This window comes from Doryrhamphus excisus, linkage group LG23 (assembly GCF_037039965.1).
Source record: "Doryrhamphus excisus strain RoL-2023G ecotype Guam linkage group LG23, RoL_Dexc_Guam_v1.1, whole genome shotgun sequence".
Classification (NCBI taxonomy): Eukaryota; Metazoa; Chordata; class Actinopteri; order Syngnathiformes; family Syngnathidae; genus Doryrhamphus; species Doryrhamphus excisus.
This window is the reverse complement of record NC_136379.1, coordinates 2,250,104-2,394,282: the sequence shown is the minus strand read 5'-3', so window position 1 is coordinate 2,394,282 and position 144,179 is coordinate 2,250,104. Positions and strand designations below refer to the sequence as shown.

The 144,179-nt window shown below is 41.2% G+C and overlaps 1 protein-coding gene across 4 annotated transcripts; it reads left to right on the top strand.

The window, feature by feature from the left end:
- The first annotated feature begins 41,924 nt into the window (after positions 1-41,924).
- On the top strand, positions 41,925-117,827 carry pcdh19 (protocadherin 19). Of its 4 annotated transcripts, none has more exons than XM_058074683.2 (5): positions 41,925-44,737; positions 48,322-48,436; positions 84,467-84,525; positions 87,335-87,507; positions 114,710-117,827. In XM_058074683.2, the coding sequence occupies exons 1-5, from the start codon at positions 42,606-42,608 to the stop codon at positions 115,273-115,275; spliced, it is 3,045 nt and encodes a 1,014-aa protein (XP_057930666.2). In that variant the 5' UTR covers positions 41,925-42,605; the 3' UTR covers positions 115,276-117,827. The 4 variants fall into 4 exon arrangements, with proteins under 4 accessions (XP_057930666.2, XP_057930665.2, XP_057930664.2 ...); XM_058074682.2 differs by having other exon boundaries at positions 48,304-48,436; XM_058074681.2 differs by having other exon boundaries at positions 41,927-44,737; positions 48,322-48,652.
- Positions 117,828-144,179: the final 26,352 nt, after the last annotated feature.

Genomic DNA, 144,179 nt, shown 5'->3' with positions numbered 1-144,179 from the left:
AAGCGATAAAAAGATATCTGAATACAACACAATTAAATACATGTATTTGTACGCTTGTGTCTTCGTTGGAATAGGTGTGTATGCTATGTCAGTTGGTTCTTCTGTTGCAGGCATGTGTTTGGCCAGCTATGTGGGGGGGGTTGAGCATGACCTGTGAACCAGGAAGTGCGGGAATCGGTGTGTGTGCTGTGCTCTGGTGGAGGAAGTGTGAAAAATAAAGTTGACTGGAAGCAGCCGTTTGCCGTGTTCTTTTTTGGTATTGAAATCCTTAAGCAAAGATTGATTTAAGCTGCTTTTGTATCGATATAAGCAGACCAAATTGGCTGGCGGAGATGAAAAGGGCATCGTAGTAACCGGATTATCATAATAACCGGGTATCGTACTAACGGAACTAGAAATTTGCCGGGAAATGAAAATAGTATCGTAATGAGCAGTAATTCGTTATAACCGATATCAATATAACGAGACTTTACTGTAATCTGGTCCACGGTCAAGGCATCATAAAACCTTTATTAACTCCTTCAATACCAAAGACGCATTTATACATTTTTATAATGCAGAAAATTCGATCACAAATACTTTTTTTTTGAGTGAGAGGCAAAAAAGAGGTGATGGTGCAACTTTGCACAAACGGATGTCACTTTTATAGCAGTTTGAAGCCATAATAATGCCCACAAGATGGCAAAAGTGCAATTATAAGCACATGGCTTGTGAATTTGAATGGAAAAAAAAACATAACAGCATAACAGCAAGAAGGAAGAGGCAGAACGTGGATGAGTGGAACGTACATGAGGTTACGTATTGTAGGGATATTTTTACGCATGCACACACACACGTATACACGCCACTACAATGTGAAAAGTGTAAGTACTTCATGGTCTTATATGAGTAAATAATTAGTCATGAATTAATAATTAGTAATTGGTGGTCAAGGCTGCATGGCGGACGAGTGGTTAGCGCGCAGGCCACACAGCCAGGAGACCAGAGTTCGATTCCACCCTCGGCCATCTCTGTGTGGAGTTTGCATGTTCTCCCCGTGCATGCGTGGGTTTTCTCCGGGTACTCCGGTTTCCTCCCACATTCCAAAAACATGCTAGGTTAATTGGCCACTCCAAATTGTCCATAGGTATGAATGTGAGTGTGAATGGTTGTTTGTCTATATGTGCCCTGTGATTGGCTGGACACCAGTCCAGGGTGTACCCCGCCTCTGGTTTAAAGACAGCTGGGATAGGCTCCAGCACGCCCGTGACCCTAGTGAGGATAAGCGGTAGAATGAATGAATGAATACTTGGTGGTCCACTGTTAATTGTAAAAGGTGTATGAGTTCGTACTGCATGATTCAGTGATAGGTGCAGCGGGAACATTTAGAAAATAAAAAACGTGTCCCTTATGGGTTTTGAATGACACAGGCATATGCGTTATTTTGGGGGGTGGATGCCTTCTCCAAGGACTAATAAAGCCTATTTGCAGAACGCTTGTGGTCTGAGTTTAAATAAAAGCCAATTAAAATCCCAGCATGAAAACAAACATATGCTTCAACAAGGTCGACTGTAAAGTTTTCTTTAAGACAGAAAGAAAAGCTAGACGGTGTTTCTGCACTTCAACTCCTCAGACATGTATGTCAGGAGAAAATGAGAAGAGCAAGCCTTTCCTCATTCAAGTGAGTAAATGTAGTGGAGTAAATAATGCATGAAGAGACATCCTCGTCTGCTCAACCTTACCTCTTCTCTTAATCTCATATTTATTGATTCACTTGTTTCTCTCTGTGTGTGCGGTCCTTCTATCTTCAAATCATCAAATAGGGAGGTGAAGTTGAAATGTGATGTGCACATAATCCACATAATCATTGTCTAAACCCGAGGTGTCCAAGTGCGGCCCGGGGGACATTCACAACCAGCTTTTTTTCATTGGCCCACAAGGCATTATAAAAATAATTTTACAAAAACTCAACAACGGCAAAAATGTAAACAGTAATTAAGTTAATTAAGAATAAAGCCAAAATTTCAAGTTGCAATCTAATAAAAAAAGAGAAATTTGTTGTTATACTATGAGAAAAAAATAACTGGAGGAATGACACGATCACCGGGCGGCGTCAAGCTGGCAACCGTAATTGTACTGCTATGTTACATATTGTTCCATACACATGAGTACCCCTGTAACCCCTGTGTCAAACGGTTTTAAGAATTGTTTGGAAATTGGAAGCCAATCATCAACCCGAACCATGGAGGTTCCAATGTATGTTTTCTATACACTTATACACATTTATATACATTTTATATGCTCCTGCTGAAAATTTTAAAGTCAGTTAAAAATTGCAAGCATTTGCATTATGCACTGTTGGATCTTAAGGAGATTACCATCAGACGGCAGCTGTGAGAGGCCGCACGGTCAGTGGCGTCATTTTAAGCCTCCCAAAATAATTTGATTTTTTTTTTTTTTTTTTACAAAAAAAAATCTCAGACAAATTTTATACAATAGGGCAAGAATAGGAGTTAAAATAAATATTCACATTATCTGTCATTAATAATCATAAATCTCTTTCCCTTAACTCCTTCAATACCAAAGACACATTTATAAATTTTTATAATGCAGAAAATTCGATCACAAATACTTTATTTTTTTTATTTTTTATTTTTATCTTTTATGTTTTTTTGAGTGAGAGGCAAAAAAGAGGTGATGGTGCAACTTTGCACAAACAGATGTCACTTTTATAGCAGTTTGAAACCATAATAATGCCCGCAAGATGGCAGAAGTGCAATTATAAGCACTCGGCATGTGAATTTGAATGGAAAAAAAAACATAACCGCATAACAGCAAGAAGGACTTAACTTAACTTAAATTTCCCTTCATTTCTTGGTGTAAGGTAGAGAGCCCCTTCAATGCACCATTACCAACTCTATTCCACTTGGCCATGTAGAGTACGCCCACATCACTGAGGATCCAGGCCATAAAATAATATGCTAAGCATATGCTAATTAGCTAGCCCAGGGGTGGGCAAACTACGGCCCGGGGGCCACATCCGGCCCGCCAAGTGTTTGAATACGGCCCGCCCAATCTTTCCAAAGTATTTCATTTAAACTCAACATACAACCTGGCATCATGGCCTGAGCCAACCTTTTGATGGTTTTAGCAATTTCGTTTTTTGAAATGGTCTGTTGTTTACAAAGTGCTCCTGAAAAAAGGGACACAAGCACATAATAATAATAATAATAATTATTATTAGATTATTATATTAGTATAATAATTATTAGAACTATTATGATTATTATAATTATTATATTAATGCTAATTATTATATTAATTATATATAATATTATTGTTATATTTGCATATTTTACATAATAATAATATAATAATAATATTTTAATTTTATTGTAATAATATTATAGGGACATATATATAATATAGGGACACAAGCACATAATAATAATAATAATAATTATTAGATTATTATTAGATTATTAGCTTGTTATAATTATTATTAGAACTATTATGATTATTATAATTATTATATTAATGCTAATTATTATATTAATTATATATAATATTATTGTTATATTTGCATATTTACATAATAATAATATAATAATTATTATTGTAATTTTATTGTAATTATTATGATATTTTATTATTTTTAAAATATTTAAATATAAATATAAAATAATAAATAATAATAGCAGATTGCATGACAATTTTACAGATACAATATTACCAGGTGGACTGTTACGTGTAAAATATATAGTCTGCCCCCCCCCCGTAAATTTTGTCATATCAATGCGGCCCGCGAGTCAAAAAGTTTGCCCACCCCTGAGCTAGCCAGTAGCTAATATCATGGTCCTGGTTGTAGTTTCAAGTGTGTCCTGCGCTCTCTTCAGCATTTGGGGCGCAGCATCAGTTATGTGTCTCTTTCCATGTGTCTGATTCCACTATGATTCATTTATGAATTTATGATTAAAACAAATGAGTATCTTTACTAAATCTGTCCAAAAGTGGGAAAGTTATATCCCGGTTCTTGTTCGTTATTTGTTTTCTGGATTTCCTAATGTCTACTACATTCATTCATATCCTGTGCATCTCCAGGGGGCTAAGCCCCCCCAGTCCTCAGAACCTAGTGACCTAATGTGGTTTGCACATTTTGGGATGGCTCAAAAAGATATTGGGTTGACTTATGGGTGGACTTCCTTATATGCACATTGTGGAAGAACTAGAACGCCTTCTATGCTGGTTATTGTGTGTAGCTGCTCTATAGGAGTCCACAACTCCAGCAAAAAAAGCAAAAAAAAAGTGTCGTCAAAGGCCTTGTCTCATGTACGCCACAATGTTGACTGGTTGGAATTTGCATATAAATTCTTACACTGGACTTAAATTTTGATCAGGACTCTATAATCTACTGTCTGACATTGTAAAGGTCTACAACCTTTTAAATAGAGTTAAAACTCCCATTAAATACGGGGGATTGGTGATATAATAATCATTTTAAATCTTTAAAAGAGCGCATTCCCAAGTTTTCTACCAGGCAGATGGTGCGCCAGTCTGTTTATCCCACACAACTACAGCACATCCAAATATATTTTTAATATGTAAAACCAGCCTCAGTTGTGTTGTTTATCTGCATGCAGATAAATAAACTCTGAGACAGACCATGATGCATTTCCATCAACAAGCATCACAAGTCTGCCTTTTCTTTGCATTTCCTGTAAAGTCTTCGCCAGTCTGCTTCATGTTGTGTGAGTTCTGACCCATCTTATAAAAGCCCTCGGAAAACAGAAAAGCCGAGAGCGTTGCCATTCGCCCCGCAGCCAACATCATCTCACATGTCAACAGGATGATGATTTAGGCCGTCAGCTACTCTCCAGATGTCCCGCGTTTCTGACTGCATCCATGTGACAGCCTCCAACAAGGAGGAAAAACATAGTTGATGAATCAGAGTAAGGAAGGCAGCAGTTTGGGAATCCAGGACAGCCTTAAATAATTCCACTTGTGCATAATCAAGGCTAAACAGCTAAACGAGGACTGATATTCAAATGGAAAGCCTACATTTTGTGCTGATACCTTGACGATGCCATGCCCTAAGGCCGCTGCTCGGCTGAGCGGCAGGTAGAATGATCAAAAAAGAAAATCTACACAGTGTGCAGCAGAGATAACGTTCAAACTGGTTCCTTGGCACTCTGGACTGGACCAGACATGAAAAAAGTATATTTCACGTAGCGTTCACACTGGTATTTTTGTTATGGGACCAAAAGCTGCACAGTAAAGAACATATGCATAATGCATGTAATACTGTGGTGTACGTGGTAAAATACTGGACCGTTCAGTCTGTCCCGCACGGGACAATCCATCCTGATGCAAAACATTTGGCATGTTGCTCTCCTTTCGCTGTTTTGTTAATCGTCCTGGAATGCTTCACTTGGTTTTTCACAGTAGCAGGGAGATCGGCTCAATGTCGTTTTGCAAGCGTGGCGGACGTTAAGCGTATGTACGGTATGTTACGTCATGTTTTCTGATTGGTTTATTGACCAGCGTACGTATTACATCCATTTGTCAGTCGGAAATGGTCCTGTCAATCAAGGGTATCGCTTACCAAAGTAGCATAAACATTTTTACAAATTTCTGAACTCAGTGCATACATGGAACACAGTCAGGAGATTGGGAAGACATGGGTTCGAATCTCTTTGGCATCTCTGCATGGAGTTTGCATGTTATCTCTGTGGGTTTTCACCAGGTAGTCAATCACATCCCACATTCCCAAAAACATGCACGCAATTGACAGGTTGTTTCCCTTAGTCCAGGGTGTACCGCCTCTCGCCCAAAGCTGGATCAGCTTACCTGCAGCATACCCGTAACCCAAGTGAGGATAAGTGGCATTGAAAATGGATGGATAGATGCACAACTCAAACAGTCCAAGCCAATCACATCCTGACATCTCTCCACTGAAGATTGTCACGTTCCAGGGCAGGGGTTGTCAAACTCATTTTCATTGAGGTCTACACTCCAGCTATGCCTGCCCTCAGAGGGCCACTTGTAACTGTCAATATATGGGAATATAAATATGAATATAGCATGCTGATATTATTCCACAATTCCTTCATGCATTTGAAAGAAATTGATGAATAACTTACTTTGAAATGCTTTGAGGTGAGTATGTCAAGGTGTTATTTTTGATAAAATGCTTGGAATATCCAGCTGATATCAGATTTAGTCTGATTTTGTCAAAATGAAAGAATAAATAGGACAAGGAAGGAAAAGAGTTAACATTATTGACGCACATTATTCTCACGCATTTGTGGTCCACATAAAATGATGTGGCGGACCTTGACTTTGACACTTCTAGTTCTAGGGCAGGGGTGGGCAAACTACGGCCCGGGGGCCACATCCGGCCCGCCAAGTGTTAGAATACGGCCCGCCCGTTCTTTCCAAAGTATTTCATTTAAACTTAATAGGGTGACAGGGCCTTCTCCATTGCTGCCCCCACCCTACTGGAACTCTTTGCCCCATTCGCTGCGTGTTTGCCCTGACCTTCCCAGTTTCAAAAAAACAACTAAAAACCCACCTCTTTAAATCTGTTTTTAATGTCTAACTTTTTATACTGGCGGCACAGGGTCGTGTGGTTAGCGCGCAGACCTCATAGCTAGGAGACCAGGGTTCAATTCCACCCTCGGCCATCTCTGTGTAGAGTTTGCATGTTCTCCCCGTGCATGCGTGGGTTTTCTATGGGTACTCCGGTTTCCTCCCACATTCCAAAAAACATGCTAGGTTAATTGGAGACTCCAAATTGTCCATAGGTATGAATGTGAGTGTGAATGGTTGTTTGTCTATATGTGCCCTGTGATTGGCTGGCCACCAGTCCAGGGTGTACCCTGCCTCTCGCCTGAAGACAGCTGGGATAGGCTCCAGCACCCCCCGCGACCCTCGTGAGGAAAAGCGGTAGAAAATGAATGAATGAATGAACTTTTATACTTGACTGCTGTGCCCCGCTTTTACCCATGTTTTATGCGTATAAACGAATGAATGTTGTATTTTAATGTATCTTTTACTCTGTTTACTTGCTTTTATTCAAGTCCATTTTTCTGTAAAGCGTCTTTGAGTATTTTGAAAAGTGCTAAAAGTGTATTATTATTATTAATAATATGCAACCTGGGATCATGATCATAATTCCAGGTGGACTGTTACGTGTAAAATGTATATGCCCCCCCCCCCCCCCCCCCCCGTCAATTTTGTTAAATCAATGCGGCCCGCGAGTCAAAAAGTTTGCCCACCCCTGTTCTAGGGAAACAATGGCCTTACGTGAGAGGGTCATTCATGGGTCACACTGACCACCACAAGAGGCCACAACCACCAGGGTCATAAAAAGAGGCGAACTCCACACCTAAAATTTGAAACTGAGGAATTAAATGTGAAATGTCTTGAAAACATCTTGCAGATTACCATGACCTGGGTCTGGATGACAGAGAATGTACACAGACATAGAGCCAAGAGATGCATTTTCTTTTGTATATTCGTAATTTCTACATGTTTTTTGTCATTTTAACACTGGTTAAATGTTTGGTCTGTGTAGAGTTCACATTTTGAGTTGGAACCACAGTAGAGTTAATCTCAACCCTCTTCTGTGATGCACCGGATGATGCACTGGATGATCACACGTGACCAAATGAACCGTGCTCGCAGAAGAGTTAACAGAATCAGACATGACAACTGTGAACACACCCAAAGAGGTTTCATCTCCACCTGCAGCTTTCTCACTCGCTGTGAACTCACAGCCAATTTGGAAATGACCTGCAACTGAAAGCCAAATGAGCACAGCACTTCCTATATGTTCCGCTCGACCTGTGCAACACACGGCCTCAATCCCCCGCTCGACCACCGACTTCACAGCAACACCCCAAGATGATGATGGCGTGTAATTGATACGCTCCTTCGGTCTAGTAAACACAAAACCTGCTCGGGTGAAAATGATTTAACCCCAAGAGACAGTAAAAGGAACTAAGCATATTCTGTGCTATAGAAAACCAGCCAATAGTGCACACACATAAAAGGCAAACCTCTGCCAACAAGCAATGTCAAAAAGGGAGTTTTTGGCCCTTTATTGACCTGTTCCCAAATGTTTATAGATGAATTATTGGCCAGGTACTGTCCCTAGCTAGATGAGCCCGCCCCAAGAATGTATCAGAGAGGACGGTTTTGTGAAATCATCTGGCTTTGCTACACGTCTTAAAAGACTTTGGAGCTGTAGGTTTGATCCTTCAGCAAAGAGGCTAACCTAGCATGATGTTGCTGTTAAAATTAGCAATGTCATAAAAATTAGATATTGGTTCATATCAGTATCGGGTGACGTCATATTAGCAAAAGTATTTGCACACCCATCCAAATGATCAGAATCAGGTATCCTAATGACTTGGCCTGGCCACAGGTGTATAAAATCGAGCACCAAGGCATGCATACTGTATACTTGCATACTACAAACATTTGTGAAAGAAAGGGCCGCTCTCAGGACCTCAGTCAATTCCAGCGTGGAACTGTCATCGGATGCCACTTAAAAGTGGAAGAGGAATTATGCTGTGGGGTTGTTTTTCAGGAGTTTTGCTTGGCTCCTTCGTTCCAATGAAAGGAACTTTGAATACTTCAGGATACCAAAACATTTTGGACAATTCCTTGCTCCCAACCTTGTGGGAACAGTTTGGAGCGGGCCCGTTCTTCCAACATGACTATGCACTAGTGCACAAAGCAAGGTCCATAAAGACATGGATGACAGAGTCCCCATAGAACCCCTTTGGGATGAATTAGAGCGGGGACTTAGAGTGATTCATGTAAACACCCAGTTATCAGTGACTCAGTTATCAAGTAACTTTACACACAAACCAAAATAAAGGCGAGCTGAGAAAACCTAATAAAGTTTTGAACTTGCCAATTGCACCATAAATGTGAATGAGGCACCGCTCAGCTCGTCTTAGTCTGTGGCTCAAGTCTGCAGAGTCGGTCTAGGGAGGGGCCTTTATTATGCGTGACTGGCCAATCACAGAGTGTGAAGAGTGAATGTATCATGAATTTCTTTCATCACAAATACGCATAATGACGAGATGTACTCCTGTCATGCTTGAAGTGGTATAATATGCTTTATCTGTAATGGATACTCTTTATAAATATCCAATAAGTATCCGGCACATCCCTACTTCTTATTGAATATCACCTCTTGGGAAGAATCACTCGAAGTCAAACATCGCTAGTCGTGTTCCTGCAGCAAAGTGGCAGAGGTGCTGAATGAGCCAAGTTTATAATGAGTTTCATACTTTACACCTTACTGAGTTTTTACTTGGATGTTTGTGCCACATAGAAATGTGCAACTTTCCAAATAGTATAGTTGGGAGTATTAATGAATTGGATTCTTATTTAGAGGCGGCACGGCATGAGTGGTTAGCACGCAGACCTCACAGCTAGGAGACCAGGGTTCAATTCCACCCTCGGCCATCTCTGTGTGGCGTTTGCATGTTCTCCCCGTGCATGCGTGGGTTTTCTCCGGTTTCCTCCCACATTCCAAAAACATTAATTGGCGACTCCAAATTGTGAGAGTGGACACAGAATGTGAAATTGTTGACGGAGTGTGAATGGTTGTTTGTCTATATGTGCCCTGTGATTGGCTGGCGACCAGTCCAGGGTGTACCCCGCCTCTCGCCCCAAGACAGCTGGGATAGGCTCCAGCACAGTTCAACAACAGTTCTTATGTGTTACTTGTTGATAGTAGGAGGCGACACTTCCAGTAAATTAAAATAGACCGTTTTGGAAATCCAAGGAAATACAGTTGGAATAGGTGCTGATTCTGGAAGCTCTAGAAAGCCTTCTGTATGGGTGATCATGTGTAGCAATGGGAGTCTACAGCACAATGCAAAGGGATGAAAATGAGCATAATAGTTCCCCTATAAGAATGAAAACTTTATTCACAATTCACTAATTGCTCTGTTTGCTCTTGCCATTGTTTCAGGCAAACGTTTATGATTTGAAAATCAATTTTCGAGCATGAAGTATCGATAATTCAGTACACTAGCTTGTACCTTTAAGGACAGTGTGTATGTGCTGTGACTGTGAGAACACTGAATGTTAGTTTATATGAAGTCAACTGCCAAACAAGCTGATGCCAGCTTGCTTTGCCAACAAGTGGCTGAATAGTGAAAGGAAGCATGTAGATATTCTATTAAGTGCCCTCAGCGGAGGAGTTTTAAGTAGCCTTGTGGTAATAACGGCTCCTGTCTTCGTCTTCCTCGAGACTTGTCCTCCTCTCCTCTATCCGCTTCCAAATCTCGACCGGCCCTGAGAGCACTAAAAGACACTTATCTCTTCGCCGCTTTTCAACGCCACAGAAAAGATGACTTCTGTCGTGTGCATGTCATTTAAAAACTTGGCAGGGCTGTTTTCTATTCAGTTAGCACAGCATATGATAGAGTTGAATGCAGATCACTTCAAACTGCTGGTAGATTATGATGATTAGAGGTAATCTTAGACCTTGGTGGAATTGGCCGAGCTGTTCACTGATCCCACCATGAAGACGAACAAGTCCGGCGAGCTTAAGATGCCTCGAAAAGATTATGAAACCAATGTACCGGGCATGATGAGCCAATTGGAGAAATGGAAAGGTTAAAAAAAAAAAAAACTCAAATATTGATCAAAAAGCTGTGAGTATGAAACCTCCATTGCAGACACGAGCATGACTTAACATCCTGGGCATGATGAGGTTCTCCTATAGCCACTGTATTTGTTTAGTTACACTTCCTGTCCATCACCTTATGTGCTCCATATGGCATCCACCCCTGTACAGAAGAATTTGATTGCAAATGGTATGGTGTTAATCCTGTGGAGGTAGTTTACTGATTGGTCAAGCCAGTCCCATAACTAAAAGGCACGCAAAAAAATGCAAGGAAAATGTGTCAATCATCATTTACAGCCAATGTAATCCCTCCAATTTTTAAATGTGTTTTTTGTTTAATTGTAGTAACCCACATCATTTGGTTAAAAAATAATTAAATAAATGCCTTCAAACTCCAAAAACAGCAATAAAGCTTTGTTTTGTTTAAACATTTATGAATGAAACACAATCACTACATGTTAAAGTAGATTTAATCCACAGTTTCATAAATACTACTATTATTAATGATAATCCATTATAAAAATTATACATGAATAAAAAAAAAATAATAATAAATAGTAAAGAATATGTAGAATTTGTATGTAAAAAATAATAAATTTGAACATTCTTAAAATACTAATATGTAATAAATAAATAAATAAAATATGACAACATAAATTAATTATAAGCCTATAAAAATATAGGAATAACGTGGTTTTAAAAAATACACATTTAAAAATAAAAACAAAATAGTGAATATTAACTAATGAAAAATGTTTTAAAACGTGTTGAAATACGATCAATATTATTGTTGTTGATAACATTAAATATATTTTTGAAGGGCACCGATTATGTTCATTTTTCAACCCTTTGTATTGAATTGTGAACTTGTATAGAGTAGCTACACACAATAACCCACACAGAAAACTTTCTAGATCTTCCACGATCTGCACCTATTCCAGCTGTATTTCCTTGGATTTGTGCTTCCTGCCAAAACGGCAGGCCCACTCCTCCACTCCTAACTACAAACAAACCCTCCTTTCTAATAAAGTGGGTATAGGAGTTGATAATAAATCAATAAAGTCTTTAGAGAGCTAATTGAAAAGTGTTTAGGAGCTACTGTCAGCTCATGAGCTACTGGCTGAAGACTCCTTGACTCACCATGTATGAACTCAAAGTGTAGGGAGCACTGGTGCTCCTCCAACTTTGGCTGCCTGAGGAGGAGCACTCATTGTCGGACACACTTTGTCAGAAGTACCGTTGGTGCCATGGAGCTCAGAAGCCGGGCGAGAAAACTCCGCATTTACGAACTGCAGATACAGCAGATGTTCTTGGCACAACAACAAACCTCCGTGGACACACTGTGTGTCTGACTCCTGCAACAGTTTGGTGGATATTTCATGTTCATGTTCACAAAAACAGTCCTGTGTGAAATACCATAGAAAGCTGAAAATATTTTTTTCTTGCTCCAATAACTTCCGCCTGAGCTTTGCCTCCTAAATAAAGAAGCAGAGCTTGGGGAGACGGCGGGGGCAGCAGAGCTTGGGAGAAGGCAGGGCGTGTATTGCGCCATAAGGACGCCTGCTCCTCTGTGACATCACAAAGGAACAGTTTGGCAACGCCCTCTGAAACCGAGCATTTTGAACCATCCCAAACTTCATTCAGGGCTCACTTCCAAATCGACAAACCTCATTATCTGAAACTTCAGCATCATTTAACATGAGAGTACAACATTCTAACTACATTTGTAGGTCAGGATTCAATTAAAAAAATAATATAAAAAATAAAGATGCACAGAGAACATGACAAAAAGTCAAAATCATGATGGATTTTATTCATACGCTGCTACATGCGTGTGGGTGTGGTATTGCATGATATCGCACGTTTGCATTGCGAACATCGCCAACCTGCCAAGGCACTTTGCAATTTTAAGAAACTCAATTTAAGTTTGTCAAGTCCCACAACTTGCCTCATTAATAACTGTTGCTTCACAATGAATGTTATTACAAAATAAAAAGCTGGACATGCTGCAATACTACAAACATAAATTGGAATTTCCGCCACAGCACACAAGGCATTCATTAGCATAACAACCAAATGCATCCTATTGGAAACATACTACACATCCTCCAATCCACCCACAGCCATCTCTGATTATTCACTTTTATGTGCGGTCTCTTATGAGCGGCCAAGCTCGTTGATTATAACATTAGAAGAGTTGCATGCTCAGCAGACAAACGTATTAAAGCGGCTCCGCTGTTGCAACAAGCAATGCGTCTTTCCTCTCGACATTTTCATCTATGCAAATACAGACCCGACGGAGCCACTAATCATTCATCAGGAAACTGCCTCTGTCCTGCTCATTTATTATTCATCACCACGGACGGACGGGTCAGGCAGCGAGAGCCGACAGTCGGCCGCTTTCCAGTGTTTATCTCTTGCATTGCTGTAGATAAAACACCTGGCCTGCAACTTCTTTGCTGGATTAAATGGCAAACTGCTTCACAATGGTGGAGGAATGGGCTGAAAATTGGCATGGTAATGGTTTAGTTATTTCAAATATGATTAACACGGAATAGGATTGAATTACTTAGAGTTTATTCACTTCCTGTGTTGAACAGGAACGTGTAATAGTAAAATTAAATTAGGTAACATTCACATGATACTGTACATCAAACCTAGCAGGGGAAGAAGAGTTGTATTCCACTACAGCCCTTTGCTGGTTTTCCATTTTCAACCCTGCAGGAATTTGGAGAGTATTAATAAGCAACATCAAAGCGCATCGCCCTGAAAATGTTGTGCTTGCATTTAGAGGTCTACCGTCCTCTTTTATGATCCCCCTGTAGCAGGCAACATGCACGCGCAGCCCGTGCATGCCCACCTGCTGGATGTATGTATCTACTGTGACGGTGCAGCTTTGTTTGGTTGGGGTTTTTTTTAGCTTCTAAGCAAGCTTCTTAGCCGTTCGAGATTGCTAAACAAGTCATTCTGTGGTTATGATACGGTAGAAATTATATTTTTCTTTGAAAACACAAAAAAGCTTCAAATCCATCGGAACATACAGTCAGGGTGACTTACATGATAAGAAGAATTCATATCGTGTATGACTTCCATGAGCTCGAATAATAGTAAAATCATCTGGAATGGCAAAGAAAGCAGTCTTACCATTCCCACACTTCATCAAGATTCTTTGGTTTCCTCCTTCACCTAACCCCAAACATGCTCAATAATGTTCTGGTGTCTGTGCGGGCCAATCCTGGAGGATCTTGACCTTCTTCAATATGGAGGCCGAAGTTTAAGAAGGAGCGCCGTTCTGGTGAAGAATTTACCCTCTCATGTGATTCAGAAGATTATGGGTAGCATGTATTTTCTGATACTTCAGGCTGTTGCCTTCCACTCTGCAGAACTCTTAATTTTAGGTCATGATGATGAAACTCGGTAAAATTTAAATAATTATGACTGAGCTTCAAAATGTTTCAACGTACCTCATTACAGGCTCGTTATATTTATATGCTTATTGTTGCTTACCGTTCATGCTGGTACCTAATGTTCATTCATTCATTCATTCATTTTCTACGGCTCATGTCTTGGGGCGAGAGGCGGGGTACTATGGAGGACCAAAACTGCCAAAACAATAAATAAATAAAAGTGGAAATAAAAACAAAAATGAAAAAAAATAATTTTTTAATCTTGTTTTTTATTTTTGTATTTATTTTTGCTTTTATTTATTTATTTATGTATATATTTTTTTATTTTTGTTTTTATTTCCATTTATATTTATTTTTTGTATTTAATTTTTCGATTTTTTTTTCATTTTTGTTTTTATTTTCACTTTTATTTATTTATTTATTTATTATTTTGGCAGTTTTGGTCCTCAGAAATGCAGAAGGAAAAACTATTCAAATGAGGGGGCGGTCCTAAGTGTGTCTTGGGTTGAACTGTTCGCCTATTGGTTGATCAACATGTGAAATATAAAATGGAAAATATAAATGGAAATGAAAACAAAAATAAAAGAATATATACATACGTAAATATAAATACAAAAATAAAAAACAAGATTCAAAAAAAAAAAAAAATTGTTTTTATTTCCATTTATATTTATTTTTTTGTATTTAATTTTTTGATTTTTTTTTCATTTTTGTTTTTATTTCCACTTTTATTTATTTATTTATTTATTATTTTGGCAGTTTTGGTCCTCCATAGGGTACACCCTGGACTGGTGGCCAGCTAATCACAGGGCACATATAGACAAACAACCATTCACACTCACATTCATACCTATGGACAATTTGGAGTGGCCAATTAACCTAGCATGTTTTTTTTCGGAACGTGGGAGGAAACCGGAGTACCCGGAGAAAACCCACGCATGCACGGGGAGAACATGCGAGACTCAGGTCTCCTAGCTGTGAGGTCTGCGCGCTAACCACTCGACCGCCATGCAGCCCAGTACCTATTTTACCTATATACCTATTTTATATTAATCATGAGCCCTCAGCTGTTCTGATGCATGAGTCCATGCATTTTTGTGACTGTCCACGGGTGACACACAGAAATATCAGAAGCCTGTCATCATGGTAACAGAAAGCTTAACATACACTACTTGACTCTTGCCCTCCAGATTTTTTTTAAAGGAGTTTTAGTTAAGCTGTGAGTATTTTGTGAAGTCTATAGAAAAAGCTCCCTGAGGCACAACCCCTCCAGTCTGTCATCACGCTTAAGTGGAGCGTCGTCTAGGCCCTTCAGCATCCCCTCCCGCACCCCTGATGAAACTTGCCAGTGGTGCAATTCCACCACCAAGACACCTTCGGGGCCCATAACTCTGTTTTTTGTAGGTTGTCTGACACTTTGCTGAGTGGAAGAATCGAGGGACACAAGACGACTAAGAGGAGGAGGGACTGGTGAACAAGAAGGTCCTCAAGTTTGGGGAATCGTTTCACTGTCGATCAATGGATACAAATTTGTGCTTTAGTGTGGGAACTCCATAGTTCTTCAAATATTAATGATACCTTCACTCCAATTTATTTCAAGAGGGGTAAATGAAATCCAGTTCCAGTGGCCCAAAATATGTGTGGTTGTTTAAAACACCAAAATACTGTACATTCTAATTTAACCTTAGTCTCGCAGATGCTGTTTGATGGTTATTAGACTGCACTCGACACAAATAACGACCTTTATTTGGGCCCAGGAAGCACAAGCTCAGGGTCAGTGAAATTTGTTTTTGGTCTTACTGGGCCGCACGGTCAGGAGATCGAGAAGACCTCGGTTCGATTCTCCACTTGGGCATTTCCTCCCACATTCCAAAAACATGCTAGGTTAATTGGCCACTCCAAATTGTCCATAGGTATGAATGTGAGTGTGAATGGTTGTTTGTCTATATGTGCCCTGTGATTGGCTGGCAACCATTCCAGTCCAGTCCAACCTGGATGTGAGAATAAGCGGCATCTATGGATGGATGTATACGTTCCATAAATCTTTGAATAAATGTCAAATGACTGACTTACTGCATCCCACCTACAGAGCAACGGTGCGCTGCGAGAGGCCTTGCTTATGCAGCTCAACAATCCAACCACAATCAAAGAGAGAAGGATTTTGTCATCAAGAGATCAAGAGAGTGTGAAGATGTTTGCATTAGGGTGCATCAAATTTGAATTGGAAATTTTAATTTCATAATATCAATTTGACCGGCATTTAATTTTTTCCAAATGAACATAAAAATGTCTTTTGCAAAGTTTTGAGGAAATCCATTGAGATTTAGGGGTGCCACCTCACACATAAACTTTTGTAAAATTTTGGAAAATGTGCAATTTCTAGTCTAATTGCCAAAAAAGTTGACAGTACAATGAACTTCTATACAACATCATTTTCTATAGGGTTATCAAAGTAAATATATTTGTTTTCTCTTTGGGCAGATTGGGTACTCAGAATTCAACTTTCAAGATCCTCCATTCATTTGTCCTATTGACAAAATGAATGGCGGTAAATGGGACATGTTCACATGGCCTTACCCTGAATTTCAAATATTTTTGTTTCTACATATATTGGAACACTTACCCAGCCATATCAAAATTCAAAAATTGTGTTTTTTGATGCACCCTAACGTGTGTGTTTGCAATAAATTGCCTCCTCAAACATGTTTTGTTTATTGTCAATTAAAAAAAACAGTGACGGTGTAAAAACATAATGATAATTCAGTTTTTATATTAATATTTATATATATTTCTAAGTATATTTCAGGCTGTAGTAGCTCAAAAGGAAAGTAGGAAAAAAATAAGATTTTTTTGGGGGGGGGTCAAGTGTTTGAGCATATTAAAAGGACCTCTTATGGTTTAAATATATAACTGACCTTATCACTTGTGGAAGATGCCTGCAAGCAAAATAAAGAAAGAACTGGGAGTTTCGCTCCACTGACTGCTTTCTGGGCAACCCAAATTTAGTGTGTGGCACACATTAAAATCCCTGCCAAGCGTAAAAACTGCACAAAAGGGTGAAGAGTTGTGGCGAAGCAAGAATGGCATACATTCCACCCCCCTGTAAAAAACGCTCAAACTCCACTGATGTAGATGATGATGATGAGAGCAGGATGGTTCCAAACAGGCCATGTGCAAAGTTGCAAAGTATCACTTCTGATGTTCCCAAGGCCACTTGCTACACTGACAGGCTCAATTTATGCGAAAATCTGTTGTGCTGCCTCAGAAGGAGGACTTGTCCGCACAGTACTATTGAGAGTAAAATGTCATTTGCAATACTTTCTGATTGATTGCAAGGATCCAATTGCCTGTTAAAATGTGGCGCTAAATGACAGATGAGAGGATAGGATGAACAACAGTACTTTAATTCACCACAACTAATTTGATAATAAAACTCCATTTCCATTTCACAGAGCAGACAATTACACTGTCGTCACCGACGCTCAGCCGGTACAGCTGTTGGAGCTCAGCTTCCATTCAAATCCATCCATTCACTTTGTCATGTTTTGAAAATACACAATAATATTAACATGACATATAATGGAAAAGATTAACATAAGAATCTTGTTACGATGTGCTACAAAAGCCTTTAAAGTTTGACAAATATGTAACAAATGTAATGTTTCAGGATTGGTTTAAGCTGCCTGAAGCACCTTGGATGAAATAGAATTTCAAATCAATAGGAGCAAAAATGACTGAAAGTTTGATCAGCGGAGGTTTCTGACTTGTAGAGCAGTGATAATGACAGCGATTTGATCCTGGGCCGCAACTAACCCAAGTATTTTTAATTAAATGTCAATCAAAATCAATAGGAATCCTGTTTCATTCCATTGTATTCCATTCTCCTCTGCCTATCTGGGTCCGAGTCGCTGGGGAAGCAGTCTCAGTAAGGAAGCCCAGACTTCCAGGTACCTGGCCAGCTGTGAGACATCATCCTGCCTTCTCCCGACTGGGCATTCGTGGAACACCTCACCGGGTCGAGGCATCCGGACAAGATGCCGAAGTCATCTCAAATGGCTCCTCTCGATGTTAGGATGAACCGTCTCTACTCTGAGCCCCTCCAGGATGGCTGATCTCCTCACCCTAGCTACCCTACAGAGGAAACTTATTTCAGCCTCTTGTATCCGTGATCTCGTTCTTTCGGTCACAACCCAAAGCTCATCACCATGGATGAGGGTGGGAACATAATCTAGCTCGACCGGTAAACTTTGAAAAACTCATGACGGTCCAGTACCTAAACCCTCAACACCCCTGGAGGTTTGCCACTGAGGAGCCTTTTGACCATCAGTGGGATTGAGAAGGGTCTCAAAGTATTCTTTTCACCATCCAACTATATATTTGGTTTGAATTTGGTCTGAACTCACAAGAGAACCTCGGCTCAAATACCAATCAAAATCAATAGGAGTCTTTGCTAGACATAAATGGCTGAAAGTTTGAGGAATGCCAGTTGAAGTTTGTGACTCCTACAGCAGCGATGATGAATATATCGCAATTTGATCTTGGACCGAGTGGTTAGCGCGCAGGCCTCACAACTAGGAGACAATTCTAGGAGTTCAATTCCACCCTTGGCCATCTTTGTGTGGAGTTTGCATATTTTCCGGTGACTCCGGTTTCCTCCCCCATTCCAAAAACATGCTAGGTTAATTGGCGACTCCAAATTGTCCATAGGTATGAATGTGAGTGTGAATGGTTGTTTGTCTATATGTGCCCTGTGATTGGCTGGCCACCAGTCCAGGGTGTACCCCGCCTCTCGGGGGCATGGGGACATGGACGGTTTCTGGTTGAGATTTCAATTTAGTGTTTGTGTTTCGAAGTAGAGTTGGGGTTAGTGTTTTGACTCATATGGTAGGGTTAGGTTTTTGGGTTTAGGGTTCCAATTTTAAGCCAGGGTTAGTGTAAATTTGGAGCTTAGGTTGGAGTTAAGCAAGTTAAGGTTTCAAGTTAGGGTTAGGGTTTTAAATTCAGATTGGGGTTTCAAGTTAGGGTTGGGTTTTCAAGTTTGAATAATAACTTTTGGAGTTTTGGGACAGCTGGGATAGGCTCGAGAACCCCCCGCAACCCTCGTGAGGATAAGCAGTAGAAAATGAATGAATGAATGATCTTATCAGCTAACCTCAGCTAACCTAAATACTGTATCTTGGATTAAATGTCAATCAAAATCTGTCAGACTATTGTTTCACTATAGAACAAAAAGATACCTTTCGCAAACCGAAAGTTTGCGAAAGACCTGTCAAAATGTGTCTGTAAAACAAACTTTGAGAGGGGTTAGTTGAAGTACGAGTAATTCTGACAGGGATACTGTCACTTCCCAGGGCATGACACACAGGCTACAGTGGTTTGACACTCTTACCATATTAAAATCTGCCGTAAATTTTGGATGGTTTGTGAAAAACTTACGTTTCAGCTGCTGTGATTTCCAAAGTGCAACACCTTGTGCGTCAAATGCATTTTGTTGCATCCAAAACGTAGGGTCCATGATATGTGTTACAATCCAAATTTGTACTGATCTATTTTTTCTGATAAATACATTTGGGAGCTATTGTTTTACATCATGTTTCCACGGAAGGTGAAGTATGTTAAAATGTTAAAATGAGTTCATGATGGTTAGATCCTGAAAGGGATCAATTCAATTTCCAAAATTTCCAATAACAGTATGAGAAAATGGGCTTCAACGTCTAAAGAAATTGGAATTCAGATGGGTTAGATTTGCTGTTGATAATAAACAGGCAGACAGCATCCACTGAACCATTTCAATCTACATTACTGCCCATCAATAAACTGAAGAGGAGTAAAAGCCATTCTGACATAAGAGGAAGTGAATAATTAAAGACATTTCCTGACACATATTCCGCGTGGCGCCGCGTGCACTTCAAGGTTTTTGTTCTTTTAACTTGCAAGGCGCCCGGCACAGCAGAGCGGCTACAGAAGTCCATGGGAATTTCACAAGTTTGCATGAGTTTTGAAGCTATTTGAAGCACTTGTGGCAAAAAGCTTGAACCAGCTCGGCTAAAAGTACACACAGAATTGCTGATTTTGATCTCATATTACTTTTTTTTTTTTTACTCGCTTTTCCTACCTCACTCTCGTGCTTCAGTCTTGGATGGAATGAGGTTGTGTGACACATTCTTGCATTACCACCACCAGTGGGCCCAACTGTCAAGATGCGGACTTACCGAAATCTTCCGACACACCTCGGTTAGCCACAGCTGAAGATGACATCGGTGTTAATATGATCATCATAAAAAATCTTCAAAATTGATACCTTCCGTGCATCTTTGGAGAACGCACAAGCTTAATCTACGGCAATGGCGGTACGCCCTTCACGTCATTTCACACCATGGCCTTTCATCACACATCAATTCCTATCAATGTTAAGCGTCCATTTGATACTCCATCCTTCCTCCAGGGATCAGCAGACTGAGTGAAATGGTTTCTTTCTCTTTTCTTGTATTTTTGTTATCATGCTGCTGGTGGTTGTGGATGTGCCACATTTAATCTAAACCTGTTTTTAATCCAAATGTTCCCAAAGCGCCGACATGGTAGGACTAGCTGAGTTGGAAAAAAGGACAGCTCACCACTCTTATCAATACCATTCAACATTTTTACCGCATGGTGCTTTGTTGGTCTTGTTTTGTTTGCATGTTGGACAATAATTAGAAACCTTGGTTATTTGCTTTGGTTGACCACACATGGTGACTATTTGGAGAATGGATGGTTTATTGAATTGAGGCATTAATTAGGTGTGCAAACTGCGGCCTGCTGCTGATTTTTTATTGGCCCATGGCACATTCTAAAATAATACTTTAACAAGAAAACTAAAAAGAAAAAAAAGGACTGCATTATTGCAGACACTGCACCGATCTTCCTGTCAACCTTCTTCTCCAGCCTTGCCTGACTCGTGAGCAAAACCCTGAGATACTTCACCAGCCCTCCACCAGGGGCAAGACCTCACTTCCAATCCACTCTCTTCCGACTGAGATGTTCTGAGTCCCATCTCAGAAGCATCACACTCCAGGCAAACCTCCCCAGTAAATGCTGAAGATTAACAGCCAGGTCTTCAGGACCACATCGTCTGCAAATAACAGTTCCTAAGGACCCCAAACTGAACCCTTCTGCCCATAAAAATTATCAACAGAATCGTTGACAAAGGGGAGTCTTGGTGGAGGCCAACTTACACCGGAAACAGGCTTGACTTACTGCTGGCAATGTCACCAGGCTCCTGCTTCGGCTCTACAAGGACCGAAAGGCGTGTAATAGTGAGCCACCAATCCCGAACACCCGAAGCAACCCCCACAGGACGCGGAGGAATGACTTTTCCAAGTCCACAAAGCAGACCGGTTGGGTAAATTCCAATGTACCCTCCGGTACCATTGCAAGGCTGTAGAGCTGGTCCAGTGTGCCGCGATCAGGACGAAAACCACATTGCACCCCTTGTAGCTGAGGTTCTCCTAACAGTCGTACCCTTCTTTCCAGAATTCTGGAATAGACTTTCCCAGGGAGGCTGGGGAGAGGGAAAATTTGCCAGCTGTTCCATTCATAAAAATTTGGTGGAACAAGTTTGGACACCCAAGTCCAGTATTTGGTTTAAATGACAACAATATGCAAACATTAGCTTGTACTCTTGCTGTACCTCAGCTCCAGATATTGGAGTATCTTCTGACAGTCCTTTCATATGTTTCCTGGGGAATGTTTTTGCATTTTTCCACGATTACCGCAATGCTTGAAGTTGTATTCATTGCCGTCCCCTGAGTCTTAGAAGAATTGACGTTTTCGTGGAGGTCAAGGATTTAGATATAGATGTCCTTGCAGTGGTTGTCTGTTACACAGAAGTGTAAATGAAGTGAGGGGACATGTTTGAATGGGCTGTAGTTGCATGGTTGGTCGGTGCTGGTTGGTCTCTGAGCATCAAAAGCGCCTCTCTCATTTAATATGCGGTTTGTTGAGGTTTAAACAATTAATAATTTGTAACCCTGTGACCTGTTTGCCTCTCCAGTGCAGCTTATTCCATTTGTGCATAATTGTTTTGAACTATAAACGGCAATTAAGCAACATTGTGTGCCGCTCTCTCATCTTATCACCCTTTTATTTGCCTTTTAATGACTCTCAAATTGTTTTACAACATTTGACTTTAATGTTATTAGTATTTGACGCTTGAGACTCCATGTATCATTTTCTCATCTTGTTATTATTATTGTAGGATTAAAAAACAAACCGGTGTTCCGGAGCATTGACACTATGGCTTTCAGGGTATGACCCATTTACTTGTGCCACCATTGCATCATACAAAACCATATTACTGAAAGTTTTCTGACTTGTTTATAAGGTGGCAGTTATTGTCAATCACTGGCGAGGGAAGCTAATTATATACACGTGAGTTGCAGGGCATGCGCCACATAGGTTTTGACTTTGTGGCTTATTTTGAGTCATTCATTTTGTTTTAATCAAGCAAGGTGGCTGTTATCATCAATAAGTTCCGAGAGGAGCGATTGTGCTAATTGTGCTCATGACTCGTACCTGTATGTTTTCTATTATGCAAGGGGGCTCCTGTCAAAACTGCTGGTAGGAACCAAAGTGCTAATTGTGTGACCCCTACCTTACATGTGCTCTTGCTAAAGCAAGTGAACCGTGTGACTTATTTTGAGTCTTTCGATGTACTTTTACGTGTTTTTTAAAACCAATGGTGGCTATTATCATTAATAACAGGTGGGACGAGCATTCACATTAATTACATGACTTTTAAATTACATGGGCATGAACTGTGGACTTTGACTTATTATTTCGAGTCATGTGTTGATGTTGTTTATTTTTTATCAGGTTTTGTCATCATCATTAATAACTGGCGAGAGGAGCCCATCCATTTTCCATACCGCTTATACTCACTAGGGTCACAAGGTATGCTGGAGCCTATCCCAGCTGACTTTGGGCGAGAGGCGGAGTACACCCTGGACTGGTTGCCAGCCAATCACAGGGCACATATAGACAAACAATCATTCCTATCATTGTTACAACCCATTCAAACAATTTGGAGTGGCCAATTAACCTGGCATGTTTTTGGAATGTGGGAGGAAACCGGAGTACCCGGAGAAAACCCACACTTCCACTGGGAGAACATGCAAACTCCACATACGGATAATTCAACACAGGTCTTCCCAATTTCCTGACTGTGTGGCCAACATGATAACCACTCGTCAACCGTGCGGCCTAGCGGGAAGAGCCACATTTAAATAGCCATCTATATTTCCTCGTTGGGGGATAAATAAAATACAAAAACAAAATAGCATGTACATTCTGATTTCTATATTCATCATGCGAGATGGCTGTTATCATTAATAACTGGTGGGAGGAGCGTGCTTGAATCTGAATCGGCCCAAACACACAAACCAGATTTAATTTGTCAAATGTGTCCAAGTACTACGGCACAGATTAAATAGTAAGTTGCTTTAAACAACATTGCTGAAAAAAAAAAAATCAGCATACTTATCCCAAGGAATGTTCTTACGCTACATATTCAAGCCAGAGGTCAGAAGGTTTTGCAGGAACTCTTGGGTCAGCCCAGGTCTTCCAAACTGTGAGAAGTGATAGATTTTTTTTTTTAATTTGGCTATAGAAACAAGTGTTTTTGCACTTGATCATAATGCTGTTGTTTTGTTCCACAAGTGTGTCTAATTGCAATCTTTCCCTTCGCCCAAAATGAATAGTGCAACACAAAAACGAAGGCTCCCGAAGTGCTGCTCTACAACTTTGTGTTTTTCCTCCCACAAAATAAGTATGGACATGAATGCAAACGGATGAAATTCCAATCACTGGTTCAATGATGCCCGTGGAAAACAGAAATATTCATTGTTGCTAGCACAGGCTTCATTTTGTCAGGGGGGGAGTGGAGCGCTCACGTCTTTCAGCACACGCTGAAGCTGTGTAGCAATTCCTTCCTTTCCACTTTCTGAGAAAACCTGACCTTGTAACAGCATTCCATCAAATATTTTTGTATGGGGAAATTGAATATATTACCGAGACAATGATCGCTTAGGGCAAGCCAATGAAAATATGCTTTTGCTGTACTGAAAGAAGGTTTTGCTGCCGCATGTTTGGATGCTTGGCAGCTTAAATATGGTTTTACAAATCCAGTAGCTGCAAATCCAGAAGCTTTATATCTATCTCTGCATACGCTTTGAACTGTTGCTACTGAATTAGTACTACTTAGCATTACATTTGCCATAATTTCGTAGTTTACAATAAAATAATCAGCCGCTGTAATGCCTGACACTATTACAACATTGGTTCTGTTACGACTGTGTTGTACAATATAGGATACTTCTGAATACGTGACCGTGTGGTCAAAGAGAGCAGTTTTCCTTTCCACTTTCTCATTCAAATTATTCAGGTTAAACAATAAATTGTATTATAAATAAATAATAATAAAATGTATTTGGAGTTCACACATTTCGGAAGTAACAACCTCTCTCTAATTCTCGTTTGCTTCCAATTATTTCCAAACACTCCAGTTATAAATACAGTTTGTACTCCAAGCAAGTTAATTTGACATAGGAATTAAAAATAATATATATGATTTTTTTTTTACCTCGATTTCAGGTACAGCAAAACCTCTGTTTTCATCATTAGTCCGTTTCAAAAGGTTCAACAAACACCAAAATGTCTGAAAATCAAATCAAAAGAAAATGACACAAAACAATATGATTATAGTTTTACATGCAGAAAATAAAGCTAAATTATAAATGACTGACGGAAGAGCCACAGAGCTGCTGTTTCTCTCTAGTCCATTAAAAACGTCATTTTAACGAGTGGATGGTCCGAGTATATTTGGTCACTGGAACTTTATTGTACACTTAGCAGTAGGTACAATCATTACTTTTTTGTTATTTTTTGTTGACTACATTAAACCATTGCCCCCACCACTCAGGATCCTTCTCAATCCTATTGGAGCAGCCGCTACCGTTGTATTTTGCTAAAGTACTTTCCTGAATTCATAAATTGACAAAATGTTTTCAAAATGTTGGCACTGTAGTCACAAGTAATTCAGAAATACATGGTGCACTTGAACGCATTGTCAGTGAACAGTGCACTGCTATAAAGAAGGATGAACGGAGACATACACTAAGTTGTTATTTTGGCTGTATTCTATCAACAAGCACCCCCCACCACCAAAACACACATAGGTCTCTAATTTGCGCAGGTGTCGCAGGGTGGGGGAGCGTGGCACTTTCGCCCAGCGCACCACTGCGTACAGCCAATTTGGTAGACTGGGCTGCGTCAAGATGAGCGTGGCGGCACACCAGGAGAAGTGTTCACATTTTCAGCTTGGCGCAGTGAAAAGTTTGTGACAAAACACCCAAAACAACCCTGAAAGATCGGCCTGGTCTGTTCTCGGTGCAGGCGCAGCGTACCCTGTGGAATTCCTGTGAGCGGCACAGTCCGGCGCAGCGCGGCGCACCTGCCCTGATCCATAAAAAGATGATTAATGGATTTCCTGGATTTTTTTTTTGCTTTTTGGGGGCGCTCGACTAGTATGTTAGGCACACCGTTTAACCATAAGATAACTGAAACAGTATACAAAAACTGAGACATATTTGTGGCAATAACTTTCAACCCAATCCTGTAAAAGCCAAGGTTCCACTACATTTAATCTTGCTTAGATTTCAGTTTTTGTGGTGGCGTTCATACAGGCTGAATGATGGTGACAGCTTGAGACTGGAACAGATCATTTGTAATTGAATTATTCCCTACTGAAGGGGTGAAGACTTCAGAGTGCATTCACTAAGCTTGTCAACATCAGTGCTGATTAATGGACAATGTGATGCACGGTACACCCGAAAATGGAGTGTGCTGCATCGTGGGACACTGTCGCCATCTGATAGCATCTCCACGACACGGCACTTATCTCCACGGCGACCCCTCTGGGGGGGCGTGGGGGGGCTTTTTACAGCTGTTGCCTCGTCAAGATAAATTAGCGCGTAGGTGTACCTTTTTCATCAGTGAGGCGAGGGAATGGAGACATCATGGCCGATGGCTGCTGCTCTTACTCTGTCTGACTGGGTCCAGCAAGCCCTGCAGCCAAAGCCCCCCCCCCTACCCCCCACCCCCATATGCTGCCTGTGTGATAAATGCAGCAGCATAGAGATGGGGTCCATGTTTATTGCTTTTTCATCACGCGCCGCCAGGGCCTCCTTGCTTATGAGGACGTCACCTTATTATTGAGCCGTTTAAAATGTTACACTTCATCACCTCGACATTGGAATTAGCGGCTCCGGCTGCAGTGTTGACACCTCGTCTCTGTCTGCAACAAACGCAACGCGGAGCTGGGATGTTTTGGCAGATTGTGTCGAGGGGAGATAAGAGGTGAGAGTTTGTGGGCGTCATATTTGTATCTGCGATGCAATGCACGGAGGTGAGTGTGTCAGCAGCATGTGTCGAAAAGCCATCCTCCTCCTCCAAAATAATAAGCAGAGTGGTAGAAATAGAGAGGAAAAAAATAATCTCATGCTATGTCATCCCTGACAAACCACCCCCGAGACTGATCTGGCTTAGCATTCAGTGCGGTTAGGGGGCTTGTTTGTGCTGCTATGATTGCAGCAGCCTGGCATAGTTGGCCTCATAACAGTCCAGTCGCAGTGGAGCCCCCACAGGAGTCATGCTGCCTGGGGACATCGCTTCTGTCTTTCTCGATGTGGACACATTGAAGGCAGCAGTGGACACTCCAAACCCCCAACCCCACCTCCCTTTATTAATTGCACGTCGCTAGCACATTGCGGACATTGTGAATTCCAGGCGCGCATCCCAGAATGCAATTAGACCTCAGCCATTAGATCGAGCGACACATGTCTCCCCGCCTTCGTGCGCCTGCTCTGGAATTACAGTCATGGGAGTGCGAAAAGAAAGAAATTAGTATGGAAATTAGCTCTCTCTTCAAAGGCCGTTGGCGTTGGAGGTGGCGTGAGACGCCGTACGTGGAGGTGGCAGGTTGGGAAGTGGAAATACGCTTGGGAGATTGGTGGCCCTGTGCAGTGAGAGACAGCAAAATAATCCAGGCTGTTTACATTTTTGGATAAGTCTTAATATGACTAAGGCTATGTTCAATTTTTTTGCTCATATGTGACGTGTGTGTCTTATTTTTTCATGTTGGTGTGAGTTCACTTCCAATTGTCTGAACGGTGAAGTCGCATATATCTGACCTATATGTCATGGAATGATGTGTTTTGCCGAGCTTATCAAGACATGAATGATCTCAGATGTCGACAAAAGTTATTTTTGTCATCTGAATATTGTTTTAAAACAGTGTCAGTGAAGCAGCTCACGTCAATGTCCCACCACGGCTGGCTCTGCCATCCACCCACACGCTTTTTGGAACAGAAGTCATGGCAAGTTCTCCACAGACTGCCATTTCATTTGGTTAAATTAAATGGGGCTTTATGCTTTTTCCACTTTTCTGACCTATAAATGCAGTTAGAATGTTGTATTCTCCTGATAAGCGATGCCAAAGTTTCAAGTAATGAGGTCTGTGCATTTGGAAGTGAGCCCTGAAAGAAATTTGGGATTATAACTTCCTTATATGGGCATGCCTGGGTGCAAGGTGTTTGCTGTACAAGCTGAATGGGACCAATCACAGTGGAGTGGGCGTTCTCAGAGGCGGGCCATGTGCGGAATAAATTAAAACAATTTTGTTGTTTTGAAAATCCAAGGAAATGCAGCTGGAATAGGTGCAGATTAGGGAAGAAAGATTCTAGAAAGCTAGAAAGCTTTCTGTGCAGGTTATTGTGTGTAGCTGCCCTCGAGGAGTCCACACCTCAATGCAAAGGGATGAAAAATGAGCATAATAGTTCCCCTTTAAGAAAATGGTGACTCCTGTTTCACATAAAGGCAATATTTACGCGTGTAATGTCATACTTTTTCACATTGGCAAGTTGCATTTTTTTTGTAATGTTAATGACCACATACAAGATTGGATTTTAACAAATAATCCAAATTGGGCATCATACCCTGCAGTGTGAGCGTAGCCTCAGGTTATTCAAGTAATTAGAACATGTGGACTTTTATTGGGTGCGTTAAAAACCTGTCATCTTTGAACCGGTTAAAAGGAACTTTGGTGTGTTTTCTCTGCTGGTACAACATGTTTGGTCAATTGTGAACGCAGCGAGCCAAACCCTACAGCCGCTGTTGTGGGTTTTTGAGCTGGCTTTAATTAGAATCCCGTGGTTTCACTTTTTAACATTCAAGTGTAAAATGAGGTTAGCCACTGCAAACCATACAGAACAACGAAACCCTCAACATCTGATACTAGTTAGACGATGAAGCCCTTATAAGCTTTTGTCTTTTAAGTTTGAAGAGTGCATTTTTCACAAATGATAAATTACTGAATGATAATGATAACATGGGCGGCACGGCAGTCTAGTGGTTAGCGCGCAGACCCCCCTCAGGGGGTCAATTCCACTCTCAGCGATCTCTGTGTAGAGTTTGCATGTTCATTCCGGTTTCCTCCCACATTCCAAAAACATGCTAGGTTAATTAGCGACTCCAAATTGTCCATAGGTATGAATGTGAGTGTGAATGGTTGTTTGTCTATATGTGCCCTGTGATTGGCTGGCCACCAGTCCAGGGTGGACCCCTGCCTCTCACCCAAAGATAGGCTCACTGGGATAGGCTCCAGCACCCCCGCGATCCTCGTGAGGAAAAAGCGGTAGAAAATGAATGAATGAATAATAATAACACGGGCTGCTGTTGGGGCCATAAGCTCAATAAAACTCAACTTGGAACCTTGGAAATCACTGCTATTCTCTAGACGTTTGTCCACCCGCCAAAAAGGTCTGCTAGGGAACTTGTTTTTTTCTTGGCTACTGCACCCATCTCGAAGTAAATAATTAAGGTATTACATATTTTATATAAGAATACATGTTATTTTTAGAAATATTGAATGTATTTATATTTAACTGAATTATTTTGTGCTCTATAGCTGATGTAATGTGAATTATTACTGCTGTGTGGGACCAATAAAGTTCATATGAGAAGATCAAATACATTGATTTTGGTGTTTCCCAAGTATTTAGTGTGTATGAATGTATAAACCAGAGGTATTAACTTAAAGCGGGAGTGATGGCCCGTGCTACCACATAGTTCATAGAGGAAGTAGAGTAGTCAGAGAGTGCACTTCATGTAAGGCTGTGATATGTTTCACTCACCGGGGGGGCAGGGGGGAGCGAGGGGGGGGTGCACGTGTGTGGGCATCGTAGGACGCTCGTGCAGCCCACTCACTTCCATTGCAAGATGGATGGATGTACTGGCTTGAAAGTAAGCAAATTCACTTGTATTCACTTACATGGCAGTACATCCAATATGGCGTCAACATTGACGTACGTATGCTCAGTGCTTATTTTCTGTTGCAGTCTGTTCCCCGTTGAACATATAAATAACCATCCTATTCCACTTATCCTCAAGGTCATGGGGGTATGCTGGAGCCAATCCCAGCTGATTTTGGATGAGAGGCGGGGTACAACCAATCACAGGGCCCATATAGACAAGCAACCATTCACACTCACATTTGGAGTCACCAATTAACTTAGCATGTTTTTGGAATGTTGGAGGAAACCAGAGTACGCACGGGGAGAACGTGCAAACTCCACACAGAGATGCCCAAGTGGAGATTCCAACCCAGGTTTTCTCGCAACATGCTAACCGGCCAAACATATAAATGAAGCATTTGATCTAATTAGATTTTTACATTAGAAAGCTATTTTACATGTATTTTTATAATAAATAAATGTAAACAAAAAAAAAATCAAATGAATCCCTAGAGCCGGCTCCCTTAAAAGCCCCAATTCCCGTCACTATGTAAGTAAATAATTCAAATGGTTTTAGAAAGTTTTTTTTCAGTAGAGTCTACATTGGAAGATTGGAAAAAAAATACAAAATATAACAACTTTCACTCATATTTACAGCACAGCTAAGCACACAATTTTTTTTCACCCCCTCCCGGCTTGTTCCAGGCCTGTGAGGATCAGGTGATGTTGGCTGCATTTTGTGCAGGCTTGGAGGTACTGTAGCTTTGCAGCCCAATCAGCGCTGCCCAGACCTTCTCCTTGCTTTAATACAAGAAAGCCCTGAGCTGCTGATGACTGAAGGGCAGCATGCTGCTCCCTCTTCAAACTTCATCCTGCTCGCTCATGAATGTTGCCTTTGCCTGACGCTTGCTTCCTGCTGCAGGTTTGCTGCTTTATGCTGCTAAATAGTCGCATATTTAAGGTAATAACTCATTATCTCTACCTGGTGCTGGGGTGGCACATGCTTATTTTGGCAAGAAGGCGATCTGGCCCCCGAGGCAGTAGGGGATTCCTTTCCCCCATGTGTCAGCTAATGTTTACCCAGGCCTGAATAGCCAGGATGGATCACAGCATTTCATAATCCACTGGCCGCACAGTGGAGAGAGGGTGAAAAAATAATTCTCTTTGTGTCAACACTTGTTTCATTCATGGCCGCTGCAGCCAAAGAGAGAGAGCCACTGAAGAAATGCAGGGATACCTCAAAAGTGGAACGCCTCACGGGAACTGGAACAGTGTAGTGAAAAGTATGTTGCCAGAATCTACCCTACATGCTGAAAGGCAGACATGTTAAAGTACGGGCGACTGAAATGAGCTGTGTTTGGTCATGCCTCTTTGGGCTCTAATTTCGTGGCGCAGCGCAAGGTGGCGGAGCGTGGCGCACCCCACGCAGTGGTAATTTCGTCCAGCACACCACTGCACGCAGCCAATATAATAATTTGATGGACTGGGTTGCGCCGAGATGCCCGTGGCGGCACACCAGGGGAGGTGTCCACATTTTCAGCTTGGCGCAATAAAATTTATGATAAAGCAACGCGCCAAAGGTGCCCTGAAAGATCACCAGCTCTGACCTGGTCTAATCTACATAGCGCAGGCGAGGCGCACCCTGCGCAGTGGTAAATTGTCTGACTGCCGCACAGTGCACACGTCACCAAAACCTCACAGGCAGCTTTTTTAGAGTGTCGGTCACATTCCAATGCAATAAACATTCACAGCAACTACTACTTAATGCAACCGTTAACCAGCATCTACATTTTTGTAATAATTGTCCCATCACATCTGATGTCAGATCAACGATGTCGTGCATGGGAACAAGGGAGCTAGTTCCTATAAAGCTATGTGAACTAGTGCTAACATTACAGTCACAAATTTAATATCAACGTATTTGCTTCAAGAAAAACACAATAATAGCAGACGTATGGATTTTGGTAGTGACAAGCTTTATGTTAACTCATTCACTGAGTCTATGAACATCCTTTGCTCTTTCTGTGGTCTTATGCATCTTTTGTGTGAATTTCAGACTTGTAGGCAATATATTTCTGTCCCAGCAGGGAGCAACAGTTGTATTTTCCTCCAATGGGAAGCAACAGCTTCAATATGAAGAAGACAGTTGATGTATTGCGCACCAAGAGAGTAAAATGACAACGTATATGAGGAAATCCAGCAGATTGCGAAGCATATGGGAAGATTTAGGTGACACCATTGTTGTTGTTTATCTATAAACATTTCTATCGTTTACTGAAATGCACACATCTGTAAATACGTGATTATATTGTTTTATGTTCTAAATCTGTGAATAAATGTAGTTACTTTGTCATTAAAATCATTTGTCCCATGTTGTTTCTGTTGTTTCATATAAGTAGACAACTCCTCAGATGTTTGAGTTGCCACTAAGACAAAAAATATGGACATCAGTCACTGCTCTGCTTGAATTTGCTTCGCTGCAGAAAAAGCGCATTTTCTTAGTTTTTTGGTCAAAATCAGATGTTCCAAACAAACAAACAAGAGAGTCTAACATTTTTTTTTTTACATAGTTATGATGTTTATGTCGTTCTAAAACCCAATATTCTGCAAGAATTCAGCAAAAATGCCCCCAAATTCTGGCAGTATGGAGTTCTCCTCCTGAAAATGGCTGGCAGTCAATAAGTTAAGATGTGTAGTGAAGCGGGAAAGGCGTTAGAGACGGTATCACGGCCATAAATAAGGAGCTTGTTCCTTCAAAAGCAAGCATTTTAATAATTTTCTCAAAAATGGAGCAAAAAGTGAGGGAGATAATATATGTTTCTAATATTTGATGGCGCTCGGGACACATATTGCTGTTATCATTCCAGCTACATGTTTGGGGAAAATATCCCTCAAATGGACATGGAACTGTCATATCTGGACGGTGCAAAGGCGGGATCGTCTTTAGGCGGATAGAGAGACTTTCCCAGTCCTAACCTTGTGGATTAACCGCAGCCTTCTCGCTGCTGATAAGGAGATGAACTGTACTCCCAGCATTGAGTCTCAGGGTTCATTGTTCAGCTATGAGGATGAGTAGGTGACAGTGTGCAGCATTGTGCCGGTGTTTGCTTGGTGACGAGTGTGCTGTGCATTCACTTGGTCCTTGATCACGGCTGGAAAAAGGGAGCAAAATGTATGGAGTACTTTCTGCAGCAGTAATGATACAGTCGAAGTACTACATAGCGTGTGCAGGTTTATTTGTATCAACTTCTCCATTGCAGTACATACAGTTAGTATTAGATTCATCATTTGCCGTTTCCAGTGCTGCAGAATACGTAAAGTGACTCAGCACGCAGGTTTTGTTTTTGCACTAATCATGAATGAATGAAGTTGTTTTCAGTCGGTGTCCGGCCATCTGAGCCTCCTTCTGTTCACTAAACAATCTTTAGTAAGACAAAATATTTGCAGTGTCTCTCCTTGCTCGAGTGCACAAAACAGTACGGCAACTTTATCTTCCCTTCCTCGTCGTATTTTCCATCAGCCGACCGCAAATTGCAACATCGTTGCCGGCGCTATTGCCAGGATATAGTCGTGAAATATGGACAATTTGTGTTGTACGCCGACGGAAAGCGGAGCGTGCTCATTGATTTAGCTCCTGTGTTGTTCGTTTCATTAACGTTTGCGAGGAAATGATTGATTTTAGCCATATGAGGTCTGGTACGGCTCAGGGCAGGGAATAAATTTAATTTAGGTATCTGCTTGATAGGCAGTTTATTTAAAGTATTTACATTTGCTGTGGTTTGTTAAGTGGATTTTGTGCATGTGTGTGTGTGTGTGTGTGTGCTTGATATCATGGCTACCCGTCATGAATCTACGAAGAAGCTGTGTTAGCGTATGTTTACACCTTTCAGTTGTATTTGGTTATAAGTAAACAAACTGGTGTCTTTGCTCTCCTGGTATGGTTTGTTTGGTCGAGTGTGAAATCGGACTTGATGTGCACCGGTGCATCGATTTACTTGAGTTCAAATGTGAACTCTAAGCGGACCGAGGACGTGGAGACATCGCTCTGCTGTTCTGTCCATCGGGTTGTGTGACGAAGGCACTCTTTAGAAGTATATTTTAGAAGCTTTTTGATAAATATAACCCATGTATTCAACCTAGCAGGAGGCATCTTAGTGTGGAATATATGGACTGGTCGCCAGCCAATCACAGGGCACATATAGACAAACAACCATTCACACTCACATTCATACCTATGGACAATTTGGAGTCACCAGTTAACATAGCATGTTTTTTTAACATGCAAATTCCACACAGAGATGCCCGAGGGTGGAATCAAACTCGGGTCTCTTAGCTGTGTGATCTACACACTAACCACTTGATCACCGTGCAGCCGAGTTACGCCACACATGTTATAAAAATGCCAAGTTGTTATTTCATGCATCTTTTTGTGACTGCATCCCATAACAAAATTAGCAGCAAACTACGCCAAAGTGAGTATCAAGTATATTTTAAAAATACTGTAATTTTAATACCATACTAGAGGTAGAATCCCACCCGGTATGTGTTTATCCACCAATCCCCCACACTCATTCATACAATAAAAAGCGCTGCATCACTAACGCGATCATCCCGAGCTGCTCTGAGTTTCCGCCACTGCTGCCGTCGGCCTAACAAGCCCTCGGTGTTAGATGAGATTGTAATGAGATCGAGTGGAGGCTGAGCGACTAATCTGATATTTCGATAGATAGCAAAGATATATATTTTTTGAAAAACGTATTAGGAGTGGGCACTAAGAGGATTAAAGTATGGAAACGGATGTGCGGCGGAATGTTTAATCCACTCGTGCTTAACCCTATCAAGCTGCCCAAAAAATGCCACACAAAAAACAATGAACATGTAGAGTGGCTTTTGAGCCTGCTTTTTTTTAAGGTTGTTGCAACACAAAATGTGTGTCATGGTGATGGCACGCCATGTGTACGTACCTCGGTTTGAAGTAGTATACTGACAGTGAAATCCTTTATTTTTCATCACAGTTGCCTGAGGACAGTACTTCATTGATCATCCATTAGCAAAACGTTAGTATCATAACTCCTCTGACACGCCAAAGTATGAGTTTTTTTCAACCATTCTCTTGTGTATCTGGTGTATCTGTATAGGTGTGTGTGAGTGACAAGAAGAAAAGCTCTAACTTTAGTTAGTGCCTAACTAACTCTAACACTGTGGCACTACCTGTTGGCTTACTATATATATGAATTATTTATATATATATATATATATATATATATATATATATATATATATATAGTAAAGTCTCGTTATATCAATATTGTTGGGAGTCGGAAAAAATATCGATATAACCGGACTGTCGATATATCCGATCCTGCGCCGAACTGCATTAAAAGTGGGCAATAATGCACTCGACATTGTTCTATAGTATAGAACAATGTCGAGCAGCTTAAATCAATCTTTGCTTAAGGATTTCAATACCAAAAAAGAACACGGCGACAACGGAGTCAACTTTATTTTTCACACTTCCACCACCAGAGCACAGCACACACACCGATTCCCGCACTTCCTGGTTCACAGGTCATGTTCAACCCGCCCCACATAGCTGGCCAAACACATGCCTGCAACAGAAGAAGCAACTGCGTTCGTGGTTTCTCTCGTGTGTATAGAATCTATACACACGAAAGAAACCACGAACGCCAGCATGTACATATGAAAAACAGTGATTATTGCAAGCGATAAAAAGATATCTGAATACAACACAATTAAATACATGTATTTGTACGCTTGTGTCTTCGTTGGAATAGGTGTGTATGCTATGTCAGTTGGTTCTTCTGTTGCAGGCATGTTTTTGGCCAGCTATGTGGGGCGGGTTTAGCATGACTTGTGAACCAGGAAGTGCGGGAATCGGTGTGCGTGCTGCGCTCTGGTGGTGGAAGTGTGAAAAATAAAGTTGACTGGAAGCAGCCGTTCGCAGTGTTCTTTTTTGGTATTGAAATCCTTAAGCAAAGATTGATTTAAGCTGCTCGACATTGTTCTATACTCTATACTATAGAACAATGTTGAGTGCATTATTGCCCACTTTTAATGCAGTTCGGCGCAGGATCGGATATATCGACAGTCTGGTTATATCGATATTTTTTCCGACTCCCGACAATATCGATATAACGAGACTTTACTGTGTATATATATATATATGAATGCCTGCACATAAAAACAGCTTACATTTCACCTTTGTGTTCAATCAAAACAAAACAATAACTTACTACTATTGTTTTTCCGTAAAAGGACAAATCCCCTCCTCCCCCTTTCTACTTTGTTACAGGTGTTGTCAACATGGGAACATCAGTCTGGGAAAGACAGCTGATCCACTGAATATGCAGTATATGCTCATAGGGGTGATTCCCGTCAGCCCACCCACGGCGTCCTCGTTTCAGAGCGTGACCTTTGCCATCACTCACGCAAAGACGGCGTAGGTAACCTCAGAGAAGGGCAGGGCCATTAATAACACGGAAGCGTGCGGTAGGTGGCGGAGACAGCGAGAAATAACAGCTGTCAATCATCGTTACACGTCATCTGCCACCAATCCAAATTCCAAATTATTCCCCAATTAGGAAGACAAATGAAGGCAGGGATGCCTCCCTATTTGACGTCCTAATTAATGACTTCCTACTCAGTGAGGAATTGACTCCTGCTTCAAGTCACCTTGGAGTTCCTTTGGCGTGTTTCGCAACATTAAGCTATTAGGATACATTCACACTTGTGGTTCAGCACTCGGTTCTGGACCCAACATTTTTTTTAAGATAATTGGTGCGTTAAGCTTAGTATTCACACTGGTACTTTTGTCCTCGTACCAGAGGCTGTGCAGGAAAGAACACATGCAAAAAGTAACAACTGGATTGGGAAGCAAAAGATGCCATGTTTTTCTATGCCGCTTATCCTCAATAGAGTCACAAGGGTATGCTGGAGCCTATCCCGGCTGACTATGGGAGAGAGCCGGGGTACACCCTGGAATGGTCGTCAGTCAAATTCCAAATTGTATGACTGAAATGTTGCTGCACAGCGACCAAGTGGTTAGCACGCGGGCCTCACAGCTGGGAGACCCGAGTTCAATCCCACCCTCGGCCATCTCTGTGTGGAGTTTGCATGTTCTCCCTGTGCATGCGTGGGTTTTCTCCGGGTACTCCGGTTTCCTCCCACATTCCAAAAACATGCTAGGTTAATTGGCCACTCCAAATTGTCCATAGGTATGAATGTGAGTGTGAATGGTTGTTTGTCTATATGTGCCCTGTGATTGGCTGGCCACCAGTCCAGGGTGTACCCCGCCTCTCGCCCATAGACAACTGGGATAGGCTCCAGCACCCCCCGCCACCCTCATGAGGATAAGCAGTAGATGAATGAATGAATAATGCCACATTAGCAACGGACGATGATGGTTCCACACCAAAAGGTGGCGCTATGGAGTCATCAAGGCACCACTCCCTCCCTTGTAAACAATCAGGACCTGAACTGTGCTCCAGTCAATAAAGGCCAAAAAGGCACGTCAACAGGAGGAAGTATGGTGGGCTAGATTGTAGCTCATAAATGAGATATGCCACCACTCTCTGCGAGGGAGAAATACATTGTGGCTAAATTATTGTGCTAGTTTATGTTCGAGGAGTCTGAGGCTCCAGGCAAGACTGCTGCCTGCTTTTAAAAAATATATATTCCTTTCCAGGCCGAACTCCACTGCAGGGGTAAATACATCTGCAACATTTTGATCCAGCTCATGCATTGGAGCAGCTCAAATTGTGTAGAAACTTACAGACCACAGCTTGGCCCCCAGGACTTTGAGCTCTCGAATAGGTTGGTTAGCAACACTTTGGTCTGCAAATCACTTTGGAAATATATTTTTAAAGATAGATAGTATTGAGAATATTAATCTGCAAGTGCACTTAATGACAACTTTCAGCAAAAACCGTGGGAACGGCAAAAAAGTCTATGAAGAAGACATGAAACAATACCACTCCAACATGTATGAATGAGGGGGTACCTATGGTATGAAAAAATGTTCAGGGGGTACACAAGACAACGACTGAGAAACACTGCTTCATATAACAAGAGGGCTCTGTCAGAGATCTTCTATTTAACAGGAGCGGTCTTTAAGTATTGGCTACAAAAACACATGTCAAAGATCCTCAATTTGACAGCAATGCTCTGTAGTTTTAGTATCTACAACAAAAACACTTGTCAAAGATCCTCTATGACAGGAGCACTCTGTTGTTTTTAAGGATATATTGCAAAAAACAGATACTCCATATATAAATATGGGGCGTTGTGAACAATACTGCAATCCAATTATTATCCATTATGTAAAACTAAGACAGAAACATCATCAGTGTAAACATACAAAATTAATACAGACCCACCATCCACGAGTACAAGCCAGAAGTTTGTTTTTCAAAGAAAAAATTATTAGGTTGTTGCTTGAAGTGTGTGGTAACAGGCAATGTGCTCGCATGAATTAACTTCAGGCTGTGCACCGTTTTCAAACCTTTATGCATTCCCTCATACTATCAGCATTTGGAACCAAATATGACCAACTATGATACGTTCAAAGTCCGTCAAACAAAGTGGGACGGGTCGCCGCTCACCGAAGCACAACGAAACAAAACAACGTATCCATGCATATCCATATTTAACTGCCATGGCCCATATTTCCTACAATGTATATGTATTTACATCACATTTGATGAAGTTATTTCCAAATTATTTGTGTGTGTATTGTGTGTAGTTTTGTTATCATTGCTCCTTAGTTTCCTGCTTTATGACAGAAATATTCTGTTCTGACATCAGAACATTACTACTAGTATATGACAGAAGTACTGTGCTATTTGTAATGATGTATTGCAAAAACACCAGTCAATGATTGTCAATATAACAGGAGTGCACCAATTTGCTATTTTTGGAAACTTATTACTCAAATATTACTGCTGCAAAAACACAAGTCAAAGATCTTCTATGACAGAAATGAAACGTCAACAATCATCTGCATGGGATTGTTTTTAAAGACTGTAGAAACTCATCAAAGATCCTCTATATAACTGAGGTGCTTTGCTGTTTTTAAGGTGGTATCACACTCGTCAAAGTTCCTCTGTATGACAGGAGCCATCTGCTGTTTAAAGTACCTACTGCAAAAATGCTCGTCAAACATCCTCTCTGATGTCAGAAACTAGTCAAAAATCCTCTGTATGACTGAAACACTGCTGTTTTTAAAGAACTACTGCAAAAACCAGTGGAAGATCCACTCTTTAACAGGGGTATTCTCCTGTTCTTAAGATGTACTACAGAAGACACCAGTCACAGACCCACAATATGACAGAGCCCTTTGCTGCTTTTCGGGATCTACAGTACTGTTACATTGATGAGACACAACATTATTGTGTACTGTATGGAGTCAGCCATGTCCGACATGATAGAGTGAAAAAGGTTCTCCCGTTTGGAAGAGGTAAGTTTTGGGATTAATCTGTCAACAGCATTTCACACTGGACTGTTTTATGAACATGGGCCAGTATGCAGCTGGACCAGCCGACAAACTATTTCTGAAGCACTACAGCTAAGCACTTGAAAGTGTGACCAATCACAGCAGAGTGGGCATTCCTGGAGGCGGGCTGTGGGTGGAATACAGACCAGTTTCGCGGGAAGCACGAAATACAAAGAAATACAGATGGAATAGGCGCAGATTCTTAAAGCTCTAGAAAGTTTTCGTTGCCGGTTATTGTGTGTAGCTGCTCTATAGAGCCCGCAACTCAATACAAAAGGCTGAGAAATTAGCATATACAATAGGTCCCAATTGATCCTGTGAGTCCAGTTCTCGTTGGAGCTCCATGACAAAGAATACAGTATATACAATAGTTCTGCTTAGTTGCTGGGACCATTTAGGTAAAGCATCTGGCTTCTCAAAACATTAAGAAGAGTAATACATTTGCAACACAATAATGCCTCCTCAAAAAAATCTCACTACTGTGGAACACATATGTAAAGAGCAAAGTAGATAGAGCATCCTTTTCACATATACAAGAATGGACAGATGAGGGCGCACAGGGAAACAGAACATTTAATAGGTCTGAGGTTTTTGCTGAAGCATTTTTGTGATGAACATGTATTACTCATTTGAACGCATATTGTTTGGGGAACCCAAACTCTTTATTTATGCGTTCTCAGCAGCTAAACAGAACTACGTCGCAGATCTCCCACCAGAAATGGTCTCACGGGTCCAAGACACAATTGCTGTGCACTGCTGATGGGGATGTCATACAACTTCATGTCAAAAAAATCCAAGCTTTAGAAGCTTAAGCTTTAAGCTTTAAGCTCAGAACTAACAAAATTGAATTTAATTGTTTATTCTAGACGAGCATGCTTTGTTTAAAGTGGCGGCCATCTCTTGTATCCCTGCAGTGATCCCGTAGCCAGTGCATAACAGTTGAGCAATGTGCTGTAAACAAAGAATAATTGGAGTTTTAGGGGTGTTATTTCATGTCTACAGGGCTCTAATAAAGTCATAAACAGGTTTTCTATATTCTAACTCATTTATTAATATTGAATCCTACGAGGCCTGGAACCAATTAACTGTGATAAATGAGGGACAACTGCACTGCAAATACTCATCAAAGCTCCTCTGCATAAGAGGAGTGTCCTAGTCTTTGTAAGGACCTGTTGTAAGAACTAGTCCAAGATGCTATATACAACAGTAACGTGCTGCTGTTTTGGGGAATTTCTAGCAAAAATGGTAGTCATGCACAAATCTAGTTTATGGTGCATTATTACGAAATATGCTTCTTCAAAATGGTTTTGTCTTCCTTCTGACATACACAGTTGTCACTGAGCAGCGACATGAAGCAACAATAGGAGCACTCGTGCACATGACTTGCCGACATTAATTAGCTTGAAGCCACCGGTCTCAACAAAAATGGCCGTCCCGCCATAGAAGATGAAGAGCGTCCCCAGCCGCCGCCTACGGTTGTTTAACTTGCTGACGTTAAGAATTTATGAGCTTCAAGATTCCTCCGGCACCCCCCCCCCCCTTACATTGCACTCCCCACATCATGCGGCGGCAACGCGCCTTGAAAAGTGTTATGGAGAAGCAAACAAATTGCTTTTGATACGTGCTTGTTTGTCAAGGCAGGACTGAGAGAAAAGAAGAAAAAAATCTGCCTGTATAACAACAACATGGCTTTGCAACATAGACCTAGAGTACACCATTCTTCACTTGCACTCATTTTACATCAGCCATCACTACTACAGCTCCTTTACATATAGCCTTGTAACGCTATAGATGCCATGTTTATGTTTTCATTTCCTCCCAACCATTCATAAACAATGATTGGCTGTTGCTCAGTCCTCCGCCACCTCTTGGACTCACATTTTTTTTTATTGTTCAATGCTGTTTCAATGCATATCTGACATGAATTGTGTCATTCTTTTCCTCTCTTGCAGGCTTGCTGAGGGTGAAGTAGCAATGCATGCAGCTGTGGACACTAGGTGTCACCCTTGTGACTTTTAAGATGGGTCTGCCTCCTGGATCTCTCTCTCTCTCTCTTTGTGTGTGTGTGTGGCCTGAAGTGGAACTGTGCATTAACCCTCTGCAAAGTCAGGCTGAAGAGATGCCATTATTAAATAAAACCTAACAAACTTATTCACTTGAGATGATGTCAGACAAAAGAGATGTCAAAGTGCAGCCATTTGCGTAGAATACAACAACCACTTTTCTATTTTTTTTAATTAATTTTACAAGTCAATACTGTGCACAAAGAGTGACAAAGAACATGCTAAAATCTGCTATAATTTCAGGAAATATTAATTTAACATACTAAAAAATGACCACATGGAACCACTTATGGAAACCCACAATAAAACACGATTAGGGTTGACTTCCCCTAATTTAGGTCAAAAATAGATTATGGGTCAATTCCTTTTGGACACAGTTTCTATGCAGATGGTGTTATTTCCAAAATATGTTCATATATAAGTTATCTTTTAGTATTTTGGGGTGTAATTTTGGTCTTTTTGGTACACAATTCCTACAAAAGTTGATGCACAACAGGCGGACTACACTAGTTTGAATCAAATAAATCCTAAATCATCATGTTTAGTTTAATAATCACATTTTTATTGTGTTATTCCAGTGTTTAATGTAAAAGGCCACCTGATTAAAAAAAAAGATGTCACTGATTGACACTGAACAGTTATGATAGTGGTTGTGTGGAATCACACTGACAGCTGTTCCTAATGTTCTGCCACACTGTCACAATTATAAATACTTCTTTGACATAACTGAGCAATATCATGTTTGTATTAGATCGCAAAAGCTTTATGTTCTGCATATTTGTGTGCCTGCGAGGGGCATATGCAGTAAGATGGACCCCCACATAGGAGCTCACCACCTTGGATTTTTAGTGAAAAAAGGATGCAGGCATGCAGGCTGAGGAGGAGAACAGGTATATCTGCTGGGTGGACGTCGTGTATTTTTTTTTCTTTTTTGCCCCACCCACCAGCGGCTCCATCCCGGCTGTGTAACCCCTGATTGGCTGAGGAGGGGATGGTGAGGGGGACTGCGGGTCCGCACGCACTGAGAGCTCGGCTCTGAGCTGCTGCGCGTCCACCAGTGTGCGTCAGTGAAGCGGGAGGAACACATGTTCGAGTCCGCCTCTGGATGATATGAGCTGCTGAGTGCTCTAGTGTGCACTCAGTTGTATATGTGTTTTTGGAACGGGATTCTTTATGGATATTTGCTATTTTTTCCAAGTGTTTTGCAGTGGAAAGTGACAGCTGTAAGAGTTGATTAGGGGATGTAAGAGGAGCAGAGTAGACATTCCTGCAGCGGCAAAGCAAAAATCGGACTGTTTTTCCCCCCATGACTTCACCTCTTCTTATTTGAAGGAAATGGAACCTTTGCTTTGAGGTGAGGCGACTTTTTAGCCTTTTGCGTACTTGCCACTGTGGATTCCCGGAGCCAAACGAGACAGGTTGCGTGATGAGGACATGCACAGGGGCACTCGCACAGTGAAATCACTGCAGCCTGCCCTGCACAGCGCACAGCCCCGCCGTGAGCCCTCGCTGCTCCACACCGGAGCGGATGTACCACTTTGATAGATTCAAAAAAAGAAAACATTCGTCTCAACACTTTTTTTGTGAACATGATTGAGGAGATCCACGATCGCGAGTGTTAATCAAGCTCTTTGTAACTCAACAGGTCCAATCCAAAGCCTGGAAATGGAATTAATTCATGTAATTGTGCTGCTGCTCTTGTTCTGGGTGTGCGCCGAGGCTGTCATTAACCTTAAATACGGAATAAACGAGGAGATGAAGCCCGGCTCCGTGATTGGGAACGTGACAAAGGACGCGCTTAAACAGGGATTCCAAATCGCGCCGCAGCCGCCCTACTTGCGGGTCATCTCCAATTCGGAGCCGCGCTGGGTGGAACTGAGCCCAGCGGGGATTCTTACCACGCAAATGAAGATCGACCGGGATGTAGTGTGCCGCCAGAACCCCAAGTGCATTATTTCTCTGGAGGTGATGTCAAACTCTATGGAGATCTGCGTCATCAAAGTTGAAATTGAAGATTTGAATGACAACGCGCCGAAATTCCCCACCAGCCACATCGACATTGAAATCTCTGAGAACGCCTCCCCTGGGACCAGGTTTCCCCTGGAGGGGGCTAGCGATCCGGACGCGGGCATCTTCGGCGTGCAGTCCTACTCGATCACCCCCAATGAGCTCTTTGGACTGGAGATAAAAACGAGAGGGGACGGCTCCAAGATTGCAGAGCTTGTGGTGCAGAAATCACTAGACCGAGAGACTCAGTCCCACTACAGTTATGAGATCAGCGCAGAGGATGGAGGAGACCCGCCAAAAATAGGCGCGGTCCAATTAAACATCAAAGTCATCGACTCCAATGACAACAACCCTGTTTTTGACGAGCCTGTGTACACCGTTAATGTCATGGAGAACTCTCCCATCAACACTTTAGTCATAGATCTAAACGCAACAGATCCAGACGAGGGCACCAACGGCGAGGTGATGTACTCCTTCAACAGTTACGTCACCGAGAAGACGAGGGATGCTTTCAAAATTGATCCCCGCACCGGAATCATCACTGTCAACGGCGTTCTGGATTACGAGACCACCCAGATCTATGAGATTGACGTGCAGGCCAAAGACCTGGGTCCCAACTCCATACCGGCTCACTGCAAAGTCACCGTCAATGTGATGGACACCAACGACAACCCGCCCGTCATCAGCCTCCTGTCCCTTAACACCGAGATGGTGGAAGTGAGCGAGAACGCCCAGCGTGGCTACGTCATCGCCCTGGTGCGCGTCTCTGACAAGGATGCCGGGGCCAACGGTAAGGTGCAGTGCCGGCTCCAGGGCAACGTGCCCTTCCGGCTGCAGGAGTACGAGAGCTTCTCCACCATCCTGGTGGACGGACGGCTGGACCGGGAACAGAAGGACACGTACAATCTGACCATCCAGGCCGAGGACAGCGGCATCCCCCCCCTACGAGCCACCAAGTCGCTGGTGGTCAAAGTGACGGACGAGAATGACAACCCTCCTCACTTCCTCAAGCCACATTATCAGGAGATGGTGATGGAGAACAACTTGCCCGGTTCCTGTCTGCTGGCGGTCTCGGCAGAAGACCCCGACCTGGGCATGAACGGCACCGTGTCCTACTCCATCGTCCCTGGTGAGATTAAACACATGGACGTCAACACGTACGTGAGCATCAACCCCTCCGGCCGTATTTACTCCATGAGGTCATTCGACCACGAGTACACCAGAACGTTTGACTTCAAAGTCCTAGCCAGAGACAACGGCAATCCGTCCTTGTCCAGCAACGCCACCGTGAGAATCGTTGTGCTGGACGTCAACGACAACACCCCCGTCATGACCAACCCGCCTCTGGTGAATGGCACCGCCGAGGTGTCCATCCCCAGGAACGCCGGCGTGGGCCACATGGTCACTCAGGTGAAAGCGGATGACTATGACGAGGGCGAGAACGGGCGCCTCACCTACACCATCTCTGAGGGCGACCGGGCCTTCTTCGAAATCGACCAGGTCAACGGCGAGGTGCGCTCTACCCGAATGTTTGGGGAGAATGCCAAGTCCACATACGAGATAACGGTGGTTGCCCGCGACCATGGCAAGCCCTCACTTTCCGCCTCGGCCTACATCGTTGTGTACCTCTCGCCGAACCTCAACGCGCAGGAGTCTATCGGACCCGTTAACCTGTCCCTCATCTTCATCATCGCGCTGGGCTCTATTGCAGCCATCCTCTTTGTCACCATGATCTTTGTGGCTGTCAAGTGCAAGAGGGACAACAAAGAAATCCGGACGTATAACTGCAGGTACTGACCCACTTGTGTTTTTGAGTGTGTGTGAGTGTGTGTGTGTGTTGCATCCCCTGTGCTGCTCTCAAGGCCTGGCTTGCAGGTTTTTGTCTCTGATTCCATCAGAGGTCCATTGTTGCTCCGTGATTTAATCTCTCCTTTGTGACCAATTGGCTCATAAATATGACTGTCATGTTCAATTTGTGGGCGTGTTGCCGGTCAATTAACGCCCTGCTGCTTCAGTGACGGACATTTCTTATTTAGCTGTTCCTCATTGGTTGTTATCAACTTTAATCTGCTATGATTATGGGGTAGCGCTTCACATCGACGCCCCGGCCTCCCCTCTTTTCTGAAAATGTGGTTCGGACGGTCTCAAATAAACAACACTCAGACCATGCTATTTATGACTTTCTTGCTAAGTTTTTTTTTTTTTTTTTTTGTTCATCAATCTGTAATCAGGCCTGGTGCCACATTAACATTATGCATTTACATATAGATTGGATTTGAGACTTCACCTGCAGCCATAATCATATTTTGCTTCAAATTTTATTGTGTCAGTTTGAAAGTCAAGTTTTCAAGTCCTGTTTTAATAAGGCCAAAACAGCAGAACATCACCTGCTTTTTACTTGTTGCTTGTCCATTGCTTGGTTTAATGCACTCACTGACCACAACATTAGGTACAACTGCACAAGAGCTGTGTCAAAACAACACTGGCGGTTATTTTTTGGCTTATATATTTTTTATTAAAAAAACATTACATTGAAGTACATTACATGTTTACACTTGCACTATTCAGCATGTCTGAAAAGGAGCTGGAAGAATCACAGTGTGATACAAGCTATTGTATGATATGATTTATAGAATGATAAGATAATAATGTTCAGTTTTAATACAATACACGTAATAATATGTTTATTATTGTGGTTGTGAACTCGTCAATAGCATTTTTTGCATTAGGGCTAACTATACCTAATGTTGTGGCTGTTGAACATACACAAGCATATTAAAAAGCAAGAGTGTCCAAAATGCGGCCCGGGTGACATTTGTATTTTCTTTGTTGGACCAGAGCACATTCTAAAGATAAAATTCAATAAGAAAATTAAACATTTATCAAATAACAAAAAACAGCAGCAACGGAAAACTCAGCTGTAATTTTACATGAAACAAGTCAAACTAGTAAGAGAGAAAAATCACAAGAAATAGTTTTAGTTAATGTTAATGATGATGTTGTACGACGAAAACTAACATCATATAGTTGGAATGACATAATATTACGAGAAGCAAATGTATGAAGATTATGTAAGATAGTTGGCTACACGGTGGTTGAGTGGTTAGCACGCATGCCTCACAGCTAGGAGACCCGAGTTCAATTCCGCCCTCGGCCATCTCTGTGTGGAGTTTGCATGTTCTCCCCGTGCATGCGTGGGTTTTCTCCGGGTACTCCGGTTTCCTCCCACATTCCAAAAACATGCTAGGTTAATTGGCCACTCCAAATTGTCCATAGGTATGAATGTGAGTGTGAATGGTTGTTTGTCTATATGTGCCCTGTGATTGGCTGGCAACCGGTCCACAGTGTACCCCACCCGAAGACAGCTGGGATAGGCTCCAGCACACCCCGTGACCCTCGTGAGGATAAGAAGATAAGAAATAATGATAATGATGAGAATGTATAATATATTGATAATGATAAGAAAATGAATGAATGAATGAATGAATTAATATATGTACAAAATATTGAAGTGGCCCTTTGTTCCTTTCATTTTTCAGTATGTGTTTGGTCACCCTTGTTGTTAAAGCATGGTTCACACATTTAAATGAAACATTTCTCCTCCGTAGCAGCTTTGACGAGAGCCTTGGATAAATGTAATGTAAATGTATGCAAAAATCTTAATGGAAACGGGTTATTAAGGGTTAAAAATTGTCAATACAAATCCTGCTCCAAGTGGAAACAATTAACAACTGTAGACATGCAGTCTTCCCCCTGCTGGGTGCGATAATCAGCCGTGATGCGATGTGTGTCCTTCTTAGTCAGGCCCCACCTTGACTATGAGGAGCAGTTATCACCAATTGATTGCTTGTTCCAGAAACACTTCCCTTCCTACCCGCTTCCCCACAGATTTGCATTCGGAAACAAAGTAGAGCGGCTGGCATCATGGTAAATGATAAACGAAAACGAGGCATTTGCAGCTTCCCATTTTTTTTTTCTAAATCAATGGAAAAGGGAGTGATGGCGGAGGGCGGTAGCTCTTTTCAAGATGCAATCTGAGAGAAAAATGAAAGCAACAAAACAATAGAGCTTTTTAGCCTGCCTGACTGTAGAAGTGTTGGAGGATTAGAGTGAAGAAACAGAGGGCCAGTGGGGGCGACAATCACACAGACATTCCACACTAGACACCGCATACCATATGCTGCACACTGCAAAGATATAAATGGCATCCTTTAAAGTTAATGCAAGGAAAGGAAACGTTGCAGTTTAGATAGAAATAATTACGTATAGTCACTTTTGTAGCGCACATAGCATCTGTTTCTCCTGCGGAAATATGCAAGCCTGTGTGAACAATTTGCCATGAGATGCAATTGATGAAACACAGCCTAGTAAGCTGCCCGTTTGCTATTACTTCAGTACTGCACTCCACTCCATTTTGCTCGTATGCTTGCTTGATAGTCAAAACCGTGTGGCTTGTGTGCTTTGGTTATGATTGCATATACCGGTAGTGCTGCTCTGTACTAGTGTCACTTTGTATGCTGTTTTTTTTGGCACGTTTGCATATTGTCTGCCTGTTTGTGACATGTCCCATGTTGAGCATGCAAATGCAAACATACAAGAAATGGCGGATCCACTGCGGTCTCGGGGTAGGGCTTCCCTTAAAGGCTGGCTTATTCGTCTGTGTAGTCAATATGTTTTCCGTCCGAACACTGTTGTGAACCGTTGCGAATTTTACATCATAAAACCGAGGGCAGTGTTTCTCTGTGAGCAACCATGACCCAGCAACTTTGTTGACTAATCAGCTTGCTGTTGAGTAAACGAGTAAATTAAGAGAGATGGAAAGTATTATTAACAACTGGAACTAATCAATTTGTTACAATAGTCACTTATTGCAAAGAATCAGAAGAGAATCAGAAGAGAAGGTGTTTTTCAATTCGGTTCAGAATTGCACCAAGTTCCCATACAGTACATATCTCAGACTGTTCAAACTGTCACAGTTGCACTTATCTGTAGGACTACAACAAACAATGATTAGATGGTCGCGGGTCAATTAATCAGCGATTCATTAATTAATTGTCACAACTTTATTAGCCTGCATCATTGTACAAAAAATGAATCAAACTGTGACTTTAAATCCTAGTATATACCGAACCGTGTTGATGGATGACCGGTAGCTTACTAATCACAGTTCCAGTCACTGATACGGATTTTGAAGGCGGAGAAAGCCAGCGTTGCATATGCCGGAGCATAAGCCAACCCTTAAGAGTGCTGAGCCACCCCTAGACATGAGAAATTAGCCTTTGGACCGAAACCCATGCTTGTTTGACTGTGCAACAGGAAGGCCAAAAGAGAGCACTGCTTTATTGAGTCTGTTCAGTTTCTTCTACTTGCGCAGAGTGGCCGAGTACTCCTACGGAAACCAGAAGAAGTCGAGCAAGAAGAAGAAGCTGAGCAAGAACGACATCCGTCTGGTGCCACGCGATGTCGAGGAAACAGACAAGATGAATGTGGTGAGTTGCTCCTCGCTCACCTCCTCGCTCAACTACTTCGACTACCACCAGCAGAGCCTGCCGCTGGGCTGCAGGCGCTCCGAGAGCACCTTCCTCAACGTGGAGAACCAGAACTCACGCAATGCCGCTCCCAACCACGGCGGCTATCAGCACCAGTTCACCGGTCAGGGCCACCAGCAGCCAGACCTCATCATCAACGGCATGCCACTGCCAGAGGTGAGAAACCATGCACAGTGCAAAGGCCACAGAGCAAACAAAATGTAGACTTCTGTCAAGGTCTGTTTGATGCTGCTTGATAGTCCAATGGGGATGGTGAGATGCTATTTGACACATTTTGACACATCTCAAGTTCTGGTGATATTTAGCACTCCATCACCGCAAAGATTGTGCTGTCAGTGAAATGTCTGCCTCTCACTGATGGAAGGTTAAGCTATTTGAAATGGCATGTGTTCCTGCATGCCAGTCCATCTGAGTGAAATGTTGGAGGCATTTTGAGGGGATACAGAAGTTGACCCGAGAGGAAGGCTGCGTTCACACTTTGGGGCTTGGTACTCTGGTCCGGATCTGTGATTAAAAACTAAATACTCGGAGCAAACTTTGGTGCACTTCACCAAAGGTGATCATCAAAGGTTGTGCAGTAAAGAACATGTGCACAAAGTGAGGACTTCAGCACCTTTCTGACATATATTTGACACAACTAAAATATTGCCGTCTGCTGTATTGTATACATAGTTTACCGTGATAAATAGGGGGATACATTTTAGCTCAAGTGAACAAAACCACAGAACAAACCCAAGTGTGAACGCAGCCTGAGAGCGTTCTTGCATGAAAGGAATGATTTTGCCTTTTTCTGGTTGTTGCTATGCGAGTCTGAGCAAGAATATATATCGATCCAGCTAATCAGCTCCATCACACGTCATTTCAGGTGCTAGCGGAAAGAATAATCACTGCCCAAATTGCCTAAATGCTTTTGTTCGGGTGCCGTCCATTTGGCAGAGCAGGCGTGCGGCATTAGCGCATGGCCGCCCTGCGCAGCCAGCCATTGAATTACCCTGACATACCATGCACGGCTCCAGCAGAGCAGAGAAGGTCTGACGAGAAAGGCTATTTGAGCTGACAGCGTATGTAGACCAGCTGATCTTTATTTCATAGATTTTCCAATGTATGAAGCGCTTCATTGGATTCTTTGCACTGCACACCTCTTTTGTCGTCGTGACCCACTTCTCCTGAATCCCAGTAAAACATTTTATACATCTGTGCTTTGTTGTCGAGGAGGTCATGTGATTCTTACAAGCAACCGCTGACAGTGGTAATTGATGATTCCAATTTCCCTTTGACATTCATGGAGAGGAAGGTTGGGGTGTCACGGAGAGAAGTGACTGGCCTTAAAAATAAGAAACACAAAATGGTTATTGATGTATTGAGCAGGTGATCCTGAGATATTCAGGCACCGATGGATGCAGAGAGGTCAATGAGACCTACTTACAGGCATGCTGATTTACTGGGCCTGTCTGAGCTGCTTCTGAGGGACTGTGTGAAGAAGATAGCGAATAAGGAATGATATTGGCGGATATCTGGAGATTCAGCAACGACCTCTGGAGTTAGGTTTTCTGGTATGGGGGAAAAAAAAAAACACAGATATGGATTGTGTTTGAGTACAACCTTCCCTTTTCAGCAAGCGTTTTATTACATTGTCTCAAAGGAAACAAGTATAGAAGTGGACATTGGATATACCTTAGAGTAGTCAGTGTACAGCTTGTAGAGTAGCTGAGATTGAGGGAAGACCATTATTGTCTAAATAGCTAAAAACTCAAGATGTCCAGCATGTAATTTATGTTTCATCTCATTCATTCATTCATTAAATAAGCTGTCTTCGGGCGAGAGGCGCCAGCCAATCACAGGGCACATATAGACAAACAACCATTCACACTCACATTCATACCTATGGACAATTTGGAGTCGCCATTTAACCTAGCATGTTTTTGGAATGTGGGAGGAAACCGGAGTACCCGGAGAAAACCCACGCATGCACGGGGAGAACATGCAAACTCCACACAGAGATGGCCGAGGGTGGAATTGAACTCGGGTCTCCTAGCTGTGTTTCATCTCACTGAACCACAATTCCCCAGTGCTGGCAGTACTCGAGCTGCATGAGTGCTCCACCTAAATATTGACTCTTAGAACACAATTTGGACTATGATATGAATTTACGTGTCACCAGCTATTGAGACAATATTGGCTGTGTTGACTCATTTTCAGTGGATAGTAATTCCATAGTGCTGTACAAGCTGTAAACTGACTACTCTAAAGTATTTCCGAGTTTACTTTCTATCGGGAGAGAAATTGTAGAAAAGGACAGATTTTGGGATCTTTCATTACTTGAAACCCATGTGACCCGAACTGTAATGCTTGGCGGAAAAGTGATTGAATTTTGCAATCATTCTATGTTATATGTGCACATAAAGTTTTGAAATGTGTAGACCTTTCGTCAATGTTGGCGTATTTGGAGATACTTGGTAAAAATATGCCACTATAAAACAGTGCATGTACGATAACACAGAGAATCTCATTATCGTAAAAAGTCCAATTCATCCTGAAGTAGACGGCAATAATATGCAATGCTAAGCATTCGGTATCCAAAAGAAAAATACACAGTCTGGATTTGTGCACTGCGGCAGCCTTCGTCTGTATCTTAATCATCCAATAAAAGCACATTTGCAGCTGGATTAGCTGAGCCTTGATTTGCCGAGGCTAATGAAAAAGTAGAGCAGTAGACAAATAGGGTTCGATTGATTGTGATAATCTTATATGCAAAGCTGGGAGGCGTCTTGATGGAGCGATGCGAGGGCAAACAGAGCGAGTGAGTGAAGACTGGTGAACGAGTGCCAGTGCCAGGTGTCTGCGCCAATGTTGTCTTAGAGACGCTTGATTGGCTTGGCTGGGTTAGGGGTGGTCGAGGAGTGGGAGGGGGGGCTGCTTAGCACGCAGCCTCCATCGCCGGGTGCTTCTCCTGAAGTTGACAAGCATCTCTTTGAGCTAGCGAGACCGCGCTTTAACCTCTCTGGCGACGTTACCTTGGCCCGCTGTGACATCTGCCGTTGATGGAAGCCTTACAGCACGGAACAAATGTTGCGTTAAATATAACTGATGGATAAATGGTGAATAAATAAGCGAAATGATGATACTTTGTTTGACATCTGTATGACATTCAAATAACCTTGTAAACCTTTTACAGCATTTGAGTTGAAATAACTATACAGTCTGATTGTAGAAACGTGATTTGGCACTTGTATAGCATTAGATTCATGATATACAATTGGTGTATATATTACTGACTTGTGTGACTTGCACATTGCGCCGGCACATAACAAATCAGGAAACAGGAATCAAATAATGACAGCTGATGAGGAAGCACTTGAGTCACCTCTTGACCTTAGAACCTTACACTCGGTGCGCTCTTGTGATCAGTAAAAACATTTTCATATTGTAATGGTGATTCTTCCATGTCTTTACATCACAGCAGGGCTTACTTTCACAATCATGATTCCCAACGTCTGCTTTTGTTACAAGCGTTGTGTGCTGTACGGTCTTGATCAGCGCAGTTATCACGCCATTGTTTGCCTATGTGGGCCAGGCAGCATCCTGTCTGCTTATGGCAGCTGCTGTGAAGTCTTTCCTGCTTCACACTAAGCAACACACACACACATCTTGCACTCTAACAACAGACCTGGCCGAGATAACAGTGACAGGTCTCCCCCAAGGCCCTCGTACCTGCAATTGTGTGTATTGTATTGTCCCCAGTGACAACGTGTAGTGTTATATACCTCCACCCTCCCGTCCATTGTTTTTGAAGCGCGTCAGCTGTGAGATGTTTGTTCGCGGTAGATATGAACGCTCGCAGGAGAATAGAGCTGTCTTCTATGGCTTAATTATAGTGAATGACTTGCTGGGAGAGACAATTATACAGTATAGGAATGGCCTTTGGCTACAATGTGTTTTTGTATGTCTTAGAAGGCTTCTTACACCTGTGATTCCACATAATGAGCACCTAGCGGGAAGATAAGTTATTCTACTTTATTGATTCATCTCAGCCAGGTGTGTGTGTTCCTTTTTTTCTCGTGTTTTAAACAGGTAATTAATCAGAGAGGCTGGCAAATGAAGTAGAACGTCAGGGGTTTCAAACAGATTGATCATCAATAGAACTCCCCCTATTCACCGTTTCATTAAAAAAAGTTATTTTCTACCATTTCGTTACATTTTGGATTAATCTATGGAATTATTATCTTAAATACGATTTCATACGGTTATTAAACTTTCCTGTGTGCTGGAATGCTGGAGTCTTTGGCGGGTTACACCCTGGACTGGTTGCCAGTTAATTAAATTTTTTTTCGGATTTAGCACCTTTTGGCTGAAATGATGGATTTAGCGCCTTTTGGCTGAAATAAATTTGAAGTCACCTTTAACTTCTTCAATGGCATTGTTGTAAAAGAATGTAAGGTGCTTTAATGTGCTATGCTAATATAAATAAAATTTAAATAAAATGATAAAATTTAGTTAAGATATTATAGCACACATTAACATCATCCACATTCCATGATGATCAGCTTTAACACAACTCAACATACCCAATTATACAAGACAATGGTACAAGACATGTCATACATTGCAGGTGCATTCAACCTGTAGGCTGCAGAAGAGCGACACATGAAAAATAACAATAATAAAAATGTGATTAAAAGCAGTGCTCATATTTGACTGCACCATGAAGGTGACAGTGACAAAAATCATCTCATTACAAACTCTTTACATTGTATGTTTTTTAGTACAAGTAAAATAATGTTTCTCATGAAAGTTGGAGGTGTCAAGGTAGAGACATGCCTTTTATGGCGTAAAGAAAACTTCCATGTTACAGAATACTGTAAAAACACAATTTGTGTTCTCCTGAATTGCATAACATACTGTAACTATCATATGTGTACTTAATGTACACAAACAAAACAGGATGTGCACTGATACTGGCTTTCTGTATGTGCAGTGCCAATTGTATTCTTCTCTCTGATTGGTCAGATTATCAATAGATGGGAAACTTGGGCCAATCAGAATAAAGAATAAAGAAAGGGATTTAGCTCCTTTTGATTGAAATCTGAAATGGAAATAGCGCCTTTTGGTTGAAAGCATAAATTTCATATCACTTTTTTTCATATTTTTTAAAATGATTTCAAGACCAAAATATGTGATTTGGATACACATGACAGAGGTCTATTAAACTCATGAAAAACATGCAACTTAGTGAAAATTGGATTTAGCGCCTTTTGGTTGCAAGCTCTTCAAATATAGGTCGTTCAGACGATTCATTCAAAGATGTTGTGATGAAATGTAGTATTCTGCACTGGTACTGGCACTAGATATCATTAATGTTACTGTAATACACACCATAATCCCAAACACGAGCTACTGTTGCGGCTGTAAGTCACGCCAAGCTAAAACTCAACTCTGAACCTCAACGTCACTTTCTGTCCACTCCCCATGCAGCTCCCCTAAGATCCAGAACATATTTACAGCAACACACACAACTTATTTAAGTCTTAAATTGCTTATTTTCTCTTATTAAGTCTACTATATTGGGTAATATGAGTGTAAAAGTGACTGCAGGTTATTTCTGATGGCGCTAATAAGATCTAGAACAGGGGTGGGCAAACTACGGCCCGGGGGCCACATCTGGCCCGCCAAGTGTTTGAATACGGCCCGCCCAATCTTTCCAAAGTATTTCATTTAAACTCAACATACAACCTGGCATCATGGCCTGAGCCAACCTTTTGATGGTTTTATCAATTTCGTTTTTTGACATGGTCTGTTGTTTACAAAGTGCTCCTGAAAAAAGGGACACAAGCACATAATAATAATAATAATAATAATAATAATAATAATAATAATTATTATTATTATTATTAGATTATTATAATTATTATTAGAACTATTATGATTATTATAGTTATTATATTAATGCTAATTATTATGTTAATTATATATAATATCATTGTTATATTTGCATATTTTACATAATAATAATATAATAATTATTATTTTAATTTTATTGTAATTATTATTATTATTATTATTATATTTTATTATTTTTAAAATATTTAAATATAAATATAAAATAATAAATAATAATAGCAGATTGCATGACAATTTTACAGATACAATAATACCAGGTGGACTGTTACGTGTAATATATATAGTCCCCCCTCCCTGTAAATTTTGTCATATCAATGCGGCCCGCGAGTCAAAAAGTTTGCCCACCCCTGATCTAGAAGGTTGTAAACAGCGTTACTATGTTCTAACTACAAACCTATTCTATTAATAAATCAGGAATCTTACTTCACGGAATGTCACTCATCACGGTCGGGTCTGGAACCAGTTAACTGCAATAAGTGAGAGACTACGATCTTATAGTAATAACACTTCTACTACAACTAATAATAATAAATACTACTACAAAGACTACTAATAATGCTAATCAGGGATGTCTGATATTATTGGCTACTGATAATTTATACAATGCAAGCCAATATTGAGATTTCTTTTTTTTTAACGAGCAAGTTTTGGTTGGAGCCATCAACAAACAACTGTACTCATTAGGATTACTGTTAATTCAGAAAACTCCAGAATGAGATATGATATGATCGGTATAGGTTAATATTGGAATGGGAAGTTGCCAGTTGGAGAATATTGGCATATCGGTTATCGGAATAAAAGCCAATATCGACATCCCTAATAACACTATTGTCACGGTACAGCATGTCTGTGTTGCGGTGCGACCCCAGGATGCAGAGAGCAGGACCAATAGCTGGTAAATAATATTTATTTTCGCTATAATAGCAGCAGCAGAAAAAGGCAACTCAGGTAGCAGTAGGACAAACTAACAATGATCCCACAAAGGGGAGATGCACACACCTGAACTAAATACAAACACAAATTAGGGACAGGTGTGAATGATTGGGGCAACGAAGGAAGACAGGGCAAAGTAGGAAGTTCCATACAAAATAAGGGTGTCACAAATGGAAACTAAAGCCCAGACAGGAAACACAAAAACTGTCACGAGGGAACCCACACAGGGCGTGACAACTATAAAGCAAATGTATACATTGTATTTTGTTATGAAAGTTATAATAGCAACAAACCACTTGAGCTATTTTATTTCTAATAATAATATATACTAACATTTCTAAAATGCATTACTAATGCATTAAAATGCATTTAATTGGAGAATCACATGATTCTACTGCTTCACACAGTTTGTTGTTTATTTCAACTTAACTTTAAAGTTGTCATACATGGTCCCCTGTCCTGCAGTGGACTACATACTGCAAGAGTATATATACTGTAATATTCACATTGGGATGCACGCAAACATCCAAACATGTCCCACTGAGCGAGAATAGACACAGTGCTGTTATTCACGTAATTGCAGTTGGCCTCCTTCATGACTACACACACACAAGCACACAAAAAAACTCTGATGTTGTCATTTCTAACTAGAAAGGAAGGCATTTTCAATGATCAAACATTATTGTGATTCCTGCATTTAAAGTGTCCTTTTAATGCTGTCCTATTTAATATCGTTGTTGCTCCCTTGTGCTTAATATACAGTTAACCGTAAATGTTGCTGTTATTGCCGCAAACGAGTTATACGGTGCTTTAGAGTAGGTGCTGGGTGGGAAATATACGGTTTATCTCAACAGTGCTTCAAACGAGATAGCCAATCAATTTGTCATTGTAGTGAATTGATGCTATTAGCCTTGTTTTCACACTATTTCAGACAGAGATGGTCAAAAGTTTGATTACAATACAGTGATCAAGAGTGAAATGCGAGGTTTTTTTTTTACAAAAGGTCATAGAGCAAGCAGGGTTATTGGTCTTTGCTGAACTTGTTGTTATATTTCACTTTATGTATGTAGATTTGGGATGGTTCTATGATAGCTTTCATGTTGACTGTTGACGTTTAAACAAGATGTTACTTCATGTGGCTTGGAATATGAAACATTTAATTTCCAAATATTATTTTTTTTATATTTTTTTTGTTTGTAAGGCAGAGATTTTAGAGATGGCAGCGATTTTTCCAAGTGTCAGTGTTCATAAGGTGAGCTCAGCCATTGCCTGTCAGGAGTGAATGAACATTGTGTGACAGCGGTGCTCTTTCCGCACCAGAATAGGTTTTGACCACACTTTCTCACCTCTGCTGCTAATTCTGCCCTGTGTGGCCATTTTTCTGCCTCAGTCAACCTCAATATGCCACCCGCAACCCTCAGACCCTCGGCTAGGACATTTGAAGCCTGTAGGGATGTCGCATTCGAGGCACCGGTCAGTTCAAAAGTCACAAAGGACAGCATCCGCAAAATCTGTCATGATACAGTATGTGTTCATAAAGTGAATGTGACACGTGCAAAACGCTCACGGGGATCAAACTTCCCAAATATCACTGTATTTCTTTGTTTAGTCGTGTAATTCTGCTAAAACCGCTCACCTGATAAATATGAAAATATACGGAAGGGTGGTGCATGGTAAGGAAAAAAAACGGTTACATTTTGGTGCAGGTCCAATTTTTGCTATTTTAGCTATGGATTTTATCAATGATTTAATGAATTTAGAGAAATATAATATAATCAATAATATAAAACTTCACAGACAGTAGTTAATAAATAATGATCATTAATATTGTTATTATTCATTAAATAAAAAATGTGCCACAAAAACAGCACAAAGGCACTGCTATATAGCTGTCATAGTGAATAATGCATGAATATTAATAACAAAATTCATTAATATTCAGGTGTTGGCGATGTGTGCATGGGTAGAATTTGTTTTTGATCCACTACAGGATTATTTGAGCAACTAAGCACCCTCCTATTTTCTTTCAATATGTCACCTTTAAGTGAGGAAGACATTTTTTTTTAAATATGAATTAATTGTGGGCGGCACGGCGGTCTAGTGGTTAGCGCCTAGACCTCACAGCTAGGAGACCAGGGTTCAATTCCCACCCTCGGCCATCTCTGTGTGGAGTTTGCATGTTCTCCCCGTCCATGTGTGGGTTTTCTCCGGGTACTCCGGTTTCCTCCCACATTCCAAAAACATGCTAGGTTAATTGGTGACTCCAAATTGTCCATAGGTATGAATGTGAGTGTGAATGGTTGTTTGACTGGCGACCAGTCCAGGGTGTACCCCGCCTCTCGCCCGAAGACAGCTGGGATAGGCTCCAGCACCCCCCGCGACCCTCGTGAGGAAAAAGCGGTAGAAAATGAATGAATGAATTAATTAATTGTACAACCATTTCACCCTGCCCAATAACATAAAATGTCACTTGTCACTTGTATTGTTACAAGTGATTATCTCATATTTTGGAGGTATAAATCTTTCTTCAATGCAATCCGACAACACAGATGGCGGCATTAAGTAATGATGGAGGCTTAAGTGGAATGTTCTTAAATGTAACATTATATTTCATTCAGCAGACACAAAGTGGTAATAATCTACTTTTTTTTAAGCCAGCTTTGTTCAAAATCACTGAAACGGCCAACTTTGAATACCATGTGAAAATCTCTCTGTGTGATACGTCATAAAAAAGAGGATTTTTTTAATGGATTTTTTTTTTTTTTTTTTGATGTGAATGCAGCAAGGCCATCAGAAATTTGGACTCAGGTTGATGGGACCACATATAATTTGGAGAAGGCTAAATGGAGAGAAGGAAATGGACATGGTGATGATGTTTATCACTGGGGCACAGGACATCATTACGCACCTTGTTAAGCCCTGCAAGCAATGCTGCATGGCCATAATTACCCATTCAAATGAGTATCCAGTGGCGTTTTCCCTCCTCTCTTTTAATTTCTCAAATTAAACTCTCAGACATAAATATGCCACATTGTGTTTCCTTTAATGGAAATCACCGGACTGTCTGAAATCCCCAAAGAGCACATGAATATGCAAATGTTTACCATCAAGCACATAATGTTCAACATTGTTCCCTGGAAAAGGTTTATGAAGCTTTCAAGAGAACTGATGACTCCAGGAAAGGAGGAAAGAGAAATAAAGTGATAGAAGATGTTTTGGCCCCTGAGAATGTCCTACATTCACACAGGAGAGAAAAGGTCAGCCTGCATATTTAAACTCACAAATCCTGAGACTGTGTTTTGGCCAAGGGAGCAATGTATTTGCCATCCTTATTCGCCTTGTTGTGTCTGGTGGATATCAACAGCAATGTGCGTCATCCTTCTTGAATATTACAATACTTGCACTGCAACGTGTATTGGCAAGTACCAGTCAGTTTACCTTAGTTGTTATTTTTCTTATATTACATGCCGTATGTTTCCTTGTTCACTTGACTGTGTATGATATGGATTTTAGGAGATTTGCACCTATTTTTTTAATTGACTTTCGATTTTTTTCTTTCAACTTTTTCTGTTTTTTCATAGTAAACTTTTGGTAACAACGACAGTAATCTTTGGTAACATTTTGGGCAACTTTGGGGAACGAACCATCAATAACATATTGGACATTTTGGGAACTAACTTTCCATAACAGGCTGCTGTGGTTAGCGCGCAGATCTCACAGCTAGGAGACCGGAGTTCAATCCCACCCTCGGCCATCTCTGTGTGGAGTTTGCATGTTCTCCCCGTGCATGCGTGGGTTTTCTCCGGGTACTCCGGTTTCCTCCCACATTCCAAAAACATGCTAGGTTAATTGGCCACTCCAAATTGTCCATAGGTATGAATGTGAGTGTGAATGGTTGTTTGTCTATATGTGCCCTGTGATTGGCTGGCGACCAATCCAGGGTATACTATGCTGGGATAGGCTCCAGCATACCTGCAATTGTGGATGGCATTTCCTATGTTATTCAGAACTGGCAAAGGGAACAGGTTGAATGGGAAATGAAAAATGTATTGATGTGAAACTAAGTGGGGGGAGGATTGAATAAGCTCTGCTTCTTCCTACTCCTTTTGGTAATATGGAATTGTGAATTGTGAACAAACCAAGTCCATCAAAATAAACACCATACTTTTTGCAATGCAATATTTTTGTCCAAGATTGAAAAGTATGTCCTGTTTAAGGTTAACTTGGAAGATATTAAATTTCTTTAGTTAAGTATAGCTTTCACAGTGCCTATACAGTGCACTTTTTTACCACCTACCGCCACACATACAGTATGTTCATTTAATATGACAGTACTTTCAATGGACTGTTCCCGCAGCAGCGAGCTCTGACAACGAAGGAAGACTGACCTTTTGCGAAGACCTAAAACAAGAAGGTAGCGGGAGGATGTTAGTTAGCATTTCCCACATCAGATTAAATGTCAACTTCTGCATGCATTATCGTAGAATAGTAAGTAGGAAGACTTGTCAAACAATTTGCCCATGGATAGGAGAAACCCAACTGCATTGCAGATATGTGTGACAGTGCTTTGACACGCTGCGATTGGAATTGTCATGAAGCTGTATGGCAATAATGTCTCACCTCTTAACAGCCAGAACAAGGCTTTCAAAGCAAAGAAGGCGGTCATTGCAGTACACAAAACACTGTATTGTTGTTTCGTTTGGCCCAGTGGTGCAGACTCTACCCTCATTTTATTAGAGAGCATTCATACGGTGCTTTTGTTTCAAGACATAAACCTGGATTTGCATCCGGGACTAATATATGGTGAAGCGGGCCTGTGGTAGCAGCAGGAGCAGCGGCAGCAGAAATCAGCTGCCTCAGAGGCGCGCAGCGGCAGAGCAGTGGGGTGGCGTAATTGTGCATTGTTCATCCACACAACAAAGGTGGAGCATGTAATGAGCTGGAGCATTTGCAGCCAGCCGGCCTAATGGGCTGTGACCCAGCGTGGATGCCTCTGCCCTGTGTAGCTGTCGTCGTCTTAGGGCCTTTTCTTTCCTCCCGTTCTCACCCCCACGTTGTCACCCCTGTTATCCCCTTCCATTATCTCGTCTCCCATTACCATTGTCACCCCCTGTCCCTGTCCCCACTCAAATTCTATTTGTGCAAATCTTCAAGCAGTCACTCAGAGGAGCTTTTGCTGATGTTTCTTTGAAATTTTATCATGATTTTATTTAAAGTCCTTTGGTAACTCACATTGTTTGTATATTTCACCTAACAAACTTTGTAAAAAACTCGATTTTGGTAACATCGTTTGCAATTATTAGTAACCATTTGATAACCATTGTTAACATTGTTGGTAATGCTAAGAGTCCACTGGGCCGGCGCCAGTTGGTGCCATTTCACACCAATGCAATTTGCTGTGGCGCCTAGTGGCGTGCAGTGGCTCAAACTGCCTACCAACTGGCTCGTGGTGGCCCGTAACGGTTTTTTGAGTTGAATTTGGCGGTGTTTAAAAGTGGAACCAAATGTCGTAAACAATCCGACTATTGGAATCCACTGGAATGTAATAGTACGAGCCAAGTTGCGGCAATAATGCTAGGAGTCCACTTGGCTGGTGCCAGTTGGTGCCAGTTCGCGCCAAAGATTATGTGATAGGCGCGTAGTGGCTCACTGTGGCGCCGATTTAATGTTCAGAAGCCTCCCTCCATTGTATCTTAAAAAACGTCACTTAAGACCACTAAAAAGCCAACAATTCCTGTCTAGACCGCCTCCTCCTTTAGACGATAAATCGATTGGATCTTGCACCAAGCTCTCAGACTAGAGGTGTCCTATCTAGTCTGATTGGTATGTGTCCATCTAGTCTTTGAGCATGAATAGATGACGCCTGCTTGGAACGTCTTCTAAGACAAACAGAATAGTCCAGTTATGATCGACTGAATGCGCCGAGCATATCTGGTAAGTATGCTACTATGCTAACTACATTTTGGCAGACGTAAATTTGGTCCTTGATTGCACTTGTACGCTTTGCCTGAACACATTTTGTTCCATTTGGTCAGTTTCAATGTGCACCTAGAACATCTGCACCTAAAAAAGGGTGGACAGCCCACCTCCCTGAAAGCCGTCTCCCCCGATTTCAGATGGTTTACGCGAATCAATTAGTTTCAGCTCTGACAGTTTTGGTAACTTTTAGTGTCTAATCTTTGGGGTTATTTTATTTAATTTGGGGCCTTCTCTTCTTCCTTTCACCCCCTCCCCCATGTCGTCACCCCTATTATCCCCTTCCTTTATGTCTTTCCCTTAGCAATTGTTGCCTCCTGTCCTCCCCCACTCTTATTCACATTCATGATATGTGCAAATCTCCAAGCAGTCACTCAGAGGAGCTCATTGATGCAGAGAGATGACATTAAGAATTATACGGCACAATGATGGCTTCTGGAGAATTTTGCTGATGTTTAGTGTCGGGGATTTGTTGTTTGAAAGTCTCACCTTTGCATTAAAGACCGCTTTGCATCTTTTTCTGCATTCACACGCAGTTCGGATATGCAGGGTTTTTTTTCTCAGGCTAGTGTTCCTGGGATTATAGGTTTCCCGAAAAGGACCCAGGCATATTATTTACAGCCATTGGCCGCTTGAAGAGGGATAAAGAATCCATTTCTTTGCTTGAGTAATACCAGGTCAAGTTGCTAAGACAGGAATGTGTGCCAGGAATAGATGATATCGTCTCTGGGCTCAGGACACACAGAGGATGAAAACAGCGCTAATGATAATAGTTATGCCTGCCTTGCCTCAGAATTGATAATGACTCCGCCTCCTCCTTGTGCTCTGCATTAGGAAATAATACTGGAACACAATGGGGCCGCCAGGGTTTTTGACTTTCCCCTCACGTCTGACACATTTGACATAGCGCAGCCCAGACGGCCCGACTTAATGAACAAAAAGCACTTGGCTTCGCCAAGACGGTTTCAAGTAGCAAGTTTTTTCCGCGCAAACTTCTTTGGTTCCGCTCCCTTGTACACCTGAGAGCTGCTCCACGTTCATTGTTACAGAGTAAGTATGGTCCAACTCTGCTTATGATATCTGTGCTTTAATAATGTAGCAGGAAGGTCACCACGGGGCTGCGTTCAAGAGCTCTTACCCAGTGTGGGGATTGTAGACGCTGATGCAAGCTCACACTGTGCATTTTTAGATGAATGCTTTACGTGAGCTGGTTCAATTTATGTTGTTATCACTGGGGTCGGCAACCCGCGGCTCTGTAGCCACATGTGGCTCTTCACCCTCTTTGTTGTGACTCCCTGCAATGCTCGAATATTTTTTAACACCCCAGTGTGGAAAATGCACTTCTCTGTCTTTTTGTGAGACCATGAATGCATCATGGCTGAGTTCTGACTGGTGATTGGATGATGATTAAAGTAACCATCAATATATCCTCCCAAAGAGAAACGTCTCGGAAGAAAATAGTTTTAATCCTGCATAGACAGATGCCTTCGTCTTCTCTGCCAATGATGCTGGCTTACTTTTATGCTTAATATGTGCCAAGAAACAACACAAAATACTGAAAGGCATTTTCAACACAAATGCACAATACGTTCTGAAAAGTTGCCATTTATTTCAAAGCAGATGTACATACGTATATAACAGTAGTCATCCCTGCAGTCCAGCCTTGCACAGAGTGGGTTTGAACAAGCGACCACATCTGATTGATGGGCTCCACACACAGGAGGCGAGGTCGCCTCTTTCAAATTTTCAATGGAAGCAGTTGGACAGGTCGATTATTGCCATTGTCTCTGTCCAGCCAAACGAGAGGCGAAATCCGTGCGTGTTCAATTGTACTCCCGTGCATGTCATCGTGCACACACTGGTTTGAGACAACATCCCATAAAGTTGAAAAGTGTTCAATCAGTGGGAGTTTCATTGGCCGACCAATGAGTGAACAGGTTACTATTCAGTGCACTCTTTAACCAAGACGACAGCATCATAACCCTACTAGTTGGCATCTGTTACACATGCACACTATACTTCTATTTGTTTTATCTGTTGTTAGAACTGCTAAAGCATGGTAAACACTTTGAGTGTCTTACTTGTGGTAACTCATTTGGGAACATTCTTAGCAAACTGACTTTTGGTAACATTGTTTCGCGAAAGGCTGCACGGCGGTCGAGTGGTTAGCGCACATGCCTCACAGCTAGAAGACCGAGTTCAATTCCACCCTCGGCCATCTCTGTGTGAAGTTTGCATGTTCTCCCCGTGCATGCGTGGGTTTTCTCCGGGTACTCCGGTTTCCTCCCAAATTCCAAAAACATGCTAGGTTAATTGGCGACTCCAAATTGTCCGTTGGTATGAATGTGAGTGTGAATGGTTGTTTGTCTATATGTGCCCTGTGATTGGCTGGCCACCAACTGATGGCATTCAGTCCTGTTTCCACTATGTAGTTTGGTTCCTTTCAGTTCGGTACTGTATTGTTCTACATTTGTTGGGTTACCAGTCATACGAAGTAGTGCATATGGTGTTAGATGCAGTCTATTGATGGGTCAACGGTGATTGGTCAAGTTTGTGTTGGTTGTCTTTTTTTGTCCATTGTCATACTGTTTCTTTGTCATGCTATTTACACCAATAGGGTGGTATCATTTTTTCACATAACTGTGTGCTCAACATTCTTTGGACAACAGTTGTCCCGCATATTTGCCACTGCAAACATGCATTTGCTTAATGGCTACCATGTTTTTCAACCATTCTTGTTGCCGGTCAGTCCTCTAAAGGTGTGTACCATATTTTGTGTTGATTCAGCTAAACAACCTAAAGTTACAGTCGGTGTTTTGTAATGCACATTGACCTACTTGAGAAACATTCAGGACTGATGGTCCTGTCCATGAATATAGATTGTCTGTTTAACAGAGGAGACAACAGTTAAACATTGTCTCGACAAAATGGCTGTTCCTCTGGGGCCGATTTAAGGACTACTGCCAAAATGTTGCAGTTTTTGTGGGATTTTGTTAAATAGGGCTGTTTTATTGCATTGGTTTCAGCAGTAGTTTGTTTTGCGTCACTATTTAATTCACAAATCCCCACCTTGCCTGGTAGAATTATAACCATGTTATTATCCGTATTCATGTGTAGCTGCCCACTATTTTTGTTGTGGAAGGGCTGGACATGCTTATGTGGCTTTCTGACTTTTGATTTGTACACTACTCACTGATGATTATTTGAGCCTATAAGCCGCAGATTTGGCCTTGTAGTTGCAACAGGAAGTAGTGTCAGCGGGGCTGAGGAGCTTGTGCGCCGCTAAGCCACATTGGCACAGAGAATCAGGTATACTGCATGGACGACATGTTGGGCATCGGTACCGGTGGTCGGCTAAAGAGGACGGGGAGGGAATTAGAGAGTTTTGGACAGGTCAAAAAGTATTTGGCTGCTGTCGTTGCGGGCATGATGTCCCGCTGGCTGAGTGAGAGCATTTTTCTAATTATAGCCCCTCCATCAGCTGCCTTGTCTGGATGCCAGCTTGCATGAGCAACTGTGGAAAGTGGACTTTTTTGGTTTAATTTGGAGGACTATCTCTAATCCAGACTAAATCTCTCAAGGATGAAGCCCTCCCCCATCCCTTCGTCGGATTACGGGAGTGTCTTTAAAAGGATAAGGGCCCGCTTATCACCGCTTCCCTCAACACTTGTTTGGGATTTAAACGATGTAGGACGGGGAGTGGGAGGATGCTTCGGCGTCGCCCGATGCGGCCTGGGCAGAGATGAGTCAGAGATTAGGTTATCTGATGAATGAGATCAATGGTAATCACAATTTGCTTTTTTTGTGTGTTAAACTGACACAAAGGCTTCAGCTTCAATACGCTTCATCCCCAACCCGAGCAACTTCCATTTAGCCATTCTACTGAAAATGGCTAAAATGAGATGCCCGGGTGGTGAGCGCCTTTAATCACTTTCACTGGTTTATTTTTGTATTAATCGCCAGGCTCGGGCTGCAAGGAAACACAACAGAAATGTGACTGCGACAAACCGATCAAAGACTCTGAAAGGAAATGAACCAATTTGCGCGTTATTTAGCTCAGCTTACGGTTGCCTTTAGAAATTGCCTTTATACTTGCCTTTAGAAATTCAGATTTGACGCATTAATAATGGCTGAAAACGGCACTGTGGCCACATCATTTTAATGTAGTATATTGGGAAGGATACGATGCGATATGATACGAAGGATACGATACTGGAAAAACTTTAATGATAGCAGAAAATATACAAAGCTGGCAGCAGCACACAGATGCGCAACAACACATTTTAGAATAATCAGAAATGTATACAACCCTAATGAGGATAAATGGTATAGAAAATGGATGGATGGTACATACAGTATATGCAGCCTGTGTATACAGGGTTAGTATATATATATATATATATATATATACCATATTTTCTGGACTATAAATCGCTCCGGAGTATAAGTCGCACAATGCCAAAAATGCATAATTAGGTCGAAAAAAACTTACATAAGTCGTACTGGAGTATAAGTAGCGTTTTTTGCGGGTAATTTACTACTACTTGACCAAAACCGACATTACATCCTCTTGGAAGGCAAGTTCTAAGAATAAAATAATAGAGAACAGGCTGAATAGGTGTAAGATAACACAATAGCTATTCAGCTACACAAAAAATAAACATGAAAAATAAACATAAAAGTTTTTTTCATTTATATTTCATTCATCTCTGGAGTATAAATCGCAGGAACAGCTAACCTATGAAAAAAAGTGCAACTTATAGTCTGGAAAATACGGTATACTGTAAATTAAAGTCCTGTTTTGTGGTTATAATCACACTTTTCCTTTTTGGCACTAGAGAAGGGTAGCAGCAATGATAAAGAGAAAATGTGATGATAACAGTAAAACAGGAAATAAACGGAGTAGGGAAATTGTTAACATTAAAAAAAATTGCACACTTAAAAGCCAAAGAAACAGCAAAACACATAATTACAGAGCTGATGTTTGATTTTTGTATGATTTCGCTGTACCTACCACAGCTAATTGTTCATGTGGTCATTGTGTGTTCATTTTTAATGCATGTATTTAACATCAGCTATATTGTTTTCCATATCCTCATTTTGGCCTCATGATGACGCAACATGGCTCAGGTGGCATATAAGAAAAAGTCCCACCCTCTATTATTTCTAGTCCCGCAACAGTTGAACACAGACCAATCTAGCTCACATCAACATATGTGTTGTTTGAGATACGTAAGTGTGAGGCTGTTGCTTATTTCATCGGGGGGGGGGGGGTGTGATGGCGACGAGGTGACAGCGTATTCCTTGCGGATAGCGGCTGTAAAACCCTCAGCTCTTATCTTAGGAGACAGTCTGGGAGTTGGAATGCTGCTGAAACCACAAGGGGCAGGGCGGGTGGTGGTGGTAGTGTAGAAATAGAAGCACCTCTGTGTCGGGGATGTGTTTACTGCATTTTTTGGTCTGCTCATTAACTCCTGATCATGTGTTTATTGCAACAAATAATAATGGGACTATACAGTTGGCACAAACATATTAGATTGCTGCAAATTAACAGGTGGAGGGAAGGTGCCGCTATTACATCACAAAGGTACGAAGGCACACCTTGTGCCATTAATTGACCATTAATTAACTTGTTTCAACAAAAGAAGAACTACTGCACCTAAATGGAAACAACAGACATCGCAGTGTTAAAATTTTACTTTTTATTCTAAAATCCATCCAAAGAACGGTTGAAATATCTGAAAGTTAAAAATAAAACAATGACATATTGACCAGATTTAGCGCTACTGAAAAGTAAATGGCTTAAATTGGAGCTCTGAAAAATGCCAAAGAAAGCGGCGCCACCCCCTCCCATTATCTATGCAGCCCGCATCCTCTCTAAATAGTTTTGCATGACCTTTGCTACTGTAGCTCTAATTATTAGCACCACATAGGCCCCTGTAAGGCACACAGCTAATTAGAGTGGATTTATCTGAGGGGACGTTGCTGCCATTCATAGGCATGACTGCATGGGCTACCATCAGTGCAGGTGATTTAAACTTGGGGATAAGGTTAATCTGCATAACACGGTAATGGTAATTAGAATCCTAATCATGGCAAACATGGTTTTGATAACAGCGCAGGGCGGATCAGTCACTAGCTTCCTTGTTAACGAGCCACCATTGTCGCTATTGTTTTTTTTTTAATGACTGATGTTTGACTGTGCTCGTTGAGAGCTACATCGCTTTAAAAAAGAAAGCATCGCCCTTTAATATTGGACCTCTTGTCATTGCATCTCATAAAGAGTTGTTACTGAAGAAAGCAGTATTTTTCAAAGCTTCAACATGAATGAAGAGGGGCATCTGGAGCTATCTTTTGGCTGGCGGACAACTCGTGTAATGAGCCTAAGAGGGTTCCAATTATTCCACTTGTGATCAAAAAGGAGATGAAGATTACTTCTCTTGCCTCTTTTTTCCTCCCCTCTCTAGCTCTCCCTCGCTGACATTTTGCACAGTAACATCTTTTGATAGGGGCTGGGGGAGAGAAAGATGATTACTAGAGAGTGTCTGATAGTCTTGAATAGTCAGTGCTGGCCTCCCTGTTAAGACAAAATAAGACTTTTTGTGAGCCACGCTCTCTTTTGTGCTTTCCTGTAAGGGCTTGCCATTGAAGAAATGTCATAGATCAATGAGCGCAAGAATGAACAATCAATCATCTGTTTTTGGCTCGGAGCTAATTGCATTTGCACAAGCATTGAAATGGACACTGTAACAAATTCAGGTAACTCATCCTTCATGTTCTTTTTGGAGAAATGAGCAAGTCAACGTAGAAATGGATAGAACGTGGATAGAAATGGTGTGCTGACTTTCCCAGCTTCCAAATGCACAGGCAAATTTTATGTGTAACAGTTGGCTAACTTTTGTTCATTTCCCAAAATGTTATGTCGAAAGCGTGCTTTTCCGCATAGTTTGAGTTAAACTATCACTTGAACGTGAATTGTCCAAAAGTATCAACATGGAAAGGCAGCCGATATTGAAGCTCTGAGCTAATCCTCTTCACACTCAGTTGCTTTTTGAAATATATGAGCATTTCAAATAACATCCAAAAGTTGGTGGCATGCACAAACCGACATGCTAACTTTGCAAGTCATGAACCCAGCTCCATTGGCGTTTAAATTTAGAATTTATGTTTGATAAACGCAAATAGTCAGGAATGTAACACTGAGTGAGGAACGGAATGGCAACAGCCCCTCAGCATGTAAAAAACACTATTTATGAGATGCAGACTTATTGACACTCCACTAACCGTTGCCATAGGAATCTCGCTGTAGTCATTTCTGCCAGTCTGCGTTGTTGATATTGCAATATTTACAACAAATATATGCTATTTTTAGTCCAAAATGGTCACACGCTAAGCTGAATTCGTAACATATCTCCTCCACCTCTGGGGTGTTTTGATGCATTGTTAAAGCCGTTAGGCCCGAGTATTGGACGCCACTACATAACATTAGCACTTTGACATATTAGATTAAAGACTACATAAACAACAAAATTGCAACAATTCTACTTTTCGTTTGAGATAAACAATACTTTTTAGACTCCTGATAGCCAAGTCCTGCAATATTTTTCCGCAAAGCCATCAGGAGGAAGGCTTGTTGTGTTTGTTGTGTACGCTGCAGCTGTTTCTCCTCCACCTAATAGTGACAGTCATGTCCCCCCCGCCAGCCCCCACTCGCAATACAAAAGGGAGTTGAAGCATTCGATTGTGTACAGCTTGTTTCCTCCCCATTTCATTTATTAAATTCACAGATTACAAGTAAAAGTACATTAGAAGCCCGGGGGTGACTAAAGGGATTTCTCCACCGTCGAATATCAAACTATATCTCGGCCTGGGAGAAATGGAATGATGAAAAACAAAAGATAATATTATGGGCTATGGCACTGGGACAAAATACAACTCCTTCCAATCAGCCAAGATAAACATCCAGCCCAGAGATATGTTCTTACTAGATAACGGCTTAGCACACACGCTGACATACAAACATGAGCGCATGGACCGGTGGTTTTGATAAGCGCCGAAAATTACGACATGATGTTTATGGTGGCGGAACAAAAGGATTAAAAAGGACTTCATTTTAAGGAATCAAAGCCGTAGAAAGGTGGGTGCCGTGTGTGTAAGATGCATTTCAATTGGCTAGATTAGACTTCATAATGGAGACGTAATTACATGGAAACAAGATACGTACGCTATTTATGTGTATGGATCTTGGGAACACAGCACCTCGGCGTCCTCCTGTGGATGCCCTCCCCTGCAGGGGTAGGGATGCAATGCCTGTCGCTGTTTGTCATGACCCCTAAAAGTCTGCCCAAATACAAATTCAATTAAATGAAGTCCGTTCAGCTAATCCCCCACCACGCCCACTTCCAGTGAGTGGGTCAAGCCCACTGCATCTGGCCCCTCTCTCTCTGGCATGCTGCTAGGTTCCCAGTCCCCAATGAGGACGACAGCGGGCCCTGCTCCAGTTTTTACTCCCACTGTGTGGTTGTGTGTGTCAACACTTGTTTCACTGCAGATGGGTTATTCCCCACGTTACTCGGAGTGTTTATTCTCATTCTCCCCTCTGCTTTGGTAATGGATTATAAACAGTCACACAGCACTGGATGTTATTCTGACGCCAGAGCGCCCGATCTTGTTAAGAAGCTGGATTTACAGATGTGCACGCAGCTAATACGTTGCTGACAGCTGCCTAGTAAAAAATTATCCTCTCATAGATGACCGCCAGATGTACATGTCATTGATTTAGATCGCAAATCATCTCTACCTGCTTGCCGGGATCACTCATAGGCATGGCTTTGCCGGGGTGCTATCTAAAAAAAAACCTGCTTTTACACCGAGGTTGGCACCATTGTTCATGATTTTTTTTCGAGACTTCAGTTTCCTTGCAGAGAAAGCCATGCATGCATTTTAAATTTAGATTCAAGTGTGATTTTCTACCATTTGGTGTTTCACTGAATCAAAAGAACAAATAGTAGAATCGAATGGTAGCTGAGCTTGAGGCTCAGACCTAAATCTCATTCCATTGCATAAGCCAACTGCTGTGAATTACCTCACGTGTTATTCTTTGACGAACATTTCAAAACCTCTTTGAAGATTCTGAAGTTGAGACAGACATATCGATGCTCTAACTTTGGTAGCCACGGGAACCGAGCTCCATTCACATCCTCTGATGAAACACAGGGAAGCTAGCAAATGAACATGGATTGCGTTGTTTAATTCATCACTGAGGAGCAGCCCAGAGCCAAACTTAACTAAAAAATGCAGATTCAGAAGCAGACGGGATGTAGACATATTGACACCTTAACTATCGCACCCTGAGGAACCTCGCTCCATTCACTTTTTGCCAGCTTGCTCTTACTACAGATGCATGCTGTTTTTAGTCCAAAATGATCCCACGTGAAAGGTTATTTGTTAATTTACTCATGGGTGTGGCTTATTCGCAAAAGTAGAATTAATCTAGTATGATACCGAGGTCGGCACTCGCATTTTGAGCACATTAGCTGTGTTTTAGCAGCTGCGATGCAAACAAAATTGCGCATGCACCTGCATAGATGCCCTTTAAAAAGACCCTCCATCTAGTGTAAACATGGGTTTGTTTGAGCGTGCGGCCCGGGGTGGTGGGATTAATGAACGCTGATGAAGTTCCACTCACATCCCAGTTGCTGCCATCCTTATTTGCTGGAGGCTGTGACTCATTCCCTTTTCCCAGTGTCAGATTAAGGCACGTCAATAAACAGATCCACTCAATCCATCTCCGAGCAACTCTCTCGTGTGTGCCTTCGTGGTCTGTAATGAGCTGCTGCACATCTACATGCCGCTAAAATGTCTGAGAAGATGCCTTGCCACAGGACAGGTGGTACAGAGACAAAGAGAGATGGGTCCACCTTTACAGGAAAGGACATTTGGGATGTTTGGATTGGGATTGAAATGCTTGCATATATGTAATACAGATATCCTCAATGTTTTTTAATCATTAGACAAATAATCATTAACTTATGGACTACTTGCTAATTTCCCTCATCCCTCATCAAGACATTTTACTTGTTGGCAGTTTTTCCACCTGTCTTGCTCAAAAGAAAGAAGTGTAGGAAATTCAGTGGTGATTTGGCTCAGCACCCTAGAGTGGGTCTTTTATAGTACAGTGCATTGAGCTGTGTGAGAAATTTCAAGTCAGTTCCACTTATGGGATTTAATAATAGTATTTTACACACTGGGATTTTCCCAGGCCCATTTTTCAGTTTTGGAATGGCACCGGCACGGAAGCCATAACAAATCCGGGAAGTTATCTGTGTGCAGACTGTATGGTGTTCAATCTTCTACCACAGTATTGCTGTGTGAAAGTGTACACAAATCATCGGTAATGTCGCCATTGAGTGGATTCTGTGTGAAAGGCAATGGTGGTGCTGGCTCATTCGTGACAGCTGTGATGTGGCTATTTCATCATGGTCATGGTAAGGGTTTGATTGCACAATTCAGTGTGTCTGAAAAGGAGTGGAAAGAAGCACAGCTTAGTTAATCCTACCCCTTCCCCATTTTGCAGGCTCTCCTTGTAAAAGAGGCTTCTAATTGGACTCAAAATAAGTAAAAGTTATGGTGTTTACTCAATGGCCACATGTTTACATAATATAGTCCTTCTGAATATGTGTTTGTAAGGCTTAGCCCAGGGGACGGTGGGGTGGGGGTTTTGGGGGGTTGCACAGAGGGGGCGGTGTAAACCACTGGGAATTTCTGGCACTCTAAATTAGTGTGCCTCACTTCTCCCACAACGCCGGCTTAATGTAGGGCACAACCGAGAGGAGAGAACACTATCTAGTAATTCGCTGGAAAAAAGTGACTGCTAATTATTTTATGTTTGTAGTGCTTGTTCCACAGGGTCAAAACCACACAATTCTTTCGAGAAAAATATGCAAACTTTGCTTTGATTTATACAATGTACATTGTTTCAGTCAGGCTATTATTACTGTATCTTCTGTTGGTGTTATATTATTTTAATTATTCTTATTTTACTATTGTACTTATTGATCATTTACTTTCTTTTATTTACTTTCCATTCATTTTTTAAATCTTCTTCCTTTTCCTGGCATCACAGACAAGCTTCTCCATGGAATAGATGTTTGCAGATGAGAGTAGGGAACAGGAGATGCTAGAAGAGTGGAGGTTTGCCCTGGAAAGGAGAGAATGAAGACAGAGTATAGTATGTGTTTGAATGAGAGGGACCCAAGTGGAAGAGTAAGGTTACAGGGAGAAGAGATACAGAAGGTGGGGAATATTAAGTACCTGGGGTCAACGGTTCAGAACAATGGAGATTGTTAAACGGAGGTGAAGAAGCGTGTGCAGGCAGGATGGAACGGGTGGAGAAAAGTGTCAGGCCTGATTTGTGATAGAAGAGTTTCAGCTAAAATGAAAGGAAAGGGATACAAAACTGTGGTGAGACCAGCCATGTTGTTTGGTTTAGAGACAGTGCCACTGAGGCAAAGACAGGAAGCAGAACTCGAGGTAGCAGAGATGAGGATGCTGAGGTTCTTATTGGGAGTGACCAGGATGGATAGGATCAGTAACAAGTCCATCAGAGGGACATTACAAGTCGGAATGGCCAGACTGAGGTGGTTGGGACATGCGATAGTGAATATATTGGTAGAAGGATGCTGCGTTTAGAGCTGCCAGAGACTTAGAGGAAGACCAAAGAGAGGTTTATGGATATAGTAAAGGAGGACATGAGGGTAGTTGGTGTGAGAGAGACAGATGCAGAAGACAGGGTTGGATGGAGGAGATTGATTTGCTGTGGCGAGGGGAAAAGCCGAAAGAGAAAGAAGAAAAAAAAAATTGAAAAAAAAATTAAACAAGTACCATTACGACAACAATTTACACATTTTTGTTTGGGACTGAAAAAAGTCCGAGATTCAAACAAATTCTTAAGGACTTGGCCTGAAGCAAAAGTAAGCATAGGGAACAGCTCAGCTACATTTTTCTTCCCTTGTTATTATGTAAAACCGTAAGACTTTATCTCATACGTGTCTTTCTTACTGGGAGTCCGGATGCACGTGCAGGCTCGAATGCTGAACAGGTGTTAAATGAAACCCGATGCAGCTTTCAGAGTTTGGTGACACAGTCCCGATGCGCTATTCAGAGGCTTAGCGAGACCAGCCTTGTAGCTCAGGACAAAGACAACACAAAAACCACCACCCCAGGAAGTCACACGGCTAGCAAAGTTTAGAGGGGGGGTGTCAGAGGTGAGCACCCATTAAGACAACAGCCGTAAGCTGCTTAAGCTTCGCTGGACTACATTGGAATGCAGATGTCTTCAGAGGAGGGGGGCTATTATTTAAGATCTTTTCATCATAATGAAAGGGCGGGGGGGAAATGGCTCTGAAATACATGAATAATGAATACTGTTTCTATCAATGTATGTATAATTAATCACATCTCTTTTAACTGGACGTCAGTGGAGCCTCTCGGCCTGAGTGACATGGAGACAAGTCTGGACTATTGTCTGTGGCTGACAATAACAGACAAATAGGCATCATCTGCACTTTCCTATGCAGGAGGCAGGGATGGGCATGGTCATCGATTTCTCATATTTTAGCTCAGAATGTGGAACTGATGGTTGATTAATCGTGACACAGCGTGGGCGAAATGGAAACCAGCAGAGGTGCTGTTGATTCAGTAACCACAACAGAAGACTGGCGTTGCTTTTTCCACGGAACCCAGCAAACTATGTGTGCTTTTACACAGCAACATAGGACTTCCCATTGTTCTGAGTGCTGCTACCCAATGCCTTTTTATGCGCTCCTGTAAATTAATTAAATGTTTACATTTGTGATGTAAACACAAGACTCGCTTGAGAAGTGGTGTGCTGGGGAAGTAAACATGATGTGTTCAATAATGGCGGCACTTGTTTCAATCGATTGTCGCAAGCATCATTGAGGATAAAGATCAAATTTTAAGGTGCAGTATATGCGGATGTTGTTAGAATCAGTTGTTAGGAGGCGGTCGATAAATGGTCTCTCTCTACTTTCGACTGAACCTCGCCAAAACTACATCAGCAAAGTCAACTGTCCTCTCTCCACACAGTCCGGGCTCCTGTCTCCGTTTCTGACACTCAGAAATCACAAAAGTCTTTAACATACACGTCATTTAGTGTTTTATAACTATATTTTCATGTATTGTGTGTGTGAGTGACTTGGGAGTTAATTTAGCAATCATTTAGGTGTAAGATACAGATCCAGATCCAGGAACTGAACCTGTACATAACCCGAAAACCACCTAAATTAGAGCAAATTCTGTGCATCCAATTCTTGTTTCGGAAAACTACTGAGGATGTACATTCTCGGACTCGTCCACCCTGGAACCATCGGTTCAAATATATTGTTAGTTTTATGCAACTTTACTGTGTCAATGCTGTGTATAAAAGAGTAAAAGGAACACCACCAGTTATAAGGGGTTGAGCTTCATCAACTCTGGTGAGTTGTTAACAGGAGTTCAGAACATACAGAGCGGGATTCACAGAAAAATGTCTTCCTTATTTTCTGACTTGTTGAGAGTGGAGAATATTTGTCCAACTTCATAGGAGAAGCACAGAGGAGAAGGAAATACAAGCAGGAAGTGTTGTTGTGTTTACAACTGCGTCATTGTGTTTGAGTGAGGCCATTATTTGGTTTGCTCGGACAAAACTATCAAGGACGGCAACACACAACACTCACAACTATTGACACTGTTCTATTTTGTTGTTTTGGGGGTCTGTAGAAAGAAGGATGACATTTAACACGTTCTCTCAGCCATAATCTTTCACTTGAGTAACATGATTGACTCCCAGATAGGCCTTGCTGGGTTTGGCCTAAATTGTTGGCTGATGGAGTGAAATGATGCAGAGAAGGTGGCAGGTTGTTTGTCACACGCGTACCCCTGTGTCACAATTGATCCAATATAATTTGAGCGTGCGGGGAGCCCGTTGTTATTAAATGGTAATAACTCTCTGTATTCATCAGCGCTGACTCCCCGCAGCAAAGCAGAAATACTAAATGTAATCTCATCCACAACTATGACTGCTGTGGCCTAAGGCTCTCTTGCACGCTTTTTCCACCACTGATCCTCCCTGAGGGGCCCTGGCCTCTCTCAATCTATAATCTAGCAGATGGCAGAGGATCTATGAGAAATTCTGTTATCGGGAAGAAGGTGGAATAGTTGCCCGTATCGGGGGCAGGGAGGGCATAAGAAGGCGTAGAGGTCAGGGTAGCTGAGCGGTGCGAGGTAAACACAATATGTACCCTTTGTCTTGGGTGTTGCGCAACGGGCGGCTTAAAGAAGCCCGGCGGGTGGCAGACCTACAGGTGAGGCGCTCAGCTTTTAAAGCACATTGCTGCCAAGTTGGGGAATTTTTGTGCAAGAAAAGCCCAAAAGAGGGAGCGTCTGCAAAAATGTGTATTAAGGCTTGAAGTTCAACTTAGTTCAGGAATCATCCTCAGCAGCCTTTACCAAACCTAGGTTAACATTACAATGCTCCCAGCATGATATTTTTAAAAGTGAAGTGCTGTTTTATCGATTACCAACGCATATTTTCTTAGAAAAGACATCTTCATCAAGGATGTCCTCATTGTTTGATAGTAAACTCACTCTTCTAGTCCTGGACCACTGCACAAAAAAGGGTGAAATTGGACCTCACATGCACCCTAACTGTGTTGTCACATGGTGGGGCTGTTATTTAAACCAGACGTTATCATATTTATTTGAAATTCAGTGCTTCTCTACAAAACACCCACTGTAACTTTAGGGTGTTCAGACGAACCACCATAAAATTTGTTGCACACCTTTAGAGGACTAAAAAGCACATAAAATAAATAAACGTGTAAAATTTGAGCTCGATTAGTTGAAAAACATGGACGCCACCAAATAAAACACGGCACTTAGCAACTAATTACTCATATAAGTAATTTACCATGCGTCTAAGGAATATAAAACTTTGAGGATATCTGATTTACATGTCGTCTGGCATGTCTTCCAAAGGATTTTGACTACAATCCGGAGGCGACAGCACAAATTAGAATCACATGGAAAAATCCATGAATTCAATCATTCAAGACATTGTGGCAAACTGTGTTTACATTTAAGATATGCGTTGGACAGTGATAATCGCCTTTAACAGGAAAGTGGATGGATGGAACCAACATTACGGGCATACGTTTTCATGCAAGTGTTGTCCCACCTCTGTTGCAGCTTTGATACCACTGCTTCACTTCACCCTCCACGTTTTGAAACAGCACCGCCACATTTGATTTGGCAGGTTTGATTGAATCAGTCTGGTTTGTTGCTCTTTTTCAGCTTGGCTACAAAAGCGTTCGCCTCAATGTTTTTGCCTGGACATGAAACAGTCACATCTGTAATCCAATTGTTAAAAAAAAAACAAAAAAAAAACAGCACTATATGTCTGGAGACTAGGGATGGGCAATATGGCCTAAAATCTATATTGTGATATACTGTGATATCTGATATATTGCAATAATGCTGTGTCATAACATTTTATTTGACATATATTTGTTAATAGAACCAGTTCAAAACAGGTTACAGTTTATAAATAATCTTCCTTTGGCTGTGGTAACGTATTACGTCGTTTCCGGGTTACGGACATTTTCACTCACAATGCAGCTTGTGTGTGTAATAGTTGTATTATGGTCTTAGGACTACGACACAAACATCTGAAGAGTTGTTTACTTCTATGAAACAACAAAACAACTCAGAAAATAAATATTTTGATGACACAATAACTGCATTTGTTCATAGAATAAGAACATAACACAAAATAAGCATCTGTTTACAGATGTTTGGATGTGCTTGAACTATTTACACGTGCAAACTATTCATAGATGAACTACCAACGTCACCTTTCTGTCCTTTGCGATCATGACAGATCGACAGCCAGACAAACTCTGTGCCAGTGTAAGCTGCCTGTATTTTCATCTCTGCTGGATTTGTCGCCATTTCCCTCTGTTGCGCGCAAATCAGCAACTTCTGTCTTCTTCATATCCAAGCTGTTGCTGCCGATCGGAGGAAAATATAACCGTTAGCCCCCGCTGGGACAGAAATAAATTGTCTGCAAGTCAGAAATTCACACACATTATGCATAAGACTTTGATTTGTCGTTCCCGCCAAAAAGCAATTGACATATTTGGCTGTCAATTTTACTTTTTGGCTTTGCATTTGGCATCAGCTCGTCTTGTTTGATGGTCAAGTTTTGAAGCACATACCGTAGCAAGATGTTGTGGCCTGCGTTGGCTAAGTCCAGCCATAGCCATTTGTCGTTTCACTGTTCTCCCATTAGGTTTTGTGTGTACGCATGGTAAGAGTTGTGCATAATTATACACATTTTCCTACCTACAAGTACAAGTATATAAGTACAGTAAAGTCTCGTTATATCGATATTGTCGGGAGTCGGAAAAAATATCGATATAACCGGACTGTCGATATATCCGATCCTGCGCCGAACTGCATTAAAAGTGGGCAATAATGCACTCGAACCAACTGACATAGCGTACACACCTATTCCAACGAAGACACAAGCGTAGAAATACATGTATTTAATTGTGTTGTATTCAGATATCTTTTTATCGCTTGCAAAAATCACTGTTTTTCATATGTACATGCTGGCGTTCGTTGGTTCTTCTGTTGCAGGCATGTGTTTGGCCAGCTATGTGGGGCGGGTTGAGCATGACCTGTGAACCAGGAAGTGCGGGAATCGGTGTGTGTGCTGCGCTCTGGTGGTGGAAGTGTGAAAAATAAAGTTGACTGGAAGCAGCCGTTCGCCGTGTTCTTTTTTGGTATTGAAATCCTTAAGCAAAGATTGATTTAAGCTGCTTTTGTATCGATATAAGCAGACCAAATTGGCTGGCGGGAGATGAAAAGGGCATCGTAGTAACCGGATTATCATAATAACCGGGTATCGTAGTAACGGAGCTAATGATATCATAAAAGACTAGAAATTTGCCGGGAAATGAAAATAGTATTGTAATAAGCAGTAATTCGTTATAACCGATATCGATATAACGAGACTTTACTGTATATAAGTATGTTCTTAAACACACTCTATGGACACTTCTCTGCAGTGGTTTGCTTCAAGAGATATCAGAAAGAGGCAAGAATGTGGATTGCTCTTTTCCAAAGTCAAAGCAGATATGTGTAACTATCTTGTTTTGCCTGAAACACAAAGATAATAGGTCTGCTTTCATGGATGCCGAAGGAAATTGAAAAATAGTCGCATTTGACTGAAAGACTGAAAATCAGAATATTGATAGTGCATTTTTAAATGAAACAATTAATCAATTACCAAAAGAGTTTTAAATTAATTGGATGATCGATTAATCATTGATTAATTGATTAAACATTGCAGCTAGAGGTTAAAGATTGTTCCTTCACTCTATAGCAGTTTTTTGAAAAGCAATTAATTCATAATTCATGGTTTCTTGTTGACTTTGAACTATTATTAGTTATTAAATATTAGTAATTAAATATTGAAATCACACAGTCATATGTTGCATTCATATGTAGCATTCTGGTCACTAAGCGTCAGTGGCATTACATTGATTGAGATATTATCTTAGATTGCATTACCTTAAAGCTGCATGTCATGGCATGATCCACATGACAGCAAAATAAATATCCTCCCTTTCCGTGTGGAAGTGGTAGGATTTTGCTTTCTTACTTTATCCTTCTTTTCCACTCTGTTTGAAAGTTTTCTTAAGTTTAGAATCCACAAATTGGGGGCTGCCTAGTTAGCTCGGTAGCATGCTATGTTTAAAGCGTCAGCCGTCTCTTGTGTCCCTGCAGTGATCCCTTAGCCTGTACATTACAGTTGAATAATGTGTTGTAGAGAAGGAATAATAGGATTGTTAAGATGACTACAAGGGCGTTATTTTATATCTACAGACATGGCCATTTACTTATCACGGCCGGGTCTCGAACCAAATAAGCAATTAGCCAACTGCCACTGAACTCCTGCAATGAACACTATTTGAACTACAGGTTTTGATAGGAGGGCCCATCACCATCTCGATGATAGGTGGCCATATTTCCGACAGTATTTGTCCCACAAGTTGTATTTTTCCTGTCCCTGATTTATAATAAACATTTGTAAAGTGGTGCACACATTTTTCAGTAGAAACCTTTCATTTTGCAAAAGCTGACAGGATGAGAGTTCTTGATATAAATGACAGTCTTGAATGTTAGCACTCTTTGTGCCAAATGCTTGTTTATCAACATGGCAGCCTTTCTCTTTTATCACCGCTTTATATTTTTACACAGTAAAATTGTCATGCTTGGACAAAAAGAAAAAAAAAACACAACAGAAGAAGTCTCTCTACCTATAAATTGAACAGATTGGCAGTGACACCTTTTTAGGTGTCCTTTTTTAGTGTCTTATTAGTACCTATTGCTCCATCTGTCTGTGTTTTCTTCCACTTAAACGCTGCAGTTTGTCGCCGCCGCCTTGATAATTCATAGCGGGAGGCAGCTGTGACATTTTGTCTTTATCTGCTATCTTCGCTTGAAATCTGCTGAGGTTGTCGGGTATTTACTGGTGTAACAACTGGTGTCCTCACACACACCCACCCTCCCCCACCACCTCAATCCGCCCTTCCTCGATTCAACGCTGAGAGGAGGAAGGCAAATCAAATCTTACGGCTGCGGCGGGGAGATTGCTTTTGCTCTCGGTGGCAAAAGGCGAGTCCATCGTCCTGGTGACCCTGCTTTTATTGAAGAGAAAGATGCAAAGGGAAAAAAAAGAGGGTTGGCAGTGACCGCACAAGTCCCGCAGGTCAACTCTCGCCCATTTCCTCCCATCTTCAGCCGCTCCCTTGACTCCCCTCCCTACTGGCGGTGACACGGCTATCCGTCACGTTCCTCCCTGCAGTCCTCCAGATGAAACGGAACAATAATTATGGGAATAGAGAGGCTCTGGCCGCCAAAGCGGGGCCGCTCGGATCACAACAACACATTGTCCAACCTGATTAAGTAGCCATTTGCGGCATCCTCTCCTCCTCCTCCACCTCCTCTTCCTGCTACTTCTACTTCTTCTTCTCCTCTCGACTGAAACTTGACCCCACAGCAAGAAGTATCCATACTCCCTCCAATTTGAGGTGGGTCACAACCGTAGGAGGTGATGCTACATGTGTGCTCGTCTTTCTCGGAGTCAGTGACTCATCAGTGAGCAAGGTCACTCCCCTCTTGTGCTCGTTACAAAATAAAAACAGAGGAACTACTGCCGTCATTTCCTTTTAAATCCTTTCATGAACTCGCATTCAGGGAGGTAGTGACGGAACATTACTCATGACCTTGTGGAACATCTTTCCACCCGTTTCATTCAAAAAGATGAAAAATGGCTAGTTCTTGTTGTTGGTGACACTTCGTTTTGTTGTGCTAGCGCAGGGGTGGGCAAACTAAGGCCCGGGGGCCACATCCGGCCTTCCAAGTGTTTGAATACGGCCCGCCCAATCTTTCCAAAGTATTTCATTTAAACTCAACATACAACCATGAACCTTACAACCATACAACCTTTTGATGGTTTTATCAATTTCGTTTTTTGACATGGTCTGTTGTTTACAAAGTGCTCCTGAAAAAAGGGACACAAGCACATAATAAAAATAATAATAATTATTATTATTATTATTAGATTATTATAATAATTATTAGAACTATTATGACTATTATAATTATTATATTAATGCTAATTATTATATTAATTATATATAATATTATTGTTATATTTGCATATTTTACATAATAATATAATAATTATTATTTAAATTTTATTGTAATTATTATTATATTTTATTATTTTTAAAATATTTAAATATAAATATAAAATAATAAATAATAATAGCAGATTGCATGACAATTTTACAGATACAATAATACCAGGTGGACTGTTATGTGTAAAATATATAGTCTGCCCCCCCCCCCCCCCCCCGTAAAATTTGTCATATCAATGCGGCCCGCGAGTCAAAAAGTTTGCCCACCCCTGTGCTAGCGGCTAGTGTGTGTCTCTTTAAAAAGAAAAAACACTTAAAGATGTTGCTCTGTTTCCAAATTATACCACCCTTGGGTTTCCACATGTTTTTATATAAAGTCACAGAAAGACTGATTTGTATTCCTAAATGCAGCCTGAAGAATCAAAAAGGGAAATGATGTAGGGAAAAAAATCATGCCTTACATCAAATAATGTTGGTGAATGATCTGCTCTTTAGTTGAGGGTTCAAGTTTAATTACTAAACGGAGAAAAAAGGCAGTTGAGAATGACGATAACCTTCATTTGCAAACACGCTGAATCATAATGTACACGTCCTTGCGTTCATCATTATGCTTTTCCCCTACAAAAATAATTCTGCTTCAAAGTTAAATGCTGTAAATTGGAATTCTGGAAGAAAGTGTTAAAAAAAGCACAACTTAGAATTTGACCCATTATAACCACGCAAGATGTCAACAAATCTATACATCACGCATTCATTTTAGCAGGAGGACCAGCTAGCATGACTATGAGCGGAGAAGTTTGACGACAAATGACACATTTGTACTCAGTTGTTTTACTTTTTTCATTATAAAGTGGTTACCTTGTCTTTCTACTACCATGGCTGTTAAAGTGCTACTTCAAACATTGCCTAGGCAGTTCATAAAGCGTTGCCATGGCAACAGTATGACAATCAATCAATTACATACAAACATAATATTACTGAGTTGTTAGTGTAAAAAAAAGTGTTAGTGTAAATAGCATGTAACTGAAAGAAAGCATCGAGGATAATGATAAGTATTTTTACTTTGTTTTAGCTTTATTTAATCATTGCCTGTGCATTAAATAGATGTACTATGGCTATTTTTTATTCATATTTGCTTTATTTTCTTTGGGAATCGTACTTTTTCAGTAACAACTTGAACGTCAACCAAGATTGTGGGCGATCCACTCTACCTGCACTGACTTTGCTTAACATTTTCTCTGTCTTTTGTTATTATTTCAACGTACCTTTCTTATCTATGCAGCTGCCTCCGCGCGGAAGTCCCAGGCTTGACCCGCATGCAGTTGTTTTTTTTTTTTTTTTATCAGCACCTCCTATCTCCACTGTGGAATTTTAAGTGAAGGCCCCGTCTTTACTTTCTTCCAGCACACAACACCTGCACCTGATGAAACTTTGCACGGTCAGAGCCTTGCTTTTCACTGCGTCTTTCTTTGATAGCCTTTGGCCTGGGAGAGGCGACCACGATCTTACACACATACGCACACACACACACACAAAAGAATAAATGCTGGGAGAAATGATGGCGGGATGCCTTTGAACTTTGTTCTGTAATGTGGGTCAGAGATCTATCGCATGCATATTCCGAAAAGTCTTCATCTGCAATTGCGGCGTTAAGATCCCCCCTGGTACGCTCTTAATTTCATCTCCTTCCCGACGTACTTTATTTATTTCATTTTCATCCACATTAACATGTAATCTTCTCAGACATGTTGGAGAAGTTCAGATGAGGGGAGGAAACATTGTGAGGGGGGATTTTTCCTTCTTCTTGTACGTTTTGCATGAAGGGTCTCTGCTTCCCTCATGATTCCATTTTAAAGATGGTGGACTGTGTGTCTGTGTGTCTCGAGTGTGTGTCTGTGTGAGCACGCTTGTTAAGCAGGGGTGTCCAAAGTTTTTCCACCGAGGGCCACTTATTGAAAAATGAATGGATTCAAAGGCAATAGATGTTTATTAAATATTTAAAATTTATTTTTAAATAATCATTTTACTTATCCCCATCTCAAACAAATTTTCTAAAAATTACAGTGTTAGTTTTTTTGTTTGTTTCTCATAATATAAATGTTATTACATTTTTAATTATATTTTAATTATATTATATTTTAATTATATTTTAATTATATTTTTAAACAATATTTTTTTCTCTAGTATTTCAACTCAGTGCTACTAAATGGCATTATTTTTCCTCATAATATTACAAGCTTATTCTTGTAAAATTGGGACTTTTTTGTTTTAATATTTTGACTTTATTCTCTATTTCTATTTTTTTCTATTTCTGTTGTTGCTTTTTTAATTTCCAACTATTTCAATATTCTTCTTGTAAATTTTCTTTTTGTAATTCTGACCCTCTTCTCATAATGTTTTGACTTTTTTCTTATAACTAAACATTACCTTTTTCTGCACCTAATTTAATTCTACAAAAATTACAGCTTTATTGCAATTTAGTTTCTCATATCACCGGTTTTAAAACAAAATGTTTTTTTTATATATATTTAAACCCTGCTACTAAATGACACTATTTTTCCTCATAATATTAAAAGTTTATTTTTTAAATATATTTTATATGTTTTCCTCTGACTATTTTGACTTCCTTCACAGAGCATTGATTTTTTTTCCATTTCTGTTGTAGTCCACCTGTCTATTTTTTATACCGATTATCCTTACTAGGATCGCGGGGGCATGCTGGAGCCTATCCCAGCTGACTTAGGCGGGAGGCGGGGTACATCCAAGACTGGTGGCCAGCCAATCACAGGGCACATATAGACAAACAACCATTCACACTCACATTCATACCTATGGACAATTTGGAGTCGCTAATTAACCTAGCATGTTTTTGGAATGTGGGAGGAAACCGGACAAATCCCATATACGCACATGGAGAACATGCAAATTCCACACAGAAATGCCCAAGCGAAGATTCAACCCAGGTCTTCCTGATCTCCTGACTGTGTGGCCAACATGCTAACCACTTGGCCAACTGCTGTTTCATGTTCAATGTTCATTCTGACTCTCTTCCCATAATGTTTTGACTTTATTTTGTTTTCCTCCGAACAGAAGACATTATTCTTGGATTCCCAGTAGTTACAACTTTTTGGTCTTATTTTTTTTATAATTTTTTTGCATTCCTTGTTAAATTATTTTACAATGTGTCACAGGCCAATTAAAAAAAACGACCCTCGGGTCGCACTTTGGACACTCCTGTTTAAAAGAATGTAAGCTGGAGCCTCCTTAGCGTAAAATAACATTACCACTGAAAGCCAATTACTGCTAACATTAGTAAGAGTTTCTTCTCTATGATTAAAGTTTCTCTCTTTCTCTTTTGCCCTCCTTCCCCGCCCTCTTGTGTTCTGCGTTACAGACGGAGAATTATTCAATTGACTCCAGTTACGTGAACAGCAGAGCCCACCTCATTAAAAGGTATGTTTTCTGTTTTTATATCGGGTATTATTTGGAGCACCTCGGTTGCCGCAGTTATCTCTAAATTGCATTTTAGCTAATGAGAGCACAGGAAACCTTGCAGCACTTTGTAAGTCTTTGTTGAGACTTAGGATAATAGGGATTGGAAGATAAAAACCCCAAATGGGGAAGAAAATCTGCTTTTAATTTATTTAGTACAATTCAGGAAAAATAAGACAAAAAAGATGCATGTAGTATTTTGAGGTTATTAGTAATTTTACATCTACTTGTATCTGATTTATATTCATCCAAAATATGATATAAAGCAAATTTATTTAAAGCTACAGTAAGTACAATATTTTCCTTTATAGCTCCCATTGGAACCTCAAGTTTTCTCGTTTAAAATCATGTAAAGTGACTTTATTCTACTATTGTAATTTCCTGTCAACTGTACATATTTTTTCTCAGTTAAAAAACTAAAAAAAACAAGTATAGTGAATTCATTGATTATATTATAATTTTGTATTAATTGTACAGACATGCTTTACTCTGTCAATAATGTTTTATCATTTTAACTATCACACAAGTGTGCAAATAAGTCAACTAAATTAAAATAAATTAAGTACTTGGGTACCTTATTATAAGGTACATTTTCTGTTACTGTTCTGATCGCCTCGGTTGCCATGGTTATCTCTAAATTGTATTTTGTCTAATGAGAGTGCAGGAAATCCTTGCAAAGCTTTATAAGTCTTTGTTGGGAGTTAGGAGGATAATAGGGATCAGAAGATAATATACAGAATCTAATTTGTTTAGCTGACGTTTTGGGGGAAATAAAACAAAAGAAAGATGCATATATAGAGATTATTACATTAGACACGGCAGCAGAATCTACACTTATCTGATTAAATCCATCCGTAATTTCATCCTCAAACAACATATGATGCAAAGATGGTTTATTTACAGCAACAGTAGGGGATTTTTACTCAGCTGTTCCCCTGTACAGCAGAACCTCCAAAGCTGAAGTTGGTCTACTTTGAAAATGAAGTTATGATATTGTTTTCATGTCATATTATAGAAACTACAAAATCAACATTTTAAGTAACATTTCAGCATTTGTGCCTCTCATACATGTGTAAAAAGAGATAAAAGACTAAACTAAAGTAAAAATACTCATGGACATCTGACAGACATACAAGGGAGAGAAGAGTCATCAAGTGATGTTTTATCAGAATTGCTGCACACGCATACGTTTTCTAAAAATAGTTGTCTATGCAATTTAATATTACTAAATGAATAAATAACCCATCCGTTTCCTATGTTACAATACAATAACAAAAAAAATTCAGTTCTATGGTTATCATCACACATTTCCTCTTTGCCATCAGCAAGATTGTTAAGTTATGGCATCACCAAAAAAAAAAAGAAGAAGAAAAAAACTCTATTTGAGAGATTTTAAGCATATGTCTAATGCATTTGGCAAGTGTATATCCTTTTATTGAGGAATGTGAAATTAGTGTTCTTACTGTTGCTTTTTAAGGCGTCTAAATGGCAGAATGCTACTTGCATGCACATTGTTTAAATAATGGTATGTGTGGACTTCAAATTTGATATCTCCGTGGGAATGCAGTCTTAGGAAGTTGGACGGGGGTCACAGTGATTCCCTCGGGTTGTGGATTTTTCCTTTTGTATTGTAAACCCACAATTGTCCTTTTATACCTGCAGCCTTGCTACAGCATGCTTTCTTTTGTCCTCCCTCAACCCCCTCACCCCACTGCCTCCCTAAGCCCCATTATGACAATTTCCCCTGCAAAGATTTCCTGCATTAATGTAAACAAAGAGCATTGAAGTGCAGGCCGGAGCAGCTCTCTACAAAGAAAGCCCCTCAGGACCCAGTGAGCCCGTGCTGGTCCGGGACAGGTGCAATTACAGTGATAACATCACAGGGTCAGCATTAGCAGCCCCAGCCTCCCACAATGGGGAATGTTTGGCCAGCGTTTGGGAATGTGGCTACCTTGGAATGTCCTTGGCTTCGACTGCCATTCTCTCTGTGCACACTTCTTGCACAATGATATACTTGCCACATGTTGATTTATTCGCCTCCTATTTAGTGTTGTTTATAAATGGGAATTTGTTCCAGTGGGATGGCACTCAAACGAGGGGAAATACACTGTTACTGTGCAGCTGTTGATTGCCCCCCTCACCACCCCACCCACACCGTCTTTATTGACTGTGTGAGACCCCTCCCCCCCCACTCCCGCACGAGGCAGATGCTCAGTTTGCATGCCTCCGGCGTTTCCGACATCCATCTTCCTTCCCGGAATTCCTGATTACTGCAGTATTTGTCTGATTGAAGTGAGTGAGGGCCTCCTGTTTGTTTAAGATGCCCTTGAAGGCAGCACATCCATCCAAAATGTCCGTGTCTGGAACAGGCCGTATAGCTGCCACACTGGCTCAAGTTGCCGCCCCCTCTGGGGATTCAAACAAGCACCTTATTTCAGGATCAATCAAATCGAGATTTTTAGGCTGCGTTCACAAGAATATACTTTTGAAGAGCAGAGTTATTGCACACAAAGAGGGGGGGTGCAGAGTAGAGACTCCAATACATTTGCATTTCTGCATGCTTTTCACTGTCATTTTAACGCTGGTTCGTGTCGCATCCACACTAAAAAAATGGCTGCTTGTATTACCGGAAGTATATGAGAATGGCATTGTAAAAAATGCAAAGGAAGGACACACACACACACACACACACACACATAGAGAAGACAATCTGCACACATGTAAGCAAAGGTGACACGACAGTTAATCAACATCTCTTCCTCCTGTGTAGCACATCCACATTCAAGGACCTGGAGGGGAACAGTCTGAAGGACAGCGGCCACGAGGAGAGCGACCAGACAGACAGCGAACACGATGTCCAGCGAGGACACTATGTTGACACGGCTGTCAATGACATGCTCAACATGACCGTCCCCCCCAATGTTTGCCAGCTGCCAGACCAAGGTAAGGCATGTCTTTGTGTTATTGTGCTGTACCAGCAAAATGGACCAAGCATCTTCTTCTGATCTTGGCTTATGTTTCCAGTGTGAGCACGTAGGCGGAATGGCGTAGCAACATGAATAGCATCACATCATAGCAGTGCCACGTGCTAGTCTATTCAAAGTGATAGAGGGAAGTACACAACAATGGAGAACATGGCTTCTTTCTATAGTGCCAACTTTTCATCAGCATTCTACTTGGCAGAAAGTGATACCTGGTGGTGGTGATGTATTTTTCCTTGCATAATTCAGTGGCATTTGCATTAATATACACTTTGAAGCTATAGATTATTATTGCCTTTTGTTGCTTTTGTGTATCAGATAAAAAGAGGTGTTCTTATCACTTGGTCGTGGATATATGAAGAGATGTAGTTTTAGATACCAGTATCTGTTCTGATACCAGGCTCCGATCATTTCATTTGGTACCCAACTGTTGACAGTCGACATGAAAAAAATGCATGAGTGCAATAATATATGGTCCTATTATGTACTGACATCAAATTATAAGGTCATTTCAAAGGCGAAGGGAATTTTGGGGAAAAACCGACAAGGCTCCAGCATACCCCCGTGACCATAATAAGAATAAGCAGTATAGAAAATGGATGGATGGATAATAGTTAAAAATTCATACACTTGATATAATATACTATATATAATGATCAATTATTTTTGTACCTGTTATAACTTTTGACAGTAGGCATGTTGCCAACTGGGCCTCGCGGGTACCTTCTGATGCAACCTCAAGCAACAGTAGATTGACAGCAGCTATGTTTGAACTTGAAGGCTCGTTGAATCACCGTGAGCCCAAAATGGCAGCAATTAGGCTCACAAAGGTGGACTTTTACATGCGTCCACCAGCCCTGATCCATTATTCAGAGGGATCATTTAGCTAATGGTGATGTTTCATGTCTGACCGGGGCGTTTAAAAAGACATCCAGTCGTCTGGCAGGAGTCGTGTTCATGCTTAACTGCTGCCAGTCACGCTGAGGAGGATGAAGATGTCTGCAGATGTTGCCGTGCACCTGGGACCTATTTAAGGCTTGCAGGAAAACACCAACAGGTGCGTCGGCTCAGTGGAACACGAGCTCCCACATTGGTGGATACTTTACGGGTGACCCGGCATTGCCTTTTTTTTGTAGAATACACAATATAATATGCAGTACCCGTAGTGGTGTAATAAAATACAATACAAATAAATTATTATCATATGACCTTTTGTATATGATCTATACATTTACATATACATACTGTATATGTACATACATACATACACGCCTTCTGCTGAGGAGCGGTCCGTCTCGGGAGAGGCGGTGGGTGTGTGTGACTGGCCAATGATTGAGCGTGAAGAGTAAATACATAATGAGCATTTTCTTTAAACATGAATACTGATAATGACAAAATGTATACTCGTTTCATACTCGTATTTGTCAAAAATGCATTATCATGCATTAAATAAGCTTAAATAATCATACCGATTCTACATGTCTCAGCAATTACTGCTAGCTTGTTCATTTCCTATGTTTAACATGTGTATAGCAGTTATAAAATAGATATAACACAGTGCATAAGCTTATTCAGTAAGAGAGACTAAATAAGGGATTAAAAGTTGATAGAAGCATTATGCAGTAATACATGTTTATCAATATGTATGATAAACAGTACCTAATTGAAATATCAATAAAGATTAACTAATACGCAGAGGTGTAAAATGGACATAAAGACCATTTTTAAATTGCAAGAAGAAAAAAATCTTCTTTTATGTCAAGGAATAATAAGCCATTGTTAAAGTGGATGTTGTAGCTGCGAGCAGTTTGGCTGGAGGTGTTGTTGTAAGTGGGGAATAATAACATTACAACACACTTAATGACAGCCATGCAAATGGACTTCACTGCCTCCTCTGGCCGCTCGCCCGTCTTTTGTAGCGACTTGGCGGCGTGTCCACTCTCTCTCTTTCTCTCTGGATCATCTCACGCTAGGAGCATCACACACGCTAATCAACAATGAAAGGTAAATACATGTGCTGACTTGGCTTTTCATCGATGGAGTTGATCTAATGACATTGTCGCGTTAATGGAGTCGGTTTGGTCACTCGGGGTGTCATCATTGACAAACATGTCATCATGTATGTAGAAAAGGTAGGAAGACAGTCCAGGAGGACCCCGGGATTAGTTTTAAAACTGGATATGGCGTACCAGCTATGTTGGCTCAAGGGTTCAAATAGCAACACACACAGCGAGACGACAACGCGTCCGCTCTCATTGTTGTGTTTTCTGGTGTTGATAGGAGCCGCCAACAAAGGGAAGCAGGAAGGAATGTTTACCATTCCCAGTGCCCTGGAAAGGTGCTGTTTGCCCAAGAGACAAGTGTTACCTTCCATACAAAGACTTCGGCAAGCTTGTAAACATGGATTGGGAATCCCTTTGTGCTCACAACCCCCCCGCTCTCCATCATAATGGGTGTTTCCTCTTTTTCTGACACTGAAGAAGTTTATTGTTGCTCACTACTGTTAACACTTTTCACATGTAGTTAGATTTAGATCCATGCAAGTATGCACAGCATCAACAAAAGGGAGTGGCAATTTGGACTGGAAGTCTTAAGTGTTGAAATCCTACCGCGGACAAAATCCAGCCATCTTTGAGTTGCGGGGGCAGCAACCCTAGCACGGAATCCTAGATATCACTCTCCCCGGCTACACGTCCAACCCCTCCTGGTGGGTCCCAAGGCGTTCCCAGGCCAGTTATAAGAGACATACTGTAGTCTGTCCAACGTGTCCTGGGTCTTCCCTGAGGGCTCCTACCGCTGCTGAACACCTCCTCAGAAAGGCATCTGGGAGGCACCATGATCAGATTCCCGAGCAGCTTCATCTGGATCCTCTCAGAGGAGCAGCGGTCCTATGACAGTGCTTCTCGTCTTATCTCGAAGGGAGAGCCCAGCCACCTTAAGGAGAAAACTTATTTCAGCCGCTACCTGCGATCTTGTCACTACACTAAAACTGAGAGCTTGTCTCAGCTCCCTCTTCACCACAATAGACCGATACAGAGTCAGCATCACTGCACCAATACATAAAAAATACTGTATATATATATACAGTAAAGTCTTGTTATATCGATATCGGTTAAAACGAATTACTACTTATTACAATACTATTTTCATTTCCCGGCAAATTTCTAGTCTTTTATGATATAATTAGCTCCATTAGTACGATACACAGTTATTATGATAATCCGGTTACTACGATGCCCTTTTCATCTCCCGCCAGCCAATTTGGTCTGCTTATATCGATACAAAAGCAGCTTAAATCAATCTTTGCTTAAGGATTTCAATACCAAAAAAGAACACGGCGAACGGCTGCTTCCAGTCAACTTTATTTTTCACACTTCCACCACCAGAGATCCGCCCACTTTTAATGCAGTTCGGCGCAGGATCGGATATATGGATAGTCCAGTTATATCGGTATTTTTTCCGACTCCCGAGAATATCGATATAACGAGACTTTACTGTATATATATATATATATATATATATATATATATATATATACTTTTTGTAAATTTGTTAAATAGGAAACACGTTTGGGAAGAATACTTAAACCATAAGGCCAAGGTCTGTTTTTTTTTCCAGTAAATTTGTCTTCAAGGGTTCCCAAACTAGGGCCGCACGGTGGACTAGTGGTTAGCATACCACACGATCAGGAGATCGGGAAGACCTGGGTTCGATTCCCTGCTTCGGCATCTCGGTGTGTTCTCCCCGTGCATGCGTGGGTTTTCTCCGGGTACTGCGGCTTCCTCCCACATTCCAAAAACATGCTAGGTTAATTGGCGACTCCAAATTGTCCATACCCTGCCCTGTTGCATAGGCTCCAGCATACCCATACCCATAAGCGGATGGATTCCCAAACTGCAGAATTGTTTGCAGCTCTCAAATGTGTTCCTACGCAAGTCGCAAATATGTGCTAGCTTGCTTTGAGTCGCTTTGGTAAACAACTCTTGTTGTTCATAAAAGTACAGGTTGTGAGGCATTAAAATGGCAAAAAATGAGGCTACAACAGTAACAGCGTCAGTAAAAATAAAGATAAAGACACAATATCTTACCAAGAGTTATTGGAGCTGGACCAGCACACTGGGGGTGGCACCATTGGATTCTCAGTACGTCCTTCTGTCTAATTCATATGGCCAACGCCTATAGGGAAAGCGGCAACACAACGCCATATGGAAAAGAGTAGTAAACATATGTTCAAATAGCACTATACAGTAGTCGCCGTGTTTGCTATCTTAGGCCAGTTAAAGTTCTTGAGCGATGTGCTTCCAGCTAAACCTGACCGCAGATAGCCTCTCTACGGCGGATTAGATTAGGGAAGAAATTACACGAAATCTGTAATAAAATCTCTAAAGGAAATCTTTAACATGTAAGAATTATACGGCTGTAAGGAGGGGGAGGGCTTAAATAAAGTAATCTTTATCTTTATTATGGGAGGTGAAATCGAAGGGGATTTGCTTCAACTGAGCCACCATGTGAGCTTCTTTAGCAGTGTGGAGCCATTAAGTGTCATGATGAACAGACACCTAAATCGTTCTTTTTTTTTTGGGGGGGGGGTCTTCCTTTGATTGTCACATCGCTCACATAATTCCTGCGGGACATGGTTTTGGCTTTGGTGTATTTAATTTTGAACATGCTTAACAAAGTTACATTCAAGAACATCACGTTTGCACAATTAAGGAGTAGGAAGAAGCAGAGTTTATTTAATCCTATGCCTACTCTGTGTTTAAATGTTACTATTTTGTGATATGGAAATAAATAAGGGAAAATAATGAGTAATAGTAAAGGTACGAAATAGCCTATTGAGTAATACAAGATGACATAATAAAGAAATAGACAAATAAAGCAAATAATAGCAGAAACTTTGCATAGTAATAAACATATAATGAACACCACCTTCAAAAAATTGTAAGTAAGAGAAATACCATGTTGCATGGTAAATAAATAAATACAAATATATTATAGATACAACCAAACAAAAATAGGAAATAGAACAAATATAGATATGCAATTATGATGACTTAAGGATACATATTATCAGACACTGTGTTATTTTATATATATTATTAAGATACATATTTTATCGAGAAGCAAAGCAACGTTCCATTATGTGGGTTTTGTTGCTAAGAAAAAGGGAACCTCAGTCCTTGTGGCTTTCTAAGGCACCAAGGAGAAAAGTGAGAGTGTTCAATTAGCTGGAGCAGAGAACAGGCCTCTTTTATTTTTGACATATTCCACCTCTGGAGGATATCTCTCATCTACGCTCTGCCTCCCTGTGGGTGTGTGCCTGAAGCCCGAGCCCAGGAATGGAAGTCCTCTCCGTAGGCTGCAGATTCTTCCATATTCCCATCTTCCATCAGCAGGATCCACTGGGTCTCGCTGCTCTTAATTGATTCCATCCTTCCCCCCCCTCCCGCCCATCTATCTAACCACGCCGTGCCTTAAACTTTGTGCCAGTCAAGCAGTTCCCCTCTCCCTGATGGATTTAAAAGCACCTCTTCGTATGTTCCTGCTGCAAACTTGCCCTAAATTCAACACGAGAACATTTCGAGTTTGCACTCCTGTGATCTCCTAACGAAAATGCTGACAGGTGTCAGAGTGCGAGGAGGCAGACGGCAGCAACAGCAGGAGGAGGAAGCAGACAGAGATGGAGAGATGAGCGCAGTCTAGTAAGCAGTCTTAGCAAGGGAAATAAAAAAAAAATATAGAGAGGAAACAATCTATCTGACAGGTAAAAGTGTTTTTTTTTTTCTTCTTCTCGTTGAAGAAAACTCCCAAACAACACGGAATGGAATCAAGCGTTGCTATACTCGGGAGATGCCAACAACAAAATGTGGCGTGATGATATTTTTACATCCCAACAGCATACAGGGACCATCCATTTTCATTTGCCTAACCTCATGCGGGAAAGGTAAAATGGCTGACAGCGACAAAGAAAGCAGCAAGGTGCAAAGAGGAGCATGAAGGGAAGTGGTAGCGGTGATGAGCGTCTGCTCCAATTAGCAATAATTAGGGAGAGTTAACATTTCTATTTTAAAAGCGTTGGTCCAACAACATGTGTTACAAAGCAAACAACTGAACTGCTCACGTTTCTGGGCTATTCAACTGGCACACCGAGGGCCAAAGCTGGCGTTCAAAAGATTTTTTGCAGCAGATTTACACGTGTGTGGATACAATAGCCCGATATTAAGTTACCCAGCATGCCTTGCAGGTTTTACATGATATAAAATAGTATTCTTTTTATGCAAGTACATAATTTTCTGTTGTACGTTTCTTTCGATACCTGCGTTGTATGTTTGTTGCAGCTGGATTTTGTGTTAGTTTTGGTTGCACCGTGAGTGAGGGAGAGCGGAGAGGGAGTGTTGTTGTGTGCTGTGTGAATGTGCATACAAATGCTAAACTACTTCCTCAAGCAAGTTGCTGCTAAGTACAGTAGCACCAAGAGAGTATCAAAAATAGACATTGTTACCATGGTCAACCGTGGCCGTGGTCAACCCCCATGAATAGCAGGGATCTACTATTTATGCTCTTTTATTGGCATTTTCTTTGCAGAATGCTCCTGCCCGATAGAGAAGTAAACAGCAGATCACTCCTGTTATATAGATGATCTTTTATCATTTTTGCAATTTAAACCAAAGCATTGTAGCGAAGCAAACTAAAGCCACGGTACACACAGTACTTATATACAGTACTTATAGTACTTATTTGATTAAATTATTAAATGAGCTGACCAGCGTTTATTTCACCGCTGGAAAACTGACTGCTGCCATCACTTCTCTTTCTTTGTGTTTTTACACATCGGAATATGTTAAGGGAGCGTGTAACGCTGCTTTCATGTTTAAAAATAGAAGCGGTCCCTTGGTAGTGTTTGTTTACTGTACTTGCATGAGTAAATCAACAAATTCTTTAAAAATCCCTCCCCCCCTCGTCCTCTCTTGTGTTGTTAGTTCTTTACTTAATTCCAAGCGGGAATACATGGAGGGTTGTGTAGACGGATTTAAACAAACTTGATATGGTTTGATGCTGTGTTAAGTTTCACAAAGCGGCTTTGGGACAAGAGGAGTGGATGATCGTCTGTGCCACAAGGAAAAAAATACATAGGGAAAATGCCATTTAGTTTTTTAAAATATTTTATTATTATATGTTTTATTATATGTTTATTAAATATATATATTTTATTTCACCGTATTTTTGTAAATTATTTGTATAATGTTTTAGTCATGTAACCACATTTTATCTTAGTTACAATAATTATATATAGAGTTTATAGTTTCTGCTGTGGCTTATTTGCAAATATTAATGTATCCAAATTTTGTATTAGATAAAATAATTATAGAATTATTTTTACAATTTTTTAATTTGCAAATATACATTTCACACTTTAACGATTATTTTATAATAACAGTAGTACCAATAATAATATATTTTTATTACTTTTAATATACTTACACAATATTATTAAAACATATTTACAACAGCATTCTTATAATAATATTAATGACAATTATTATCATTATTATTATTATTATCATTATTATTATTATTATTATTATTATTATTATTATTATTATTATTATTATTATTATTATTATTATTGGTGCTGGCCAAACACAAACAATTTTCAATAATTAAAATAATAATATTATGAATAATAACATAATTATTATTGCTGTAATTATTGTTGCTATTAATATTTGTAAAAAAAAATTACAAATAAAAAAAAATCTTTCTTGGTTTTACTTTAACCAAGATAATTCATTGAAAGCACAACTGTGTGAAAATATGAATACAAATGGTGAATAGTACAAAACATATTATTCCGGGCCACGAAGAGAATGCGGTAACACTGCAAGAGCATCACCTGATCCCAAGCAAAGCTCTCCTGAATACACGCGGTGTGTTTAATCAGCTCAAGGGGGAAACTGCTTATCTCCGTGCACTTGTCATGGATAGCGTATTGAACATATCAGAGTGAGAAATGGGAATAGTTCATTATTTTCCGGGGCTCACAATGAGTCTGATGTATCTCATAGCGGGTCCTCCACTGACAGCTCATTTTCCACACAATCCTGGCATTCAGCTCAGGCAAACCAAGAAAGAGAGAGAGTGAAAGAAAATAGGCTAGCGGCTCTCCATTGCTTATTCATGACGCGGTGGCCTGCTAGGTGTGTTAATAATCTCCGCAAGAAACCAAGTGAATCACAGTTGTTTGTCGAACACCTCGGCAAGCCATGGGTAGAAGAGGGAAAAACAGAGTTGATCCCAGGCAGGGGGAGACAGATTAAGAACAGGTAATGTGTTCAAGTTGATGGGCACAAGAGTGGACAGGAGACGAGCCGCAGCGGAATGTTAAAAGGGAGCGCATGGAATGTCGGATTGTCTCTTTTTAAAGGTTAATCACTGGTAGGAATGGGATGGGAAGGAGAGTGGGGGGTTCACAGAATTGCCAGCATTGGCATTCACCCTTATTGTGTTTGTAATGAATCAACGTCAACCTGAGGTGGATACACAAATACAGGAAGTGAAAATGCATGGAAATATGACATTTGTAGCCCCTTTGCAGCAGAGGAGACTTTTGGAGTGCGTCCATGGGAGGGTTTGTCCATTCATACAGAATCAAATGTGTGCTGAATTTCTGGTCATTTTGCCAAAAATTGGAAAATTGTCAAAGTTCTTCCATGTCAGACAAATGTCGTGACATGGCTTTATGCACAGATATGTCCTTGGACGCATACAACCAATGGGCATGAAAATACTTGCAAACAAATGTGTAGAATTAACTTCCCTTGTGATAACTGTGGGTGCATACATGATTGTATTATATTATTATGTTAGGGCAGGTCATTGCAGGAGCTGAGCAGTATGCGCCATTATGGCGTGTATAATGGGGGCCAGTGATTTACATTATCTGTACCATGCACATTCAGCATAACCAGAGGTTAAGAGTCATTACACTGCTCTTTATTTACCCAACAGACACTTGCCCCCCCCCCCATACACCGCATTGTTTATCTTTGTAATTCAGTTACACCGCAGCAATTTATTTATTTAAGGTTGTCACTGTTAGCAGACGTAATGTTATGGAAGCAACATAAACGACTCACCGTTCAGTCAAATGGGACATTTCGTAGATGAGCCGAGATGATTAGCCACTTGCCCACCCCCTACAAATAATGTGAATAGCAGTTCGCTAGCTAGTTATTACCAATAATTTGATTAATAATTAATTGAAATTGTATACAGGTTGTCCTTGGTTTATGGTTTTGTGGTTGAGTACATGTATGAGAGTCGTGGGGGTGCTGGAGCCAATCCCAGCTGTCTTCGGGCGAGAGGCGGGGTACACCCTGGACTGGTTGCCAGCCAATCACGGGGCACATATAGACAAGCAACCATTCACACTCACATTCATACCTATGGACAATTTGGAGTGGCCAATTAACCTAGCATGTTTTTGGAATGTGGGAGGAAACCGGAGTACCCGGAGAAAACCCACGCATGCACGGGGAGAACATGCAAACTCCACACAGAGATGGCCCAGGGTGGAATTGAACTCGGATCCCCTAGCTGTGAGGCCAGTGCGCTAACCACTCAATAAGAATAACGGTCGCATTTTAACATCTGTCTGTTTATTGCAAAAACATTACAGCCAAACCAAACCTAAGCAACATCAGCAAACTCCACTGTCCTTTGCACCGAGACTTCCTCCTCCTCCTTCCTCCTCCACCCACCCACACACACAGTCAGAACTCAGCCTGTCATGTTCACAGCCGGCCGGAAATCACAAAACTCCTTAACACTAGACATAATTATATCAGGGCGCTACAGTGTCTTTGAACATGCTAAAGAATCTGCGCCTATGAAAGTGACAGTGACTACTAAGCAGCATCGTGATCAGCACATTATTCCAAGATTGAAAGGTTGCTAGCGCTTTGGCTTTTAATTTTATAAAAATGGATAATTTTATCACTGTTTTGATACATTTTTTTATTTAGTGTTTAATTACGATATTTTTGTATGTGCGCTGTGTACATTTCGAAGTTTATGTCTCTTCTACAGTATTTAGGTATACGATCCGACAGACAGCAAAACTCGACTTACATCACAGTCTAGGAACGGAACTCCTATGTAACCCGCAAACCACCTGAATAGCTGTTCATTTCCTGTTAAATATCACAGTAGTTAGTTTCACTCAGAACCGATATCAGGCAAGGAACATCATCAAGGTAACACAAATACACACAGACACACACACACATCTACACATTCACTATCCAGACCAGAGGAGACCTGCAAGTGGGCAGGATAGCCACCGAGAGACTGCCAAAGTCAGGCTTGTATTACAGGGATCCCAGGATATGAGACACCAGGCGGTCCGCGCTCCCTCTAGGCAGCTGGCCCGCAGCCCAGCGAGCTTATAATCAGCTCCATTACCTGTAGCACTGACTCACATTTAGGAGCTCCCCATGAAGTGAAGTCATGGCTACACTGCAGCAATACTAAGAGGGAAAGTGTTTTATCCCATCCGCCATGTGAGAATACAGATTAAGAACATACTGTTTAAATCAGTGGGAGAAAATCAAGACAAGTACATTGTAGCTCAGACTATTCTGTCCAGAATACAAAGAGACATTTATCACTGCAGCTGGGGTGAAGGGAGAAGGAGGTGGATTTCTTTGCTTTGCTGGAGCAATGTGCATTTCCAGCCTTCCACTTCTTTTCTGTGGGAAAGCACCACACCTCCATCCTCATTAATCCGTCTGGGGTTTTTCCATCTCGTCTGTCCGTCACCTTGCTGCATTGAAGCTTAACGGAGGACAGTACCAGGTCGACTTGACAAGAACTGTCCATTTTCCGTGTCAAAATAGTACAGCACGGAAAGCACAGTGCCTTGAATGCATCACTCGGACATTTTAGCAAACAATAGCAATGGAGGGTCAAAGGTTTATTTTTGTTGGCATTTTTAATTAAGTGGAGGCTGAGGGTTGCTACAGTAATGTGAAAAAAATAGTTACAGTAAAGTCTCGTTATATCGATATTCTCGGGAGTCGGAAAAAATACCGATATAACCGGACTATCCATATATCCGATCCTGCGCCGAACTGCATTAAAAGTGGGCAATAATGCACTCGACATTGTTCTATAGTATAGAACAGGGGTCGGCAACCTTTCCTATCAAAAGAGCCATTTTACCCGTTCGCTGACTCGAGGAAAATAAACTGGAGCCGCAAAACATAATTCAAAAACAATATCTTATAGCAGTAACAGATCTTGTTAATATAGAAGATAAATGAACATAAATATCTGTGTAAATTAAATGTAAACTCTGTTTACATTCATTCATTCTTTCATCAGGGTCGCGGGGGTGCTGGAGCCTATCCCAGCTGTCTTTGGGCGAGAGGCGGGGTACACCCTGGACTGGTGGCCAGCCAATCACAGGGCACATATAGACAAACAACCATTCACACTCACAATTTGGAGTCGCCAAAGTGGGATCGAACTCATGTCTCCTAGCTGTGAGGCCTGCACGCTAACCACTCGACCTCCGTGCATCTGTTTACAAACAGTTGTTGACAAATATGTTTACTCTGGCCCCAACAAGTTCAGGTGTTAAATACTTGAGAATTGCAAAAGGAGCCACAACAAAGAGGCTGAAGAGCCACGTGCGGCTCTGGAGCCGTGGGTTGCTGACCCCTGGTATAGAACAATGTCGAGCAGCTTAAATCAATCTTTGCTTAAGGATTTCAATACCAAAAAAGAACACGGCGAACGGCTGCTTCCAGTCACCTTTATTTTTCACACTTCCACCACCAGAGCACAGCACACACAGCGATTCCCGCACTTCCTGGTTCACAGGTCATGCTCAACCCGCCCCACATAGCTGGCCAAACACACGAGAGAAACCACGAACGCCAGCATGTACATATGAAAAACAGTGATTATTGCAAGCGATAAAAAGATATCTGAATACAACACAATTAAATACATGTATTTGTACGCTTGTGTCTTCGTTGGAATAGGTGTGTATGCTATGTCAGTTGGTTCATCTGTTGCAGGCATGTGTTTGGCCAGCTATGTGGGGCGGGTTGAGCATGACCTGTGAACCAGGAAGTGCGGGAATCGGTGTGTGTGCTGTGCTCTGGTGGTGGAAGTGTGAAAAATAAAGTTGACTGGAAGCAGCCGTTCGCCGTGTTCTTTTTTGGTATTGAAATCCTTAAGCAAAGATTGATTTAAGCTGCTTTTGTATCGATATAAGCAGACCAAATTGACTGGCGGGAGATGAAAAGGGCATCGTAGTAACCGGATTATCATAATAACCGTGTATCGTACTAACGGAACTAATTATATCATAAAAGACTAGAAATTTGCCGGGAAATGAAAATAGTATCGTAATAAGTAGTAATTCGTTATAACCGATATCGATATAACGAGACTTTACTGTAGCTCCTTCTATGTGTTGAGCTCAAAATGTTTTGGAAGGCAGGCCAGCATACATGTAATATCGATATTCTCAAAGTTTTATGATCAATGACTTAGGGACACATTTTATAGCTGTTTAAATACCCTCGCTTCTCTACACTGCAGACTTAGACAAGGCACAATGTGAGCCCTTATTTCTGCCCAGCAGACACGAATCAGGAGGTTAAAGGCAGACGTCTATCATTACTATCTTTCATTCACCAATTAGTGTCGCTGCTCTCTGCCGCTAACCCCTGAATGACCTTATCGGGCCAAGAGCTCGCTCGCCCGCACTCTAATTCAACATTTTCTAAGTCGGTCTCAGCAGTGAGAGCTGCTTTCTCGTGACTCATGGTATGAACTATTGATGAGGGGACCATTTTTTTTATTTTGGTCATCGCTGTTCTTCACGAGACCTTTGATGTGCATTCAGAGATGTCACATTTCTCGGCATTGACTGTAAGGTTTGGATACATTTTCCTCTTGCATTATCGCAGTTTTTGTCGACATCCAAAATTCCCTCGGCAATGATGTGTGAAAGATGCAGTCACTGAGTCAAAATGATGATCTAATTGAGGACTTAAGCATTGGTTATTATATTATAACATGCAGCAATTCGTTGAAGTGGGTGGTACTGTCATGCCATCACTTCTCCTTCTCTGTCCATAATCTCTTGCCTTTCATTTTCTTGCCATAAAGGTTAAATATCTCAAAATCAGGCCCACTGTGTGGGCTGAGAAAAATAACAGCACACAATCCCACAACCAGCCAAATATCCCCCCTTGACTGAAAAATGACAATACTACCAAGTGTCGTTGCAGAACATGCATGCTCCATCTTGGCATCATTCGCGTAATAAAGATTTGACGTTGCATGACCGCAACGCTGTCTGGCTTGTTACTTCCAGTTGTAGTCGCTGTGAAGCGTGTGCTTGTTTTTTGCCCACTTGAGCATGAAAAAAGGTCAGCGTCTGCATGGTTGTGTTTCTGCATTGTGGCCAGCGGTAGTGCATAAGCAAATTAAGTGAATTAATCAACATTAACAACATTACTCACAAAGAGTCATTTGTACACAAGAAATGATATTTCCTTCAGGCAAATCTTTCTGGGCATTAACATAATTATCACATGAATATTAAATCAGGCAGATCAGTTACTGGTTATTTACAGAATAAGGTTTTGGCGATAGGAAGAAATAAAATGCATTCCTGCAGTTTTATTGTCCTTTCCTTCATATAACCAAGCGCCTTTCCTTCATATAACCAAGCAAGAGATGCAATCGATGGTGGCCGAATTTGACTTTTCAAACCTCAATCCCCTGCCTCTTAAAAGGGAAGGATAAAAGGTAATGGGAGAGGTCGGCTGTTAAGTTTAATGGCAGACAGGAAAGTCCCAGAGGGGCTCTATTTAATGATGTGCCTCTTCTCATGCAGCGCTCGTTAAAGACCGGGGCCCAAAATGCATGCAGAGGACAGGCACGTAACTGTGGACGGGCTTTGTACTGACACCCTCCCCCTTATTTTCTAGGATCTGCACTATGGCGGGAATCGGGGGTGGAAGCTTTTGCATCTTGAGTGGCACATTGCAGCAACCCTGTGCACTATTAGCATGATCATTGCTTGTCCTTTCACGAGCTCGCCTTTCTTGCAGACCAATATTTTAAAACCAGTCAGTGTTTGGGCTCAGGAAAGTAATAGCATGCCCGTCCTGAAGCAGCCAAACATGTTTGTTCGTTCACGTCTGCATTCGCATGAGCGTGATCGTTGCCAAATCACTGCTTGCTGTCGCATCTTGCCTCTAACTTTCTTGCAGAGAATAACTTAACCCAGTAGGTGTTTCGGCTGTGAAAAATAATAGCATATCATTCCTGAACTGGGTAAACATGTTCTCGGTTTTGTTCAGATCCATTGAGTGATAGTGATAGTGCTATCACGTACTGCGCTCGACTCACGGAATAAAATAATGCAAACATAACCTATTCAATCCTCGGTTGCTTCAATGTAAAGACGTTTGTCTCTCCTTTCTCTTCGGCCGTCTCCAGAGAAAAAAGGAAGCGGACAGCGGGAATGGGATCTTTGACACCTGTCACTTCCACTTTGCTGCACCTTGCTCCCCACCCCCATCGCTACTCACCACGCATATGGACGTTTGCATGTCACAGCTCAGCATGTTATCATGAGTGGGTGCAGGGGCTGGAGGAAATCCAATTACTTCCACTGTGTCAGACCCCTGCCATCATCCTTATGTATGTTACTCAAATTAAAAAAGATGTGCCTATTAGTTCTCCTGAATGTGGACCAGTTTCTACCATCCCCCCCCACCCTCACCGTACATCTCCTTGTGGACTCTGTACAGTGAAGCATTGGCTGGCAGGTGGTAATGCTAAGGCTATTGATTGTGACTCATATTAAGTGGTATCGTGGAGCGGGTCTGGCTGTGGTGAATAATGTGCAGCCTGGAAGAGATCAGCACGTCTCCTGCTTGACAGCCAGAATAGGCTTTTTGATGAAAAAATACTGCACAAAGTGTCCAAGAGGCACTCTGCACAGTCAGTTGCAGGCAGGGTTCCCTCAACTTATTTCTAACTAAAATTGTGTTTCGTCTCTCGGAACCAAAATTACAAAAGGGTTGACATATCCTGAAGAAAGACTACAAAAATAACGTTTTACAAATATCACGGCTTACATTTTTGAACACTTGGCATTGGGCCTTCCGCCCCTATGAAACTTAAACTTATGAATATTAACAAGTAACTTAATGACGGTAGGACCTCAGCATGTTGTGAATTTACAACATTGAACAGTGAATAAAGGTTTTCTTTTCTTTTCCACGTCTCATTCCACATTCTGACTTCCAAAAATCCAAACTAATCGGAAATTCAGTATGTATTGCGTTCCACTAATATTTTTTTGTGACGCATAAGATGCACCTATGGAAGAAATAATTTTGCATTCTGAAATTCCAAAATAATCGACTATGTTTTAAGCTGATTAGACAACACAAGTAGTCCATTTGACTGTCCGTGGACACATACTGTACTGAAATGTCTTTTTATGTTGGCTCACCCAACATGACCCTCTCCATCTTATTGTATGCCTTTCTGCTCACGGAGCTCAACCTGCCTCTCATACTTCATAGCGCCACTCACCATATTACAATGTCCTACTTCCAGGGGTTGTTAAAATTACCTAGAAGAGACTTTTCAAGAGAAAGGAAGGAAAGGTAGAGGGGAAATGAGAGAGCGGCTACCTCACTGGGGCTCGGTGACAAGATAAAATGGAATATTAAACACATAGTCCTGCCTGACACAAAGTGAATGTGACTGAATGAGAAGGCACATTGTATTAATTATGTAAGGCCGCTCTTTTGAGGCCAGGTGGAAGAGAATAGAACTAGAGAGAGAGAGGAATGGCTGGGATTATTGGTATGCTGTCCTGGTGTGAAGTCCCGAGCTGTTTGGACCCAACGACACATTTTAGTGGCACTGAGGTAGTATTGTGTTTGTTTGTTTGTTCCAGATGGCTAATAGAGACAGCACTACGGCGCAGGGAAAAGGAATGAAAAGCAATGAAAACAATGTCTGTTTTAAAATAAATACATAAAAAGGGAATTAAATAGATAAACTTGTAATGAAAGAATTAAATGAGAATTAATATTTTTTTGAAATGCTATTATTTCAGCAATTTAATTATTTAATGGACATGTTAATGAATGACTTTAAACCAGTGCTTGACCGATGAGCTGTCAGGGTGACATAAGAGGCAGGGAATATTTTGTACGTTTTGTTGCATTCAGTATGGATTTCAGCATGAACAGTACCAAATAAATATTATCAGGTTCTCAATAGTTAGCATGTAGGCCACAAGGCCAGGAGATCGTGAACACCTGGGTTCGATTCTCCGCCTGGAGTTTGCATGTTCTCCCCGTGCATGCGTGGGTTTCCTCCGGGTACTCCGGTTTCCTCCCACATTCCAAAAACCTGCTAGGTTAATTGGCCACTCCAAATTGTCCATAGGTATGAATGTGAGTGTGAATGGTTGTTTGTCTATACCAGGGGTCGGCAACCTTTACTATGAAAAGAGCCATTTTACCCAATGCCCACTGAAGAAAAATAGCCTGGAGCCGCAAAACATATAGTATGTTTAAAACAACATTGGAGGGAATTTGGGGGTATCAAAGTAGTTCAGATAAGAAAAGACGAGTTGGAGTACTCTTGCTAGTTTTGGAGATAAACTTACATAAATGTATGTGTAAACTACTGTAAACGTAAAAACAAGTTCCCATGCCGCTGTTTTTAAATTATCTCGAATTTATTTTTTAGATTTGTAGGTAAGTATTGTTTTTCTTCATGTACTGAACTGGATAGCAGTCAGAACTCACTCAGGATGCATTCATGGTCTCAGACAAAGTTGGATTTTTTAAAACTCATTACAAAATACGTGCATTTTCCCCACTCGGGTGTTAAAAATATTCAAGAATTGCAAAGGGAGCCACAATAAAGAGGCTGAAGAGCCACATGCGGCTCTGGAGCCGCAGGTTGCTGACCCCTGGTCTATACGTATGTGCCCTGTGATTGGGTGGCCACCAGTCCAGGGTGTACCCCGCCTCTGGCCCGAAGTCATAATTAAGGAGCACGGCTTTTTACCAATGCATTACCAACACATTTTTCCCAGAGAAAACTTAGTTTCATATTGTGTACTGCAAATTTTACCATCGAAATTATGACTTTAGTCGTCCCTCGCTATATTCCCTCATGACCTAACTCAATAAAAAAAATTATTAATAAATGGTAGCGGTTTTGTGGTTGAACGCAGCCTATTATTTGTAAAATAAATATGCATATTTAAGCAAATAGTACTTGTAATAGATAATTTGCCTAAAGTAAGCACGTTCATAAAAATGGCAAAATCTAAATTACCTAAAATACAAATACAAGGCAGACGAAACATTCAAATTGTGACTGTAGTAGTCTCCATTGGCCACTAGGTGTCAGTAATTGTTTGTTGAGTGCCAGAGATGGTTGTCAGTACAGGCATTTATTGTAGCTTTAAATGACCTCACAACAGGCACAATAATAATAACATAATCATGCTAATAACTCAGGCTACTGTTGGGGACAACTCAGTTCTGAACCTTCGACATCAAGTATCACCTGTACTCCATATATCTGTTAATTTACTGTGACACACACAAGTTTTTTTCAATGGCTTATTTACACTTATTATATCTACTATATTGGTTAATGTTCTTTCCTTTTCTTTTAATATCCTTTTTTCCTACCATAGAGCCAGTAGCAAAAAAAAAACTGTCCTCTAGGCTCTAATAATGTTAAAATCCGTATTTGGAAGATAATGTTTTCTATGCTATAACTACAAAAAAATTCAATTTATTAATATAACTGTGATAAATGAGTGATAACTGTATTGGTAATATACAGTATTTACACCGATGCCACCTACAATATGTTTGTGTACTATAGTGGCTTTATGGAAATTAAAATGATAGAATAATTGACCCATTTTGACCCAGTTGTTAGAATGTAAACCTACAGTATTTTTAAAACTACCCGAGTGATTTGCTTTTGACGCTCGAGCCCCCTTACATCTTTCATCTACAGCCCGTTCCTGACCACTGATGTAATTTAAAAGTCCACTTCACCACACACACTTCCACCCCCCAGTCTTCTGCGTCCCCCAGACTCAGGGGTTTCGGAGCAAATTAGCTCTGTAGGTCGGTCAGGCTTAAACACAGAATTGCTGCATTGGTTCCGGTATATTTAAAGATGTCCTCTGCCAAAAGCTGAAGTTAAAATGAGTCAATCGCTGATGTGGAGGCTGTCGGACAGGCGGTCTGCTCTCCGCTGTCACATCGTGCGGTTGGCAGGTGTGCAGTTGAGATGCCAAATTCCTGCTGTGCAGAGTTTTGGGGAGGACATTGTACTCTTGACGTGGATCAGTGGAGGCACCGTCAGGAGGGCAATGGCTCCAAAGCTGTGTATGTTTTCAGATGAACATACTGCAGTGGTGTTTGAGCTTTATTGTAATTCCACTTGTTATTTAGCTGTACAGTTGGATGACAAAAACAAACACTTCTCTACTCTGCTACAGATGGTCATCATTAGGTACCAGAATGTGAAAGCATCCTATCATTACGTGGGCATTAGAAAGACCCGCCCACGTATCAATGCAGCCACTAGCTCCACTCATTTGTAGTTTATTGCAGCAGTTCAATAGCCAGCGGTCCCGCCTTTGAACCTAACAATGATATAATGATTTATTAACAGCATGGCCATTGTAGGCTGTTTGTTCCACTCTCCCACAGCTGATACACAGCTGCTAAACAGCTGCTGTTTGTACCAATTTAGAAGCCGCTGCGTTGTTTGTTAACACAGGTTAGGAAATGTATTCCTCACCTGCGCAACCCGTCGGGGTGTGGATAGCCAGCAGCAGCCAAGGTCAAAAACCTTCAGATGGTTACTCTTAGTTCCTGTCTTAATACCTTGAAATTCATTGGTTACAATTCCTCAAGGATAGAGAATTACAGCACACTTAAAACCCCCCTAAAAAAACAACCCTGGCCTGAACAGCTAGTTTTGGGGTGAGATACGAGCTCATTACCTACATTTTTGGGGGTGTTGGTATGTGAATTTGCTGGATCTGGTGAAAACACCCCAAGCATCGAGGATTACAGCACACGTAAAAGTCCCTCGAAACAACTCTCTTCAGACCGGCCGGTTTTGAGGTGATATCCTGTCTTGGCAACTCAGTGTGAGGGCGGTCTTATTTAAATTAGCCAGATTGTACCTCACAAGGCTGCACGGCAGAGTTTGCATGTTCTCCCCGTGCATGCAGAGGTTTTCTCCGGGTATTCCGGTTTCCTCCCACATTCCCAAAACATGCTAGGTTAATTAGCGACTCCAAATTGTCCATAGGTATGAATGTGAGTGTGAATGGTTGTTTGTCTATATGTGCCCTGTGATTGGCTGGCGAGGGTGTACCCCGCCTCTCGCCAGCTGGGATAGGCTCCAGCACCCCTGCAACCCTCGTGAGCATAAGTGGTAGAAAATGAATGAATGTACCTCCCAAACTGCCAAGAATGTGTATGGCTTGCTGAAACACACACATTACATGGTTATGCTAGCAATTAAAAAGTGTCACATTTGCGTAATATGTCCCCTTTAAACAACTGGGTGCAGATATAGAATGGCATGTATGTTGGAAATTAAGTCGAAGTGACATATTGTAATAGCCGTGGGGAGGGCACAGCCATGCGTGCGGCAAGTGACAAGCTGTCAGGCGTTCCGCCGCTTGATGGATTAGACGTTGAATCCGGTCTTCATAAATTGACTGGTGCTAAGGCGCACAAATGGAAGCGCACAGACCTCTGGCTTCAAGGAGCTAACAAGACCGCCCAGCGATTCCAATTTCTTTCACAATTAATATTTGACTGGGAGACTTGAAGTGCATTCTAGTGCGTTTGACAGAAATGAGAGGAATTTTGGATGAGGGTAGATTTAATTACACCAATGTACGTCCGACAGCAGTGCTGATGAGATGAAAGGGGAGGACAGGAGGAGGAGAAGCATAAAGGATGGGCTTCAGCGGCAGGGGGGAGCTGCAAGGCATGAATCTGGAGGGGCTTTTTTGGTGGAGCTGGTGAGGGGGGATAAGCGTCATATGAATGAACCAGATGCTGTGGGGAGAAGGAGACTACTCTGTGCTGTGCAGAGAGTGATGGCTTGCCCGATGCAGTAAGGGTGCCCCTCTACTGTTTGTAAAAACAAGACCATCACACTCCATCTTTCTGCTCCCGCTGGAGCCGAGCCTCTGGGCTGATTTATGGCCCACAGACTGAATTGGCTCGCCGGGATGACAGCAAGGCTCGGACTCTCTCCGGTGTATGCGGTGTATGAGGCTGCTTGTCCGAGCCTCAGTTGGCCGGAGCGCCCGTCCTCTGCTGTAGTTAGGATTGACTACATGTGAGCGCTGGACTGTAGCACCGAGAACTCTCTGATCCGCTGGTGCCATATTTTCTGCATTGTCCTCCCCTGTGATACTTCTATCAGCTTCCGCGGCAGCAGCTTCATCAAGGCCCTGTAGTAACAATTTAGATTTAATCAATCTTTGCCATGTGGCTGCCAGAATGGAAAATTAATATGGAGTGCAATTAGAAAACAGCAATTTCACTGTCACAGATACAATGCAATGCCGCAATGGCAGCAGGGACGTGTTTTCTATCAAGCTGTAAATTTTAAATTTTAAATCAAGTCATGGAGACACGACTAGCGCGGCAGAAACATACATTTAAACTCTCTTAGCAGATTCTGCACAATTCCAAATAACAAATAACAATGTGTCGTCGATCCAAGTGAAGTCTGAGGTGGCTTGGTTCAGCTGGTAAAATGGTCGTCCAAACAGAAACCTCCAATTGGTAGTTTAAATTGGTCTAAGATGGAATTGAAGCAAGTGACCAGCTGACTACTTTTAGTCTCAACCATGTAAATGTTAATGATGGTTTTATTTGTTTTGAGCATGCTTAAAAAGTTACATTCAGGAACATCACATGTTTACAGTTGCAAAATTCAACATGTCTAAAAAGGAGTAGGAAGAAGCAGAGTTTATTATGCCAAATGAAAGAGCTACAGCAGGAAATCTCATCATACTGCACACAATGTGGCACAACATGATCTGAAAAACTTGCAAAAAAACATTAGAGCTCTAAAACAGCAGAACGACAGACTTCAAGAGGAGGTTAAACGCCAGAGGGAGGAAAATAGAGAACAGCTAAATGAAATTACAGGATAATAATGCCGCCTTGATCGCCACTATTAAAGAAGATAATGAAGCAAAAGAGAATATCATTGAGCAAATAAAGAACACAATTGATGAAATGATTCAGAATGCACAAAAGACCTTGAAGGGTCTCTTATTTAAACACGGGTCATACGCCAGGGCAGTCAGGAACAAAGATGAAATGGATCGCCAAAAACGATAACCTACAATCCAAAAAATTTATAAAATTTTTGTCAATAATAAATAATTAAAGGCTGCATGGTGGTCGAGTGGTTAGCGCACAGACCTCACAGCTAGGAGACCAGGGTTCAATTCCACCCTCTGCCATCTCTGTGTGGAGTTTGCATGTTCTCCGCGTGCATGCGTTTTCTCCACGTACTCCAGTTTCCTCCCACATTCCAAAAACATGCTAGGTTAATTGGCCACTCCAAATTGTCCATAGGTATGAATGTGAGCGTGAATGGTTGTTTGTCTATATGTGCCCTGTGATTGACTGGCCACCAGTCCAGGGTGTACTCCGCCTCTCGCCCGAAGACAGCTGGGATAGGCTCCAGCACCCCCGCGACCCTTGTGAGGATAGAAAATGAATGAATGAATAAATAATTAAACTTATATTTTAGGACAATGCTTAAGACCTTTTGCATCTCGGTATGTCGAATAAAGCGATGGAACAGACCAGCAGTTGATGTTTCCAAAGTTCAAGGAAGAAGAGTACTGAGCCACTATGTACATACGTACAATTATTTGTCTAACCACTCTTGCACTTGCTAATTCTTCATTACTTGTGAGCAAATTGTCATTACCAGTTTTGTCATTACCAAAATTCATGGTACTATTCTTTCTGGTTAGAGAAAAAACTGCCTACACCGACCACCTTCAGTCTATGATCCAGTACACGAGAAAAACACGTGCAAACTCCACACAAGCTCCCAGACGTTGGGTCTTCAGAACAGTTGGAAATGTAACTGACCCTCTTGTCGCGAGGCAGCAGTTTAAACCACTAATGCTCACCTGTATGAAATGTTGCAAGCGTCAACCTAAAGCTGAGGAAGACTGGTTAAAAAATGGGTTAAAAAAATTGCAGCGTGCAGTCCAGAAACCCAATGAAGAGGTCATCCAGAAACCGGAAGGTTGACGGTTTAATCCTCGCTTCCTCCACTCAGTCGCCGCCGTTGCTGTGACCCTGGTCAAGACACTTCACCCACCTTGCCTCTACTGTTGCCCACACTGGTGAATGAATGTAAATAAGTGTTTGGTGATGATCGGAGAGGCTGTAGGCGCGAATTGCCAGCCACGTTTCCATCATGACTACCCCAGGGCAGCTGTGATTACAGATGTAGTTTACCACCACCAGTGAATCAAAAATGGGTTCACTTCATTGTGAAGCACTTCTGGTGCCTTGAAAAGTTCTATATATAATATATAGCACACATAAAACCCCCTCTAAACATCCCTGTTCAGATCAGCCAGTTTGGGGGTGATGTCCGGTCATGATATGTTTTGTAAATAATTATACCAACCGAATCGGGAAACCGGTATGGATATGGCCAAATATATGCGTGGCAGCATCATGTCCTGCTTCAAGAAGGCTTGCATGACCAGAAAGGGTGTTCATTTTCTTTTAAAAAGCAATTACCATCACCAGTTGACAGGAGTTGCCTTTTGTTCTCTCCGTTGTCAGAGAATAGTCGCCTTTTCAAACACTCCGGATAGATTTGTCGAATCAGTTTGATTTTTAATAGGGTTTAATTTCAAAGGCGGAGGCGACGGAAGAGAAAAGTGGCAAATCAAAAGAAAGAGTCGGCCAAACGTATAACATATCAAGCTTTAAATTGCTCTTAATTATTCCCTTTCAAGACGCCAACATCACAACGGTGTCAACATCGTGCCGTCAGGCATCTATTTTCATATGACATGCACCATCGGGGCACTCGGCATGGGTAAGAAAAAAAAAAATAGAAATGTCAACGCAAATGGAAAACACAAAAAAGGTACTTTGGAGCCCAAAAGTGGCAGCCATTCTCAGTAAAGCAATTTATCACGCCACACTTGCTGTTTCAAGTTCTTTTTCGGGTTCATCACGCTGTGATAACTGACTGAACTGTGTCATCCTTGCATGTCCCCGATGCCGTGTGACTGCAGCTAGAAAAAAAAAAAGTTTCATCTCTAGTATTTTAAATCACATCACCCTTCAAAAATGACCACCTGCCTCTTGTTGCATTTGATAGGATGCAGGATGTAAAATAACTTCCAGTTTTTTGTAGCGCCTTGCTGACAGTGACACCTCCCCTACCCGCTGCCGTCAAGGGATTTTGTAGTCTTCTGCTGATCCTTTTTTCCTCCATTAGCCACACACAACCATCACCTCCAGCTGTATGACAAGAGGGGATCATAATATGCGGTGCGTGTGGCTATGGCAAATTTACCAATGAGCTTGTCGGGTTGAGGGATTCCTCAAATCCCCATGCCAAGACGCTAAGACATCTTCATCAGACCGAGAGCGAGGGTTGAAATTAATCAACATGGTGACAAACTTCCAGAACTGGCAAGAAATGTTGTTTCTTCTGGGAAACTAAAAACGGGAAAACATGTCTACAACTACCCAGATATTTGTATTCTAGATTTGAACTACATGGATGTATTCCGTATGTACTCCCTGATGCTTTGAACTGATTTTGGACATTAAATTAAGAGCAGTAGCATTACACAGACCATAAGAAAGTAAGAAACCACGATAAGCGGTCTAGTTCCAGTGGAACTCCTTGTGTAATTATCGGTATTGAATAGATTACGGGGGTGTTGTGGTAGACTCTATGTAGTTATAATCAGATTGGACCACACCGTGATTATACCTTGTATTGAATAGTCGATGGAATGACATCTTGCACTCTTTTGTCACCTAATTCAAATCTAATCTTCAAGCTGATTGGCCTGTTTTTTTCTTGATGAAGGTTAACTGCAGGAAGTGCCTCCACTGTCAAGTGTGATGCTAGAAAGGCAGCAATTTATCTCATAACAGTTTGCTCATTTTTCCCTGAGAATAGGAGAAGATTGTGTTTTGTCAGAGGTCATTTTTTTTTAGATTTAAATTTGTTCTCTCTCAATTTGTCTCAGCTCTTTTGGAACAACATCTGCCTTTTTTGAAGCTCTACACATAGACAGGATGTGTGAGTGTTAATGGCTTTTATGACAATGCCCCTTACAACCCCAGTTGCTCTCCCATGCAACCCCCAAAGGAACTGAGGAGGGGTTTACAAAAAAAATAAAAATTGCATTCATTGCCTATGCATGCACTGCTAAGTAGGAAGCATACAAACTTGTGTGTTTCTCTTTGTGCCCACAGGCTTTTCATGCTTTGGGAAATTGCTTCAGGCAAAAAGTATTCAGGGGAAGCGACATTAATTACAAAGAAAGAAAAGAAAGCATGCAAATCTTGGAAATTAACCGAAAACCGACATTTCAATTGAAAATTAATTTTCAATTGAGCAAATGAGAGAAAACGGTAAGGTTGGAAAAATTGTAAGTCGTCATTCTTGGGATCGCATGAACAAAAACAGAGCCAGCTGCACTGAACAGGGCTCTTTGGAATTGGATGTAAGTGTGCTGTAGTTGTTGATCTTTGTTGGTTGTTGGTATTTTCACCTACATATATTCATTCATTCATTTTCTATCGCTTTTTCCTCACGAGGGTGGCGGGGGGTGCTGGAGCCTATCCCAGCTGTCTTCAGGCGAAAGGCAGGGTACACCCTGGACTGGTGGCCAGCCAATCCCAGGGCACATATAGACAAACAACCATTCACACTCACATTCATACCTATGGACAATTTGGAGTGGCCAATTAATCTAGCATGTTTTTGGAATGTGGGAGTGGAATGTGGAATGCATGCACAGGGAGAACATGCAAACTCCACACAGAGATGGCCGAGGGTGGAATCGAACCCTGGTCTCCTAGCTGTGAGGTCTGCGCGCTAACCACTCGCCCCCCTACATATTTTATTACTTATTTTTTTCACGACTGTAAATACTGTATATATCTTACGGATGTTCGGATACCGATACAAATACCGATGACATACATGTAGTGTAGATGTTCAAATGTACTACTGGCTGTATTAGGGGCCACCAAGGTTCTTCTGAAGCGCAGATGCAATATCAGTGTGATGTCAGTGTGCACAACACCGCTTTCAACTACGGCGCAAACGCCCACTCGTCACACTCGTCAAGAGTCCGACGCAGCCCTGCACACTAAAAGTGCTACATACAGTAGTGTCTGCATGTTCCCAAATCCGTACTGAGGTGGTCCTCATCCCCAAATTCTGCCCACACTTGCAAGCACAGTTTGGGACTGAGAATCACATCACGAGCCTCAAACTCACCACACCCTGTCAAGTCTTCGGCCCCAAATGCAGTACCAATGAGTTCATGAGTCTGGGAAATACGGTAATTATTATTTAGGAGACACTCTGCAAAATGTATTCCAGGACTTGAACTTTAGCAAAGCTCATCTAGCTGTGTAGGCATGTTGTTTTTCAGTGATACCAACCAAATTTTTCAAAGATGTCACAAATCAGCAGCCAGCCAACGGTAGCCTCCTTCCGCCATTCCCAGCAGGAGCCTAAATGGCCTCATTCATCATCGGAGAATATTCCATCATCAAATATTTTACCTTCAACAGTTCAGGTTCATATTTTTCCCCATTGAGTCACATGATTGTGAACTTTTGAGTTATCACACTGACAAAGACATTTAGTTCATATTATTATACGTTTATCTCCAACATGTGGTACCACTTTAGTTTTGTCCCCAACCTGGTCCCACATGTTGCTTTTTCAGGTTAGTGTTCCACAAAGCCCCAATGCCGCCAAGTTTCAGGTAGCCAATTAAAGACTGATTTATCACAGTTTTTTTAAAGCAACCTACTATTGGTCTGCAGGAAACACGATGTCTCCACAGGCTACATTTCTATTGTGATCTGTTTGCACGATAGTTCTACGTTGTCAGCTTGATCAGATTGTATTTTATGAGAGACGGCACTGACAAAGCCTTGTCTCCGATCTTCAAATATCGATCCCCAGAGCCTCGACTGAGGTGCTCCTAGCAAAAAAGGCAGAAAGAAAAACAGATCATTAAATGATTTTAATTAGGTGATCTGTCACAGGCTGCGATTACCAGATGTAAGTGTATGCATTTGGGTCGATGGCACTACAAACCTCCCGCCCATCCACGATCCCTTGTCACCTGCTGGAATGGGAGTTCGATTTGAGTAGAGCTCATGGCATATTTGCATGGACGGATGGCCCACTACAGCCCGTTAACGGGGGGGGGGGAGCATGCGGTCACCTCTTGAATCCATCCTGTAGACATCACGTATTCCGCTTATGTTATGAAGAAATGATTGGAAATTCTTTCCCCTTGAAGATAAAAGAGCGTGTGTATCCATACAGACTGCAGACAAAATCTCATATTCACTACAGCGTAAAACATCATTACATATTTATGAGTCGGTGCCAGATGACAGGTTCACAAGAGAGGGAGGAACCCAAGCGTCAGCACCGGAACCTGTCTGGTGTCTCTGTGTGATATCTGATCGTTTTGGTTCATCTCGCGTTGCTACTGATTAAAAAAAAAATACAACTAATTACACAGAAGGTGTACCAACTCACTAACTGATATGACTGCCTGATATTAGTTGTGGAAATTGAAATTGAAATTATAAATACAATATAGACTTTTGTGGCGAATTTTGCATTTTACTGCTGAGTGTGTTGGCATTTTCTGACCTTGGAGAAATTTCGTACCTTGTCCCGCTAAAGTGTCTTCTAATTGATGCATCATTAATATAAGGAAAGTAAGCTTGACAAAGAAATCTTTCTTGTTTTTCCAGGTGGTGAACCCACAGAAGGCTTCCACTGCCAAGACGAGTGCCGCATCCTCGGGCACTCAGACCGCTGTTGGATGCCTCGCGTCCCTATCCCGGCACGCGTCAAGTCGCCTGAGCATGCCCGCAACGTCATCGCTCTGTCGATCGAGGCCACCACGGTGGACGTTCCCCACTATGAGGACGGCACCACTAAAAGGACTTTTGCCACCTTTGGCAAGGACGGGCACGAGGATGTAGAGCGAGGCGACATGAAGGGTAAGCGGACTCAGGAGTCTCAGGTGTGCAGCCCCAAAGCCAATGGCGGGGCGGTGCGCGAAGCCGGCAACGGGCGAGAGGCGGCCAGCCCTATCACTTCCCCCGTGCACCTGAAGAGCCCCATGTCCAAGCCCTCGTCTGCCTACAACACACTGAAATGCCGCGACGCCGAGCGCATCGCCAACCACAGCCTGCTCCGGCAACCGGAGGGGAAGGACAGTGAGCCATCGGTGCGGGAGATCAACACGCTTCTCCACGACGGCCGCGACAAGGAGTCCCCCAGCAGCAAGCGCTTGAAGGACATTGTGCTTTAGCGAGCTTCACCACCACACACTTAGTGTAAACTCACATATATATAAATATATACCCCGCAATAGCGTGCATTGACACAAGAGTCCAACAGAGGGACTAGACCAGACACACCCATTTGCAGTCTGCAATATTCAAGAGTGTGCTGCAGCTAGTTGTGTGCTCATGCCAAGGTAGTGGATGTGGCTTTGTTGTAGTTGCGGTACTTTTTTCCTATTTGCTTTTTCTTTGTCTTTATTTTCTTGCTATCAGCAGTGAGTGGACAGGCAGGTTACTGTTGACTGCACGGACGTGGCTGTCGGAGCTTGCCAGCCCTTACGCCAAAGCAGGACATGTTTGGACACCCCTGGGTGCCGACGCTTAAGTACAGATATGCCTTTTTCAACGACTTTTATATCACAATTAAATATTTGCCTTCTTTGGTTTTGCAGTTGGTTCTAGCTGCCAAAATCGCTTTTTGTTCCTTTGTATAGTGAGCTCCGTTGATGTAATGAGAAAGACACAGGATTCATTGACAAATATACTTCTTCAGTTCGTTGCGCATTCGGGAGACGGGAAAGGGTGACCTCTCCGTCTCATTTGCGCCTCACCCTGCCAACTAATAAGAGAGGCTCTCGCTGCATCTCGGAGGATATCCCGGTGTCACCAGACTGTGAGGTGTTTACAGTGTTTAGATTCTGTCAAAGATGGAGCCAAATGAACTGTCGCAGCCTCTCGCTAAAATGGACGGACCCGGCTGTACACCTCCATATCAGCGGGGGTGCCCAACCTTGATTGTAGTCAGTGGAGCACAAGTTAAAAAGCCTGTGCTCCGGTCTTGTACTTTTTCTGACTTTTGACTATGGGGCTAGGATAGAAGGGATCGTCACTCTTGTCTTGCTATGTGAAACTCTGTATAGGGTTGACTATTATCATTTTTATTAACCTGTTGTAATGTGACAATCCCTTTAAATGTTTTGTTTTAACAGATTAAAAAAAATAAACATAAACATTGGTGTTCGACTGAAGCTACAGTAGCGTTTGTTACACAAACACAAAAATAAAAAAAAACATATGCCAAAATATATTTTATAAATAATTTAAAAATGTATAATGAGAATATTTAATGATGTGTAGTTATTCTATGAGTAAGTTATACTTGAAATTAACTTGCTTTTGTTTTGTTTTTTTGTCTTTTGCTTTTATATTGAACCAGATTTTTTTTTTTTTTTTTTCAAAATTATCTGTTTTTTGGTTTACTGTGTTACCCCCTGGCAACTGTTGACTTGCAGTCTACCTTGTTGTAAAGAGTTTCTTATTGGTCAGTTCTTGTGCCATCAAGTTTCTGTGTGGGCTACTAGAAAATGTAAAAAAAAAAAACAACAAAAAAAGACAAAAAAAAAAGAAGCAATTTCAGCACCAACATTAGTGTGTCAGTCCAATGAGCTTAGAGTGAGATGGCAAAAGAAACCAAAAAATGAATAAATAAAAAACTGCAAACAAACCATTAATTTGGAAGATGGGGTTCCACCAGGTCTCCTGCTAAGCCCAGACAAGTTTAGGCAAAATATTTTATTTTTTAAACCTCCAGTTGAGAGTCTGGGTTCACCCAGCGCTTTTCTCATGAGGCTCCACCTGTGTTGACTTGATCAAGTTTTGATCATAGTGATATAAACAGAACTGCCCCAATCCCCCCCAGCATCATGCAGCAGGTGAGAAAGATTGATGTCATTCTAGGACATCAGCAATGTGGGGTTTTTTTTGTTGCTTTGCAGTAAATTATATACAACGTGGAACATGTGAATGAAAGTGGACAGACTGCATACATACAAAAAAATTAGATCTTGTAGCTGAATGTTTTGCTGGTCTCACCCTTGGCTTCTGGCAAAATGAACATCGGAATAATCACTGAATGTATACAGCAGCTTACAATTAAACTATTAAATGTGGTCTGCTTGGTTTTTCTGGTCTTTTCTGCACACACGTAAAAAAAAATGTATATAAAAAAGTGTCCAATGTGCTCATTAGGAGACAATGTCTGAGCTTCAAGCCACTGAGTGGTCATTATCCCTTGGCAATGTTTTGCTTTATATCAAGGAAGCAAGTGGTGGACGAAGATATAGAGCCAAATTCTGTGGTGTTACGTGAACATTTCATAGCCTCTGTATCGCATGTAAACCTTGTTAAAAACAACACACATCGCAAGACAAAAATAAAAGCTCAACCCTGAAACCCACAGCCAATTTACCAACAACTAAATAAACACATTTAGTTTACACCACGATACTACATTGCAACATTGTTGTTGTGGTATCCCAAGTTATCCCCAACCACAGAAATGTCTGCATTATTTTTGTTGGGAAAATACAGTTGCAAATGCAATCCCGGGATGTCCGAAAATGAGTTGGAAGAAGCAGATCTTATGTAATACTTCCAACCATGGTAATTACTGTTTAGTGTGTTTAAATGTTATCATTTTCTAGGAGGGAGATAAACGAATAGAGCATGTGTGAAAACAGATTATGCAATTAAAAGACAAAAGAAAAGTTATGTGGTTAAACAAAGAAACAATGAAATAAAAGACATTTTTACTGCGTTTACAACGACAGCAATGACTAGTATATTTTAACTGAGCACAATTCATTTACCATCTGCAAGAAGGTAAATGAATTGCATCAGTCAGTGCCATGCAATATGTGTCCATGTCCATTGTGTTTGTCGTAATAAAATGGAAATTAACAGTCGCAAGTGGCACCGGCTGCATTAATATTCACCACTCTCTCTATTGCCATTTCCCATTATTTCACAAGCGGACCTTTTGGGAAAATTCCTACAAGTGAGGTGTGCGTGTATTTCTGGTTGAAAGTGTTCTTTTTGTTTCTCGGAGTGCGTCACCTGATGCCTTTTGAGAGACAAAAATACACAGAAGTCACAGTAAAGGTGACAAGTGCTGTGGAAAGCAGGGGTGTCCAAATTTTTTCCACCAAGGTTCGCATACAGAAAAATGAAAGAATGCAGCTGGGTGCCGCTTTGATGATCTTTACATATCTGTAGATAAAACACGGCAAAACCAATCTAATGTATGTCAAGATAAGCTAAGCAGTTAAATACGCAGTACATTTCCCATTTTGCGCATTGCCATTTTGTGTGTGTCACAAAGATGGTGAAATAAACACAGTGGAACCTTGGTCAGCATCATTAATTCAAAACGTCCGACTCTAACCGAAACCCACATTTAACCAAATCATTTTTTCCCATAAGAAATAATGTAAATCTAATTATTACCATCCAGAAAGCCAAAAATGACTAATAACAAGTGGTTTTAACAATTATAGATTCTCATGCATAAAACAATTCAAACTGCATATAAATACATAGGATGTGACCAAAAACAGGAACGTGGTGGTGGTGGTTGATCTCGCTGCCACAGCGTGTCTTTGGGAACACTCATGTCATCAGTGAAGCTGACGTTGACCTTAAATGTTCATTTGTCCCTTTCATTCATTATTTATATGCATAGAATTTAAAATTGTTTTATGCCTGTTAACTATAAAAACGTGTTATGGGTTAACAGTTTTGAGCGTCAACTGCTGATGACATCACAGCGAGCTCTGTTCGCCCTTTTGTTTAGCTAGCAAATAGGATGCCAGCTGGATTCACGCAGTGTATTATCAACATAACAATATCTGCACTATATCGTACGCTAACTGTCCAATTCAACCAAACCGAGGCAAAATTGTGGCATAACTTTTCAGCATTTTACTAAAATAACATGCTAACATAGCCAACGCTAACTGAAGTGTCACTAGAACTTACATTTCTTAGACCAACCATAAACAATTTAGTTTGCGGAATTTAATTGTATGCAAATGAGCTGACACACAAAATGAACTTCAGCGTGTTTGTGTGGTATTTCTGCTGTTTTTCATCATAATTCAGACCAAAAATATGGTGTATATATGGTGTATATAGAAATACATATGTTGTAATATCCGTAATCAGTGTTACGTTCAAGATTTCTACTGATCATCTTGTTGATGGTTTGTGAACACTCAAGAGTACTCTTATGTACATTTCACCACAGACATGTTGGCACATTAAAATACAATTTTACAGAGCTATGTCATACTTGTTAATTGTTTTTCTTGGTCATTTGTTCGGGTAATTTAAACGGCACATTTCATTCTAAAATACATGCACCAACACTTGAACATTAATGAAGTTTCTGCACAACATCGCTATGAAGTGTGATGGGCCACTTCTCCCTCAGCCACTCCACCATGAGGATGTGCATCCTGACGCAATGATGGGACCAGACTGCACACTCGGGTTCAAGTTGGAGCACAATGAATTGGCCACTTATGAATCAAGTTGCATTATGACAATTTGAATTTAACGGTCTGATTGCTTCAGAAATGAGGACAGATGGGTTTCTTTTTTTTATTCTCATTAATTTCTTTAAGCGTATTGGATATGCTTACAAGTGTTGAGACAATCTTGTCAAGCGTGTCAGCTGTCCTGTCCTGATTGCCCAACACCGCTTCCGACATCAGGCGTGGAGGGGCATGGGACCGAGTATGTGTGAAGGCACCTCATTTGTGAATAAATCAAGCCATTAATCAGCCTAGGACGTATTTTGATCTCTCACACGCACCCAAAATCCTGCCTTTAGGATACACACTTTAAATAAAACAGTGTTTTAAACTTTCGATTCCTCTGGAGTAGAAGCCACACAGGGAAGAGATGGAAAAAAAAAACAACATTTCAATTTGTCCCACTGTCTACCTCGATTATGACCCCGATCAAAGAGGTCAAAGAGGTTTTGGGTGTGTCCTGAATTTAGCTGTTTTTTTTGGCATTGAATTTGAGGTCAAACCATTTCTTTTTCACCTCCTCTGTTGTGCATCCTTCTCCCGATACTAGGGCTACGAAATAGAACTTTATCCCATGGCAAATTTACCTCCACCTCTGTACGACTTCTCTTCACCTGCTGCAGCCCAATTAATTTACCTTTGCTTTGGTCAATTTGAAATCTGCATCTTTATGGGCATTGATGGGATGCTACCTCTGCTAATCACGTGTTCATTCAGCTCACCTTGCCTGCACTTCAGTTTACCAGGAAGGGATTCATTCATTTAAGAACACAGCTGTGAACAATTCTGCAGTTTAAGTAACACTTTAATGTGTAGCGTTTTCTTAAAGGGGACCTCTTGTGCTTTTTCCACTTTTCTGACCGATAAATGTAGTTAGAATGTTGCATTCTCATGTTAAATGATGCCAAAGTTTCAGATAATGAGGCTTGCGCATTTGGAAGTGAAGTGGAATAGGTGCAGATTCTGGAAGAACTATAAAGCTTTATGTGCTGGTTATTGGGTGTAGCTGCTCTACAGGAGTTCACAACTCATTGTGCTAACTAACAATGTTTTAAAGAACAGACTGTTAAGCATTGTATGGATATTGAAGCAGAGTACTTCTACTGTGTTAAGAAAGATATGTCACAGTTTTGGACCATGTTTGTGTCATTCATTCATTCATTCATTCATTTTCTACCGCTTATTCTGAAGAGGGTCGCGGGGTGTGCTGGAGCCTATCCCAGCTGTCTTCGGGCGAGAGGTTGGGTACACCCTGGACTGGTGGCCAGCCAATCACAGGGCACATATAGACAAACAACCATTCACACTCACATTCATACCTATGGACAATTTGGAGTGGCTAATTAACCTAGCATGTTGTTGAAGAAAACCCATGCATGCATGAGGAGAACATGCAATCTCCACACAGAGGGTGGAATTTAACCCTGGTCTCCTCGCTGTGAGGTCTGCATGCTAACCCCTCGATCACCGTGCAGCCTATGTTTGTGTCAATTTCAGGTAATTTTAATTCATTCATAGTGATAGATGATAAGGGACAAATATTAAAGTTTAGTTTTTTAATATGCAAATGAGTTGATGGAAATGTTTCTTACTATACATATAATGCTATGTATCTTTTAGTACCCCTTTCAGGAGAATGACACTCTCACAAACTGAAAAAAAGTCTATTTTTGGAAGGGAGGCGGAATAATATCCACTACTATATATTATTATGTTTTTTCAGCCATTGATTCAGTTCTGTAATCTACATTAAACAAATGTTTTTTTTTTATGTGCAAGTCATTTAAACACAATTATAATTGTATATGGAAAACTGTTTTATACTAAAGTTGCAATTTTGTCAAAGTTGATGTAAGCTGTCTTTATATCATTATATTTATTTATTTTTTTTTTTTTTTTTTTTTTGGGGGGGGGGGGGGGGTCCCAACAAGCCTCGGCCCGAAAATGGACCCTGAGCTGGACTTTGGACACCTCTGGTTTATCACCTTCAGTCTGCCTCCGTTCTTTCTCTCAGTGTGTCATTAACAAAAGTATACTATTGATTTATTTGTTGACTTTGAGTAGAAGGGTTGAAAAGTCCGCTACCTTTCCTACAACGTTCCCACTCAATAAACTCCCCGTAGTTCACCTCTCTCCCACACAGTGAAGCGAGCTGGCCAAGAGAAGATTCCAGCACAGGGGCGAGCAAATGAGGGAGGTGAGGGAGGGGGGAACGCGCAACAGGAAGTATGCAGCTGCCTGTATGATAAGAGGCTGTCTTCATTTCTATAATTAATTTGCCATTGGCCTCGATAGCCTCTGGTGGAGCCAACATGAAAGCCGGTCTGAAAGCCCTCTGCCATAACACGGCCATTAAATCCATAAGGGGGATCTTGTTTCTTCCAGCTAAGTTCTCTCTGCTCTGCCTCGTGGGCACGGTTGCAGCATTGGACCACACAGATAAAATCCAACCAAACCAATAGAGGGCTTAGACCTGGAGTCAATAGCAGGAAGTAATATATCGCTGCTGAAGGGAAAACTGTGCATTAAAAAATGTCATCATCATTGGCTTGGACTATGCTGAAAATGCTGTAATTATAGCCATAATGTTTATTTATCTAAACTGCAAAGACGACGGGTGTTAATTGGAATCAGGTGATAATTGGATAGAGGATTTAAAAAAACAACTTATATATGACTTATTTTTAACTTTAATGTTTGGATTGCATACAAAATTTTTTCTTTGTCTTCATGGTCGTATATTAACAAGTGCACAACAGAACCAACAGAACCAAGTATGTGGTCGCGGGTTTGAGGCTGGCGTGTGCAGGGGTGAAATGCAGGGATGACCACTGCTATACTGTCGAGTGCTTGTTTTGTTTTATCTCTGATATCGCACCACATATCAAACACACAGATAAGCCAACGTCGTTGACAGAGAAGACAAAAGAATCTGTCTGTGCAGAAATAAAAACTTGATTTTCTCCTTTTGCAGGGGGTTCATGGTTATGTTACCTTGGGGAGTCATGTCTCAACCAACGCAGGCAAGCCGACACTGTGGGCTCTCGCTCCATTTCTCGAGCTCATCCAATCACCAGTCAGACTTCAGCTAGGATGCATTCACGGCCTTATAGAAAATCTGATATCTTGAACTCTTTTCAAAAGAGTGTTAAAAAGCATTACAAAAAGAGAGTCACTACAAGGAAGTTGAAGGGCTTAAAGTGGCTCCAAGGTCACGGATCTTGCATTTTATTGTTTCTGAGTGGTGAATATTGACAGACTTTACTCATTCATTCATTCATTTTCTACCGCGGGGTGCTGGAGCCTATCCCAGCTGTCTTCGGGCGAGAGGCGGGGTACACCCTGGACTGGTGGCCAGCCAATCACAGGGCACATATAGACAAACAACCATTCACACTCACATTCATACCTATGGACAATTTGGAGTGGCCAATTAACCTAGCATGTTTTTGGAATGTGGGAGGAAACCGGAGTACCCGGAGAAAACCCACACATGCACAGGGATAACATGCGAACTCCACACAGAGACGGCAGAGGGTGGAATTGAACCCTGGTCTCCTAGCAGTGAGGTCTGCGCGCTAACCACTCGCCCACCGTGCCGCCCACAGACTTTACTAATTCATAAAAATACCTGTGTTCATGTGGACTTAGCCTCAAACTGTTCTTTGTCCCTTGTGTTGTTATGCAGATCCCCATTCCTTCTCGGTGCAGGTCTACCTATCTAGTATGCAATGCAGTGGCCGCCATTGTAAATCCTCCTAAAACGCTGCTTGTCCGAGCATGTTTAATGGCCTCCCACCGATTCACAATGGTCATGGAAAATATTCCCCATTAGGGGACGAGATTTATATCAAAGGTTACCAGGACACACATCCTATTAACGTTCCTATTAATGTTCCAATTATCACGTGCTAGGAGGGCGAATCAGAGAACAATTAGAATGATTTATTTACGACAAAGTGAAGAAGAAGAAGCACAAGAGGAGCCTGCAGCAATCTGGCATTCCTTCAATACAAAATGGTTCTTTTCAGGGAGACCCCCTTCCCCCCAAGCCCCCCCACAATTCAAAATGTAACCAACCCCCTCCCGAAATCACTGATCTCTGCCTCTTTGGTGACCTCCTTCTATGAAAAGACCTTGCAGCTGCTTCTTGCTGCCTCACAAAAACCCACCATTTCTTTTCATTAAATGCATGTTTGACACACCGAGCTAACATACAAATATGCTGCTCATGCAGCAGAATGCAGCAGATAAAATATTACATTTTTCTCAATTTTGAATATTAAAGATGACAAAATTCTTCCTTCAACCCCCATTGCAAAAAAAACATTAGAGTGTATTAATTAGCAGAGATTTACCGCCAAGCTCTAAATCTTAAAGTAGATGTGAGTTTTTCCACTTTTAAGCACATCAGCCATTTCTTTGAAGACTTTTCTTTCTTTTTTTCTCACCAGCACATAAAACGATTAGGCAGCACCCTCCTCACCTCTGAAGAAAATCCCTCCCTAAGACTGAAAGGAGATACTTGGTCTTAGTGATATGAAAAAGCTTGCTATTTTAGAACCTTTGTGGAAACTACTATGCATTCACCCTCATTAGCATGCTAAACATTGTATTAAAAGGACTTTGAATGTTGGTAATTCTGCCATGAAATGTGTAACATACAGAATAATCAATAAATATGGCTTCATATTTGTAGATATTTTTAGTAAATAATATGGCATGGTGTGCTTGATTTGTTGCTTAACAAGTTGCATTCGGAAACATTGCGTATTTTTGGAATGTACCCGGAGAAAATCCACGCACGCACAGGGAGAACATGCAAACTGTACACAGAGAATTTAACCGACTGTGTGGCCTACATGCAAACCACTCCTCCACCGTGCAGCCCATCAATTTGAAATGCATATAAATGATGACTGAAAGGGTTAAACACACATTTAAGATAACTTTTACTGGGATTTAAGACTTGTTGACAAAGATGGAAATGAGACAATGGAAAGTGACGAGGGGAGAAGAGAGCCACACAGATGACACTTTTGTACCTTGTGAGTTAATGCTTCAATACGGTCGTGTTTCTTACCTGCCTTGTCAAAGTGCTGGCTCCATTGTGTGTTATTTCAACTCGTTAGCCTCCAATGGATTTATTCTGAACAGGGTGCGGAAGGATTACAAAGTAAAAACGTACCACTTCCACACAGAATGGGAGGGACGCTGTTTTTCAGTATCAAACATACCTTACGTGTCTGATCAATGTGACATTACTAGTGAATGGAATATTACATATGACTTGTCTTTGTATATATATTTTTTTACGGATAATAGCCTATAGTCAACCATGAAACAGCGATCATTTATTCAGTCATTAATGTTTGAACAAAAAGGCTTTTAGATGTAAGGAGCAATGTTCCAACCGCAAACGACTGTATAGTACATGTGTGCATTGTGCAATTGTTTTAATTGTGTGTTATATTTTCACAGCTTTGAGCGATGTGATTATCGCACCTTCTGGAAGGGAATGAAAGCATCTCCTTAGAGTTCTGCTGCACTCCGTGGACCCGATGGACTGGACTGATGACAAACAAGCTCTGTCACTCCTAAAACTCCTGGCTGCAAAGTGCTAAGAATGACTTATTAGGCGAGCACGGTGGAACTTTGTAGAAATTATGAAGCCGCTCGGGATGGATTCTTCCAAACAAGAGGAATCGTCTCTGGTCGGAGCTTTGTTTTGTATTGAAAAGGTTAGTCTTTGTCACAATGAGAAGTGGGCTGTTCGCTGCTATCAGGAAGAAGACTGATTACGCTCTCCGTCTCTCCATACCTCAGCTACATATCTGCCCGGCCTGGTCACTGACCACATCCCTTTTGTGGCCGCCACAAAGGATCTTTGATCAGCAGTGAAATGCTTAGACAATAGTCTTCATTCACTGCAATAGGCAGCAGCAGCAGACGCCATTGCTGCAGTCCCCCAGCAGTCTTTAATTAGGAGTGATGCTGGACAGATCATATCATAACCATGACTGATGCCCTGATAAGACCGACCCATAAAGTGTCTTTGTCTGAGGCATCGAGACCCCTCGGGCCAGCATCCCTGGCAACAACAGCCTGACCGTGGCTACCTTGCTCGGACCGGATATAGGAGGGTGCAAGCAGGGGACCGGATGACCTCGTCCCTCACCCTCAAGAGGATAAAAATGGCTGATAGCAGGGACAAGAAATAAGCCTTCGCAACCCTTTGTTACTGTCATCAAACTCACCACAGTGCCATGGGGGTATATTATGTGGTGGCTGATTATTGGACCTAGCTATTGATTTATTTCACCCTGATGCACACACATACGTCCGCTGAACCCTCTGACCTCTAAGAGTAGCATTGGACTTTCACGCAAATAAAGTCATTGATACTTAACCATGCGACACAGACAAAAAGCTCATTTGAATACGTTTTTACAGCAACTTCCAAAAAACAAACATTTTTTGCAGAACATTCAGAAAAACAGCACAGCATTCCTATCAGAAACAGGATCTTCAGTCTTGCATTTTTGCAGTACATCCCGAGTACATCCTAGCAGTATACATCCTGCTCCGGTCACATCGAGAAAATCTGTGAGAGAATTGTTTTTGCTGCAAGTTCTTAAAATCACCAGCATGTTCCTACCAAATAGAAAATGTGCCTCTTGCGGCTTTGCCCAAAATAAAACAAAAAAAAAGTTAAAATGTTGCTTATGTCTCATACTGGTAATAAATGTTGGAATGGGGACTTTGGAACTGTTTCCATTATAATTGATCCCTATGGGAAGAAATGGAAAAACTTCTGTATTGTGAATATTTTTCTGCTAAATTAGATCCTCTTAGGGATGAAGATATTTACAAGAGCAAAAGCGACCAAACAGATGAGATCAATTTTTTCTATGGCACAGTAATACGAAAAAATCAACTTGGTTCACTCTGGGTGCAAAAATGTGTCTTGAAAAGCTTCCAACTAAGCAAGCGTGTGCCGTTTATTCTGACAATATAACAATTTTTTTTTTTAACCTCAGCGTTTTGACAGATTTTCTTACACTTACAGTTCATATTTTTCATTAAATGGTTTGCAGGAACACAACAATAAGGGAGTCGCGCTCGTTACTGTGGCACACAGCTATTACATACAGCTTACCGATGATCATTTCAATGTCGTCACGTCATGCTTTTTTTCCTCTTTTGTGTATGCTTATGACAGCGATGGCTGTAACTGGCCCTCATCAGCAGTCACGCTGCCTATTCAACGTGTTGAATTGAATTAATCGCAGAGACAGTCAATGAGAACTGCTATGTGTCGTAATACAACGGCTGTATTGACAAGTCAATATTATAATACTCAATTTTAAGAATATGTTTGTAATTGTCATTATAATATACTGCACGGGTGGTCTAGTGGTTAGCGCACAGACCTCACAGCTAGGAGACCAGGGTTCAATTCCACCCTCGGCCATCTCTGTGTGGAGTTTGCATGTTCTCCCCGTGCATGTGTGGGTTTTCTCCGGGTACTCCGGTTTCTCCGGCTAGGTTAATTGGCCACTCCAAATTGTCCATCGGTATGAATGTGAGTGTGAATGGTTGTTTGTCTATATGTGCCCTGTGATTGGCTGGCCACCAGTCCAGGGTGTACCCCGCCTCTCGCCCGAACACAGCTGGGATAGGCTCCAGCACCCCCACGACCCTCGTGAGGAAAAAGTGGTAGAAAATGAATGCATGAATGAATATACTGCACCACATCATTGGAAGTTTATTCAGGCATGTTTTCAGCAACACTTTCAAATGTGAACACAACATACTTGTAAATGAACAACTTGAATGTGAACTTGTTTGGATTATGTGAGAATCAGAAGTATTTAAGTACTACATTGCCCACAAAAGCATTGTGCACAAAAAGGACCTGTTGTGCTCATTTTTGGCACTTTGTATTGAGTTGTGGACTCCTATAGAGCAGCTACACACCATAATCCACAGAGAAAGCTTTCCAGATCCTCCAGATTCTGCACCTCTTTCAGCAGTATTTCCATTGCCCAAACGGTCGGTTTAATTTACTCCACTCCCGGCCCTCCTCTAGATACACCCACTTGGCTGTGATTGGTTCTCCCGATATGTAAGTTTGCATTTACTGAGTGCAGGCAATCTGTAGCCCAAGTAAGGAAGACCAGATTACACTGACGTTATACTAATTACCCACTTTTGGCTTTACAAAAACATGCATTGAGTGGATCGCATTTACTAGCTTGCAGAGCCATTCAAAACCTTTCGGGGCTCACTTCCAAATTTGAAAACCTCATTTTCTGACAATTTTTAACACAATTTATAGGTCAGACAAGTGGAAAAAGCACAATAGGTCCCCTATATTTGAAGTCTTTTTTAAAGGAACATACAACATTGTGTACATTGTCCACACATTTGTTCCATATTCAATATGAAAAAACTATGTTAAAAACTATCTAAACTATGTTATAGAATTTAGGGTCATTTAGGTTTTTAAGTCAGCATCTCCAAAAAGATTTTCAGCAGAAGGAAGCATGAAGTGCTACAAGATCTCCTGGTAGACAGCTGCTTTGACTCTGCACTTGATAAAACATAGTGGACCAACACCAGTAGATGACTATCTGGTCTTCCTCCAGACCCTAAAACCTTGATTGCTTTCCAAATGAGAGACAACATTCATCAGAGAAAAAGCCTAGGTCAGACGTTTGTCTTTTTTATTAACAAACTGAGTAATCCAGTACTTGAGTACTTGAGTACTGAGTAACTGAGTTTTCTCAGAATATGCTAATATTATAACTTACACATGGATTTTGGGGTCTTCTTGAGCTATATTCCATAAAAATCTAAAAAAAAGAAAAAAAGGTTGGAATAGTTCACTGCATGCATAATAAACAAATTTATGAAGGTTTCAAAATTAGAATGATATTAGGGAAGAAAATGAACTTTTACATGACATTCTAACTTTTTACATCGCTCAGTATTACAATCTACCATTTAATTTGTACTACGTGACACTGGTTGTGGCCCCCGCTGCACACACACACAGACAACTAGACTGTATGATGGACAAAATGGCTCATTCCGTTCACGCCGTTGTTCTTTGGAACAAATGGTTAAAGTGCAAAAGCCAATTCACTGAGTGAATCCTCTGCCTGCTTGTCCGGAGGTTCATTTTCATGTATTATTTGATTCATTAATGTATTATTGTCCAGGCTGTAACTGTAAAACTTCTTTGTAAAGAATCACAATTTTGATTTAGGATTTGAAGAATTGTGTGGAAACATTCCATTTTATTTTTGGATCCATAGCAAAGTTGGAATCATAAACCTGGTCTCCAAGTGACTTCCCTCAAGTTGACCAAAAAACACATTTTACGTCACACTGAAAGACTGTAGCTCCACTACTACTAACAAACAACATCAACTGTGAGCTCGTGAAGATGAATTTGTGCTGATGCAGCTATAAAGACCACATGGTTGGAGTTCCGCCATCTATTGCCACTCCACTTCAGGATTTCTTTTGTGTTTCTGCCTTGTGCCATTTCTGGACAACTTAGGCTAAAAACAAAGCACCATGTCCAATTTCTTCCACCAGCTGCGCACGCACACACACACACACACACACACACACGCACACACACACCTGTGGTCAATGCGAAGCTGTGGGCAATCCAGTCACTTTTGTTCAGTGATTTAAATAACAGAGAACAATAAAGTTGCACACTCTCCACACACACATGCTGCTCCAGTTTCAGTGTTGTTGAGTAATCTCTTATTCTTCTCAGCAGAGGAGTGCAAGCCATTCAACATTCTTTTTTTGTCACAGCCTCCTATAAACCTATAAAGACATCAATAGCAGTTATTTACAGTGTGTTTATATATGTAAATAGGTTGCTATCTGTTTGCACATACTGGTGTTTGCCTGTTTCCCTGATTTGGGGGCACTGCAATTGATATGTTATTTTATGGTGCTGAATTGATCAGTAATTGTAAGCTCGTCTTTATATAATTGAAGGATCATCTTTGGGAGGCTTTTCAACTACCATTCAACATGATTTAGACCAGTGGTCTTAAACACGCGGCCCGCGGGCCAAATGTGGCCCGCAGGACGCTAGTTTGAGGCCCCCGTTTGATATGGATGCTGTATGGTATCATGTACCCAGAAAAATTATTACGTTTGATTAATGTTCATGTTAAAGGTTAAATAACTGTTAATAGTTATCCTCCCTATCCGTGTGGAAGTGGTAAGTTTTTGGCTATTTAAGTTTAAAGGAAATAACTTGAAGGCTACAGTTTAGGTCGCTAGCTCTCTAGTTTGCGAGTTAGCATGTGTCTCAAGACCCTGCAGTTGCGCAATATGTTGTAAATAAAAAGAGTATAAATGTGACTATAGTCGTGTTTTGTCATGTCTACAGGGCTCTAATAATGCTTTGTTCATTTTAATCTAAAAAAAATCATTTGTCTACCCACCAACTATATGTGGTTTCTTAATTTTTTATTATTTGCCGTTTTATTATTATTATATTTATTTATTACTGATTGATTGATTTTCTTTATTCTTGATCTTATTTTGTGTAGAAAAATAAAAAATAAGATATTTGAGAACAGTGGAATGTTTTATCAGAGCTTTTCTTGTAGAAAATCGGAACAAAAGCAAAATTTATTCATTTTTCTGTTTTTAATAAATGCGTTTTTTTTGGGTTTTTTTTTTTGGGAAAACCTGATGCAGCCCAGCCTCACCCAGACCCTAGCTCCAGTGCCGCCCAAGTAAATTGAGTTTGAGACCCATGATTCAGACAATAATGACGATATATTGACTTACTGTATTTTCAGTGGGTAATTAATCTGTACTGCTACACAAGCTGTACACTGACCACTCTAAATTCACGTTTACTTTCAAAAGTTACATCCAAGTTTCTTTTCACTAATATTTTCTTTAGATATACTGCTCTTTCTGAGCAGCTATAAGTCATGTTGGCATATAACCAAATGTGTTTGTATCACATCTTGCAGCAGACGTTCACAAAAAGCCCCCATGTTGTATAACAATGGGACATCAGAGGGAACATCATAATAAGCTGACATCCCGGACAGCAGCTTTTTTTTATTTCTTTTTTTGCATCCACGCTGCCAGCCTTTTATCTTTGGACTGTCTATATCACTTTGTTTCCTCTGCCAGCCATAAAATACAATTTGTCATTCATTAAGCGCCCTATTTGTTTTTTTTTTCCTTCCTGCATGAGGCGCATGCACGCCAGCGTGGCTTTTCCGAGGTACAACAATGCTGTTTGTCAATAGCGGTGATGATGGAATTAAAACAGATGAAGCAGCTTGCATTTCAGTTTTCAACTTTTTTTTTTTTTTCCTGTTTAATTGCATTTTAAAAATGTGCTCTGGTCCAATAAAAAATGTGCTGCCCCCGGGTTGGGACTTTTTTTCACCGTAATCAAGAGAAACAATTAACCAACGTTATCATTTTCTATTATTTTTAGAATGATTTCATATAACTTCAGTTGTTTTATAATGAAATATATCTTTATAGCAATAATAAACAGTCACTTTCTTTCTTTAAAACTGATCTTGACAATAAATGTAATGATGTACTTGGTTTATAATTGGTTAATATTCATAAAATAATAGTAAATAAAACATATGCGCACTAAAATCATTGAAATATACATATGCAGTGAATAAAAAGAAAATAGAGACAGTGCTTGCACTGCATGCATATACCCGTCCAATTTGTGTTGCCACCAGTCCTACCAATTTGTGTCCAAACTTTCTAACGACAACCACATACTGAAGAATAAAGTTATTGATATTTTTTTAAAGCAGCAAATGTCAATATGCTCAGAAGTTGTATATATTTCCAGAAAAAAATTGCATCTCAGCTTTGTGATATAATATGAAAAATCGTATTATTAGTCTGAACTTCAGCGTTATTTTGCTTTTTGTGTCATTAGATTATGACTTTCTTCTCTTCATATTTTGACTTCATTTTTGGAAAAATACAGGTAATTTTCCCCCAATATTTAAACATGCTTTTGTAATTTTCTTCTCGTAATGATGACCATCATATTTTGACTTTACTCTTCTATCATCACACATTTTCGCCTGATTTTCCAAAAAACACAACTTAATTGTTTGGTTTGTTCATTCATTCATTTTCTACCGCTTATCCTCATGAGGGTCACATGGGTGCTGGAGCCTATCCCAGTTGTCTTCGGGCGAGAGGCGGGGTACACCCTGGACTGGTGGCCAGCCAATCACAGGGCACATATAGACAAACAACCATTCACACTCACATTCATACCTATGGACAATTTGGAGTGGCCAATTAACCTAGCATGTTTTTGGAATGTGGGAGGAAACCGGAGTACCCGGAGAAAACCCACGCATGCACGGGGAGAACATGCAAACTGCACGCTAACCCCTAGGCCGCCATGCAGATGTATGGTTGTTTTTTTTTCATAAAAGACTTTACAAAAATAACATGTTCCTTTAATATTTCATCTTTATGCAACTTTTAAATTCATGCATTGAAATGGCAATATTTGCATCAGAATGTAAAATTTTGATTTTTTTCTTTTTTCTCTTCACATCTTGACTTTACTGCAGATTTTACAAATTTTGTTTTCCTTTTTAACTATAATTTTAGAATGAAAAAAGCTGAATTCTGCAAATGGATACCCCTGCATTAGGTCATTGTGTAGGGTGACCTCCTGTTGCTTTCTCCCTCCCACACTTGCATTCGAACCCGCCTTCCCACTGCAGCGCAGCCTCACAGTATCATTCTTTTAGAAGCCCCACAGCCCTCCCTTGGGGAATACGTGTTGTGACCTCATGAAAAATAAGCAGCCCGGTGTGAGGTTTTTGCCCCTGAAAACTTGCAACAATAGAAGTCATTGGGAATGGCGCCAACAATAGCGGGAGGAAGGGGAAGGGGGGATGGGGGATGGGGTAGGGGGATGTAAGTCACTGTGAAGCTGGCTCTGGCTGACTCACTGGGGAGCATCTGTAATTCAACAGGATGGCTTGTAATAAAGCTACAGCTTGCAACATTTCCAAAGCCAAGCAGCATATTTATGGAGCTTTATGCCACAATAACGAGTGGGTCCTCATGGAATTTAGTGGTGCGCAACTTCAACATGCACTTCATAACAAGCTTCCATCCACGAAGTGGGTGCTGCAACATGAGGAGGAGGTCACATTGGGGTGGGTAGTCCCTGACAAAGCAGTGAGATGACTGCTTGCGACACTTTGTCCTACAGAATCAGAATCACCTTTATTGTCATTGTATTGCATACTAAGGGTTGATAAATTATGTTTATTCCTATTCCAAGTATAAACGTGATGTACTTCAAAGTATACTTTAAGTGTGTTTAAAATCCCATACACCTATATCAAAACATTCAAATATGTTTTATTTTTAAAAATGTATAATATTTACTTATTCCAAAAGGAGCAGCCTCAACAAGGAGCTTTGAGGTAAAGTGTTGGAACATTTTTTACTTTATTTAACTTACTAAGTTATTTTAGGTAGTTTTAGCTAGCTTATTTTGCACTTGTACTACACAGAAGAATGTCAAAAAATTAGATACTGAGACGTATCTGGGCCCTCACACATTCACCTTTTCATTCTACAGTGGTGTGAAAATGTGTTATTCCCCTTACAGATCACTGACTTTTGGAGTGGCCGGACCGGAGCAGGAGGGGATAGAAAAGAAGAAAAAAGAAAACAAAGGGGAGAATCTGGAGACAAGAGGGGCACAATACAAAAAGAGACAAGAACAACAGCAACAACAACAATTGAAATGACAATAATAGAACAAAAGAAACAAACAGGACTACATCGGCATATGGCTATGGATATAAAAGATCCTAATGGAGAGGACAAAGTATTAAACAGCAACAGTGATATTACTGAAACATTCATTCATTCATTTTCTACCGCTTAACCTCATGAGGGTTGTGGCGGTGCTGGAGCCTATCCCAGCTGTCTTCGGGCAAGAGGTGGGGTACACCCTGGACTGGTGGCCAGCCAATCACAGGGCACATATAGACAAACAACCATTCACACTCATATTCATATCGATGGACAATTTGGAGTCGCTAATTAGCCCGACATGTTTTTGGAATGTGGGAGAACATGCAAACTCCACACAGAGATTCCCAACCGGAGATTTGAACGCAGGTCTCCTGATCTCTTGTCTGTGTTGCCAATATGCTAAGCACTTGACCACCGTGCGGCCCATTTAAGTGTGACAAACATGCAAAAAAATAAGAAATCAGGAAGGGGGTAAACACTTTTATGTCAAACATCTGCAAACAAAACGGTGTCTTGTCATTTACCATTAACTTTCTTTTATTTTGGTTTTAATATCGTTATGGGGTTGACCTGCAAAACTTTTCTGTTTTACAATGACAATTAAAAATGTAAAAAAAAGTTTGGGCACAGACCAAAAACGATCAGAAAGTACTGAACATCTTTAAAACACAATTGCTGAAAATGCGCCACACGAAAGAAAGTCACCACAAACAAATGTGATGCTTGTGCATGACAGTAAGATGCTACTAACTACTTTTCAGCACATTAGGAGACATCAGTTCAGGCTGAGAGACAAATAATACCACTTACAAAAATGTCAGACCCCATTATGTCAATCAGCACGATATCGCTGACAGCTCTCCAAAAAAAATGTAAGCAACCAATCAACAAATCTTCCAAACCGGGCGGAAAAAAAGAGCCATTGTTTTTGTCACACTACACAGAATGTGGGCAAGGAATAAATTATTCAGGAGATGAAAGCTCAAGCACAATTCACCACATAAAAAAGATGCAAATCAAAAATTACCCCACAATGCTCAGTTTCAAGCAGCCTTAATGGGAACACTTTATTTGCGAGTGCACATCAGTGGATTGTGCTGAGCAATGGAGAGCGAGACCCCCTTTGCTATATACTGCATAATGTTGCTATAGAAATATATTTATTCTAATGATTAAAAATTAAGGCGACCAGCGCTGCAGGCGGTTACATCATTATTGAGACTAGAGAAAAGAAAAGACTCGGAAATGTACACTAGATGTGGTCGCTGTCAGGGTTTTGTGCTGAGTGTTTTTATATGCATAAAACATCACAGGAAGAAGATAATAAGTGACAAATTTTGGCAAATTTGTAACTCTTAATAATATCAACTGGTAAGCACGGTACAGGAAAAATGTAATGGAACCTCAAACACAATCAAACTGGTGGACCTATTTGTTGCAGTTTAGACATAAACATATTGTACTGAGAAAGGACATATACATTTCTACCATTACAAGTTCCTCTTACTGCTCTAAACATTCATTCATTCATTCATTTTGTACCACTTTTTCCTCATGAGGGTCGCCTGTCTTTGGGCGAGAGGCGGGGTACACCCTGGACTGGTGGCCAGCCAATCACAGGGCACATATACACAAACAACCATTCACACTCACATGCATACCTATGGACAATTTGGAGTGGCCAATTAACCTAGCATGTTTTTTTTTGAATGTGGGAGGAAACCGGAGTACCCGGAGAAAACCCACGGGGAGAACATGCAAACTCCACACAGAGATGGCCGAGGGTGGAATTGAACCCTGGTCTCCTAGCTGTGAGGTCTGCGCGCTAACCACTCTGCTGCTCTAAACATACTTATCACATTTTCCCTCTTTGTCATCACTGGTATTAATGATTTGGAGTGCATGAGAAAGTGGAAAGACCACATGGTCATTTGTTAAAACGTAAAATATACAACACAGCAGCAACAGGAAGTGTAACACACATTAGTTCCACAAAAGTGTAGGTATCTTCATTAGTGAATTTTGGGCTTTCATAACAATTTTCCGTGATTGATTTCTGGGTCTTGTGCGAATGCAGATGCATTTTTTCCCCCCTAACTCTCCAAATTGCTCTGTCATTAAGAGCGACTACCCTACAAATGTGCAGTCTAAGCAACAAAATGCGCCACCCTAAAACTAGATCCTGGAAAGGGGGTACTCGTCATTCCAGTTCTAAAAAGAACACACTGCAGCAGTAGTGCTGTTCCAAACAGCCTGATACAGACATTCATTAAAACTGATATTTGGCGTGATTAATGATTGCGACAATTTGGGAGAGCAAACGTACACACTCACACACTTGGTGTTTGGGGTGGATAATTGGCCCGAGTTGCGTAAAGACGTAGGTGGTCTCCCTCTCTCCGTATAGCGCCTCAACTTGCCCTGTCATGTTGCTGTGCTATGATTTCTCTTAGGGACCAACTCTGTGGAACGTGCTGACTTCATTTCCTGCAATGTTTCACTTTCTTTGTGGCCTGATCCTTACGTCCTCATTTTGCATTCGTTTCATCAGAGATAATTTAGCTCTGTCTGCTTTAATGAAGCGATAATTCCATGATAATTAATGTAATCCTGCACCAAAGCAAATTTGCCTAATGACAGTTGTTTTGATAGCGAGAGTTAGCGCACGGGGGAAGTGTCCACGCTGCAGGAAAACGAGGCTCAGCCGTTGAAGTTGAGGAAAGAGAATAAATTGAAAGTATAATTTCACTTTCCAGCTTTGGTGGACTGAGGGTGTTGCATTCAGGGTGCGTTCACTCTCGTCATGCTTGGTTAGCTTACAATGAAGTCTGGTGCGTTTGCTCTGCTCGTTCGTGAACGTGGTCGTCCGAGCGCTGGTGTGAACTAAAACAAGGGTCTCGAGACCACTTGGTTCCTTGCAAGTGAGCACTAGTGCAGTTTGGTTCACTTGGGCTCAAATGTGAATGCAAACAGGCCAAATACACCGACCAGTATTAAAATGACAACTATGTAATGCATAATGCACTGGAAGCCCAGCTTCTGTTCTGCTCGCTCCCTTTGTGTCCGTGACAACAGTGCGCATGAGGTTTGAACTCAAAGTGAGCCGCATTGCGCAACAAGAGCCGACTTACTAAGATTCTAAATAATGAGAGCTGTACTATTAGTAAGGTCATTTACTTTGAAAATCACAGTAGAGAAAAAGTAACTTCCAGTAAGTGTTGGTCATTTAATCGTCAATCATGAGGATGATGAGGATGCTGAGATTCTCATTGGGAGTGACCAGGATGGATAGGATCAGGACCGAGTACATCACAGGGACATTACATGTTTAAAGGCCTTGGAGATAAAGTCAGTTATCGGCCAGACTGAGATGGTTGGGACATGTCCAGAGGAGAGATAGTGAATATATTGGTAGAAGGATGCTGCCTGGTAGGAGGCGTAGAAGAAGACCAAAGAGGAGGTTTATGGATGTAGTGAAGGAGGACATGAGGGTAGTTGGAGTGAGAGAGACAGATGCAGAAGACACGGTTGGATGGCGGAGATTGACTTGCTGTGGCGACTCCTGAAGGGAAAAGCCGAAAGAGAATGAAGATTTTCGTGTCGCAAAATCAGCCACCTACATTCCAAGTTTGCTTTAAAAAAACACAGACCGCGTACAGGTTTCAAGTTCCACTGTGGGTGCAAAATTATTACATTTGCATCACTTCCTTCTAGTATTTTATGCATTTTGGCTATATGCATATATCCCTCATATTTGTGAGGGCAAACACACAATATGTACTCCGGTGTTATTTTGCTCAAATGATCAATGCAAATCTCATCGATTCTCGTCGATCAGCTTTGCACATGCTGTCAAGGTTACACATATTTTTATACTCAGAAATAGGAGTGTCACAAGACACTCAGGTAATGAGACAAGACGATACATGCGATTGAGTATTCGAGGCGAGACAAAATTTCAACTTTACTTAAACATACATTCATTCATTCATTTTCCACCGCTTATCTTCACGAGTGTCGCAGGGTTGCTGGAGCCTATCCCAGCTGTTTTTGGGCCCGAGGCGGGCTACACCCTGGACTGGTCGCCAGCCAATCACAGGGCACATATAGACAAACAACCATTCACACTCACATTCATACCTATGGACAATTTGGAGTCGCTAATTAACCTAGCATGTTTTTGGAATGTGGGAGGAAACCGGAGTACCCGGAGAGAACACGGGGAGAACATGAAAACTGAATACAGAGATGGCCAAGGGTGGAATCGAGCCTGGTCTCCTAGCTGTGACGCCTGTGCGCTAACCACCCAATGGAAAACATAAAGTATATGATATTATATTGCAATGTACTAATTTAATTTCGACTACATTACCTTGTATTGCTCCCCACAAGGCGACAATCTGCTTCCCTTTGTGTGTATGTTACCAGCATCGGTTCCACCCACTGAGACAAAGAGAATGTATGAGTGAGGGCTCACTCCATTCCTACTGTTGTTCTATGGAACAAATGCATCAAGGTGCTGAAACCAATGAGTGAAATCTCATCCTACTTGATACGCATGAACATGCCAATACTTTGAGACCTGCAAGATTAGAGTTAATTGTAATTTATTGTGTGATTAATTAATCTATTATCGTCCTAGGCCTGGTGACTGAAAGACAGTTTTCTTTTGAACAAGAAGTCTTAGTCTCACAAGATCACGACATCTTATGACACCATCCCTATACTAAAAACTTTTTTATTTTTTTCATCAAGTGTGAGCGCAACTTTACTTTTTATTGTTGTAATATTGAAAATAAATCATTTAGTACATGCAAAAGTGCTGTGGTTTCCATTCTTCAATTTCAGTCAAGATATCAAGTGACAATAATAATGTAATAAAAACTGTAATGGTATCCAATTTTAAAATGTGTTTCACTGGGCTTATTTTACAAGATTATGACAATACAAACATTAGAAATGAAAGGTGGAAATTAAATGGCTGCAACAGTATTTTGCTTTTTTTGCTGACTTTTCTTTTCATTGATTTGGAAACTTTGTTTGTGTCCACAGATTATCTAAAAAAATCCAGGTAACCGTTCCATAGAATGTCTCAAATGTGCACTTGACACTCAAACACAACAATGTGCGCATTGTGTTTTTGACTGTTGGTCTAGCCTTTGCAATCAATTGAGCACCCCCTCACTCGCAATTGTAGCAATTATCCTATTATGTTATTACCGCCACACCAAGGCGCTCACAAATAGCTAGCTCACTTTGGTTTGCGGCCCCCTTTGCCAGTGTTCATCTGGACAAAGTCAGAAGAGCAAAACAATGAAGCCCAGTCAGACAGATTGGATTTATTTTCAGTGAGATCATGCAGGTTTCTTTTTCCTGAAAAATGGCCAACTTCAGCAATTTGTGACAAAACTATTTCCAAAAAAACAATTCCAAAAAAACAGTTGATTGATGTAATGAATCATTTATTTAGTCCGGTTATATCCTAGATTAGCATACACAAATTTTAGGATTACTATTCAGTTAAATCATTGTGTCTTCTATAGTCGACTGGTGCATGGTCAAATACCTGCTGGGGTATTTCATTAGCGCTGGATCAAACATACATTTTGTATTTTAGACATCGGGGGACTTTATATGAACTGAAATGACCCCTAAACTGGCATTGATTTCAAAAGTGTTTGCTTTTCAACACTTTCTTTTTCTTTTCTGCGATGCTTGTCAGTGGCATCATTTTATCTGTCCAGGCTGTTCAGTGCAACATGGCAAGCATTTAGAGTGTGTTCAAGTCAACCATAGTCTTTAATTCATGTTTTACTTTTGTATTTTGTCATGGCAAGAGCCTGTCAAAGTGGAAAACGACAGTTCTCTGTGAACTCAATCATGCAAAGCACCAACATTATCGAGAGAAAAAGCAGCATGTCATTGACTGGTATTTTCAGTTCAAAGGTCTTTCAGATGCTAGTCAAGCCGTAGCTAGTTGTACCAAACATAATATGAGACAGTCAGGGTGGTCGCTCATTAAAAAGCTTCAGTGTGCTGGGAGAAGAATGACAATGGATGCTACAAGGCTGCTGCTACTGCTGCAGTGTAGCTGCAGTGGCGAGGATCTACACCCTTTTCACAGCGGTCAGTGTGTTTGTGCATGGCCACACTAATTAGGGGAGCTGGCCGGCGTTCTTTCTTCAAATAATTTACCCATCAGGGGTCAGGTCTCATTAACCAACATAACCTCAGGTCTACCATGTGTGCTCATGATGCTACAAACGACCAGAAAAGCCAAAAAGGATGAATAAAGAGATCGGATAGAGAAACACGACATGATGCATTTATTGGGATCGGCGTGTAGCCTCGAAAAAGGATCGTCAAAGGCGATGAAAGGGCAGATGAAATGACAGCCGTCTGGTATTCAGCTGCTGCTGAGGCGGGGAGTGGAATAAAATTGGTTCTGCTGATTCTCGACTGCTTTAAAATAGATTAGAAAGGTAAGCCCAAAGATAGACCCCTGATGGTTAAGTGAAGTTTTATTAATGCTGTTGAAATTCAACCGGAAAAAAAGTATAGCTGCGGGGCGAGTGCGGAGTCCTGCGGAATGCTAGTCTTTTTAAACCAATTATAGGTAATTTCCCTGTGTCTTTATCCTTGCAACCCATTTTATTTGACCTTGAACATCCCTCTGCAGTTATCCGCCCTGAGTATATAAAGCTCCCTGGTGAGAAGTCGATGTACTCAATATTTAATAATTCATCAGCCCGGTGCCTAACAGACAGTAGTCAGGTGGAGGCACTGACACGTAGTCTCCTCCCTCGGCATTGATGAAGTACTTATAGCTGCTTATGTAACACCGCTATCACCATCATCATCACATTGCCCAAGACTTTTGCATCTTGCATCTTGTGTTAGCGCCTGGCATTTTCAACGTGTCAACCGCATTGATCTACAATAACAACCTAATAATTGTGTTAATCCTCCGAATTCATCATCAATTCTTATCACATCTCATTTTCAGTAAGTGATTAGCCTGGCACCGTTGAACAGTGTCAAATTCTACATCCATTGCTGCCAACAACAACACTTATAACATTAATTGTCTGAATAACAATGTGTGACATAAGTAGTGAGGCGACAGAGAACGATTTACCATATAAAGGCGGTCCTCTTAAACACATTGCAATTAATCTGATTCACACAAAGCGCTGATCTGTATGAGTGAGTTGACATCCTGCATGAGAGTTGAGTTCAGTTTTAAATAATAAATGCAAATGATCACCATTTTGTTCATGTAAAGCATCCACTGAGGTAAAGGTACTGTACTCCTGGGGTGTTTCGACAAACACACAGGTACTTTCTCCCTATTCATAAGTAAAAATAATCACTCTGTGTCCATAAATCCGAGTAGAATAACCCAGACTGCCCCCCCCCCCCCACACACACACTTTCAAGCGGAACTTGGCACCGAATTGCCCATAAGTCATTGACTATGATTTAACAAATACTGTCCACAACATGGTGGTGCGGGAACTGCATAAGTCAGATTGACTTGAAATTTCTCACACAGTGCAACGAGCGCTGCAAAACACCAGCTGTAACTTCAGGGCATTGGTTCTCAATTATTTTCAGTCCTGTCCCCACCGGATGACAGGAATGTTTTTATGCCATTTATGTTATAGGAATTATTTATTTCAAGCATTTCAACCTAAATACTGCAGACTGCAGATTAGAGAAAATGAACAGTAGCAAAATGAACACACTGGGTTTAAAAAATGTTTAAAGTGTTCTTAATTGGTTTACCTTTAACATAATAATAACAATATTATTACTTATTGCCTCTTATTAAAATTATAGTCAGAAGTGGGAATATTGCAACCGTGTTAATTAACCCTTGGCCTCATGGATTCATTTGCAAGTACATGAAGACACGTCATTGTTCTCAATTAAACTCCATATAACTTGCATCAAATGACTATTTTTTTGGAATAATTTATGCTACTGTAAGTCTATGAATAACATAGGTGTCATGTCGGATGAGGTGCTCTACCCCAAAGAGCTAAAGTAGCAAATTAAATGTTTTTAGACATAACATTACATTACATAACATTAACATTTTTAGAATGTAAATAGGATTCATTATTCAAAATATCCTGTGCCACTATAATGGGTATTTTTTTTACATTTACATATCATAAATGTATGGCATTGGCAATGTGTCAACATGCCTCAACATTTCTGTACTAGATCATGTGACACTTGAGTCAAACTATGCTTTTATTTGTAGCGGTAGCATTCAGCTGGCTCTCAGGTCCTTCGTCTGATCCTGGCTCGTTGTCTCAATTCAGAGTTCAGTGGTAAAACAACAGCTTGCTATACTCCCATTATAATGAGTACACTGATGCCGCTAAGCTTGCGTGTTCAAAGGGCCGCGGCCGACGCTGTGATGCCAGGGAGGTAGCCCGGCGTTTCTACTTCCTCGGTTCTGTAATGCACAATTAATGAGGCATCTCTGGCACCGGTTAGATGAGGCCCTTTTCAAATTGAGCACTGATATTATGGAGTCCTTTTTCACACCATGCTGCATGGCCACCCAGTGTAATATGTTTATAATTAGTTTGTTGTGACGTCTTTATTTTCCAAATTCTTCACCGTGTTGAAGCATAATAGAACATCTAAGGTAGCCACTGGAAGAACTGTATCTAAGGCTTTGATGTGTCAGATACTGATGAAAGTCAATCTGCCTTTTGCTGTTATAATGAAAACATCATCTGCGATTGACTAATTTATTCACTTTGCATATATTTCAGTTTGAGTCGGACCTTCTGAAACATATTAATTAATCAACCAAGGTTCGACTGTTGACTATATTTGAGCCAATGTTCTGGGACAATGAGCGGTAATGTGTTGCACCATTAGAAGTTTGCCTATACATAGTTAAGGAATCCTGTTTGTCTGTTGACATCCCTTGTAACATGCATTGTATGCTCGAGCACAAAAAGACATATGTTCATCGTAATTTTAGGGATATTTAGGGATAGGTTATTGGAAGCTGACAATAAACTTTAAATGTTATTTGAGTGGAATGCAGTTCTTGTTTTAACAGCACCAAAAACGGTGCCGAGTAACAAGAATCAGTCTTAATTAGGCATTAGTACTGAAACTCGGTTCAATGCTGGCACTGGGGCCAACATAAACAGGGGTAAGCAGACCGCAACACGAAGTGGCTATCAATGGCTCATTTTGATGATAAATGAATGCAATGACTCACCTACCTGCAACAAGTGCTTAAAGGTGATATCGTGTCGATGGGAGCATGCTGAGTTAGACGGTGGAAGGAATACTTTGAGGCTCTTCTCAATCCCACTGACATACCTTCCATTGAGGAAGCAGAGTTTGAGGACACAAAGGCGGAGAGTTCCATCACCAAGGTTGAGGCTCTGGATGTTGACTATCTTTGCTGACACGTCTTTTCAACATTACCTGGAAGTCGTGAACAGTACCTCCGGATTGGCAGACAGGAGTGGTGGTCCGAGGTTGACTCGAGGGTGTGGTCCAACTATAGTGGGAATCACACTAAATAACACTAAATCTATTCCAGGGTGCTGTAGAGAAGGTTACGGCCGTTAGTCGCACCTCGGCTACAGGAAGTGCAATGTGGTTTTCGTGCAGTCGCGGAACACAGGACAAACTCTACGTGGAGTAAATGGGAGTTTGCCCAACCAGTCTTCATGGACTTTGTGGACTTCGACCGTGTCCCTCATGGTGTCCAGTGTGGGGTGGTGCTGTTATTATGTGCCATTCTGTCCCCGTACAACCGGGGCAGGAGCCTGGTCCCTTTGTCAGCAGGAAGTTGGCATTCGCCAAATTTCATGAACAGAATTTCTAGCGTGGCCAAGGAGTTGACGGAGTCCAGTTTGGGGATCTCATCCTTGCTAATTGCATGACCTCATCCGGCTGTGACCTTCAGCATATTTGGGGGGCGGTTTGCCGCAGAGTGTGAAGCTTCTGGGTTGAGACTCAGCACCTCCAAATCCAAGGTCAAGGTTGTCACGTGTCAATTTATCAAAAGCCAGCAAATCAACTGTTTATTAATCGTTCAATGAATCGATTATCATGACTGACCTATTCCTACCCGTGTTACCCAAACATGAACGCTGAAGATGAGATTGATACAAACAACTTCAAAGAGTGTGTGTTAGTAACTTGCTGTGTCAGCAGTTTTCCCCCTCTTAAGTCCATTGTGTTTCTTCTGTAAAACAACCATTGCACCACATTGCAGCGCACCTTGCATATGTTTTTGTCACTGGGAGATGATGTATGTCTTGCTCATGTAAAGCGATGCTAACCGCGTGGAGGAGGGGATGGAGTCCACGGTGGGAGGTTGTCTTGGACCAAAGGCATCTGTCTGGGAGTGTCCGTAATTGGCTGCAGTGTGGCATTGTCTCATTAAAATGGAGCCCAGGGGAAGGAGACAGCCAACTTCCTCCCTCTCCTCTGTGTTTGGTTGTTTGACTGTAGCTCCATTGATGCTAAACGCGGTGCTCCCGGGGCACCCCACGCCTGTTGCCTGCTTCGTTAAAAACCAAGAAAATGAATATTAATGTCATTCAGAATAGACACGGCGGCAGCAGAAGGGGGTTGTCAGTCTGAAGTCTGCTACTGCTGATTCTTGACTGAATTTAATAGGGTGTATTCAGAGGGATATAATCCAGAAGGAATACATGCTC

What these genes read in the sequence shown, in the direction of transcription:
- pcdh19 (XM_058074680.2), top strand. Translation starts at nt 42,606, where the DNA reads ATGGAATTAATTCATGTAATTGTGCTGCTGCTCTTGTTCTGGGTGTGC. An exon ending in AGAGCCCACCTCATTAAAAG is followed by an intron (nt 84,526 to 87,334) that starts GTATGTTTTCTG and finishes CCTCCTGTGTAG; the next exon opens with CACATCCACATTCAAGGACC. An exon ending in TTGCCAGCTGCCAGACCAAG is followed by an intron (nt 87,508 to 114,709) that starts GTAAGGCATGTC and finishes TTGTTTTTCCAG; the next exon opens with GTGGTGAACCCACAGAAGGC.